The 119,228-nt window shown below is 44.7% G+C and overlaps 3 protein-coding genes across 3 annotated transcripts; all 3 read right to left on the bottom strand.

Moving 5' to 3' along the window:
• Positions 1 to 2,558: 2,558 nt before the first annotated feature.
• LOC310795169 (28S rRNA (cytosine-C(5))-methyltransferase-like) lies at positions 2,559 to 8,068 on the bottom strand (the record flags this gene model as incomplete). The annotated part of the gene is made up of 5 exons (XM_083657219.1): positions 2,559 to 2,899; positions 3,357 to 3,509; positions 3,717 to 3,927; positions 5,632 to 6,155; positions 7,665 to 8,068. 5 exons carry the CDS (start codon positions 8,066 to 8,068, stop codon positions 2,704 to 2,706), a joined length of 1,488 nt encoding a protein of 495 aa, XP_083513345.1. The 3' UTR covers positions 2,559 to 2,703.
• Positions 8,069 to 12,661: 4,593 nt separating this feature from the next.
• On the bottom strand, positions 12,662 to 14,573 carry LOC310794535 (stonustoxin subunit beta-like; the record flags this gene model as incomplete). The annotated part of the gene is made up of 2 exons (XM_083656505.1): positions 12,662 to 13,188; positions 14,465 to 14,573. 2 exons carry the CDS (start codon positions 14,571 to 14,573, stop codon positions 12,662 to 12,664), a joined length of 636 nt encoding a protein of 211 aa, XP_083512631.1.
• Positions 14,574 to 15,614: 1,041 nt separating this feature from the next.
• LOC310794537 (protein NLRC3-like) lies at positions 15,615 to 48,810 on the bottom strand (the record flags this gene model as incomplete). Its single annotated transcript, XM_083656507.1, has 9 exons — positions 15,615 to 15,732; positions 21,726 to 21,899; positions 35,731 to 35,904; positions 37,149 to 37,322; positions 37,418 to 37,509; positions 37,684 to 37,739; positions 37,860 to 39,175; positions 48,410 to 48,530; positions 48,786 to 48,810. 9 exons carry the CDS (start codon positions 48,808 to 48,810, stop codon positions 15,615 to 15,617), a joined length of 2,250 nt encoding a protein of 749 aa, XP_083512633.1.
• Between the last annotated feature and the right edge of the window lie 70,418 nt (positions 48,811 to 119,228).

Raw genomic sequence — 119,228 nt, forward strand, 5'->3', positions numbered from 1 at the left:
GCTTGGGAGTCAGAGTGACAGGCAAGTCTATGTACGGAGACTTGTAGGGTAGCAGTCTACACAGAAAGAGGAGAAACGGTGCTACCGACGGCCCTGCCTTGTCACGCCCCTCCTCAGTCTTACTGGTCCCCTCTGACCGGCTCCTCCTCCAACAAACATCTCCACCAGCTTTACCACCATGAGCTTCCTCAGCTCCATGCAAAGCCACCTTGACTAACACCATTTACCACCTGCACAAAGACTGCCCACCAGACAAACATAAAATATATATATACACACACTCACAGACGACCTGCTGACGAATGAGAAAAGCAGACGAGCACCCAATTATGTTAGGAACCGGCCTCGGGGAACCGGACCACAACACAAAAGTGCCCCCACTCTTCCCACTCCCAAGGATGATCAGCCAAACCACCATCACAAGTTCACAAGTAGCAGGTTTAGTTTCAGAGCACAGCATGGCCCCAACACAATTAACCAATCAAACTAATCCCCAACCTTAAATTTACCTACGAAAAGAAAATGATGGATTAAATAAGAGACACAGCTCTTACCTATAAGCTCCTACAAAATAAACATGAGAAAATGTTTAAAAAAAAACTAAAGGGCTTCTCCCCCTACTTTCTGCTACTTGGGTAAGTGTTATTTACAGTGTACAAAAGTGTAGATCTGGAAGGTAACTATTTACAGTTTAGACTGCACAGGTCTACCAAGATAAAGACACATCTTAATAAAGTTCTGCAGAACTACTAAAGTAGGTCTACACACAGTTCCTACCTGACAGAACACAGCAGTCAGCACAGCAGCCATCATCGTTACGAATGAGGAGAGCAAGGGGTGACAGGATGGCATCAGCTGGCTTAAATGCTCTCCACCAGCCAATCAGCCAGCAGCAATCTGACACCTGACCAGGCCAATTAGGATGAACACCACCTGCATCTCATTTCTCAATCACACACACACAGAGGAGGAAAGGAATGATGAACACATGAGAGAAATATACAAGGACTGAATGTGAACATTAGCTTCTGTAGCTAATTGAGTTTATAATGACTCAGAGCTTGGGACACCTTGTATATTAGCCTGTATTATCCCATACATGTAAAAAGCAGCTGTGATGGCAAAAATTAGGCTTACAACATATACAGTATATAAAATATGTGACTGTGTGTGTGTTTTGTACATGATTAGTTCATTAACTATGGGCTTAATTATAAATGAGTTATGACTGAACGTTACTATAAAGCACACATGGGCAACATACGGCCCCCTGTGTGGCCCGCGATGGAATTGCAATTTTTTTTTTTTTACAGTGCACCTGAACGCAACATGCAAGATACCCGCTGAATAAGTGTCCAAATGTTCATGTCATTCTGGCCAATATTCTTCTGTTATAGCATTTCAGTCTGGAATATGGAATATCTTTCAATAATCTTTATGACTAAAAGGCCAAAAGTAATCTCATGTGTAAGAAATGGCTGTTCTACATTGAGGTAGAAATTTAAATAATTAACTTGTTGGTTTTGGATTTATTTAGCTTCAAGAGTGCATGTTCGTGTGACCCTCAACACAGGCTTTGAGAATCCCGGGCCACTTACTGATACTTATGCTTAAATTAACCCACTCATATTCTGGTTTATTTCAAGAAAAACATTTTGGATAGTGGAAATTCTAATTGCCTGGTAACTTTAAAATCTAGCAGCCATATTGGCAGGTGGTGAAAAAAGTTAATTTCAAGCCCTGCAGGGAGAGTGTGGTGACATAGGAGTGAGTGAGAAAAGGATCAAATATTGGTGGTTAAGACTGAATAATGACATCACAACTGTTAATTTAAAATTAGTTATTCCTCTAAACCTGGCTTCAAATGCCCCAATTTTTTCGCGCTGGCGCCGTTCAGCCCTCAGCAAAATCTGGTAGCGAGGACTTTTTTTGTGGCCCTCTCTATCATCAAAGTTGCCCATCCATTACGGCATGACAATATTTGTTCGGCCCCCGGCAACAATCTGGATTTCTCATGTGGCCCCCCATGAAAAATAGTTGCCCACCCCTGACATAAACAATGGGTTGGAGAAGTGATGGCTCATCTAAAACTTGAAAAGTTGAAATACTCAATTCGAGGGTCTGTGCAAAAGTTTTTTAAAGTCTGGCAACCATTTTTAAATTATTTTGAGTCTCAATATGCTACAATAGAGTAAAATGATATTCTGTCTACTTTTTTATGTTTCTATAATAAGGTGGTGATGGGAACTGTGTGAGGTAGTGGTCATCAGTTATACGTATGTTGCTGTTTTGTTTTGTCTTTTATTTTATTTTTGTGTCTCAATGTGGGAAAGGGGGGTTTACGTTTTGTGAGTTTTTTGTCTGTTTGAAAAAATCTATAACAATATTTGAATAAATTCAGAATTTATATAGAAGAATATTTAGAAAATGAATAGTCAGATAGTCAAAGACAATAGTCTGGAAACAAATATTTTCCCATACTCTTCCTTTTTCCATACTTTTCCAGATCTGGAAAATAGTCAAATCAAATTCCATACTTTCGTAGGAACCCTGGGCACAGACAGAGGCAATGTTATAGAGTAAAAAAAAATCTTTATTTTCAGTTCCATTCCCCAGATGTTTCATTGGAAAGGTATAGGCCCTGTGCATGACATTCCCCTCCAGACAACACGGTGGCAGTCTCTCCATTTTAAATGTCCAGTTTCACTCTGCTTTGGCTGCCTTCTTTTTCTTCTTCCTCTTCCTCTTCTTCTTGGCTGGCATACCGACGGCGTGCACTTCAGGTTTGTCCTCCGTCGCCTCCATTTCCTCCTCGCTGGCTGCTGGCTCTCCTGGAGAGGCAGCAGGCTTCTCCTCACAGACAGACGGGCGGCAGGGTGTCTCCTCTGGACCGGGGTCACTGTTAAGAGAGCAGAGGGAGGGAAGCAAACATGTTGATGCTGTTGTGTGGAAACCTTGTGAATTCAGTTCAGGTGTTTTAGATGGTTCGGACTAACTTGACTGTTCTTGTGGTCCTCAACCTGGGAGTCTATCAGCGAAAATACATTCAAAACATTCCTTTATAGATTACACTCCTGCCTAGATTTCTTTGATGACAGAAAGGTGTCTGGAAGAAGAAATCACACACCAAAAACAAATTACTACTTCTAATTAATTTGCATTATCAGGGGAAGTGTCCAAAATGCAAAAGTCTATTGCATTTGTAAAGTAAGACTTTTAGGTGGAATTGGCTCGAATAGAATAGACAGTTTCCCCTAAAGGTTTTACTGTACAAATTCAGAGTACAGATTGCACAGGATAAAAAAAATCATGATTTCCACAATAATTTAAATTTTAAATCACTGGACAATATTTACATGATGTGCAGCGCTTGCTCCTGGTCTTCACAGTGTTTCTCCAGCAGAGCCACAAAGAAGCCATGTGTGAGGGTGGTGCTGGTGCTGGCACGCAGGCACTGGCTGAGCGGCTGCAGGCCACGCTCCGGCCACTGGGCCAGCAGAGGAACCAGCCTGAGGGGAGACAGAGACGTCCAGGGGAGGGTTCAATATTTACTGTTCATAATCCAGATCTTCAAACTGCACGTTAGTGCGGTCCCAAACACTGTCCACTTGCAAAAACGGAAACGCTGTAATTGCAATATAAAATGGTTTAAATTTAAAGTATAGACAGCTGCAGCAGGACACCTCTTTAGCCCGCAGCAGGTGGAGTAGACCTACCTGAAGCCGGGGTTTTGCTGCAGACAGGCGGTGACGACCTCCTCATTCTCCTGGCTGTGGACGGAGCAGGTGGAGTAGACCAGGCGCTGCAGGCGGGGGAAGCGCAGGCCGTGGTTCAGGCAGCGCAGCTGGAAGGAGGCCAGGGCGGCCAGACGAGCTTGCTGCTTCTCCCTGTCAGTGGAGGAGGCGTCGTCACGCAGACACACCATACGTGCAAAATACACACACACACACACGTCATAAGCAAATGATATGATAGGGGAAAATGCACACAATCACTGATGAGGAAACCTTGCGAGGCAGCTGGATTCACGTGAGATCATGAGATCACGATCACACGACACACAAACCATCTGGCAGCGTCAGGTTACTGATGAGGTGCAGGCTGACCGAAAGCAATACAAATCTGATCCAGGAGGACTGTTGTAAACGAAACCTGGCGTTACTGATCATGCGTTACTGATCGTGTGTATTACTGATCGTGTGTTATAGCATACTAGATTATTAGTTATTATTATTATTAGTATTAATTAATACACAGGACAAGATGTTACTATCCCTTGTGCCAAAATCCGAGGAAAAACACATTTAGAAGCCCAATCCAGAATAAAACAAGCTAACAGGCTAACAAACTAATAAACAAGACACAAATCACCAGTTACCTACCCTAGCCAACAGCAGTATGAAGCATGTCATTGGGGTTTTCAAGTGGGCACCTTCCTTCACCGACGTTTCGTTAAGTTAGGCCCACGACACCTCAAGAAGGCTTAACGGTGTAATCCAGCGTCCTGGAAACACCCCCCTCCATGCTACCACCGCACAACTGCATATTACCTCACTATCTAAACCTAGCTATCCAGGTCGGTTCGGTATGACATTCCTGACTACACCACCACTGTCAATGATTCAGCCCTGTTGATGCAGACCGTTAATCATGACCACCAACAAACAATCCCTAACTACACCACCACTGTCAATGATTCAGCCCTGTTGATGCGGACCGTTAATCATGACCAACAAACAATCCCTAACTACACCACCACCGTCAATGATTCAGCCCTGTTGATGCGGACCGTTAATCATGACCAACAACAAACAATCCCTAACTACACCACCACTGTCAATGATTCAGCCCTGTTGATGCGGACCGTTAATCATGACCAACAACAAACAATCAATCTGACCTTAGCGAGCTCCCCAGCTAGCATGTTTCCTCCTTATCCACAGCCATTCACTTGCTCGTTCTGCTGCCTGAGACATGTTGCTAACCGCAAGTTTCAGGCTCCGTCCCCGAATGCCCAACTCAGTTAGTAAGGCAATAACGGACTTTGCCACAAAACCACGGCAGCCCACCTCTACAGGCCGCACTCGAGCCCTCCAACCTCGCTGCTCTGCCTCTGCTGCCATTTCAGCATACCTAGCTTTCTTGCGCTCATAAGCCTCCTCAACTCAATCTTCCCACGGGACTGTGAGTTCGATAAAATAAACTCTCTTCTCTACCTCAGACCACAGTAACAAGTCCGGACGTAGCCGGGTGCTAACTATATATGCTGGGATGACTAGCTGTTCATTCAAGTCAACCCTCATTTCCCAGGCTCCACCTACACTTAGCTGCCCTAACTTGTGCCTGACCTTAATTGGTCTAATCTTTTCTCCCTCACGTACAAATTTGATCTGTCTATTCTCTTTGCTAGCAACTAGAGAATTTATTTCTGTGTGTTATAGCATACTAGAAATAGAGCACGCTTCCAGTATTTCCAGCGCACGCAGTTCACATGCACACGCTCGCCCACTCAGCTGACCGTGCTCATTTCTACTGTACCTCGTACTTTGCTTCGTGCTCGAGGTCTCGCCTGCTTCGCGCTTCATCGCTGCAGCAGCACCACCAACTATGAGATCAAACACTGAATCCTACCTGATCCGCTGCACGAGGGATCCAGCAGGACAAACTCCACGTCTTTATACTGCGGGCTGTCAGGGTCCACCTTCAGGAAGTCCTGGTTGGCCAGCTGCTGACACGTGACCCCCGCCCGCAGCAGGAGGGTGGACATGGTGGACAGACGCTTGGCGTCCAAATCAAAGGCAAACAGCTTCCCCTTGTTCTTCAAGATGGCCGCCAGGTGGCTGGTCTTGTTGCCCGGGGCGGCGCAGGCGTCGAGGACGTGGCTGCCGGGCGGCGGGTCGAGGAGGTGGGCAGGGAGGCAGCTGGCTTTGTCCTGCAGGATGATGTGACCCGCCTTGTACAAGAAGTGGTCATGGAAGTCCGTCTTAGGAGCAAAGACCAGCAGGTCCGAGAGGTGCAGATCCCTCACAAAGGCTTTCTTCTTCAGGCTCAGGTCCTCCAGCCTCCAGGCCTGTCCCAGGTAGGAGAACCCGTCCCTCTTCAGGTAGTCGACGGCATCGTCCACCGTGGTCTTCAGGGTGTTCACGCGCACATACCTGGCAGAGATATTTAGAGTTTAGTATTCGTCATCAAGTTTTTATTTTGTTTTTGATTTTTGTTTTCAATTCAGTTTAGTTAGTTAGTTTCCAGAGTGGGTTTGCTTTTTTCTTTTCTTTTTTATAATGGGGTGGTGGTGGGGCTATTTGCCAAGGGCAACAACACTGTGAAATTCACTCAGAGTTTTGTAGACATCCCAAAAATGGGATCAATAAACTTTTTTTTGCAGATGATAGAAGAGAGTCTCATCGTTCTTTGTGCGTGTTCGGTGTTTACATAGTCATATCACACAATATTCTGTGGGCCTCGAGAAATCACTGAAAACGCTCTGAAACTCTGGCACTGGGAGCGTCCGTTCTCCAAAAGTGGCTGGCACTCAATGAGTTAAGAACACAATATATTTTCAGTTTGTTTAGCTTCAGTTAAAGGGATAGTTCGGTTTGTTTGAAGTGGGGTCCTATCAGCTAGTTCGATACACTAACTTAATTAGGTACAGTGTTCTGGAGGCTGGGCGCATTGTGGAACGAGACCGCGCACTCAGCGCAGCACCCAAACCAGCTTTTTCTCTGTAAGTACGGGGGGTCAACAACTAAAACGTAATTTAGCCACCTAAAACAACGCCCACCTAAACAAATCGATATCCGTGTACATGCACGCTCTATTTTGACAATTTTCAGCGCTTTACTTTTCCGCAAAACAGCAGTTTCATTCGGCACTGCTTTTTCTCCCAACCGTACTACCGTATTCCTCCGCTAAAAGCCAGCACAGAGCACAGAGCCGCGGTTTACAAAACAGGAAGGCTTAGAAGAGACAAAACACTGACTTACTTTAGAGACAACAAGTCACCTGGCCTCTCTGGTCTGGGACGTTTTCCACAATTTATCCTGGGAATGGTGAAAAAGGTCTGCAGGGCACCCCGGCATTTAGGCAGGAGGCGCATCTCTCTTTCTGCCTGTTCACTCTCTGCAAAAGTTCCTCTTCTGTATTCTCTCTGGTTCATAATTGTATCCTCTTGTCACCAAGGTGAATGGCATATCATCCTCGCTATCAAAATCACTAATATTTTCGTTTGTGTATTCTATTTGTTGTGTCTTCACTAACAAACCGGGAGAAATAAAATACCCCCAAATAACTGCGGAGTAATCCAGGCTTTTAGCGGAGGAATGCGGTAGTTGTACGGTTGGGAGAAAAAGCAGTGCCGAATGAAACTGCTGTTTTGCGGAAAAGTAAAGCGCTGAAAATTGTCAAAATAGAGCGTGCATGTACACGGATATCGATTTGTTTAGGTGGGCGTTGTTTTAGGTGGCTAAATTACGTTTTAGTTGTTGACCCCCCCGTACTTACAGAGAAAAGGCTGGTTTGGCTGCTGCGCTGAGTGCGCGGTCTCGTTCCACAATGTGCCCAGCCTCCAGAACACTGTACCTAATTAAGTTAGTGTATCGAACTAGCTGATAGGACCCCACTTCAAACAAACCGAACTATCCCTTTAACTCTAATACCCTTGATACCTGGGCAGCTGCTCGGCCTCGGGTGGCTGGACGCCGGTGGCAGGGAGCAGGTCCTGGTTCCTGCTGACCTTGTGTTTGATCTTGATGCGGGCCAGCTCCGCCTGCAGTCTGGACCGGTGCTTCATCATCACTGCCTTCCAGGCGCCGCCGCACTTCAGCCCCCGGCCCAGCAGCAGGTCGTACACCAGCACTTTGGCCAGGCTCATCTTCAGCCGGCTCAGTTTGAGCAGCTTGGTGGACCTGATGATTTCCTGCAGGATGGACGAGTACTTCTGGGTCTCGCACACCAGGGCGAACAGCTGCTTGATGTTCTCAAAGCCGCTGTCGTACACCAGAGTCTTCAGGGCGCCCTGCTTCTGCTCAGCTTTCTCCAGGATCTCGGCAGCTCTCGTGTACAGCGCCATGGCTGAAAACAACTCCTCTGGAAAAGAGTAAAACAATCACTGACAATTCCAGCCCAGGTTGGACCAGTCTAAACCCAGTAGCTTTTGATCTAGATCAGAGGTTTTCAAAGTGAGTGGGAGGCAGGCCTCCCCAGGAGGGCTCCAAGCGGTTTCAGGTGAGACTCAGTGAATGGAAGTGGAAAAAATAGTACATTAGTTTTTAAAAGTTTGTCACATAGAATAGACTAAATGAGTGTGATTTGGTTAAAGAGATACCGTAGTTCAGATATACAGTAGTTTTGGGGAATTTGAGAGTTTTTCCCAGAGTCAGAACAAATAAATTCCATCAGACAGGTCTTTCTATGTATTTGGTGTCGTCTGATATATGTCAAACAGTAATATCAAGCTATCTTGTCACAATTGTTGAGTGTCTGGACTCAAATAATCATGATCCCATAGGCATAGGCAATTGAGCGAGAGGGGGGGGGGGTCCTTTTTCCAAGCTTTGTCTGGCGGGAGGCTCACAGTCTCAGACTTTGAAAACCCCTGACCTAGGTTAGAGCATTTCACTGTAAGTACAATAAAATATACTGTCAATGATCTCTAGACCATATATTTTTGTGTGAGACAACATGAAATGCTCCAAAAATAGAGCGTGGTGTTGTTATACGTCGTAGACAAAATGCTTTCAATATGTAATAATCTTTTCCAGGTATGAAATCCTCTGTTTGATCATTTGAATGTAAAACAAATAGTAAACATACCTCTGTTCTGGTCGCTGTTAGCAAAAGACACTGGTTGTAATATTAATGAGGCTTGACAACGACTTTATATATATTTATATATATAATTTAGTAGCTACTCGTGCAGTTCAGTATACAGCTCATGCAGTTCAGCACAGTATCACGTTCTGTTTGCTTCCGTGTTACGTACAGCGTCATCAACTACGGATACCCATGAGGTACAAAAGCCCATTACATCACACTGGTGATCATCTGCGACTTGGCGACGTTTGACCATTGATGACTGGACTCTGTAAAGTTTCAAAATGAGACCACAGCACAAAGGGAGTAGCGTTATAAATCTTTTAGTTAACTTGTAGTTTGCTAGAGGCACATGTCACTTATTCTATCGCCACCGGCTCTCTGATTCTTCCGATCTCCTTCTACCCACGAAGAAGACAGGCCACTGATATCCCAACAACAAACCGAGAGCGCCGTCTCGTGGAACAACATGAGAACATCACATGCATGTGCTGCTAATCCAGTGTGCTTTGCACCCTCATTCAGGTCTACACCCCCTCCTGCCTACCTGAACTCCCTCATTCAGGTCTACACCCCCTCCTGCCTACCTGAACTCCCTCATTCAGGTCTACACCCCCTCCTGCCTACCTGAACTCCCTCATTCAGGTCTACACACATTCCTGCCTACCTGAACTCCCTCATTCAGGTCTACACCCCCCCCCCCCCCCCCCACCAGTGTTGGGCAAGTTACTTTCAAAATGTATAATACTACATATTACTAGTTACTTTCATTTGAAAGTAATACGTTACTTTACAATATTACTTTCTGTGTAGAGTAACTCGTTACTTAGTATGCTACTTTTGCATTACTTTTACCAAAACAAAAGCAGCAGCAGAATGACATTGCTGCCCCGGAACCATCCCAAAAAATAATTTCAACTGCCTTGAAGTCAGTGTAAACAAACAAAACAAAACAAAATGTAAATGTTATTCTTTTCATTTGTTATTGTCATCTATAGTGGTTATTTGCATAAAAACAAATAAGTTTGATTAGGAAATGATAGTACCTTTTTTAAATATGTGCTTTGATTTAATAAAATGTAACTCAATATGTAACTTGAGTTACTTGAGAAAGTAACTGGTATAATATTACTGAAATCCTATAAGTAATAAGTTATATTACTGAGTTACTGCTAAAAGTAATATATTACATGTAATATGTTACTTTTGTAATGAGTTACCCCCAACACTGCCCCCCACACACATTGTAACATAGGAGTGTAAACTGTGTAATCTAGAGGGAAATCAGGAGACAGTGATGTCAGGGTGAGCTGAACCTGGAAGCATGGCACAGGGTCAAGGGTCAATTCACTTTCTATTCAGCCAGTTAAGCTGCTGGATTCAATCCACAAACTGAGAACAAAATCTTGAAAAAGGTTCATACATGCTGTCTTGAAAGAAATCAATGAGAATCAAGACTCTATGACTGAGCAATGGACAGAAGCTTGACTTCACTGGTTGAAATGAATTTGAGCCTAACCATGCACACAACTCATTTTAGATTTGATAAACAATTTGTTTCTACCTGGTGCTCTCTTGCATTTTGCAATTTGATCCTTCTTTAATCTGTTTTCAATTCATTCCTGTTAGCTTTGACTTGTTTTATTCCCTGTCAAACACTTAATAACTCTACCTGCAAAAGTGCTAAAGAAATAAAACATAATTATTAATGTATTTATATTATTGCCAAACACCACTGTCTTTCTCACTAAGCATGCGGTGTACGCCCATGTGTTACTTCTTGAGATGATATTTGACATGACAAGATATGACTGAGGGAAGGCAGAAAGCAGCTTGATTAGTTGATGCAGTCGTAGCACTTCATTGCTACTGTGCAACCTTTTTGCACTAACTTATCAACTGAACACTCAGCACTTTGTATTGTTTTGATCACTTTGAATCATGCAGGGAAGTTTTGCTGATCGTGGCTCTTTAACAGCAACACTCTTCATATTCCTCATCTGCTGACTTGCTTTGTGTTGAGTGTGAAGTCTTCAAACTAAATAATCAATTATAGATTTATCGGTTAAAATTAGACCTTTGCAGCTCGGACTCAGCAGGGAAATAAAACAGAATATGAGCACATCAAATATGAAATAAAAATAAAGTTTCCTCAGTTGTCAGCAGCAGAGGGAGCCAGAGAGCTGTTGAAGAAGATGAGAGACTGTGATGCTGACAGACAGACAGACATCACATAACTACACATTTACTCATTTACTGTGTAGTCATGTGTTGTTATTTTAGTTTCCCTAATTAAGGTTTCTCTTTTAATTTAATTTAATCCAGATCAGTGGTTCTCAATGTGAGGTCCGGGGGGACCACCAGGGGTCTTTGAGGAGGTTCCAGGTGGTCCCAAGCAAACTGATGAATTAAATTTCCAAGAAGTGAACACAAATAGATGTAGAAGAATGACTGTTTTGATGACAGTTTCTCTGTTATCTCTTCAATACAGACACACGTACATCAATGTGTCCAGAGAAACAACTGACTAGATCTTTATACAAAACCAAGATGCAGGAAACTTTGATTCCAACTGTGTATAGTTTACCACGCCCATTGTTATTGTCACATGACCCCACAGCTTCACTTCTCCCTCCCTAGAGAGCTCTCTCACACACACACACACACACACACACACACACACACACACACACACACACACACACACACACACACACACACACACACACACACACACACACACACACACACACACACACACACACACACACACACACACACACACACACCTCCATAGAGAGTCGCGCGCTGCAGTTTAATAAATCTGCCGAGTGTGGGAAAAAAACAGAGTGGATGGACCAAACCACTTTGGCGCACATTGCGGGGGTGGGGGGTGTCAACAGCCTATCAGAATGCGGGTTGTGTGGTGGCCACGTGGGTCACTTGTAAATCTGACCAATCAACAACCACACACGTGAATATCAAGCGCTAGACAGAAGAATGGACGCATTGCAAAACGTTGTAAATGTGTCTCTAATCTTGATATGAAACAGTTAGAGATGAGGTGTAGAGGCTCTGCTGTGCTGTGGCAACATGTTGGAAGTTAACTGAAATCATTTGACTCCTCAAATCATCAAACTCACAGTTTTTACCACAACAATCAGCAAATGAATCAGGATGATTTCAGCCACAGCTGCACACACACACAGACGAGCACGCGCAGACGCACGCGCGCGCGCACACACACACACACACACACACACACACACACACACACACACACACACACACACACACACACACACACACACACACACACACACACACACAGACACAAGTGTTGTATTAAATAATAGTGAAATAAGCAGAATGGGTCAGATTTGTTTAATGGCAGATGTTGATACTTATATGCACACTACACACTCATCTCTTCATGACCTCATATCAACAAGATATGATTTGATTTGAGGAACATTGTAATCACATGTTAAGTCAAAGTTATATAAAAAGTATAGAATCAAATGTTTGAAAGCAACACGATCAAACAATGTGAATTTAACCTTAAATTGTTGGAAACATGAGAGATGTTTAGTTTGGTGACATGAATAAAATACAAACATAACAAAGGTCCCAAAAGAAAGAGATTTTAACCTGTCAATCATCAACAACAGACTGTGTGTGTGTGTGTGTGTGTGTGTGTGTGTGTGTGTGTGTGTGTGTGTGTGTGTGTGTGTGTGTGTGTGAGTGTGTGTGTGTGTGTGTGTGTGTGTGTGTGTGTGAGATCCTGTACAGAGTGAAGCATCATGTCAGCAGCTGTGTTTGGTAACAGTGTGTTTCTCTCTCACTCTATCTAACACAGAGACACTGAGGCATCAGGCCACAGATAGAACCCAGGGTACAGAGGTTCAGTGAAGGTGGAGTTGAACGTGTGGAGATGAATCAGTTTGTCAGAGGAAACGTTGTAGAAGGACAGAGAGCCAGCAGGCCAGTCAAGATACACTGCGACTCTGTTAGAGTGAGAGGAGGAGGGGAGAGGTATGTGTGTTTCTCTGTTATTGTGCAGGGCTCTGTAATCAGCATCAGTGCAGTACAGACACCAGGACTTTTCATTCCCTCCAAGCCAGCTGTCATCACCCTGTCCTCTCCTGCTGATTCCTCTGTAAGTCACTCCTATAAGAACCACTCCTTTCCTCTCCACCTCCCAATAACAGCGACCAGTCAAACCATCTCTACACAGCAGCTGAGCCCTGCTGTCAAATCTCTCTGGATGATCAGGATATGGCTGCTCCTCTCTCACCCTCGTCACCTTTCTGTTGTCTTCAGACAGGAGGAGGCGTCTGCCTGCTGTGTTTGGGTCCAGTGTGAGTTCACAGGCATCTGATGAGAGAACAAGACTCAATACAGAAACTCTTTTGATTCTAATAGAGCTGTTTATTATCTGTTGATTTATGAACACTTTGACCTTTAATTTCTTCACACTTTCATGGTGACACATTCTATCAGCCATCATCTTCATTCACAGCAGGACTGAATGAAGAGATGTCACAAGCTGCTGTGAGGGACTTTCCATGTCAGCAGTTGACTGTTTAATACTTTATTTAGCTGAAACAAAGGAGGCTATTCTGATGTTTCTGTCAAAGCATAACACTGCTTTTAACACCATTGATATCATTTATATAGTCAAACATGTTCAAGTCCAAACTCTACTTCAATCTGCCTTTTCTCATGTTCATACCAGAGTAGGACACACACACACACACACACACACACACACACACACACACACACACACACACACACACACACACACACACACACACACACACACACACACCACACACACACCATACACACACACACACACACACACACACACACACACACACACACCACAGACACACCATACACACACACACACACACACACACACACACACGCACACACACACCACACAGACACACACACACACACACACACACACACACACACACACACACAGACACACACACACACACACACACACACACACACAGACACCTCACCCCCCCCCCCACACACACACACACACACCTCACCCCCCCACACACACAGACACCTCACCCCCCCACACACACACACACCTCACCCCCCCACACACACACACACACACCTCACCCCCCCCCCACACACACCTCACCCCCCCCCCACACACACACACCTCACCCCCCCACACACACAGACACCTCACCCCCCCCCACACACACACAGACACCTCACCCCCCCACACACACACACACCTCACCCCCCCACACACGCACACACCTCACCCCCCCCACACACACACACACCTCACCCCCCCACACACACAGACACCTCACCCCCCCACACACACACACACCTCACCCCCCCACACACGCACACACATCACCCCCCCCCCCCACACACACACACACACACACACCTCACCCCCCCCACACACACACACCTCACCCCCCACACACACAGACACCTCACCCCCCACACACACAGACACCTCACCCCCCCCCCCACACACACACACACCTCACCCCCCACACACACAGACACCTCACCCCCCCACACACACAGACACCTCACCCCCCCCACACACACACCTTACGCCAAGTTTCATGCTATTCGGCATAGCACCACCTACTGGCAAACACAGAAAGCACTTTATCTCGATAACAGTTAGTCCGATCAACTTCAAACTTGGGGAAAACGCTTAGGGCAGGTGTGGGCAACATGTTTTTCCTGAGGGCCATACTGGCTTACATCAAGTAAGTGAAGGGCCACATATTGGAGATCATACCTGCCAACACTCCTGATTTTCACGGGAGTCTTCCTATTTTTAACTCTCTCTCCTGTTGTGATTGGTAATTTCTTGTTAATCTCCTGATATAATAGTGATACAAATCCAATGGCTGTAGCAGATGAGATTTATTAACATTAATAATTCTGCCTTTTATTGAGTTTTTGGGGGTCGTTTTGTTTTTCTTTGAGTCCATTTGGCCCCAGGCCCGCTAGAAATTAAATGTTATAACAGAAGTGGAGTATTGGCCAGAATGACATGAACATTTGGACACTTATTCAGCAGGTATCTTGTATGTTGTGTTCAGGTGCACTGTAAAAAAAAAAGAAGAAAAAAAGAAAAAGAAAAGAAATGCAATTCCATCGTGGGCCACACCGCATGCGTGGGCCGTATTTTGTCCATGTGTGGCTTAGGGGGACCTGATAGGGTGCAGTGCTGAATTTCGTGCAATTGGCATAGCGCCACCTACTGGCAACACAAATTTTGTTTATCTCGAGAACCATTCGGCGGATCGACTTCACACTTGGGGAATGCGCTGAGGGGGAGCTCACGGATTTCAGTGCCGGATTTCATGCAATTCGGCATAGTGCCACCTACCGATACCTTACACACACACGCACGCACGCACGCACACACACACACACACACACACACACACACAGCATAATACCAGCAAACTAGATTTGAAGGCCGCACAGCGGCCTGATAATCAAGTACCGGTATGTTATATATCCTATAATAAAATTGCCTAGATGGATGGGCGGGCGTGTGGTGTCTGTCAGTCATGATTTGATTTAGTTTTGTGTCACGAAAGTGACATCGCCCGATGTCACTTTGGTGACGTTCAGTGCCAAAAAAATACCCTTAGACCTCAGGGTGTTAATATCCCTATAATATTCCTATAGGGGTTGACAGTGTGTCTGTGACCTGAGGGTGTTAATATCCCTATAATATTCCTATAGGGGTTGACAGTGCGTCTGTGGTGCTGTCTGGGCTAACTGTATCTGAACACGAGGTTCGAAAGGTTCTGTCCAGGACCAAGGTGGGGAAGGCCGCTGGACCGGACGGCATTCCTCCCCGAGTTGCCAGGTCCTGCTCTGAGCAGCTTGCCCCTGTGATGACAGATATTTTTAATATGTCACTGCAGCGTCGCATTGTTCCAAAAAGTTTCAAGGAGTCCATTGTAGTCCCAGTCCCAAAGAAATCTCCTGTCACATGTCACAATGATTACAGACCCATTGCACTAACATCAGTGTTTATGAAATGTCTGGAGCGTTTAGTGCTGGACTACATTAAATGTCAGATTCCTTCTACTCTTGATCCTTGGCAGTTTGCTTATAGGAAAAACAGATCAGTTGAGGATGCAGTCTCTATAGCTTTGAACTCTGTATATGAACATCTGGATAAAAGTAAAGCTTATGTCAGAATGCTTTTCATAGACTATAGCTCTGCTTTTAATACGATCATTCCCTCACTTCTGATCTGTAAACTGCTAAATCTTGGTCTGTGTGATGCTCTTTGTGAATGGATTTTTAGCTTTTTAATCATGAGGCCTCAAAGAGTCAGGATCAGAAATAATCTGTCTGATATACTTGTTCTGAGCACTGGCTTGCCGCAAGGATGCATTCTTAGCTCTTTCTTGTTTACTCTTTTTACCCATGACTGTATCGCTCACTACCTCAACAACCTGATAGTTAAATACGCGGATGACACCACTGTCATTGGGCTCATTAGCTCAAATGACGAGTCTAACTACAGATCTGAGGTAGAAAAACTAGTCAGGTGGAGCGAGGCCAACAACCTCATTCTTAATGCCTCCAAGACAAAGGAGCTCGTCGTCAACTTCCGCCGTACAAAGGCACCTCACCATCCTATAATAATCAATGGTACAGAGGTTGAGATGGTAAAAAGTATCACATTTCTTGGTGTCACTATTTCGGATGATCTTAGCTGGCACTCAAATACCAAAGCGATTGTTAAAAAGTCTCAGCAACATCTTTTCTTCTTAAGAAGACTTAAGGAGTTCGCCCACAACAGCCAGATCCTTGTTAACTTTTATCGCTGTATTATTGAGTGCACTTTATTCCTGCACTTTAAAAGTGAGCTGGATGACTCGGGCCTTTATCCACAGATGTACCTGTCTTATTTTATTGTTTTATTCTCTTATTTTACCTTACTTACCGGTACTTTTTAAACTTTTTTATTGTTTGTCTTTTTATATGCTCTTTTATGTTGTCATGATTTGTCATATATGTGTCTATGTTTTAAGCTCTTGCACCCCAATTCCAATGTAGTTTTGACTGCAAATGGTAAATAAACTGACTGACTCTGACTCTTAAACCCGAACCCGTTCGGAGGCCAAGTGGCGCGTGGGTCGGAGTCCGTTTCAGACTGAAAACATAACTTGTCTGAGATGACAGGTTGAGAGGCGGGTCATAGTAGCATGTCGATGATTTTATTTGACAATTATGGGGACTGGATTGGGCTTTGGCCAATCCTGGCGTGTTCCACCCCCAAATCGAGTGGGATTCAGTCGTGTCGTGGCGCTCTCCTCGGGAAGAGCCTGGTGACGCGAGGTTAGTGGCTGAGTGGAGCTCAGCGAGCCGCAGGCAGCCAGCTGCCGGAGCGGAGAGTGCAGCCCGTCGGCCTGGAATCTCCGAGGTGCGACCCCTGACAACCAGGCTCTCAGGCACGCGCCATTAACGCTATTGTGGTAAATACAATATTCCTGGAATGCGAGTTTTAACGACATAACGTTACATTTCTTTGCATTCTTAGGCATAACCGTTTTCTTTATTGTGTATATCAACATACAAATGGCCAAGTTAGTAGTTAGTTTATGGGATAGGAATTCTGCCAGATGACAGGCACTAGATGCCATTTTCTCCTCCATTTAGAAGAGAAAATTATGCTGAAATGAAGATTTGATTGACAGCTGCCATGTCGTGATATGATTGGATGAAATGGGGTAGAAATGTTATAGTACTATGTGACTTCAGCAAACTTTAGTTTACGGTTATGAATGAAATCTTGAAAAATGAACTTTTGATGTGAAAAAGTGTGAAAAATTAAAGAAATTAGATTTTTGTGATTTTTTTTGGTATACATAGGTGCACTGCATACCCAGGTATTTGAACAAAAATAAAATAAAAGTTATTTTTGGGATCAGCTCGACTTTAAAGCCCCATTCAGCAACTTTTCCAAGTTTTGCTATTGGGGAAACTGCGCCCTCTGGGTGCAATAGTCTGTATCAGTATCGCCATTCAAAGTCAACAAAACACAGCGCCAGAAAGCTCTATGTACATGTGACATTGGGTACTCACCACATGATGAAATAATAATCCAAACGTCATTTTCGTATCAAATCCGCACCGAGTTACTTCCTTGTTTTACTGAACACAGCGCTTCCGCTGTACAGCGCATGCGCGGTATGCCGCTCATGCTGTCTACGGGACGCAGGCACAAAATGCTTAGTGCCAGGAGAGGCCTTTGGAGGGCGCTGTGTGACCAATAGAGGCGTCATTCTCCCTTTTAGAATACACTGGACCATCTTCAATGACTAAAAAGCTGTTATATTAAGGTGAAAAAGTTACTGATGGGGGTTTTAAAGCTCCCCTCCTGTCAGTTACTCCTCCCTGTTTCACCTTTTATGTTCTATGAAAACGTACATGTGCACGCGCTGTAACAACACTCATCACCATTTGTGCCAAAGAGCTTACTTTAGCCACTTATTAAAGGAACACTCCGCCCATTTTCAACCAGCTTTGTATCATTAGAACATCAGTAGTATATCAGAAAACTGTAAACGGTTTTGAAGTCTGTCATTTAATTTGACAGTTATTGAGTGTTAAAGTGTGGACCAGTGACATCATTGGTCAAACTAACTTTGCCAGCCACTTTTGGAGAACGGAAGCTCCCAGTGCCAGAGTTTCAGAGCGTTTTCAGTGATTTATGACTATGTAAACACCGAACACGCACAAAGAACGAGGAGACTCTCTTCTATCATCTGCAAAAAAAAGTTTATTGATACCATTTTCCGTTCTTTAGTTATGAGCCGGAGAAGATAGGCTGTTTTGAGCAAAAAGACAGGTTTCAAATTATAAGCTGAGATATTCAGCCTTTTGTGAAATGAAGCATTTCAAACACATTCACTGACTCTAGCTAATATTTTCTGATGTAGTGACGTGGTGTAGTTCTGTGGAGCCTGCGTGCCCCACCCCCCTCTCCCCCCCTCAGCTGCAAACTCCTCCCCACACGCACCCAGTCTATTTTCGGAGCCTCCGTTTTTGCGCCGGGCGGCTCCCGGGCGGCTCCCAGCGCGACAAGGAAATGCCAAACGGGACTGCAGGGAAAGGTTTGGCCCTTCGGCGTCGGGTGCTGCCTTTCTGGCGGGTAATCGTGTGGAGAAACTATATGCAGACAGACAGACAGAGGCAGAGGAGCTCAGTTGTGGGTGCGGATTGACTGCTCTTCGCAGCCAACGTCAGCTGCAGACAGAGCAATCTATATGGCTCTGGCTGCAGCATGGATCGGTTTCTCTTTGATCACGGCTTTTTCCTGCAGTTTTCCGGACCTTTCTGTAATCTGGAGAGCACTGTCGCCACCTAATGAGTCCGTAAAATAGGTTATACACCTTCAATAGCTCCCATATTTGTACAGGAGATGCCTGATGCTTTGATCCACGTCCCACCGTCAAAAAACGCAATTGACGAACATACTCGTCCTTGGCACTCTACGTTACTAAACGAAATGACGAACATAATCGTCCATGGCACTCAATGAGTTAATAACTCATTAACTCAAATCAACTCTCAATAACTGTCAAACTAGATGAATGATGAATAGTTTGACAGTTATTGAGAGTTGATTTGAGTTAATGAGTTATTAATTTGAGTTAGTGTGGACCAGTGATGTCAATGGTCCACACTTTAACACTCAATAACTGTCAAATTAAATGACAGACTTCAAAACAGTTCACAGTTTTCTGATATACTACTGATGTTCTAATGATACAAAGCTGGTTGAAAATGGGCAGAGTGTTCCTTTAACATGCAGTGGAATCCGTATTATAACCCGCTCCTAGTCGGTTGGCCTGCATGTTAAACAACAATTAGCCGGCCTACGCACTCCCGCAAGTCCATATCATATTCATCTAGCTCGCCGGTGTTAGATCCGGATTAGCGCAAAAGCAGCTTCTGTTTAACTCTGGCAAGTCATGATCCTGATCATGTAGGCTAGCTGTTATGTGGGCGGGTGTTGGCACTTCACGGTAGTTTATTAATTAATGAATCGTTCGGGCAATCGCTTATATCAACGAATTAAACGAGCAAACTCACGGTTTCCTCAAGTGCTGCAAAAACGTCTTGAATTGTTTGGTCGAGGGATCCAAACGCGCTTCAGCTATGCAGGCAGGTAGATAGGTCCAGTGCATCAGGAGGGACGCTTACTGCTGCGCTGCTTGCTTGCTCCCATGTCAGAAAAAGCCTAACTTTTGTGGGGAGAAATACATTGAAAACTAGTCAGATATGACTTGAATGCCACTTGTAAAATAAATCACCCACAGTGATTGACGACGGTCCAACCACTATTTTGACTGGGCGGCTTTATGTAGCCTAACAAAGGCGGAAAGGCTCATTCTTGGCACATTGCCACCCCTCGTTGTCGGAATGGACTCCGTTAAAACATTGGTGGGGGTGGTGGAGGGGAGGGGCGGGTGCGGGGACCCGAAATACTACATTTCCCACAATGCACTGGGCTCGCGTGGCCTTCGTTTTCATGCCCACCCATCAGGCATTTGGCTGATATCAAACTCCAGTAGGTGGCGGTAATGCACATATATGTATATATGCAACCGCCATAAAACTCAAAGAAGAAGAAGAAGAAGAAGGCTTCGACAATAAAAGATACAAAGAAGAAGAAATAAATTGAAAATAAAATTGCCTCCAAATTGCACCAAATGTAAACGGTAGTATATATGTCGGGAGATGTCTTCATAAAAAAATTTTTATGCATTTTAAGGCATTTTCGTAGGAGTTACGCGCATCTGATGTTGTAACTATTTTCTGTAAAAATTGGTAAAAATGGGTACATTGCTCAGCGTTGATTTCGTTACTTCAACTCACCTACTACTAGATGTAAAATTTGACGAACTTTCCAATGCCGCCAGTCCCGTGTCTTTTGGTGCTTCCGTTCCAGAGATATGGTCTCTTGGCAAGGAGCTATGGAAAGCTAACCTAGCTACAGTATGCTATGCGGGTGAACAAGATGGCTGCCTTTTGCTTTTCGTCGAGAGCTCTGAAGGGGCGTGGAGGACCTCTAGAGGCGGGACCATGGCTCACAAGACTTGTAGTTCATAGGCGCTCGAGTTCCGCAAGCGGGGAGGGAAGCCGGGTGACGCGTAACGCGTCATCCGGCTTCCCTAAAAATGTGAGAGATGCCTGATAGGTCAGGCAGTGAAGCTCCAATTTCAAAATATTTAAACGGATTCTAAAACCTTAGGGGCGTGAGATTGATATATATTCATATTCCCCACGGTAAAGCCGTCCTTTAAGATATCCGCTGGAGAAAATAAAATCCATGCACAGATTTACCTCCTATAGGTCCACAAATTTCACATATATTATTAAGCTTCGCCAGCGCCACACAGCTTCCGGCTCGCTGGTTGCTCGCCAGCGCATCCCAGTGGGGCGGTGCTTATAGTAAACATCTTGTCTAAAAGTATTAATATTGAACATGTCACATGTCTAATTTGCACTATTCAACACTGCATTTTCTCAGTGTCTCAGAAACACACTCGGCAAGTTTGAAGTCGATCGGACAAACGGCTCTGGAGATGTGTGATAAACAGAGAACATACAGACAGACAGTCGTGCATTTATTAAGGAGATACACACTTACACTTCCTCTTCCTCACTCCTGGTTTCAACCTCTGGACTCCACCATGGTCCACACTGTGGGGCAAACAAAGTCAGACCAGAGTATTCTATTTGAGGACAGAAACAAAACCTTCCCTATGAAGGGTTTTCCATATAATAGGGACCGTTCGTTATTTATGGAAGGGGTCACTGGAGGAAATAGGGGAGGGTGATGCTTTTTAAATATATACCTGAGAGAGTCCAGTCTCCAGTGTGGATCCTCCAGTCCAGCAGAGATCAGCTCCACTCCTGGGCCTCCTGGATGATTGTAGCTCAGGTCCAGCTCTCTCAGATGGGAGGGGTTGGAGCTCAGAGCTGAGGCCAGAGAAGCACAGCCTTCCTCTGTAAGCAGACAGAATGACAAACTGCACACACACACACACACACACACACACACACACACACACACACACACACACACACACACACACACACACACACACACACACACACACACAAATGAATCCATGTCAGATTTGATTGGTAGCCTACTGTGAAATTAGTTGTGCTAAAACGGTTACTACCTCATACAGTTGGCTGGTCAGCTCTGTGGTTATGTGCTGCAGTTTGAGAGTTCCCTACTCACTGTCTGACAGAATATTAGAAGTCCTTTCTACTTTTTCAGGTTTCAAAAACTGAGGCAGCACAGAGAGGAAAGAATGAAATGCCCTCATGGAAAGTCATTCAGAGGGGCTATGAAGGGCTAAATGTTGGTATCACACCTGGTTTAAAAAAATACATGGACAGAGAAAATCACCCACAGGTGTTTGTCTGCTGACAGTAATCTGTATGTAAAGCAGGATGTAAATGATAGTAATCTGTATGTAAAGCAGGAGGTAAATGATAGTAATCTGTATGTAAAGCAGGATGTAAATGATAGTAATCTGTATGTAAAGCAGGATGTAAATGATAGTAATCTGTATGTAAAGCACGATGTAAATGGTCATCTGTTGATCAGGTTAAAGCACAACAACAATGCTGGCAGTTGTTGGGGAATGTTTGATTGGTGTGCTATGGGCTAAAGCCGGGATACTCAACTGGCTTTGCCCGGGGGCCACTTTTTGAACCACCAAGCAGAATGTTAACAAGCATTATACCATGGTCTGGGTGAATACTCGATTCTGATTGGCTGCAAGGTGTCCACTAATTTGTGATAATGTACAGTGATAATATACACCTAGCTACGGTAAATGGTCTGTTCACCGTTCATATCAATGCGCCAGGATTATGACCACGACAGAGCCGTTTGAGCTCTATACCACCGTTAATGCTTAATATGGCACTTTTATAAGTTTAGAAAAAGAAATAGTCGGTCAAAGTAACTATTTACATTACCCCTGAGTGCTCAGTTTATTAAAATAACGGCTATTCAGAAATCTGATTTTTGTTCTGGTCAGCTGACAGAAGCCGGGCTCTCAGCAACTGTCAAACCCTCTGTTTACAACTTGCAGCAAGCAGCAGCCAGGCGCTCTGGGAGAGCGCGCGCTGCCTCTTATCACTGATACAAATCAAGTCGAAGAGGAAAAAGACGAGATCAACAAAAAGAAAACAACGAAATGGGCAGTTAACAGCAACACACTGAGAGACGTCCTTGCACAAAACATACCTGGACTCCAACATAGAAAGCTGATGGTTTTCAGTCTCCTCCGAGCGCAGCGCGAGCCATTTACGTCTATAAGACCCGCAGACGTTAATGTAATTCCCTTGAATGCGAGAATTAACGAGCCAGTTACATGGCGTTGCATTCTTAGACATTGCCGTTTGCTTTTATTTCGTATGTTACATACAATTGGCTAAATTATTAGTTAGCTTGACTCCAATGATAGCCTAATCTTGAGCAGCCGAGGGGACTATTTTGTCTCGCCGGTTCTCAACTCATATTCAAGGTTATGAAAACTAGATTTTGATTGCAAAATGCATGGAAATATAAATGAATGGTCTTGTTTTGTTTCTTTGGCAAGTGACCATGGTATAAGCGGGTTAATGCACTTCGAAGTGTCCATTATCAGAAATTATTGGACTTCGCGGCTTCGCCTCGGACGGTTTACATCTCCACGTCGTCCAATAATTTCTGATAATGGACACCTCGTCGTGCATTAACCCTTACATAATCAGAGTGAGAATGCAAACCCAATATCCAGTGTATTGGAGGTACTGTACAGCAAAAGGTAGAAATTCAGTTTCTTCAATTCAGTTCAGTTCTCAAATTTGTTCAGAGTAAACCCTCTTCCCAAACAAATCAATAAAGGATCTCTCTCCAAAAGAAAATTAACCTACTTATCCTGTGTGCACAAAGCCGACCTGTTTGGTTACATTTACAGTATATCATATAAATTAAGTAGGCTATATAAGTGCCTGGGTGGCAAGCAGACTGCAATACTTGACAATTTAGCTGGAGCTCAGTCAAACTTTATTTAACAGAAGGGATGAGGAAGCGCTGCGTGGGTCCTTAGTAAAATCACTGAAACAGGTGCTCTTTGGTGAGGGTGGAGAGAAGCATGAGAAAAAGTTCAAGTTGGATCCTTGTAAAAGTAAAAAAATGGAGTAGAGTACAGGAAAAACTTGAAAAATCCAAGGCCACTCTGTTTCAGGTAGAAAAGTTAAAAAGCCTTTATTGTGGCATGGCTAAATCTTACACAATTAAAAAGACCAACGCGTTTCAGCTACAGAGAGCCTTCATCAGGGTAGAGGCCCAACACTGAAATGCATGGCATTTCATGGCAATAGAAGTCATCCCCAAATCTGCCAGAGGAGGGGATAGACTCAAACATCTCCTCCAAAGAGAAACTTTTTAGATTGTAACGCTAAAAGCAACCACCTTCCCTGGTTTGAATGATGATATTGATTTCTCTCCATTTCTCTGAGTCAGACATTTTTTTTGTTATTGAGATATTTTGCTCAGTTAAATTTATTTGGTTCCTCATCCTGTAGCTTCCTGGGAGGTCTCTATGGCCTCAAATGTGTAGGCTGCACAATTGTTGCTGGTACTTAGTTTAGTTCCTCCTGTCAGGTTGGAGTGTTATTCCTCCAATTCCCTGTAGTCTGTGGGCATTGCATGACATTGGTCCCACCTGCAGTTTATTTATTTTTTGCATTCTACCTATTTGTTCAATGTTTTTTTTCATTTTCTTCATTTATTGGGTACCCAATTGTTTTTAACTTTATTATGTTTCCTTCTTTATATAGAAAAACAAATAGAGTCCGCACATTGGATTTGAAAGGCTCCTGGTCAATTTATTAAATTGTCCTTCTTTATATAAACATAATGTATCTAGCATTATTTGTGAATGATTGCAAGCTCCCTGTGATGCACAGGTGTATCCAGGAGGGCTAATCACTAATTCAATCAGAGAGACACATTTCTAGAATGACAATGATTTATTAGATGTTAGATACATGAGCCTGTAGGCACATAGATATATTTTTGGCGATTAGACTCCATCATGACGTCAGCTTGATTATGACGTCATGATCAGCAGGGGTAGATGGATGCAGCCAGAGTAGGATGGAATATCCCCCCTGTGGAGTCTAGACCTGGTGGTGGTGAAATAACTTGTTCTTGCTGGAGAAGGCTTCTGAATCTGAAGACCTCAGAGAGGACTGGAGGAGAATGGGGTGGAGGAGGGACGCAGGAACGTACTGAAACGCAATGAGATGACAGAGAGAAACAGGGTTTTTTTTAGCTATGACAGTATAGACCATGATAGGCTGAATGGGAAGATGTGTCATGCTCTGATTAGCTTAATCTAAATGATACCGCCCACAAACCGTGACGCTAGGTAGAAGCGGGAAAGGGGTGATTGGTGACTGAGTTTTATGAATGAGTGGGCGTGACATTAACTCATTCTCTGCCAAAGACGTACCCGGACGTACTTTTAACAATGGCGTTCTGTGCCAAAGACATACTCGGACGTACTTTCATGTTTTGGCTGTTTACATTACATCAGACACTTCCCCAGCCTGTGACATTGTTTCAGGTCAAACTGATACAAGGAACCCGCTAGTTTAGTATTTATGGGTGGAGCCTGTGGTCGAAACAGAGTCCGACCCAGAGTTCTCAGATGGCGGCGATGGCGAGGAAGACGCCGGCGTTTTTGTTGTTGCTCCACGACGGAGCGCCATGGCGACGAAGGCTCCCCTTCACAGCGTTCTGATCCGTCTGACACAGATGAATTGGAGGAGGAGAAATGGGTGCCACTTGGAGAGAGCGATGACGATGGTAAAAAGTAGCCTATTTTTTGTATCGCGTTTGAGATGAAATGATCACACACACAACATTCGAGTATAATTGTCACGCATTGTTTATAACTTATGCCGCCGGCATGACTCGCTTCACGTTTCCTCTTGCCAGCTCTCCCTCTCAAGGGAGAGCTCTGTCACACTCAAGGGAGGGGGGATCACATGGATACGTCAAACGCGTCAAACCGCGTCACACACCCGTCCCCAGCAACCAAGGCGAAACATGTGTCACATAAACATTTCAAAGTTTACAGCACTAACGTAGCTATTGTGTGATCTGTGCTAACGTTAGTTATGAGAGGTAACGTGACAGCAGGTAACGTTACAGCACTCGTTATTCCTGTGTGTGTGTGTGTGTGTGTGTGTGTGTGTGAGAGAGAGAGAGAGAGTGTATGAGTGTGACCACATAAGGGTTCGTTCCATTTGTTTATGCTTTTATCAAGCTAAGCTAAAAATCCACATGGCAACTGTAAAATACATTCTCTTATTTTTTATTTATTTATTTGGGAAAACAAATACTGTATATGTCTGATGTGTCACTGAGGCAAAAAATAAAAGGCTCAAAAGAGAGTTCTGCTTGAAACGGTGTCCTTCACTAAAAACCTCTTTTTCTCATATTTCTGTCCCAAGGAGGGCATTTTTAGTGAAAACAAGCTAACTTCCACTGCTTGTAACTAAACAAGGAAACATGGGAGAGTATATATGTTGTGTAATTTTATTCCTAGCACAGAATATTCTGTGGGTCCTGGAAGATCAGGAAATATGCTCAAAATCCTGGCACTGGGAGCACACAGACCGAAATGACCCTGGCAGAGAATGAGTTAAAAGGTTTTCTCCTGACAGGGAAAGATGTGAATGAGGACCGGAGGGATGAATGAGAGCCAGTGACAACTAAAGGGTTTCTCCTAGAAACAGGAAAATGCAGGTTGATTAAGAAGTGGGTATGAGAGTTAGAGTTATATCCTAGGAGAGTGAATGAATGAAAGTGAGTGAATGACATTACGGTCTCTCTTAAAGAATTTTCGCTCTAGCTACATTTGCTTGAGTGATGTCACTATACTGTATATGCACATGCATTTCTGTGTTAGGCCTCTACCCTGATGAAGGCTCTCTGTAGCTGAAACGTGTTGGTCTTTTTAATTGTGTAAGATTTAGCCATGCCACAATAAAGGCTTTTTAACTGTTCTACCTGAAACAGAGTGGCCTTTGATTTTTCAAGTTTTTCCTGTACTCTACTCCATTTTTTGACTTTTACAAGGATCCAACTTGAACTTTTTCCTCAAACTTGATTTAACATTAGTTTTCATTGTGAATTAGAAAATGGTTAGGGGGCCACTCTGCACGGCCGCGGCCACGGCCAAAATGACAGACCCAGACCTTAATGGCCCCGGGAGATTTGTGCCCGGACCCGGATTGGACCTGTTTATTATTAGAAACCTGAGAACCGGACCCAGACAGAACCAACCACACCGGACCCGTACAGAACCAAGAAATACAGAGGCAGAGAAAGCACTCACTCCTCAGTCCTCACTGTGAAGATTAGTTAGATAGCACTACAATGGCAGTCTATAGCCACTTTCAGACATGAACTCTGGGTCAGGTCAGGATTGCTTGCCCTGAGCCTGAGCCTGAGAGGGGGCGGGCGTGGGGGGAATTTGGACATGACCACACAATGGGGAGTTGTGAAAACTGACCACACAGCTGTACTTCACTGTCTGAGCATAGCCTTAAAGCAGCTACGAGCAAGGTTTTCGATTGTTATTAAACAGTCTAATTTTAATATCGATGCCTCACATCTTACCTCTAATAGTAGATGAGACCAACGCAGAGTAGTCTCACTTGAACACCGAGTGAATCGGCCAGTGTTGTCTTGATGATTAGTCAGTCTGCGGATCAGGAAGTGAAATGAAACGGTTTGCGGCAGCCACTTCGGCCATAACCACAAAATAACAAAATTACTTCCAAACAAACTGTTAGAATATAATGAGAGATGTTTGCGAGAGTAGCAAGCCCCTGCATGGCGTTCTCTGTGTATATGGTCTGTTGCTAGGCAGAGCGAAACGGTTGAAGGCAGGCAGCTGCCGTAAAACGTTTCGTTTCACTTCCTGGTCTATCCGGCCCGCCGGAAGACAGACACAGACTCTATAATCATCAAGAGAGCAATCTCCGATTCACACGGCTTTGGTCTCAGCTACTATTATAGGTAAGATATGATGCATCAATATTACATTCAGACTGTTTAATAACAATCGAAAATCTTGCTCATAGCTGCTTTAAGTGAATCGCATTGACATTCAACAAACTATCATGACATGCAGAGTCTGAAAACAAGTTGCCAAAAATAGATAATGGGCGATAACTGCCTAACGTTCACGGCATATAATCTTTTGCGCATAACGTTAGTAATTAATTAAACAACCCTACAACTCACGCCCAGATGCATCGAGTCTCAAGCGCTAAAAATAAAACAGGTCTTTGCTATGTTCAGTCCTAAAATGCGTCAACCCTACTAGAATTATACAGAATACAGGAAGCTAGACGTTTTTACCTCAATGTAAATCAATGTTGTATTGCTTAGTAACAAGAAATCATAACGGTCGACTCACTACGGGTTAAAATTGAGTTTTCGAAGGGAGCAGATATTCTTCCAGTTTATCTCTGTTCTGTATCTTTCGGATAACACACAAAAAACATTACACGTGCATTTACTTCATTTAACACATTCACTGCCAGACGTTTTTTTTTTTACTGTAGTTAGCTTCTGCCAGAGGGGTTTTTTGAGGATTCTGGCTCATCTTTCAAGACCCGAGGATTCTTTTCTGCTAAGATTTTGTGAACACACAATATCTCAAAAGAACTAATAGAATGTGTGCTTTCTCTGTCTAAAAGAGTTAGTTTGTAGAGTTAGTAGTTATGTAAGCATTAGCAGTTGAATACAGCATGGTTTCAGCGTCAGAAAAAATATTCAGAGATAAACGGCTTTTTGTGAAATTCGATAGAACAGTCACTTTAACCATTCATTTTTGGCTCTCTCTCTCTCTCTCTCCCTCCCCCTCTCGCTCTCTCTCTCTCTCTCTCTCTCTCCCTCCCTCTCGCTCTCCCTCCCTCTCTCTCTCTCTCTCTCTCCCTCCCTCTCGCTCTCCCTCCCTCTCTCTCTCTCCCTCCCTCTCGGGAGGGAGACGCACTAGGTTTAATCCTAGTGAGAGGGGGAGAGGGAGAGAGAGAGAGAGAGAGAGAGAGGGAGGGAGGGAGGGAGGGAGAGAGAGAGAGCGAGAGAGAGAGAGAGAGGGAGAGAGCGAGAGGGAGAGTTGCTTCCAACTCCTCCCTCCGTGGGCGTTCTTCTTGGCTGCAGCGGCCGTCACAAGCTTGTCACCAGTCTCACTGCTTTGCTGCTGTCCTGTGCCTGTCTGCGCGGCCGCTGTTTGAGGAAGTCTGGATGGACTCGCTCGCTTCTTGGAGTTTTGGTTGAGAGAAGCTTTTGCGATTCTGGTCATATTTATGCTGCGTGTTTCAAAGTGTGTTCCACCTGTAATCTATTATGCAAATTTGCAATCCCGCATCGCCAGCAATCAGCGCGAAAACGAAAGCGTTTTCCCCCATCCATTTTCATGAGAATGGCTGGGGTGAGAATGGCGTGACAAGCTAAAAAAATGCTTGCCTTCCTCTAGTCAGGAGAGCACTGTTGCCACTTAGTGGGTCGGTGGAATGGGTTGTAAACGTTCGGTGGCTCCAATAATTATATAAGAGATGTAAAAGGGTTAGATGCACATCCCACGGTCAAAAAAAAAAATTCATTTTTTTGACGTATTAACAGCTTGATTGCCAGCGACGAGTGTACTCGTCAAACACAATCCAGCTGTTAACTGCCAGCGACGAGTGTACTCGTCAAAAAAAATCGATTTTTTTTTTTTGACGGTAGGTTGTGCATCTAAGCCTTTTACATCTCTTATATAGGTATTGGACGTGTACAACGTGTACAACCCATTCCACCGACCCACTAAGTGGCGACAAGGAAGGAGGAAGGCAAGCAAAAAGCAGTGTGACTGAAGCCATTCTCATGAAGGTGGATTGGCGAAGGCGCTTTAATTTTCGCGCTGATTGCTGGCGGTGCGGGATTGCAGATTTGCATAGTGGATTGCGGGTGGGACACACTTTGAAACACGCAGCATAATATGACCAGAATCGCAAAAGCTTCATCAAAGCCCTCAACCAAAACCCCAAGACGCGAGCGAGTCCAACCAGACTTCCTCAAAGAGCGGCTGCACAGACAGGCACACACCCGCACAGCAGCAGCAAAGCAATGGTGACAAGCGGGGACTGCCCCCTAGTCCGACACCAAATTGGAAACAAATCCCATTCTAAAAGGCTTTTAGAATGGGATTTTCAACCCATTCTTTTTTGTTTCTTTTTCGCTATAATTTAGAGTAATTTAATTTCTATTCAGAAATTTATTTGAGAGGTCGAGAGTATGAGAAAGTGCATTTGCAAAGGTAGGAAAGTGCTTGTGACATGGCGCTGCAACAAAAAAGAACGCCCACAGGAGGGAGGAGTTGAGCAGAGGGAAGTTTACTGCTGTTATGGAGGAAATTACTGTTCAAACTATTGTTTAGGTCTTACTGATGCCAAAAATGAATGGTTAAAGTGACAGTTCTATCGAATCTCACAAAAAGCCGTTTATCTCTGAATATTTATTCTGACGCTAAAACCATGCTGTATTCAACTGCTAATGCTTACATAACTACTAACTCTACAAACTAACTCTTTTAGACAGAGAAAGTACACATTCTATTAGTACTTTTGAGATATTGTATGTTCACAAACTCCAAGCAGAAAATAATCCTCGGCTGTTGTAAAATGAGCCACAATCCTCAAAAAAACGGCTTGGCAGAAGCTACCTACAGCAAGAAAAAAATGGCTGGCAGTCAATGTGTTAACACATTGACTGCCAGCCTTTTTTTTTTGCTGCAGGTAGCTTCTGCCAAGCCGTTTTTTGAGGATTATGGCTCATTTTACAAGAGCCGAGGATTCGTTTCAGCTTGGAGTTTGTGAACATACAATATCTCAAAAGTACTAATAGAATGTGTACTTTCTCTGTCTAAAAGAGTTAGTTTGTAGAGTTAGTAGTTATGTAAGCATTAGCAGTTGAATACAGCATGGTTTTAGCGTCAGAAAGAAATATTCAGAGATAAACGGCTTTTTGTGAAATTGGATGGAACAGTCACTTTAACCATTCATTTTTGGCTCTCTCTCTCTCTCTCTCCCTCCCCCTCTCGCTCTCTCTCTCTCTCTCCCTCCCTCTCGCTCTCCCTCCCTCTCTCTCTCTCTCTCTCTCTCTCTCTCTCCCTCCCTCTCGAGTTGCTTCAACTCCTCCCTCCGTGGGCGGACAAGCTTGTCACCAGTCAGTGCTTTGCTGCTCTCCTGTGCCTGCATGTCTGCACGGCCGCTGTTTGAGGAAGTCGGGATGGACTCGCTCGTTTGGAGTTTTGGTTGAGAGAAGCTTTTGCGATTCTGGTCATATTTATGCTGCGTGTTTCAAAGTGTGTTCCTCCACCTGTAATCTATCACCCGATCATAGTAGATCGGCTGAATCTATTATGTAAATTTGCAATCCCGCATCGCCAGCAATCAGCGCGAAAAGGAGAGCGTTTTCCCCCATCCATTTTTCATGAGAATGGCTGGGCTGAGAATGGCGTGACAAGTTAAAAAAATGCTTTCCTTCCTCTAGCCAGGAGTGCACTGTTGCCACTTAGTGGGTCGGTGGAATGGGTTGTAAACGTTCGGTGGCTCCAATAATTATATAAGAGATGTAAAAGGGTTAGATGCACAACCCACCGTCAAAAAAAAAAAATCGATGCCAAAAACGTGTAAACACGTTGTTGGCAGGGAACAGCTGGATTCTGAAAACGTGTTCATACGTTGTTGGCAGTGAATGTGTTAATACGTCATTGGCAGTCAACCGTTGGATTATTTTTGACGTATTAATACGTCAATGGCAGTGAACGTGTTAATTGGCATTATTGCGAAGGTTATACCCTGAAGTTTCCGTTTATACTGCCTGACTTGACGCTACTTGGAATCTTGCGGTTCTGCACGTGAATCTTCACAAACGCTGTGGAAATAAAAGGCATGAACGCAACCAGATCCAGATACCCTACCTAGCGATGTCCAATACTGGGAAGCAAGACGACCCTCGCATCCAAAAATGCTCATTAAATGTGTGTGCTGTGCGAAGCTATGCAGAAATTATATAAGATCAAAGCCATGAGCATTTCAATCCAGCAACATGTAGCCTGTTGGCTGACACACACGGAGCAGGTTCGAGCTTCATTTGGAAAAACTGAAACGGTATGATGTTTTTTTTGCTCGCTCATTCACATACAGTATAATAATAATCTGCCACGCTGGCTTTCTGTCTCTCTCCCTCTCCTCATGCACTCACTGAGCTGGCTACTTCACGTAGCTCTGGGGGGGGGGGGGGGGGGTCTGTCCCTGATACAAGGGCTCAAGGTTGTCTTACCTCCGGATAGTAGGAGGGTCGCGGGAGCGCGCATAGCTCACCAAAATGTGTTCATACATACATACACCGCCATCCGGATGCCCTCTAGATAACTCCCGAATTCCAAGGCATGTCTGAAAGCGGCTTATGGTATCGCCGTTCAGTCACCCAAAATACAAATTCTAACAGCGCCAGAAACACTCACATGTACATGTTGTGACTTGTGTACTCACCACGCGATGAAATATAAACAGTGTTGGGCGTGCTACTGTAATTACTTACTTTTTCAGTAACGAAGTAATATAAGGCGTTACAATTTCCAAAACAGTAATTATATTACAGTTACTAATCCAAGAAAGTTACTGCGTTAGATCATTGCCCGCCAGAATGCAGTGTTTTCTATGTAAAAAGAGAAGAAAAGAAAAAGTAATCCTTACGATCTCAGGTAGACCTGTCACGCAGACGCGCACACATACGTCAAAGCGTGGTTGTGCACAACACGGGACGCCGGCTACTTCAAAACGAACTGGCTGAAGGAGAAGATAAATACTCATTCAAAAGTTGGAGGTATTCATGCCATTATTTTGAGTTTGTCTTGGTCAAAGATGCAAAGAACATTACTGTCCGTTGTAAACTATGTGCAAGCAGCAAAACGTTTTCAACTGTGAAAAATACTACGTCTAACTTGATGAAGCATCTTAAAGGGCAGCACAGCACTGTGAAACTGGTTGAAAAAATCCCCGAAGCCTCTACTGCCAGTGGCAGTGATACTCCTCCAGAAAAACCACAAAAACTGGATTTCAGCCGAGGAAAACCAGCCGTAAGTGGAGAAGAACTTAAGAAGCTCATCGCTGGGTATATCTCTTTTTTTTTTACAATATATTTATTAGATTTTAAATTAACACGTTCACTGCCATTGACGAGATATCTCGTCTTAAAAAATCCAACGGTTGACCGCCAATGACGAGATATCTCGTCTTAAAAAAAAAAAAAAAAATTGTACAACGTGTACAACCCATTCCACCGACCCACTAAGTGGCGACAGTGCTCTCCAAACTAGAAAAAGCCGAGCCAAAACTGCAGGGGAACGCGCGAGGAAACCATTCTCTCATACTGTAAAATGGATTGGCGAAAACGCTTTCGCTTTCGCGCATTATCGCGCTGGGAGCTGGCGGTGGGGGATTGCAAATTTGCATAATAGATTATGCGTGCAACACACTTTGAAACACGGCAGAAAGCCCACAATCGCACGCAGCTTCATTGCAGCTGAGCATTGCAGCTGAGCAACAACCGAAACGACTCATGCAGACTCGCCCAAAGAGCAGCCGCCAGCAGCCAGGCAGCACAGACAGGCAGAGCCTCGCTTGTGACAAACGCTGCAAAGCCACCAGAGACACACCCATGGAGGGAGGAGTTTGAAGGAGAGGGGGAGTTTCCTGCTGCTATGGAGGAAATTACTGTTAAAAACTATTGTTTAGATGTCTGACGTCTTACGCCAAAAATAAATGGTTAAAGTGACTGTTCTATCGAATTTCACAAAAAGCCATTTATCTCAGAATAAATTTTCAGACGCTGAAACCATGCTGTATTCTACTGCTAATGCATACATAACTACTAACTCTACAAACTAACTCTTTTAGACAGAGAAAGCACACATTCTATTAGTTCTTTTGAGATCATTTGTGTTCACAAAATCTTAGCAGAAAAGAATCCTCGGCTCTTGAAAGATGAGCCAGAATCCTCAAAAAAAAACCTTGGCAGAACCTACCTACAGTATTGAAAAAACGGCTGGCAGTGAATGTGTTAAAAGAAAGTAACAACTCACAGACAAAAACAATAGTGAGGGGGGCATAGGGAGGGGGATTGGGGGGATGGGGACTAAACCAAAACAACATAAGACATCTCAGCTCACCAACTCATGCTGGGTATATCATGGAGGAGATGCTACCTATTTCCACTGTTGACTCACCCGCACTCATAGAGAAAATACCCACGAAGAACAATGTCAAGCTGGCACAGAGGAAGACGTTTGCTGGCTACCTCGAGAGAGAATATGCGGGGATGGAGGCTAAGCATGTGTGTATCTGTCTGTGGTGTGAAACTGTGGAATAAATTACCTGACGAGATCAAAGAAAGTAAAAAATCTTGTGCAATTCAAAAAAAAGTATAGAAACATTATTCTGGAGAAGTATAGACGTGATGGTACATAATCAGGACTTATGGGTCACTTGTATTTCCTGTAGTATGTTTGGTATTAGCTATGTATGTGTAATTATATGTGGTAGGTAGCCTATGTGTGTATGGGCATGTATGAATAATTAGGAGCATGTGCTATTTGTGTGTGTAAATCAATGCATGTATGTATCCATGTGTATGCATATGTACTGCATATGTTTACATATAACGTAAAGGAATAAGGGTAAGGGCATTTAATAAGCTAGCTAACTTCAGCCCTAAAACCCTTTCGGTCAGCCTTATGTATCTTTTGTTTTCTTCTGTTTTTTTTCCTATTCTGTGAATATTCTTTGCTTTCTGATCGAAATAAACTAACTAACTAACTAACTAACTAAGTTGAAGGCGATGCTGGGTGAGGTACTTTGTTTCCACTACAGCTGACATCTGGACAACTAACAACAGGAGCTATGGGTGTAACAGTTCACTGGATTAACAGATCCACTTTGGGTAAGTGTACACTTAAGTGTAAGGTGTTTGGGGTAAAAAAGAGAAGAGAGTAACGAGTAACGTAACTAATTATTACCTTTTGAAAAAGTAATAAGTAAAGTAACTTTTATTACCTTTTTAAGGAGTAATCAGTAATCAGTAACAAATTACTTTTCCAGAGTAACTTGCCCAACACTGAATATAAATCACTCACAAGTTACGGGAAACAGTCATTTTCAAAGTAAATTAGTAAGTATGTGCGAAGTATGTGTGTGCATGTTATACCCAGTGCATGTTACATGTGCGCACAAATGCGCCTCAGGCAAATGAGGAGGTAATCTGCGTTGCAGAGGGAACCCTCTTGCTAGTTCTTCTCGCTATGGATTTACATGCAGTTTGTGACAACAAAGCCTCACGTGCGGCACACGCTGTGTGTTTTCATACATTTCTCTCGTGATCAGTGCTGATCAACATGTTCAATCCTTTATAGAGGTCTTCACGGGGCTACTCGGATCCTAGGACCTGGGACCCGACCAGAGACCCGTACGGGTCCGGGTCCATATTTATTATGATCAATTAGGGTCCGGGTCGGGTCAGATTCTATCACTATCTATTCTATCATTATGTGTAATACCCAAGTAGACCTGTGAAGACCTCTATAAAGGATTGAACATGTTGAATCTGACCAAACATCTCCAAACAATTCCAAACAATGACAGCCAGCAACGGGGCACCAAACAAACATCTGTGTTTGTCGGAGAAGGTTTGATTGGTGTACCATGGGCTTAAGGGATACTGACCTGAGACTCTCCAGTCTACAGTGTGGACTCTCCAGTCCAGCAGAGAGCAGCTTCACACCTGGATCTTCCAAGTCGTTGCTACTCAGGTCCAGCTCTCGCAGACTAGAGGACTGGGAGCTGAGAACTGAGGCCAGAGCTTCACAGCATATCTTTGACAGCTTACAGCCACTCAACCTGGAGAAGAATTAGCCATGAACAAGAAATTTGAAAATATTTTTTTCTGTATATTGCATTTCATATTGAAGACATCAAGTTATGCATGCACCTACAGAGATTTATTGGAGGCTTTGACCAGCGGCAGCAGCCCCAGGAGAGCCTCCTCTGTGCGCGCTGTGTGTTTTCATACGTTTCTCTCGTGATCAGCGCTGATCAACATGTTCAATCCTTTAAAGAGGTCTTCACGGGGCTACTCGGATACTAGGACCTGGGACCCGACCCGAGACCCGTACGGGTCTGGGTCCATATTTATTATGATCAATTAGGGTCCGGGTCGGGTCCGATTCTATCACTATCTATTCTATCGTTATGTGTAATACCCGAGTAGACCTGTGAAGACCTCTATAAAGGATTGAACATGTTGAATCTGATCAAACATCTCCAAACAATTCCAACTGACAGCCAGCAACGGGGCACCAAACAAACATCTGTGCTTGTTTGTGTTTGTTGGAGAAGGTTTGATTGGTGTACCATGGGCTTAAGCGATACTGACCTGAGACTCTCCAGTCTACAGTGTGGACTCTCCAGTCCAGCAGAGAGCAGCTTCACACCTGGATCTTCCAAGTCGTTGCTACTCAGGTCCAGCTCTCGCAGACTAGAGGACCGGGAGCTGAGAACTGAGGCCAGAGCTTCACAGCTTATCTTTGACAGCTTACAGCCACTCAACCTGGAGAAGAATTAGCCATGAACAAGAAATTTGAAAATATTTTTTTCTGTATATTGCATTTCATATTGAAGACATCAAGTTATGCATGCACCTACAGAGATTTATTGGAGGCTTTGACCAGCGGCAGCAGCCCCAGGAGAGCCTCCTCTGTGCACGCTGTGTGTTTTCATACGTTTCTCTCGTGATCAGCGCTGATCAACATGTTCAATCCTTTATAGAGGTCTTCACGGGGCTACTCAGATCCTAGGACCTGGGACCCGACCCGAGACCCGTACGGGTCCGGGTCCATATTTATTATGATCAATTAGGGTCCGGGTTGGGTCCGATTCTATCACTATCTATTCTATCGTTATGTGTAATACCCGAGTAGACCTGTGAAGACCTCTATAAAGGATTGAACATGTTGAATCTGATCAAACATCTCCAAACAATTCCAAACGACAGCCAGCAACGGGGCACCAAACAAACATCTGTGCTTGTTTGTGTTTGTTGGAGAAGGTTTGATTGGTGTACCATGGGCTTAAGCGATACTGACCTGAGACTCTCCAGTCTACAGTGTGGACTCTCCAGTCCAGCAGAGAGCAGCTTCACACCTGGATCTTCCAAGTCGTTGCTACTCAGGTCCAGCTCTCGCAGACTAGAGGACTGGGAGCTGAGAACTGAGGCCAGAGCTTCACAGCTTATCTTTGACAGCTTACAGCCACTCAACCTGGAGAAGAATTAGCCATAACCAAGAAATTTGAAAATATTTTTTTCTGTATATTGCATTTCATATTGAAGACATCAAGTTATGCATGCACCTACAGAGATTTATTGGAGGCTTTGACCAGCGGCAGCAGCCCCAGGAGAACCTTGTCTGAAGCAGGGTATTTCTTCAGGTCAAACACATCGAGCTCTTTTTCTGATGACAGTAAGATGAAGACCAGAGCTGACAACCGAGCAGGCCAGAGTCCGGCTGTGGAGAGACTTCCTGAATTTAGGTGATGTTGGATCGCCTTCAATAGAGAACAGTCATTCAGCTCATTCAGACAGTGGAACAGATTGATGGTTTTCTCTGAAGAGGGATTCACCTCGATCTTCTCCCGGATGTACTGGACCGTTTTCTGATTGGTCTTCAAACTACTTCCTGTCTGTGTCAGCAGGCCTTTTAGGAGAGTCTGATTGGTCTCTAGTGAAAGACCCAGGAGGAAGCGGAGGAACAAGTCCAGGTGTCCATTTGGACTCTGTAAGGCCTTGTCCACAGCACTCTGGTAGAGGTGTGTTAGTTTAGATTTGTCTCTTGATAGTGTTGACCACCAGGATGTTGATTGATTTTCTGACAGGAGATTGACACCAGTGTTGATGAAGGACAGAAAGACATAAACTGCAGCCAGAAACTCCTGAATGCTCAGATGGACAAAGCAGAACACAGTGTCCTCGTTCAGCCCACGCTCCTCTTTAAAGATCTGTGTGAACACTCCTGAGTACACTGAGGCTGCTCTGATATCAATGTCACACTTTCTCAGGTCAGCTTCATAGAAGATTAGGTTGCCTCTCTCTAGCTCCTCAAAAGCCAGTTTTCCCAGAGAGAGAATCATCTTCCTTCTCTTTTTATTCCAGATTGGATCTGTTTCAGCACTCCCATGATACTTGACATCCGCCTGTTTGGACTGAACCAGCAGGAAGTGGATGTACATCTCAGTCAGGGTCTTGGGCATGTCTCTTCTCTCTCTGGTTTTCAACACAAGCTCCAGAACTGTAGCAGTGATCCAACAAAACACTGGTATGTGGCACATGATGTGGAGGGTTCGTGAAGTCTTGATGTGGGAGATGATTCTGCTGGCCTGCTCCTTATCTATGAATCTCTTCCTGAAGTACTCATCCTTCTGTGAGTCAGTGAAGCCTCTCACCTCTGTTACCATGTCAATGCACTCAGGAGGGATCTGCTTGGCTGCTGCAGGTCGTGTGGTCATCCAGAGGCGAGCAGCGGGAAGCAGTTTCCCCTTGATAAGGTTTGTCAGCAGCACGTCCACCGAGGTTGACTCTGTAACATCAGTCACAATCCTGTTGTTCTGGAAGTCCAGAGGAAGTCGACACTCATCCACACCGTCAAAGATGAACACAACTTGGAACTTGTCAAATCTGAAGATTCCTTTGGTCTCAGGAAAGAAGTGATGAAGAAGTTCCACCAAGCTGTACTTTTTCCCTTTCAGCAGATTCAGCTCTCGGAAAGTGAATGGAAATGTGAACTGTATATCCTGGTTGGCTTTGTCTTCAGCCCAGTCCAGAGTGAACTTCTGTGTTAAGACTGTTTTCCCAATGCCAGCCACTCCCTTTGTCATCAATGTTCTGGTTGGTTCATCTCTTCCAGGTAAGGGTTTAAAGATGTCTTCACTTTTGATTATTGTTTCCGGTCTCACTGGTTTCCTGGATGCTGCTTCAATCTGTCTCACCTCATGTTCATCATTGACATCTCCACTCCCTCCCTCTGTGAGGTAATGCTCTGTGTAGGTCTGATTCAGAAGTGTTGGGTTTCCTGCTTTAGCAATCCCCTCAAACAGACACTGGAACTTCTCCTTCAGACTGGATTTGTGATTACGTTGGCACACTCCAGCAAGAGTTTCTGAAAGTACAAATTACATCAATCAGTGGATGTTGCTGTAAATATGAGAAGTGTAAATATTAATCTGCAAATGCATACTTTTCCTAACCCCATAGCATCTATTCTGCTCATCACTGGTGGACAAACAGGTCCTGACTGTGTGTGCTACCCAATGTGAAATGCATCTGTGTTGGCATTTGTTCTTAAATAATACTGTGTTCAGCATTATACACCCACATGAATAAATCAATGATTTTAGCTGATGATTCATGAGGATTGTGAATATTATTTTGCAATCTGGAATTGAATCAATCTTTCTTGAGAAATGTCTATATTTAACTAATCATATATCTCCCATTTTCCCACCACTTCCTCCCTCCATCATGTTAAAGCTGTTAAAGCCTCTTACTGCTCTGCAGAGAGTCAGCCAGCTCCTCCTGCTTCATTCTCCTCAGGAAGAGCAGTGTGATGTTTAGAAAAGCCTCCTCCTCCTCCCTCGGACTCTCTAAGCATTCTGGGTACTCTTGGCTCAGAACCAGCTGGACTCTCTTCAGCTCCTTCTTCACAAAAGTGACAATGTTCTCCTCAAGCAGCTGCAACAGAATAACATTTGAATTAAACATTCTGAAAAATAATAATAATACTGTAATAACATCAGATCCACTGGTCTAAATAGTGCAGCTTGAAGACCTCATCAACCAACAATCTTTATTTTACCAGGCAAGAAGTTAGTTAAGAACAAATTCTTATCTACAATAATGACCAGGAAGTAGGCAAAAGACCTCCTGATGGAACAGGGTTTGGGGAGAAATAGTCTCAACGCCAGACCCATGAGTTGTTACGCTGATACACTACGTTACTGCATGCTGCAGATCTCTCTCTGGGTCTGGGACACTCCCTTCAGCCAGCTGGGGATGGAAGTGAACCGTTCACTTGGCCAGTGATTGGCCAGTGGTGGATTCAGTCTCCACCACTCAGTAACGACTTTGCAATCTGCGATCAGACGACACGGGAATAGTGTCCTCTAGAGAGAGCGTGGCGTCAGCGGAGGACCAAAATGTGAGACTCAGTAGCCAATGAACAGCCAGGAATGGGTCTCGCGCTACTTTTGCATGCTAAAATAAAGCTGATAATGTACAATTTGATTCAAGGGGGGAAAACCCTTTCAGAGTACAACACAAACTGTCTATTTTGCTGCAACTCGGCAGTGCTGCTTAATCCAGGACCTTAATTCCTGGAACTCTTGAGAGTAAAAAACTGGTCCATTGGAGTGAATGGCGATGTCGGGACTCTTCTATCTACATGGCTCTGCACGGGAGGCGCAGCCCATTTTTCAAACCGCTCTCTCATTGGTCCTATGACCTGTCACTCATTCAATTTCAACCCGCCTAGACTCGCCCTCAAACCCCAGCAGTGGCTGTGAAGTGGCACAGACTCATTTGTGTAGTATGCGGAGCACAGCAATTCAACGTAATATTTGAGTCTTGGGAGAGACTAGAGGAGAAACAACAACAACAACAACAGACCAGAGTAGTTGTTTTGTAATTCAGTAGCTGCAGTAAAATGTGTTGTACATTTACACACCATAAATATGGAGTCTACGTCTGTTTGAAGCTCCTGGACAGACTGACCACTGGAAACCTCTGACCTCTCCTGGTGGACTCTGGAGAACACATGAAGTATTAGGTCATATAATGTCACACACACACACACGCAAAAACACACACACACACGCAAAAACACACACACACACACACACACACACACACACACACACACACACACACACACACACACACACACACACACACACAGTGAAATCCACTGTAAATTAGGGATGCACGATATGGATTTTTTTCAGCCGATACGATAACCGATAAATATACGCTTCTCCTGGCCAATAACGGATACAATAACCGATAATTATTTCACATCTTTGTATTTTAAGAAATAAGTTCTTAACCTGTATTTTATGCACACCTGGGGTGACAAAAGACAGATGTGTTGAGCAAAGATGGATGATTCAAAAGACTATTCCATAGCTCTGACCTAACCAAATCTAACTGACATCACTACTGTGAACACAAAACAAAGAGCACTTCTGATATTATATATATGACTGTTTTAGTAAAGTATCATTGGAGGCCCCATTTGCATTGGGGCCAGTTCTATTGAAGTTAATGGGGAAGACATGGAAAGATGAAAGATGAAAGAAAAGACACTATGTGATGTTGACAGATTTTTTTAATGTAATGTGTGTGTTTGTTTTCCTTATTATTGGTCTCCAAACAGATGATGGCTCTGTCCAGTTCTGCATACAGCTACCCTACTTAACCTTGTCTGTAAGCACTTAGAAGGCAGTGGGAACCACGCCAGGCTGCTCTTTGTAGACTTTTCTTCAGCGTTCAATACGATCCAGCCTCACATTTTGGTTGAGAAACTTGTACGCCTTTTTTGTTTAGACGCGGGTCTTGTTGGATGGATTCTAGACTTTCTTACAAATAGATCACAACAAGTAAGAGTAAACGGAACTCTGTCCAGCTTCTTAACATCCTCGACCGGCTCACCACAGGGTTGTGTCTTGTCTGCCTTCTTGTATATTCTGTATACAAATGACTGTTTTAGTCGTCATGCCGACAGATTCATCATCAAGTACGCTGATGATTCCATCATTGTCAGCTTGCTTGATGAGGATGAGTATTAGGCGTGTTTATGCCCAAAAGTATTGTGGAGGTGTGGTAATGCCTGTGGCATGTGGTCTCCTACCTAAAGTAATCTAATGTTACACCACAGACCTGTATGGTCGAGAATTATGTAGCCTAATAAAACCATGACAAACAAATTCTCATTTTTAAAACAAGGTGTGTTTTTTCTGGAATGCAGGCTATAGTTGAAACTCAACGTGGCATTCCGAGGAGAGAAGAGTGTGTGCAGGCGCGAGGAGAGTGACATCCATGCCGTGAGTAAATGTATCCAAGCAAGGACTTCCTGCACTGCACGGAGATGTAGAGACTGTCTGCGCTCAGGCGTACGTCTGCATTTGCGGTAAGACCAGCTATTTCCTGGCGTTAAAATTGAGAGCACCCAAGGCGATTTCTTATTTCTTATAGGTGTTATTGTAAGTCGCTTTGGATAAAAGCGTCAAATGACGTAATGTAATGTAATGTAATGCGATTTTTTCTAACACATTGCGCTGTAACGCCTATTTTGGAACGGGCAACTCCCAAACCTCTCTTTGTGCTCGGCACATACCGACGGTATCTTCCCCACAGCGCTAAATGACACTTGCGCGAGACACATGATAGCGTAGAGGCCCACCGACACGCCCGGGCCACGCCTACACCTGTGTCATCACATCGCAAAACTGGACGGTGGAGGCAGACAATAGCTTAAAGGAGAACTAACCTCCAAAACACTTTTTTTCAGCTTTTAACCAATATATATGACTTTGGGGGTGATGTGTGAAGAATTCTGGTCAGAATTTCCACATTTGACACCAAACTGTTGCCATTTTACCATTTGTATCATTTTTCAGCAGCATATCTGGCATAAGCGCCCTCTTAGGGTCCAACACTGCTTTTTTTTTTTTTCTCAAATGAATGGGAGATTTGGTACAACCTGACGTCAGGTTGTCCCCAAAGACTATGGGATTTCAAGATAATTACTCCCCTACCCCCTCTGTACCCTTTCGGCTCCTCAGAACTCCAAGCCTATTCTTATTGAAGTTTGCTCTTAAAATACTGAACCAAACGTTGTCAAAGTTGGCACATGTCTTAATTATAGTTAGTTTCCCGCTGAATGTGTCACTACTTTATTAATATCTTACCTGAATAAGCTCGAATGATGATGTATATATTATCAGTCCGAGTTGGAAGCAGCTGTCTCCAGCCCAGCCAGGCGGGAGAGAGTCCTACTGTAAACCTCATGCACTAGCTCCAAGCTCCGCGGGCGCGCGCAGCAGAGCAGAGCTCTCTGTGCTCTGAGAGTAGAGAGAGCAGTCTGATATTTCCGCAAACAAATATGGTCGCAGTTTAGCGCACATGTAAAATATAACGCTATACTACGACGTGACAACGTGACAAAGCTTCTCTAAACACATCGGCTACTATCATTTCCCTGCATCCCTCCTACTGAGATTATATCGGTAATGATTTTGGACAGACTGAATGCGCGGAGGAGAAGGAGAGATCTGCAGCTCTGCCCTGAGTAGCCCTGACGGTACGTGCACATCTACAATGGCAAATTCGCTTTTCCGCTGTGTCGCAGCGTTTTGTGGGCGTGCAAACCAGCTTCCAGCTTGGAGCTGTAGCCTGTAGAAACGTTGTACACAGGAGGGTGCGGGGAGGAAATGTGTAAGAAGAGCTGTCATTGGGTAGCTTCAACGAAAGGTCCCGCCCTAGTCCCGCCCCGCGAGCGTGAAGCCGCTCGGAGACAAGCCGCCTCTAGTCTGCGACAGTGAAACGCTGTGGGCGGTTCCAGCGGCAGGGGGCGCGAGGTAAATGGACCAATCAGACACGGAAATAGAGCAAGACAGCCTATCAAGATGCAGCGTCAAAGCGGCTTTTTCAGCAGGCAAGCCGCCGTGCCATTGTAGATGTGCACGTACCGTGAGAGACACTCGCCTCGCTCCGACTACTGTGCCCGTCTGTGAAAAGCGTCCTGTCCAGTCGCACCTTCGCAAACAGATGCGGGATTCCCTCAATCCTGTACCCAATCTCAGACTGTATTCTCTAAATCGCACACCAGCTATTTCTGTCTGTTTGTTTGTTGCTCCGTGAGGTTACAAGCGCCCCATGCATGCAACAGGCTGTTTCGCCAGCCTGGGTCTGGCAGGAGGGAGGAGGCGCAGGCAGCCTGCACTGCGCTGAGAGGAAAAAACTTTTGCACAACTTTTAACAACAATCACGAAAAGCCCCCAAACTAAAATGAAAAAGGGACTATATGGCAACTTGGACGAGGGAATGACGTAGAGAAATCTCGCATTGTGTTACCCCAGAACGGGGGGTTTGTCGTATTGTGCGGTGTGCTGCTGTAACGAGCCCATGCCACTTTGCTCTCGTAACGTAGTTCAACACACTGCCATAGAGTTACATGCAGAAAAATAATTAAATTTCTAGTTCGCCACTGAATTACCAAATTGATATAACTTTCAACCATTTTGAGCAAAGCTCTTTCCATACAGGCCACCAGCGTTGGCTAATTGTTGATATTTATACAGATATGGCCCCTCTCAAATAAATTATTTTTGAGGCAATAGGCAAACTGTAATGGCGTCGATTTCCGAAAAAAAATCTGGACTTCAACACAGCCAAAGAGTCCAGTATAGACAAGAGCATATGTCATTTCTTGGTTTTTTCCATAGGTATTTTCAAATCACTGTTCTAATACATATCTAGGGGGTTAGTCCCCCTTTAAGACGCTGGGAAGATAGCAATAAGAGGCGCGCAAACGCAGCGTAAAGGCAGCGCAAACGATAGTGCTGTACAACGATAGGGCCCTAAGGGTCTGATCTATATGTATTTTTACCCTGTATATATACTTGATGGTTATGTAAACATATTTGTCTACTGTGTGTCTGTTGTTGTGCATCTGTGGCTTTTATGTAACTTTTATGTATCTTTTCTGGAGTCATGTGACTATCACATGACGGGTGTATTTAAACATGGCGTCTTTGTAACAATCTTTATGTCTGAGGAAGAGCAGTAGCTCGAAACGTCAATGTTGAATGGCTAAATAAAAAGGTAATTGGAGCTCCAGTGTTTCACTTTGTACTGTTTTTTGCTTCCTGCACCTGCTTTACGTTTTTTGGATGTGCGCGACTGCCTCCAATACTTTTTGGTTTAACGTAATGCCAGCTCAGATGTTTCCCCTCAATAGTGCAATAGTGTTGTTATCAGGGCTGTCAGCGTTAATGCGTTAATCGCGATGCGATTAAGGGCCGACGTAACGCGTTATTTATTTTTAATCGTGTTAATCGCCTGCTGCTATTTTGTCCCTTCGTCGCACCCGTACTTGTAGTCAAGCTGGTCGCAGCCGTTTCCTGTCTCCTGCCTGTGCAGGCATGGAGGATAAAGACAGCAATATGCTTCTAAATGGCTCGTTTTACTTTAAAAAACTCCCAAATGGCACAGTGGACAAGTCAACAGTAGTTTGCACCTTGTGTAAAACGGAATTAAAATATCACCGAAGTACATCGAGTTTGAACTATCACCTAAAAGCTAAGCATACCGGAGCAGCTAGCGGCCAGCTAGCAGCCAAATAGCTAGCGCGAGACTCATCACTCATTCCTTCTTCAGAGTCTCGGATGCGCGGGTCCTCTAACCACTGGGAGGTCGGCTCCAATGGCTTCACGCGATATACACGTTATCAATACACAGTTTCCAATACCGAGCCATTATTCACATGGAAGTGCCAAAGTTTTTAGCTCAGACACACCCTTCTTCGGCTGTGTCATTTTGGGTTTCGACTGTTCCACAGCGCCGCCGCCGGAAGTATCGGTTCTGGAGCGTGTACTGCACTGTTTACAATTGTGCATTTATTTTCTATTCAATATATATTTTGTAGACATTGTTACCTCCTGTCTACATTGCACTTCTATTTGATTGAAAATAAATCTAAAATTCAAGATCACAAAGTACATTTATTTGCATTCATTTGATTCCCAATCACGACACACTGGTAAGAATTATTAATATCTAATTAAAAATGCTTTGAAATGCAAAATAATGGCATTTTAAATATGCGATACAAAGATGCGATTAATCGCGATTAACTAGATTAATCGCGATTAAGAAAATTAATCGTTTGACAGACCTAGTTGTTATCATCTGAAACTGTGGAACAGCCACACTGCCGGCAGCCATGTTTGGCTCTAGTGCGCCTGGGACCAGGTGCAGCTGTGACGTCACGAGCTCATGCAAAATGGCCATATTGGATGATAATGTATCGGTCCGTTAAATATGGTGCATTCCTACTGTAAATGCTGCTATGATTATTGGATGTGATGTTTTGAGAGAAGAAACTAAATCAATAGAGTATCATGACTTCTTTCCTCTGTTCAGTAGAATCAAATAAACTCATCTGTTTTCAGTTCTTACCTTTGCTCAGTAGGCTGCTGTCCATCTTTGAAATTCATAGGACGATCCATAGACCAGTTACTCTTCATGGACACACAGCTGGGTACAGGTGAGTCTGCTCTCTCCTGCTGGATCCTGCTAAGGATTGATAAAACAGGGTGGTGGCAGTAAACATGTTAGAGAAGCAGGGTTTTGACCAGTAGGTGGCCAGTTTGAATCCCAGTACCAACTTTCAAAGTCAGAGTGAATGATTCTTTCTCCACCCTGTGCAACTACCACCACTCGACCTTGAGCAAAGATCTCAACCCCCAGACGGATCTGGTAGCTGCTCAGTGACCACCAGGGGGCTAGGTCAGGGTTTGACCAAGGGGCAAGCCCACCACCTTTCCCCTGAAGATGTGGAAGTCTTTGTTTAAGCTGTAATTCCTCGAATGGCCACTTGAGGCAGGACTCAGAAGTCCCGTCGTTCCTGTTAAAATGCCCCAACAGTAATTAAACATCTTTACAGCCTGGAATGAAACACGGTTTTGGTCTATATAGCTAATTTCACCTTTTCATAACAACTGTAGGGGGGTCAATTTTTGCACAACTCAGCCGTTTACATTTAATAAAGGTTTAAAGTTATGCATAATTATGGGCGTGGCCCGGTTGAGTGACAGGCGGCCATACTGCCACGGATAGAGCTTTATCGTTAGTTGTTTTCTGAGCTCTGGTCGTGTTTGTGGTGTTGCCGGCTTTTTGTCCATTTGATCCTGCAGCTGTAGCCTTGTCTCCTGCATACAAAACCAGTGTCTGACACATTTTAATCTCATCTGTTTTGGAGTCTGGTCCATCTGGTTATGCCAGCGAGCTAATCCAGCTCACGAAGCAGAGACGCAGACCGCATTGACCGGCTGCACTCCTGTGTTAGTTAGCGATAATAACAATACGACGTCCAGTCGGATATTTTCAAAATAAAACAATTCTGCACAAGTATAAAGCACACAGAAACTACAGTATAAAGACAAAGCTGTTGTGAAATGTCTATTTAATCCTCTTTTTTTATTTTCTTATGTCATCCTCATCATCATTTTATGTGAAGCACTTTGAACTGCATATGTGTATGAAATGTGCTATACAAATAAACTTGACTTGACTTGCTATGTCTGTTCAGTAGAATCAAATAATAAACTTGTCTGTTTTCAGTTCTTACCTTTGCTCAGTAGACTGCTGTCCATCTTTGAAATTCATAGGAAGACCCATAGAAAAGTCACTCTTCATGGACACACAGCTGGGTACAGGGGAGTCTGCTCTCTTCTGCTGGATCCTGCTAAGGATTGATAAAACAGGGTGGTGGCAGTGAACATGTTAGAGAAGCAGGGTTTTGACCAGTAGGTTGCCGGTTTGAATCCCAGTAACAACTTTGAAAGTCAGGGTGAATATGTAACTCTTTCTCCACCCTGTGAAACTACCAACAACTAGACCTTGAGCAAAGATCTCAACCCCCAGACTGTTCTGTTAGCTGCTCAGTCACCAACAGCAGAAGGCTGTTGTTATACTGAGCAGCTCTGGTATGAATATATGTAACTATGGATGTGAGGCAGAGCAATGCTGCAAAAGAAAATATGTTCAGCAAAGTTTCAAGTTTCAATACTTTATTGCCATTCAACATCGTTGATAGGAATTTGGTTTAGTGAGCTCAATCACAGAACACAGCAAAACAAAACATGAAGACATACAATTCCCCTCACACACTGTACGATGCACACATTCCGACAAAAAAAAAAGAGATAAAAGTGACAAAAATGCATAAAGTACAAAATACAATTTTACCAAAGTAAAACAACACTCCCACAGGGAGGTTACAGAACCACGACCAGCTGTGGTAAGTTAAGATAATATACGTTAAAATTAAGTGCTGTCACACAGAATATCTGTCTGTGTCAGACTTGAATAGAGCCTGCAGCACATTAAGAGTTGAGAGCACGGACAGCCTCGGGGTAGGTGCTGTTACAAAACCTAGCTGTTCTGCTTTTGATACTTCTCAACCTTTTAAAAGAAGGAAGAAAATTAAAAAGATAATTGGCAGGGTGAGAAGGGTCCCTGAGAATATTTTGTCCCTTTTTCTTGAGTCTGTTGGAGTAGATCTCAGTAAGGGACGGGAGCTCCTGTCCTATGATTTTGGAGGCCGTACGCACTGTTCTGTTCAGGCGTTTCCTATCCTGAGCCGAGCTGTTTCCGTACCAGACGGTTATTCCAAAAGTGAGGATGCTCTCAATACCTGCACGGTAAAATTGCATCATTCCCTCACGAGAAATGGAAAACTTTTTCAACTGTCTTAAAAAGAAGAGCCTCTGTTGTGCCTTCTTCAGCACTTTTGTCGTGTTGACCTCCCACTTTAAAGTGGAGGAGACGGTGAAAACCCTTCTGGAATCTGGATAGTTAATTGTAATAAAATAATAAACTAAATCAACAGAGTATCATGACTTCTTTCCTCTGTTAGAATCAAATAAACTTATCTGCTTTCCGTTCTTACCTTTGCTCAGTAGACTGCTGTCCATCTTTGAAATTCATAGGAAGACCCATAGAAAAGTCACTCTTCATGGACACACAGCTGGGTACAGGGGAGTCTGCTCTCTTCTGCTGGATCCTGCTAAGGATTGATGAAACAGGGTGGTGGCAGTGAACATGTTAGAGAAGCAGGGTTTTGACCAGTAGGTTGCCAGTTTGAATCCCAGTACCAACTTTCAAAGTCAGAGTGAATAATTCTTTCTCCACCCTGTGCAACTACCACCACTTGACCTTGAGCAAAGATCTCAACCCCCAGACGGATCTGGTAGCTGCTCAGTGACCACCAGGGGGCTAGCTCAGGGTTTGACCAAGGGGCAAGCCCACCACCTTTCCCCTGAAGATGCGGAAGTCTTTGTTTAAGCTGTAATTCCTCGAATGGCCACTTGAGGCAGGACTCAGAAGTCCTGTCGTTCCTGTTAAAATGCCCCAACAGTAATTAAACATCTTTACAGCCTGGACCGAAACACGGTTTTGGTCTATATAGCTAATTTCACCTTTTCATAACAACTGAAGGGGGGTCAATTTTTGCATAACTCAGCCGTTTACATTTAATAAAGGTTTAAAATTATGCATAATTAAGGGCGTGGCCCGGTTGAGTGACAGGCGGCCACTGCCACTGGATAGTGCTTTATGGTTAGTTGTTGTCTGAGCTCTGGTCGTGTTTGTGGTGTTGCAGTCTTTTTGTTCATTTGATCCTGCAGCTGTAGCCTTGTCTCCTGCATACAAAACCAGTGTCTGACACATTTTAATCTCATCTGTTTTGTAGTCTGGTCCGTCTGGTTATGCCAGCGAGCTAATCCAGCTCACGAAGCAGAGACGCAGACCGCACTGACCGGCTGCACTCCTGTGTTAGTTAGCGATAATAACAATACGACGTCCAGTCGGATATTTTCAAAATAAAACGATTCTGCACAAGTATAAAGCACACAGCCATTGAAAACGTTTTCTTTTGCTATTTCCCTCCCTTTCTGGGGGAGAGATTGACAGCACGCTGTGGCACACACACTCAGTCATAGCGTGATCAGTGTGAATCTATTTTTGACAACTCAGAAGTCAGCGCCAGACAGCGGCCGGCACACCCCCCCCCCCCCCCCCCCACCCCACCCCAATTTCAAAAACTCTGCGAATTTCGCCAAAAGGTGACAAGTTTGCACCCCTGCTTACCTTTGCTCAGTAGACTGCTGTCCATCTTTGAAATTCATAGGAAGACCCATAGAAAAGTCACTCTTCATGGACACACAGCTGGGTACAGGGGAGTCTGCTCTCTTCTGCTGGATCCTGCTAAGGATTGATAAAACAGGGTGGTGGCAGTGAACATGTTAGAGAAGCAGGGTTTTGACCAGTAGGTTGCCGGTTTGAATCCCAGTAACAACTTTGAAAGTCAGGGTGAATATGTAACTCTTTCTCCACCCTGTGAAACTACCAACAACTAGACCTTGAGCAAAGATCTCAACCCCCAGACTGTTCTGTTAGCTGCTCAGTCACCAACAGCAGAAGGCTGTTGTTATACTGAGCAGCTCTGGTATGAATATATGTAACTATGGATGTGAGGCAGAGCAATGCTGCAAAAGAAAATATGTTCAGCAAAACCCTTCTGGAATCTGGATAGTTAATTGTAATAAAATAATAAACTAAATCAACAGAGTATCATGACTTCTTTCCTCTGTTAGAATCAAATAAACTTATCTGCTTTCCGTTCTTACCTTTGCTCAGTAGACTGCTGTCCATCTTTGAAATTCATAGGAAGACCCATAGAAAAGTCACTCTTCATGGACACACAGCTGGGTACAGGGGAGTCTGCTCTCTTCTGCTGGATCCTGCTAAGGATTGATCAAACAGGGTGGTGGCAGTAAACATGTTAGAGAAGCAGGGTTTTGACCAGTAGGTTGCCAGTTTGAATCCCAGTACCAACTTTCAAAGTCAGAGTGAATAATTCTTTCTCCACCCTGTGCAACTACCACCACTTGACCTTGAGCAAAGATCTCAACCCCCAGACGGATCTGGTAGCTGCTCAGTGACCACCAGGGGGCTAGCTCAGGGTTTGACCAAGGGGCAAGCCCACCACCTTTCCCCTGAAGATGCGGAAGTCTTTGTTTAAGCTGTAATTCCTCGAATGGCCACTTGAGGCAGGACTCAGAAGTCCTGTCGTTCCTGTTAAAATGCCCCAACAGTAATTAAACATCTTTACAGCCTGGACCGAAACACGGTTTTGGTCTATATAGCTAATTTCACCTTTTCATAACAACTGAAGGGGGGTCAATTTTTGCATAACTCAGCCGTTTACATTTAATAAAGGTTTAAAATTATGCATAATTAAGGGCGTGGCCCGGTTGAGTGACAGGCGGCCACTGCCACTGGATAGTGCTTTATGGTTAGTTGTTGTCTGAGCTCTGGTCGTGTTTGTGGTGTTGCAGTCTTTTTGTTCATTTGATCCTGCAGCTGTAGCCTTGTCTCCTGCATACAAAACCAGTGTCTGACACATTTTAATCTCATCTGTTTTGTAGTCTGGTCCGTCTGGTTATGCCAGCGAGCTAATCCAGCTCACGAAGCAGAGACGCAGACCGCACTGACCGGCTGCACTCCTGTGTTAGTTAGCGATAATAACAATACGACGTCCAGTCGGATATTTTCAAAATAAAACGATTCTGCACAAGTATAAAGCACACAGCCATTGAAAACGTTTTCTTTTGCTATTTCCCTCCCTTTCTGGGGGAGAGATTGACAGCACGCTGTGGCACACACACTCAGTCATAGCGTGATCAGTGTGAATCTATTTTTGACAACTCAGAAGTCAGCGCCAGACAGCGGCCGGCACATCCCCCCCCCCCCCCACCCCAATTTCAAAAACTCTGCGAATTTCGCCAAAAGGTGACAAGTTTGCACCCCTGCTTACCTTTGCTCAGTAGACTGCTGTCCATCTTTGAAATTCATAGGAAGACCCATAGAAAAGTCACTCTTCATGGACACACAGCTGGGTACAGGGGAGTCTGCTCTTTTCTGCTGGATCCTGCTAAGGATTGATCAAACAGGGTGGTGGCAGTGAACATGTTAGAGAAGCAGGGTTTTCTCCACCCTGTGAAACTACCAACAATTAGACCTTGAGCAAAGATCTCAACCCCCAGACTGTTCTGGTAGCTGCTCAGTGACCAACAGCAGAAGGCTGTTGTTGTACTGAGCAGCTCTGGTATGAATATATGTAACTATGGATGTGAGGCAGAGCAATGCTGCAAAAGAAAATATGTTAAAGTCCCTGGAAACCAAAATCCACAAAAACCTTCTAACTATTAAATTTAGGGTCTTATGTGAGTAATTGTGTGCCTCTGAAAAGAGAGAGAATTACTTTCAACCCTAACCCCAAAAATTGACACTTTTCTACAAGGTCTGGATTTCCATTTCCTCATTGAAGAGAGCGGAGCGCGCGGTGCTAAAATGCATGATCTTATCACGTCATAAGATTGAATCAAATCACACACACGCATGCACGCACGCGCACACACACACACTGACACACACACAGTAGCGCTGTGCACTCGCAGCGCAGCGGGGAGTGTGTTCGCCGAGCAACGCGCGAACACACCCACACACACACACACACACACACACACTCCATCTCTCTTTCCTTCTCTCTCTCTCTCCTTCTCTCTCTCTCGCTCTCCGTTAACGGAGAGAGAGGTCTCCTCCGAGCAGTCTCCTCCGAGAGAGAGAGGAAAAGACCTGCTGCAGACGGGACACGCCTACACAGTCTGCGGGAGAAAATACACTCTAAAATGTAATTGATTCTCATGACTTTTGCCATGACTGTCAAACCTAAATTTATATACTTTGCGACGTTCATCATCGTTCAAATTTGGCTGGTGGCTTATTAACATACTGTAGGTTCCTGTGATGTGATGAACTCAAAATGCTAAATAATAAAAAGATATTTCTGGTTTCCAGGGACTTTAAGCAAAACCCTTCTGGAATCTGGATAGTTAATTGTAATAAAAGAAGAAACTAAATCAACAGAGTATCATGACTTCTTTCCTCTGTTCAGTAGAATCAAATAAACTCATCTGCTTTATGTTCTTACCTTTGCTCAGTAGACTGCTGTCCATGTTTGAAGTGAAGAGGAGGATCCATAGACCAGTCACTCTTCATGGACACACAGCTGGGTACAGGGGAGTCTGCTCTCTTCTGCTGGACTGGCCTTCAACACAACAGAGACAGACAGAGCTTTGACTCTGGATAATGAAGGGTTAATGATGTCACTGCTGAGCTGTAATGATGTCACTGCTGAGCTGTAATGATGTGACTGCTGAGCTGTAATGATGTCACTGCTGAGCTGTAATTATGTCACTGCTGAGCTGTAATGATGTCACTGTTGAGCTGTAATGATGTCACTGCTGAGCTGTAATGATGTCACTGCTGAGCTGTAATGATGTCACTGCTAAGCTGTAATGATGTCACCGCTGCTGTAATGATGTCACTGCAGAGCTGTAATGATGTCAATGCTAAGCTGTAATGATGTCACTGTTGAGATGTAATGTCAGTGCTGAGCTGTAATTATGTCACTGGTGAGATGTAATGATGTCACTGCTGAGCTGTAATGATGTCACTGTTGAGCTGTAATGATGTCACTGCTGAGCTGTAATGATGTCACTGCTGAGTTGTAATGATGTCACTGCTAAGCTGTAATGATGTCATTGCTAAGCTGTAATGATGTCACTGCTGAGCTGTAATGATGTCACTGCTAAGCTGTAATGATGTCACTGTTGAGATGTAATGATGTCACTGCTGTGCTGTAATGATGTCACTGCTGAGCTGTAATGATGTCACTGCTGAGCTGTGAGATAGAGAACAGTTATCTCATCTTACCTCCTAGCTTTGGTCCGGCTGTCATGTTCCTCAGACAGAGAGAGCCCCTCCTCTCTCTCCTCACACTGACTCATAGTGGAGCCAACAACACCTTCACACAAACACACCAACATGCTGTTAGCTGCACTCAGTCATTACTACAAGCTGTTATTACAGGATACATTTACAAAAACATACACAGCTAACTTCAACTAGCTAATTTCATTGGTAAAATAGCTGTTGAATTCAACATATTGGTATAATCAGAGCGAAATATAAACACATATTGCATAATTGCACCGCAAATTAGGTAAACAAACACTTTGATGATGTCAACTCGGACAAACTGGAGATCTGAAATGATACCCGAATTTCTGACATGTAATTCCGACCTCGACAAGCGTTCAAATCATTTTTTACAGGTCAGAGCTAATTTTTCCAGTGTTCCAAGTTGTCTTGAATGCGGTATTAGACTCGGGGGATTGGCAGCCATCTTGGATTTGAGGTCAAACCTGACTTCCCTCCACATCTGAAAATAAACCTTATGGTAGGATATTCACTCACTATGTGAGAAATCTCATGCTTTTCTCAAAAAGTGCACAACTGTTATGAGCACATTTGAACATTAGACCCATGGGATCAGCGGCCATCTTGGATTTGAGGTCAAATCTCACTTCCCTTCCCTCCACATCTGAAAATAAGCATTATGGTATTCAATAACTATGTGAGAAATGTCATGCTTCTCTAAAAAACAAAACAGTGCAAAATTATTGTGGTTATCCACTGTACTATTTTTATTAACCTTCAACTACCAACCAACTCTTTTTTGTGGCAATTTCATCTCCATATTTGCAACAGTCAAATGTTTAGCCGAACATCGATTACATCTCAGCCTGTCCCGGAGGAGGGTCCCCAGTTGGGCTCTATGTTTGGCCTCTAAGCTGCATCGGCCCTCACAAGGTTCCTCCTCTCCTTTAAGGTGAGGCAATCCAGGGGCTATACATTCACAGGTGGAAAGGTTTTCTTGTGGCCGTGGGGTTGTGGGGTTGTGGGGTTGTGGGGGTTGTGGGGTAGTGGGGGTTGTGGGGTTGTGGGGTTGTGGGGTTGTGGGGTTGTGGGGTTGTGGGGGTTGTGGGGTTGTGGGGTTGTGGGGGTTGTGGGGTTGTGGGGGTTGGGGGGTTGTGGGGTTGTGGGGGTTGTGGGGTTGTGGGGGTTGTGAGGTTGTGGGGTTGGGGGGTTGTGGGGTTGTGGGGTTGTGGGGGTTGTGGGGTTGGGGGGTTGTGGGGTTGTGGGGTTGTGGGGTTGTGGGGGTTGTGAGGTTGTGGGGGTTGTGGGGGTTGTGGGGGTTGTGGGGTTGTGGGGTTGGGGGGTTGTGGGGTTGTGGGGGTTGTGAGGTTGTGGGGGTTGTGGGGTTGTGGGGTTGTGGGGGTTGTGGGGTTGTGGGGTTGGGGGGTTGTGGGGTTGTGGGGTTGTGGGGGTTGAGGGGTTGGGGGGGTATTTCTCTGCCTGGGCTCCACTTCTCATATCTTTGTGTTGAGGGGGAGTGGGGACTGGGGTAGTCGGTGCCGGGGTAGCTCAGAGTGGTTTAGGTTAGGCTGCAGATTAGCCGTGATCGTATAGTGTTCAGGCTAAGATTAGACTAGATTAGAGTAGGTCAGGACAGGGCAGACTAGGCGGTAGATTAGTTAGATTTCTTCTGTGCTAGTTAGTTCTGGTTAAGGTTAGACTAGTCAGAATGTCTACAGCTGACTGATTGAGTAGCAGCTGTGCCAAAGGGCGATAATCCAGTACTATCGTTTGTCGTCTATTCAGTGGCATCATAACGCCAGGTAATTATAATATATGATAATACGATAATTGGAGTACCAAATTTTAATTTTGCTTAATATATGACCCATATTGTGATATACATTATGTTTCTAAACTGACCCCTGTGACTATTCGTGATACTGATTTCAACCATATCGCCCAGCCCCAGACAGTATACCCTGTCCATAATATACCCTGTCTATTCTGCTCTCTCACAGCTGTATTTATCTAGAGCCCTTTTCCCACATGCGTACCGGAAAATTACCTGTAAGTCAATATCGGACATTTACCTGAATTTCCCTTCACACCTTAGCGTGCGCATATGGGAATCTAGTCGTCAAATAGCCGGTATGTTGGGGGGCGGGGGAGGGGGGAGCTTATTTGGGGGGTCGGCAAAACTTCACTCAGCCCTCCTCGCAGCAGCCTGACACAGGACAGACACAGCGAGAATGGCAGAGGCTTGCAAGGCAAGCTGCCCAACGCTTGTAGCCTATGTATGTCGAGAAAGCAAATGCACAAGCGAAATGTGGAAGTAGTTTGCTTTGATGTGCGCGAATGATTAGATGATGCACTTTGAAGAAGTTGGGATCCGTGTCTGAGAGAAATAGTTGCTGGTTCGATGTTTATCCGTTCACCTGCGTCGTGTTGAAGCACTTTTTACAGACTGGCTTCGTTTGATGTGTCCGGGGTTGCCTTCGGAAATCAGCAAGCTGACATAGGCTACTGCTCTTATTAGGCTATCACAAGATCATTTCGCCAGTTTGCTTTAATGTGCGCGAATGATTAGATTATGCCCGCTGGAACATTAAGCAACGTGTGTAGGCTACACTTCGCCCATGATTGAAGGACCGCTGTCGCGGAAAATGACTGGACCCGTTTCCACTTGCGTCCCCTTAAGAGCATACCGCTCTTCTGACTTGCTCGAAACTGGTGAAATGTCGGGGACGACGGGGTCGCGCTTATACCGGCACAGCGCCTTTCCCACTTGCAGGCATTAGACCACGTTCCGGTCATTTTGCGGTACAAAGCGCATGTGGGAAAAGGGCTTAGGTGTTTGCAAGTGTAGGAATTTAGCCAGGGGCCACACACACACACACACACACACACACACACACACACACAGATGCACGCGCACGCACGCACGCACGCACACGCACACGCACACACACACACACACACAGGGCAAAAATGCCCCCAAGAAATCTCAGATTAATTCCCCTAAAAAACATGATCATGAGGCAAAAATTGCCCCCAATATTTTTATAATTGTATTTTCATTCAATAGATTTAAATCCCATCTGTATCACACTCAGCACCTGCAAGCTGGATGCCAGAAGACAACGATGAAGAACACACACACAAACAGCGCTGTTGTTCACACTACACTTTAGCAACTTTATGCACTAATTACTATTTTTAAAGTGCCCCCAAAATGTTGTTAAAGCCCCCAATTTTTAGACCGTGAGGGCAAAAGTTGCCCCCAATATATTTCTTTAGAGAGAGAGAAGACAGACGCTGCTTATTCTCCTCTGTCAGTTCTGGGTGTGTTCATGTGATATGAGGGTGTGGCCTCATAACTCATAACTTCGTGTCTAGTCTAGTCTGACATCATAATGGTCTACCTGAAAGAGTACTACTGTCTGTCCACTAGATGGAGACATTAACCACATCATCTACAGTGAAGTAAACTACAGAGCAGCACACAATAATGCATGGAGGAGTAATTTAGATGTTATATCATTATATTATATACTATATGTAGATGATTTGATAATCGCATGTCATGTTTGTCTACTGTGGGCCACCGTAGTGTTTACATGCTAAGCCTATCAGCGTGCCTCTAGCCCGGTGTGTGTCTGAGTACCGGTAGCGTGTAGCCAGTTCGATATCACATGCCAATGTATCTGCACGCAACTCTCGCTATTAAAACTAGTAATCAGTTCACAGTGTGATCCTTGACTCACACACCACACATGAAGAAGAGTTTACATGGTGTCAGAATAGGTACGAACTCATCGCCTGTGTGAGTATTTTTTTCGCCTGACAACCTGTTTATTTTTGCCGGGGAGAGACGAGACGATAGTCAGACAACATGGCGGACGGCTTTTGCAGACTGGACCCCGTTGTTTTTGATGAAAACGTTGCAGAAAGCTGGCAAAACTTCGAGACGGAATATGATATTTTTGTTGCAGCAGCACATTACTTACTTTTAAAAATAGACTAAAGACTTTTATGTTTACCGTCGCTTTTAACTGCTGACAGCTACTATGCAAACCCAATGAGTCCTCTATAAGTTTTAGCTCTTTCTGCAACTGCAGCCTGTTGCTTATTGCACTTTTTATACTCTTTTTTTTTTAAGTTTTGTTGTGATGCTTTTAAATGTCCATTTTACTCTCTTCTTTTCTTTTCTTTTCCTGTCAACCATTTTATGTGAAGCACTTTGAATTGCCTCTGTGTATGAAATGTGCTATACAAATAAACTTGACTTGACTTGACTTGACATTATGACAAGCCTGCGAAGACAAAGGCTTATATACTCCTTAACCTCACTGGACCAGAAGCAGTTGAGCGGGAGTGTTCATTTGTTTATGCAGCGGAGGTGCGTGCACCCGGGGACGGCGGAGCAGTGCTTGCCCGTGCGGAGTCCAGGGAGGACCCGGAGTGTTTGAAGAGGAAGTTTAGACAGATCTGCAATCCCCAAAGCAACAGGACAATGGAAAGACACAAATTCCACTCGAGAAACCAGAAGCAAGGTGAGAGTATCGAGTCATTTTTCAGTGATCTGAAGATGAAAGCAAAAAGGTGCCACTTTGGAGATTTGACTGACGAGCTAATCTGTGACCGGATTGTGTGTGGCATTATTAGTGACTCTTTAAGAAAATCTCTGCTGAGAGATAGTGAACTAACACTTGCCAAAGCAATCTCACTCTGTCGAATCCATGAGATGACAGAAGAAAATAGCAAGACGCTAGCCACACAAGCCACCAGTGTCGATGCAGTGAGGCCATTTCAAGGCAGAAAGCACCAGTCAAAACCACAGCCATTCTCCCAGGCCATCACAAGATGCAACAACTGTGGAGTTAGTCATGCTGCTAAGCGGGAAAAGTGTCCAGCTTTCGGACAACAGTGTCATCATTGCAACAAGCTAAACCACTACAAGAGCTGCTGCAAGTCTAAACCACGCAGCCACAGCAGTACAAACAGAAAGCCTTACAGACAGTCTGTGCATGAAGTGACAGTGGAGCAGCCCACATATGAAGATGAAACGTTTTATGTGGACGGTGTCGAGGTCGATAACTGTGTTGACTGTGTCAATTCATATGCAAATGAGAAGGACGAAGGATTCGTCACAATACATATAAATGGCAGGTCAACAGAAATGAAAGTGGACACAGGAGCAAAATGCAACGTTATGTCTAGGGATGCACCGATATGAAAATTTTGGCCGATGCCGATAACCGATATTAACATTGCTGTTATGGCCGATAACCGATATTTACCGATGTCGATATGATCTGTATAAAAACACATTTCTATGATAATAAAAAAAATTACATACTGAAAAACACATGTAAACACTGAATTTGAAAAAGTAATGCATTTCTTTATTTCAAAAACATTTGTAAAAGCCCATAAATCATAGATTTACTGCATTATTTCATCTCAATGTGAAGAATTTGGCTGATACGATAACCGATATTAACATTGCAACATCGGACCGATACCGATATGTTAAAAAATGACTAACATCGGCCGATACCGATATGATTGCCGATATATCGTGCATCCCTAGTTATGTCACAAGAGACGTTCAAACATGTGGCTGACGGCGAGCAGCTTGTAAAGCAGAGGAAAGCTACAAACCTCGTTGCTTTATGGTGGAACCAGAATTGAAACACACCACACATGAAGAAGAGTTTACACTATATAATTCAATGACGAGTGAGAATAGACCCTTTTCACGTGGGCCATTTTGTGTGAAAAAGGCAGAATAAACACAGGTGCAAGCAAAACACTAATGAGGGTTTCCAAATTCCAAATCAAAAGTTTGAAACCCTCATTAGTGTTTTGCTTGCACCTGTGTTTACCCTGCCTTTTCGACACAAAATGGGCCCCGTGAGAAGGGTCTATGAGAGTGCATCTAGAATCTGTCTGACGTCACAGTCTGCAATATCAAAATGGTGTCTGACTGAAGAGCGACATGTGACAAGAAGTTCTTCCATTTTACTATAGCAAGAGATGATATATATAGCCTCAACGCATTGAGGCTAACTGACAGCAAACTCACAGGAGTCCATCAACAGTCACTTCAGACTGAGCTTGAACCACAATCAACTAGTTTCCTTTGAAAATTTTGTATACCTATATTTTGGGGGAATTTGAGCGCGCGCGCATTGTTCTAATTGTGTTCACTGTAATGCTATGATCAGATGTGAGTTTCCACACTGGAAAAAAGTTTTTTTTTCTTTTTTTCTCAAGAGTAGGATTTATTAAAAACCAACATTTTGTTGTCTATCTTTTAGAGAGAGAGAGAGAGAGAGAGAGAGAGAGAGAGAGAGAGAGAGAGAGAGAGAGAGAGAGAGAGAGAGAGAGAGAGAGAGAGAAGACAGACTGCTTATTCTCCTCTGTCAGTTCTAGGTGTGTTCATTTGATAGTCTAAATAAGCAAATAGGCTAACAGTTTTAACAGTGTTAACAGTCTCATTAAAGAGTCAAGTTAGAGTAAAAGTGTCAGTAAAGTACTGTTACAATAGCCTACCTTCAGCTGGAGAAGAGAGAGAGAGAGAGAGAGAGAGAGAGAGAGAGAGAGAGAGAGAGAGAGAGAGAGAGAGAGAGAGACGGTTGTGACAGGAAAAGGATATGGGACACAACCACAAGCTTAGGCTCCGCCCTCTGCACATCTTGTACATCAGACACTATAGCCTTAACCTTGCTTGCAAGATGAATAACCTCGCGAGATCAAAAGAGATTCTCTCGACGTTTAGTGAAATGTGGAGCTAAACCGTCCATCTGGCAGCGTCAGGTTAACATAGCCTAGGCCAGTGGTTCTCAAATGGGGGTCCGGGGACCCCCAGGGGTCCGTGGCACTTTGCCAGGGGGTCCACGAAAGGTTTTCAGGGAAAAAGAAAAAAAAAATATATTTTTTTGCAAAAGCTTCATAGTTCAACAAAAATATTTTATGCTTTAAATTTAAAATGGTTCATGGATTAAATTCTAATCTAACAAACCTATCAATTTAAAAGTCAAGCACGTTACTATGGAAACAATTAAGCTTAGCCCAAAATCACAAATCAGAATGGGGGGGTCCCCAGTATATTTTCTATCTTGTAAGGGGTCCTTCGCTGAAAAACATTTGAGAACCTCTGGCCTAGGCTACTGTACAGATATCTTCAACTCCTTTTATCCTATTTTTAAACTTTTGTCACCTAGCCTATGTACATATTTGTTTGCAAGACCGAAATGTTTACATATCTCTCTATTATAACAGGCTAACATTATAGTTTATATTATTGTTATTATTGTTACTATTATAGTTTTGTCTTCAAAACCGTTTACAGTTTTCTGATATACTACTGATGTTCTAATGATACAAAGCTGGTTGAAAATGGGCAGAGTGTTCCTTTAATATCTCAAAAACTATAGTGGGCATAGTGGGTAGGCTATATTAATGCATGGTCAGTGCATGGTCAGTGTCACCGGATCACTTAGTGTGTGGTCGGTCAGGTGGTCAGTGTGGTCTGTCACGTGGTCCGTCAGTGTTCCTTCTTGTCTTAATGCATGGTCAGTGTACAGACGCACTGACCATGGTCCGGACCACTTGATGTGTCATATAGAGATTATAGAGATTGGAAACATCTTGATAGATAACATTATTACATTCCCTCAAATAAGTCGTCAAACGACTGTTATTTCTTTGTGACAAGCAACTTTTTTTCACAGAGTTTGATGAGGAAATGCGGCGAGCACGAGCGCCGCCCGCAGGCAGACCCTCGGCCAAGTAGACTACATTACCCAGCTGCATCAGTCACGTTCCTTGGACCTTGCACCCATAATCATTTGACAGCCAGGCTTCAAAAATAAGGTGGATAAAAAGTACAAATGTAAAAAAAAAGACATTCATGAGTGAAACAACAACAACAACACTGGCAGGTGTTGGACGGCAGGCGGACAGGAGAGGCATCGCCGCCCTCGGGGATACCAATCAACCAGCCAGACAACCAACCAACCAACCACACAGCAAGCCAGTCAGCCAATCAGTAGGTCAGTCAGGCGGGCAGAGAGTCAGACAAAACCCAAAACAAAGATGGCCACCACCACAGGAAGCCACGTTTTGGAACGGTTTGGTGTTTTTTGATTGAGTTAGCGGGACAAGAAGGAAGGAGCAAGAGACACAGAGGGACAAGTGTTACCAAAGGTTACCATGGTTCACCAAACGTTACCAAGGGTTACCATTCATTACCAATATGTTTACCAACAATTACCATGGCTTACCATTGATAGCCAAGGATTACCATGGTTACAGAGTGACAACATTAAGAGCAGAGTTAAAAGGAAGGTTAGGTTTTGGATATACAGCCGCTAGTTCAAATGAACAGCAACGTTTAAGTTTAATGGTGAGAAATGAGTTGTGTTATTGCAAATGTCTCTTACGGTTTACTAGGCACTCATTAGGTTTGTTGTGTGTAAACTCATATTCCAATTGTTCTAACAGATGAAGTAATCCACTGTCTTCAATTGGTATTGTAAAAAGAAGCTATCTGGATATTTATGATTAAACAGCGTGTAGAAGTTGAGTTATATGAAGAAGCCATCGTGCAGAAGATGAGCTTCTACCAACTCAGATCTCTTTACATGGTAATGGTAAGTAATGGAGTCACTGCGTTTGGCTAGAGCTGCTGGTCAGTCCTCGGCTCTATTGCTGCTAGATCTGTCAGACACAGTTAGCCACCTAATCCTCCTCTCCACACTCACTGAGCTTGGTATCTCAGGATCTGCCCTCTGCTGGTTGAGGTCCTACCTCTTCTCATATCACTGTTATGCTGAAGACACCCAGCTCTCCCTATCATTCCTGCCTGCATGAGGCCACTCACATTACAGGCAAATCCAATTTGGTGATAAAGTCATTAATCGTCATTATCTTGATTGGTTTCCCAAATCTGATTTGGGAGTGTGACCGCACTGCCACAAATCAGCCTATCTGCATGGGTTGTTATGGTAACGACGTGGGCGTCAGTAAATACGTATGTTGGTGATGTGGTTTTCCTGCGCAGAAGCATTTGATGACGAGTTGCAAGTGACGTTCAAATCAGATTTAGTGGATCTGCGCATCCGCACTGAAGACACATCAGTCAAAAGCACATTTGAAGCAGATTTGAAACTACCTCCATATGTGGTTTGGGACAAGTGACACAAATCAGACTTGGAGCGTCCAGACTCATAAAACCAATCTGGATAAAGTCATTAATAGGTCACTAAAGTTCACAAATCAGATTTGGCCTCCTAGTCTGAACATGGCCTAGCTCTCTATCTTTAAGAAGAGACTCCAGACCCTGCAGCTCTTTAACCAACACCTTCACACTTGATGAGCATGAAGGATGAAAGGATGAAAAAGGGATGATAGATACATGAATGTTAATAGCATGAATGGTGATGAATGAGGGACATGAATGATGAATAAATCCTCTGCACTCTGTGCTGCCTGGTGACACCTGGGTCCATTCAGACTCAAGCTTGGCCTCATGGCACTTCCTCATGTTGTTGTCTTCTGACTAGATCATTGCTTGTGTTGTATAAAGCTCAGATGTACGTCTCTTTGGATAAAAGTGTCTGCTAAGTGAATTTTTAACCTTGTAACACTGTAACACTGTAAATTGTAACATTGTAACACTGTAAATTGTAACATTGTAACATAGGAGTGTAAACAGAGCTCTTAGTATTGAGTCACTAAAGCTCCTGGTTTAAAAAAAGAGGCAGAGCTTCATCTTAATCTAGAGGGAAATCAGGAGACAGTGATGTCAGGGTGAGCTGAACCTGGAAGCATGGCACAGGGTCAAGGGTCAATTCACTTTCTATTCAGCCAGTTAAGCTGCTGGATTCAATCCACAAACTGAGAACAAAATCTTGAAAAAGGTTCATACATGCTGTCTTGAAAGAAATCAATTAGAATCAAGACTCTATGACTGACCAATGGACAGAAGCTTGACTTCACTGGTTGAAATGAATTTGAGCCAAACCATGCACACAACTCATTTGATATTTGATAAACAATTTGTTTCTACCTGTTGCTCTCTTGCATTTTGCAATTTTATCCTTCTTTAATCTGTTTTCAATTCATTCCTGTTAGCTTTCACTTGTTTTATTCCCTGTCAAACACTTCATAACTCTACCTGCAAAAGTGCTAAAGAAATAAAACATAATTATTAATGTATTTATATTATTGCCAAACACCACTGTCTTTCTCACTAAGCATGTGGTGTACGCCCATGTGTTACTTCTTCAGATGATATATTTGACATGACATGATATGACTGAGGGAAGGCAGAAAGCAGCTTGATTAGTTGATGCAGTCGTAGCACTTCATTGCTACTGTGCAGCCTTTTTGCACTAACTTATCAACTGAACACTCAGCACTTTGTATTGTTTTTATCACTTTGAATCATGCAGGGAAGTTTTGCTGATCGTGGCTCTTTAACAGCAACACTCTTCATATTCCTCGTCTGCTGACTTGCTTTGTGTTGAGTGTGAAGTCTTCAAACTAAATACCAATTATAGATTTATCGGTTAAAATTAGACCTTTGCAGCTCGGACTCAGCAGGGAAATAAAACAGAATGTGAGCACATAAAAATATGAAATAAAAATAAAGTGTCCTCAGTTGTCAGCAGCAGAGGGAGCCAGAGAGCTGTTGAAGAAGATGAGAGACTGTGATGCTGACAGACAGACATCACATAACATTTACTCATTTACTGTGTAGTCATGTTTTGTTATTTTAGTTTCCCTAATTAAGGTTTCTCTTTTAATTTAATTTAATCCAGATCAGTGGTTCTCAATGTGAGGTCCGGGGGGACCACCAGGGGTCTTTGAGGAGGGTGGTCCCAAGCAAACTGATAAATTAAATTTCCAAGAAGTGAACACAAATAGATGTAGAAGAATGACTGTTTTGATGACAGTTTCTCTGTTATCTCTACAATACAGACACACGTACATCAATGTGTCCAGAGAAACAACTGACTAGATAATGATACAAAACCAACATGCAGGAAACTTTGATTCCAACTGTGTATAGTTTACCACGCCCATTGTTATTGTCACATGACCCCACAGCTTCACTTCTCCCTCCCTAGAGAGCTCTCACACACACACACACACACACACACACACACACACACACACACACACACACACACACACACAGAGTCGCGCGCTGCAGTTTAAACTGCCGAGTGTGGGGAAAAAACAGAGTGGATGGACCAAACCATAGACATATATAAGGCTAGATGGCTTACCCGCGCTGCCGGCCAATGGAGAGCGACTGATGGATGGATTTAGTCAAAACAAAATGGTATGAGGCCAGCAATACATGCCTTAGGCTATTACACTTAATTCTAACACTTAAGTCTTAATTTCACACACCTGCTTAAACAGTGAGGGGACACATCCTAATGATTAGCCTAGTCCCAGGTCATCACTATACTTTTTTGCTTTGGACGAACCGGGTCGTCCAGCAGAACTCCCATGGCAATGAAGAAGAAGAAAGAATTGCTGCCGTTTTACACCCGATAGAGTGACACTTCACACACAATCTTGTGTCTGCTTTTTATTTTATTTTATTTATTTATTTATTTAAGTTGGCTATTATTTGGATTGTCGTTCAATGTGGATTTGGATTGTTCATGTGCTTTGTTAAGGGTGACAAGTTTCAACGTGTTCTTATTCCCTATGTTGATGATTTGTCTAGTTCCCTCGGCGTGACTATGCAGATCCTTCCTTCTCCCTGCCCACTGGCTGGCCTGCAAGGTAATGCGAGCCTGGTCGACATCGTTTCCTAGTTGAAAAGGCTGTCAAATTTCCTGGATAAGGTTAGGGAAGTAAAACAACTTGGTTGGGTTTAGGCAAGCAAAACAACTTGGTTAAGGTTAGGCAACTAAAGGGTTATGGTTGCCTAAACCCAACCAAGTTGTTTTACTTGCCTAACCTTAGCCAGGTTGTTTGGCTTAAACACTGTTAAAACGGGGTTAAAATCTAGACACGTCTGGGCTCAAACCAGCTCTCTACGAAGACAAAGTTGGAAGTCAGTAATGCTTCAGGTCCACCAATCCCACCCCTTCCCCCTACCGTGCTGCTGGCTTACTTGAATGTTGCACTGTGCTGTGGTGTGGTGCGGCTTTCAGCCATTGTGGGAGTTCTGCTGGACGACCCGGTTCGTCCAAAGCAAAAAAGTATAGTGATGACCTGGGACTAGGCTAATCATTAGGATGTGTCCCCTCACTGTTTAAGCAGGTGTGTGAAATTAAGACTTAAGTGTTAGAATTAAGTGTAATAGCCTAAGGCATGTATTGCTGGCCTCATACCATTTTGTTTTGACTAAATCCATCCATCAGTCCATCTTTTTTAAGTTACAGTATGTGTGTGGAGAAATAAACTTTTTGTACAACTTTGTAACTCTGCGTCATCTGTACAGTTAACGTTTTCATAAATAGCATGGGTATAAATAGCCTGTAGACTGTCAACTAGTTTTCACTTTACTTGGATAGTCCAAATGAAAATCTACAGATGTTTAGTGGTTATGCAAGAATCAAGTTCCATATATATGTAGGTGAATTTCTAGACTGTCAACTAGTTTTCACTTTACTTGGATAGTCCAAATGAAAATCTACAGATGTTTAGTGGTTATGCAAGTGATGGTCAACGTAACGTTTACATGATGTAGTTGAAATTCTGTGGTAAGAGCAACGGGTTTATGAATGCACTACATGGACAAGGCAATACTCGTACTCCACTCATGGTTTGTTCAGTGAGTGATTCAAGTTCAACTAATGTACAGACATCTACAGACTTTTACCGCTGACTTGGACCCAAAGGGGGACACAGACATGAGGTGAGTGGAGATAAAAAGGTTTATTTGCAAAACGATGGTGGTCAAGGGGATGTAAATAATAAGATGGATGGGAGCTGGAAGCCATGCGGTGTTTGTGATCCAGGCCGAGCAGTCAGATGGGCTGACAGACAGCAGATGTCCAGGCAGGTGAGGAAGGGGTGGCGATGCCCAGAGGAGAAGAATCTACAACACAGAAGAAACAGGATTGTTACATATACTCTATAGATCATCTGTTAAACATCTACAGACGAAGCTGAATTGATGAATTTCAACGAATACGCTGTTGAAACGTTACTAATACTCTGTAGACTATGTTCATGAAGTGTCACAAAATACTCTATAGATCATCTGTTAAACATCTACAGATGAAGCTGAATTGATGAATTGTTGACTGTCAACTAATAAGCTGTTGAAACGTTACTAATAGGCCTACTCTGTAGACTATGTTCATGAATTGTCACATATAGCCTACTCTATGAAGTGTGACATAATACTCTATATATCATCTGTTACACATCTACAGATGAAGCTGAATTGATGAATTGTTGAATGTCAACTAATACGCTGTTGAAATGTTACTAATACTCTGTAGACTATGTTCCTGAATTGTCAGATATACTCTATAGATCATCTGTTAAACATCTACAGATGAAGTTGAATTTATCAATTGTTGAATGTCAACTAATAAGCTGTTGAAACGTTACTAATACTCTGTAGACTATCTGTAGACGGACTATCCAAGTAAAGTGTTACCGAATTGAATTGAGAGACTAGCGTCAAATGAGTAAAAGCTTCAAAGTAAAAGCATGATAAAGTTAGTAGAGAGAGAGATCGAGAGCGAGAGACAGAGCGCGCGCGCGAGAGAGAGAGAGAGAGAGACTAGCGTCAAATGAGCAGGATTGTTTTCCTTCAGCAGGAATTGTACTTCCGGTTTAGTGATTTTGCCTTCAAAGTAAAAGCATGATAAAGTTTTTTTTTTTTTTACCATAAAAATTTAAGTAGAAATTGAACTATGTCCAACATAATGAACATAAGAACACTAAGATGAACCTCTAGTTTAATGTTTGAATGAAAATAGACCTACAAAGGAGACGGTGTGTTATTTGTTGAAATGCTTTCTACACTAATAACAACATTTTGGCAAGTGTAAAAAAAATTAAATGACAATTATATGGTCGATTCATACTATAGGACGAATCAGCGTGACGTCACTTGCCACCCAGAAATGCGGAACCCCACGGCAGTTAATAGTATGAGTTGTGCCAAACAAACGTTAAAGGAACACTCCGCCCATTTTCAACCAGCTTTGTATCATTAGAACATCAGTAGTATATCAGAAAACTGTAAACGGTTTTGAAGTCTGTCATTTAATTTGACAGTTATTGAGTGTTAAAGGGTGGACCAGTGACATCACTGGTCCACACTAACTCAAATTAATTACTCATTAACTCAAATCAACTCTCAATAACTGTCAAACTATTCATCATTCATCTAGTTTGACAGTTATTGAGAGTTGATTTGAGTTAATGAGTTATTAATTTGAGTTAGTGTGGACCAGTGATGTCACTGGTCCACACTTTAACACTCAATAACTGTCAAATGTAATGACAGACTTCAAAACCGTTTACAGTTTTCTGATATACTACTGATGTTCTAATGATACAAAGCTGGTTGAAAATGGGCGAGTGTTCCTTTAATATCTCAAAAACTATAGTGGGCATAGTGGGTAGGCTATATTAATGCATGGTCAGTGCATGGTCAGTGTCACCGGATCACTTAGTGTGTGGTCGGTCAGGTGGTCAGTGTGGTCTGTCACGTGGTCCGTCAGTGTTCCTTCTTGTCTTAATGCATGGTCAGTGTACAGACGCACTGACCATGGTCCGGACCACTTGATGTGTCATATAGAGATTATAGAGATTGGAAACATCTTGATAGATAACATTATTACATTCCCTCAAATAAGTCGTCAAACGACTGTTATTACTTTGTGACAAGCAACTTTTTTTCACAGAGTTTGATGAGGAAATGCGCAGAGCACGAGCGCCGCCCGCAGGCAGACCCTCGGCCAAGTAGGCTACATTACCCAGCGGCATCAGTCACGTTCTACACCGGACCTTGCACCCATAATCATTTCAGCCGGGCTTCAAAAATAAGGTGGATAAAAAGTAAAAATGTAAAAAAAAAGACATTCATGAGTGAAACAACAACAACAACACTGGCAGGTGTTGGACGGCAGGCGGACAGGAGAGGCATCGCCGCCCTCTGTGATACCAATCAACCAGCCAGACAACCAACCAACCAACCACACAGCGAGCCAGTCAGCCAATCAGTAGGTCAGTCAGGCGGGCAGAGAGAGTCAGACAAAACCCAAAACAAAGATGGCCACCACCACAGGAAGCCGCGTTTTGGAACGGTTTGGTGTTTTTTGATTGAGTTAGTGTCGCCTGTTGCAACAATAAAATCTCCTGGACTTCAAATAATCACAACAACCAATAGAGTTACGGTACAAAAATATACAATGTTTTATTCAACAGATAAAATACAAAAATAAATCTATCGTAGTCAATTATCAGATCACATAGGCACTTGCAATTTCAAATATCTATGTTAGCTTTCCTGGTCGATTTAGGCCCTCCGAGGACGTGTGTCATGAACAGATCTCACACAGCACAGCACACAGATTCCCAGCAACAGGAATTAACATTTCACACTCCACTGCAAAGTCAGACATTTCATCTGGATACCACTGCACACCAATATATTACGGCAGACACACTGCATAAGAATATTATTTCACCCTGTTATATTATGGCAGGCAACTGCAAAAGACCACTTCAAACAGCACAGCAAACTGGACACAGCATTAACAGAGGGGCGATCTTAGGACGGGCAATCCCATAGATATTGAGTTACAGTGTCACGTGACCGACAATGAACACGAGCTACATTAGCAGCGTTGAGCAGAAGGAGAAAATAAACGAACAACGAAAAGAGAAAAGGTTTAAAATGTCCGTCCCAACTCACGACGTTCACTCTGTTCCTTCGGTGAGTTGGGATAATATGAACGGTAAGAGTACTTATCAGAGCATAGTAGGCAGGCTGGATATCGCCCCGACAATGGACCCCAGCTCAGTAGGCTGGAGCAACGGCGGGCAGATGGAACAGGCCCGGGCGCGATGGCGGCGGGGGTCGAGGCGGAGAACGTCCACACGGCCACAGGTAACAGGCGGGCGGAGGGCGGCCAACAAGCAGGCAGCAGGCAGACAGAGGACGGCAAGCAGGTAGGGATCCGGCAATCTGGCGGGGACCGTCGGCCACACCAGCGTAGATCGGAGTCACTTAAAAACACAGAGCAGGCACACTCAGCAACGGGTTGTGCCTATGACACGCCACACACTCACTGAGGAATAGGTCAGACCGTCCCTTTGTTGCGGGATTAGCGAGCGTTGTGTATGGGTGTCGGTCGTCTTGTAGAGCAGCACAGCAGTCTCAGCGCAGCAGTAGATCGGCGTCGATCTGGTCCGGCCGGCTCCTCACGTTCACTAAGAGACACAGAGCAGGAGCACTCAATAACACAGTTGCGTCCAAGACACGCCACACACTCCCTGAGAATAGGTCAGACCGTCCCTTTGTGGCGGGCTTAGCGAGCGTTGTGTGTGGGTTTCGTCCCGATGCGGCCAGCTCCTCCAGTCTGCTCTCCCCGTCGTCCCTTTCTTCCTGGGTTCTGTCTTCCCCGTGGATGGTCGGCGTCCTCCTTATAAGGGCAGGCTGATCACTCGCTTCCCGGGGCAGAGGGCGGATCACCTGAGAATCACGTCAGTGAGAGAATACAGTGCCCCCCTGGACAATAATATACACCACACACCAAACAAATGTTTCTGGCTGCAGGAGCCCAATCTCAGAGTCATAAACCACAGTTCCACTCGCGACATTTTCCCCCAGGTTTGTGGGTGGTCGTCCCGGACACCAATCTACCGATAGCGACTCGGTGGTATCCCAATGTTATCACGCTGGGATCGGCGGGGTTGAGACTCTGGTGACGGATGGTTGGCCCCTTCCCTCTGATCACCCCCCATGTCCCACTCCAGCACCCCCGCATCGGGCATTCTACCTGGGCAAACCAACTCGGTGCGCATTTCAGAGGAGAGCTCAGGAAGGTGCAAACCAACAGGACTATTGGGCGGAACTACAGGAGAAGGGGGACTAATGGGCTCAAGGGCAATGTCAATAGGCACCTCGACAGTGGCTGGGCCACGGGCAGCAAAGTCAAAAGGGGCAGGGGTGTTAAAAGCAGGGAGGCCAAATGGAGCTGTAGGCAGGCTGGGAGGCAGTTTGAGACCAGCCGTAGACGTCTGCTGCGGAAACTTAATGTGGATTCCCGGTATAGGAAAAGACGGGGCGGGTGCGACTGGCTCGGGGGGCTCTATCTGTTCCTCCGGAACCGTAGGTTCAGCCATCAAATCACAGGGACGGATGTTATTACGATGTAGTGTACGAGTGGGCCCCTCTTTACCCTCTGGGCGAATAACATAGACCGGCTGCTCCGGCCTTGGTTGGGACACCACCACAAAGGGAGAGGGCACCCACCTCGGAGCCAGTTTACCTTGGGCCCGTCTCCGAAAATTCCTCAGTAAGACTCGCTCTCCAGGCAGGAGGGGCAAGTCCTTAGCTGACCGGTTGTACCTCTGCTGGTCCCACGTCTGACGACGCTCTACATTAGCCTGGACTCGAGTGTAAGCATCCAACAGCATACGGTGGTGCTGGTAGGCCCATCCCTCCAAGGCCTCCCTCGGCTGTGGCGGGCTGACATCATGCAGCAGGTCCACTGGCAAACGAGCATGTCGTCCGAAAACCACGAAATGGGGGGTCATGCCTGTACTAGAATGGACAGAGTTATTATACGCCTGCAGCAAGGCAGGAAGCTTGACGTGCCATTGGCTCTGACTGCTCACCTCCAGGGAACCCAGCAACCCCAGAAGGGTCTGATTAAAGCGTTCACAAGACCCATTACCTTGAGGGTGGTAGGGGGTAGTCCGGGTCTTCTTACAGCCATACGTCTCACATAGTTGTCGCATGAGGGAGGACTCAAACGCGGCACCCTGATCTGTCAGGATGCGTTCAGGACACCCAAACGGCTGAATTAGGGCTGTCGTCAGGGCCTTCACGGTAGTCACGGCGGTCTGGTCACGGGTCGGCACTGCCAAAGCATAGCGAGAAAACAGATCAGTTATCACTAGAATGTAGGGGAATGAATCAGCGGGCCGGCCCAGGGAGAGATAATCTAATCCCACTACTTCAAACGGGTAGCTACACTTAATGGAGTGTAGTGGGGCTCGAAACTTGGGCCCAGCTTTACTCACCACGCAGGTAGAGCATGCAGATGTCCATATTTTTATGTCTTTTGTCATACCTAGCCAGAAAAATCTTCGTCGCAGAACAGACAAAACCTTCTCTGCCCCAGCATGGCCCAGGGCTTGGTGATAGGCTCTCCAGACTTCCTGTGAATGAGACTGTGGGAGGACAAGTTGCTCGCCCAGTATCCCCGTATCTGGCTCCTTCAGCTGTCTGACCAAAACCCCGCCCACCAGCCGCAGATGATCCCATTCGTTTAACAGCTGCCGCAGCTGACGAGAGACGGAGGACTTGACGTCGAGAGTTGGCCGCTCACCTGTCTGGACCCAAGAGCTTAGCAGACTGAGATCTGGGTCTTGGCGCTGCCATGCTCTGCCCTCATTGTCCAACTGGCCAAGTGAGTCCCCCTCTGGAGCCCCGGGGTCGTTGCACTGCTCTCCGGTAGTCTGCTGGACTTTAGCAGCCACTACTTCTGGGTTCCTGGACAATAAATCAGCATTGCGGTTACTGGTACCAGGGCGATATTTAATGTCAAAAGTATAATTGGCAAGCTGGGCTGCCCAGCGTTGCTCAACAGCCCCCAATTTAGTAGTGTCCAAATGAACGAGGGGATTATTATCAGTGTACACCGTGAAAGTAGCCCCCCAGAGATAGTCCTTAAACTTCTCAGTCACTGCCCATTTGAGCCCCAGAAATTCTAATTTAAACGAGCTATAGTTTTGATCGTTTCGCTCGGTCGGGATAAGACTGCGGCTACCATAAGCGATGACACGCTCCTGGCCATGCTGCTCTTGAGACAGCACAGCACCCAGACCCTCCAGACTGGCATCCACATACAGTCTGAATGGCTGGGTGAAGTCGGCATAGGCCAGGATCGGGGCGTTAAGGAGTGAGTGCTTCAATTGCTCAAATGCAGTGTCACATTCGGGGAGCCAGGTGACTGGGGCCGTACTGTTACCGCTGGTACCATGCGTAAGATGATTTAATGGAATAGCAATTTTTGAAAAGCCTTTTATAAACCTCCGATAATAACCGGCAAAACCCAAAAAAGACTTAACTTCCCTTACGGTGCGGGGGATGGGCCAATTCTGGACGGCAGAGGTTTTACTGGGGTCAGTAGCAATGCCCTCCCCACTAACGACATGTCCAAGATATATCACTTGCCGCTTAAAGAACTGGCACTTCTTCGGCTGTAGTTTGAGACCATGACTGTGAAGGCGCTGAAAGACTTGTTCCAAGTGGTGAAGGTGAGTCTCGAAGTCTGAGGAATAGATAATCACATCATCCAGGTAGATCAATAAATGATCGTGTACCTTATCGCCCAGGCAGCGCTGCATCAGTCTTTGGAAAGTCGCTGGAGCATTGCATAATCCAAAGGGCATCCTTGTGAACTCATACAGGCCCACCGGTGTGGTAAACGCCGTCTTCTCCCGGTCAGCGGGGGCCACCTCGACCTGCCAGTAGCCGCAGGCCAAATCCAAGGTAGAATACCACTCCGCCCGTTGCAGCCCTGTCAAGGACTCTTCTATCCTGGGTAAAGGAAAAGAGTCTTTATGAGTTACAGCATTCAATCTGCGATAATCGACACAAAATCTCCATGTTCCATCTTTTTTCTTGACCAGAACCACTGGAGCCGCCCAAGGGCTCGAACTCTCCTGCACCACTCCATTTGCCAACATACCTTGTAGTAGGCTACGCAGTTCTGAGTATAAAGTGGGAGGCACCGGCCGGTACCTCTCTCTGCTGGGTGGTGCAGCTCCAGTGTGGATCCGATGCTGCACGAGCCCTGTACAGCCAAAATCCTCTTCATCAGCCGCGAAAACATTTCGCCACCTTGACAACATAGCAGAGAAACCATTGGATTGTTCCATTGTAAGTCCCTCACACTTGGGCTCCCAAGGCGGCAGATCAGCGTGCGCCTCCGTCTGCACTGACCGCACATTCACCTCCACCACATCGGGAGCGGTGTGGTCCAGAGTCAATTCTGTTTTTCTGTCAACATCCCCGGGGTCGATCGGGGTCACCATGGCAAGCGCCCGCCTGGAGGGGAGGTACACAGGGAAGGGGTTGGGGTTACAGATACGTAAGGGGACCTTACCCCCTTGGACTAGGCTCAGTGTCCGCGCCACCCGCCAATCACACCCCTCCCGATGGGAATCCGTGGAAAGGTTCTCCACAAGTACAGGGCCCGCCGTAGAAGCCACGGATGGAGAGACGTGGGCCCAGATGATCATCTCTGTAGCAGCAGGTACAGTGATGGAGACTCTACGGGGCAGTTTTGCGGTGCCGGGGGCTGGGTCCGGGGACCCCTCTGCCTGGGCCCCCCTGCAGACGGCGAACGCCTTGGCCCACGCCTTCTGGACCGCCTTAGGCCACGTAGAGGTGAATGCTGTTACACCTGGATGATCACTGTGGGAGACACACTGCCAAACTTCGGAGATCACATTCATTCCAAGCAGACCATGTCTGGTGCTCATACAATCGTCTTTTACAATCAATACTCCCTTCTTAATTACCTCAAGGCCTCCCGTCGCAAAATCCAAAACTGCATAGCCTATGTAGGGAATTTGGAGGCCGTTTGCTGCCTTGAGGGTGAGCCAGGGCACCTCAGCGGGGTCCCCCATCTGGTTCTCGCCAAAACAGCGCTGGAAAAGGGAATAACTCAACAAGGTTACTTGGGAGCCAGTGTCTAAAACGAATGGAATCTTGACTCCACTCACCATCATCTCCACTTCCGGACACTGGCCAACAAAAGAGGGCTTATCTGGGACACCTGGACTCTCCCTACTACCGGTCACTCGCCCTGCAGCGACCGGCGAGCTGGAAAACCCGCGGCGTTGGGTCGCCGTCGAGGGCAGTAGCGTTGTATGTGCCCCGCTTCACCACAGTCCCGACAGACGGGGCGGCCCTGCTCGTCCCACTGGAAGGGCTGCGCACCCCTAGTGGCTGATTGTCTAGGCTGGAACAATAGACTTGCCTGCGGAGTGGGGGCTGGGGCTGGCAGCATGGCTGGCAGTTGGGCACAGATCTCTTGCACAATTGTTTTTCCTAGTAGTGTCACTTGGTCCTTCACCTCCTGTTTTAGCTCGGCCCTTAGCGTCTCTTTAAGCTGTTGCCAGTCAGGGGGTGCCATCGCCTCCTGGGGGACCTGGCTAGCTGGTGGCGCCATATAGGAGCGGCAGGCCCATGCTTCCTTACGGTTTACCTCCTTCTCCAGGGCCTTAGCCTCCGTGCACAGACTGTCAAAGGCGGCATCTGAGGACCGGCGTAGGTATCGTTCCAGTTCTAGTTTAAGTATCCCATCCCGTAGGCCTTTGGTGAACTGTGCCTTTAAGACCTCATCCTTCGGTCCTGCGTTGCCTGGGTCGTTCCTCTGCCACCTGGAAAATAACTCAGACAGACGGAGAATGAACGTGTCTACCCCCTCCCCCATCTCTTGTTTGCAGTCAAAGAATTCAGACCTCAAACCCGCTGGGGTTTTTCGGTCTCCATAAAGTCTCGTCAGTTCTTCCAGAATAGTCACTTGTGATTGCCTTCTAGTAGGGGACAGCAACATCATTTGTCTATGAGCTCGCCCCTCTACTGCATCCAGCACGAAATCCACTGACTGTTGGGAGCTGAGGCCTTGTGCCCTCAGATATGAATCTACTTTGGCCCGCCATGTGCTAAATTCAACTCCTACCCCTTCTCCTGTGAATTTTGGTACCCATGATGCACTCATGAACCAAGGCATCATCACTGCATTCATCGTTTGTCCGCCACTATTATTTGTTTCACTAGTTTCTGCTTCACCGAGTTGGCTAGGCCCACTCTGGGATTGCCCGTCTGTCGACATTGTTGTGATTTTTTGAAAGTCCAGTCCTGCCGACTAACGCCAAAAAGTGTCGCCTGTTGCAACAATAAAATCTCCTGGACTTCAAATAATCACAACAACCAATAGAGTTACGGTACAAAAATATACAATGTTTTATTCAACAGATAAAATACAAAAATAAATCTATCGTAGTCAATTATCAGATCACATAGGCACTTGCAATTTCAAATATCTATGTTAGCTTTCCTGGTCGATTTAGGCCCTCCGAGGACGTGTGTCATGAACAGATCTCACACAGCACAGCACACAGATTCCCAGCAACAGGAATTAACATTTCACACTCCACTGCAAAGTCAGACATTTCATCTGGATACCACTGCACACCAATATATTACGGCAGACACACTGCATAAGAATATTATTTCACCCTGTTATATTATGGCAGGCAACTGCAAAAGACCACTTCAAACAGCACAGCAAACTGGACACAGCATTAACAGAGGGGCGATCTTAGGACGGGCAATCCCATAGATATTGAGTTACAGTGTCACGTGACCGACAATGAACACGAGCTACATTAGCAGCGTTGAGCAGAAGGAGAAAATAAACGAACAACGAAAAGAGAAAAGGTTTAAAATGTCCGTCCCAACTCACGACGTTCACTCTGTTCCTTCGGTGAGTTGGGATAATATGAACGGTAAGAGTACTTATCAGAGCATAGTAGGCAGGCTGGATATCGCCCCGACAATGGACCCCAGCTCAGTAGGCTGGAGCAACGGCGGGCAGATGGAACAGGCCCGGGCGCGATGGCGGCGGGGGTCGAGGCGGAGAACGTCCACACGGCCACAGGTAACAGGCGGGCGGAGGGCGGCCAACAAGCAGGCAGCAGGCAGACAGAGGACGGCAAGCAGGTAGGGATCCGGCAATCTGGCGGGGACCGTCGGCCACACCAGCGTAGATCGGAGTCACTTAAAAACACAGAGCAGGCACACTCAGCAACGGGTTGTGCCTATGACACGCCACACACTCACTGAGGAATAGGTCAGACCGTCCCTTTGTTGCGGGATTAGCGAGCGTTGTGTATGGGTGTCGGTCGTCTTGTAGAGCAGCACAGCAGTCTCAGCGCAGCAGTAGATCGGCGTCGATCTGGTCCGGCCGGCTCCTCACGTTCACTAAGAGACACAGAGCAGGAGCACTCAATAACACAGTTGCGTCCAAGACACGCCACACACTCCCTGAGAATAGGTCAGACCGTCCCTTTGTGGCGGGCTTAGCGAGCGTTGTGTGTGGGTTTCGTCCCGATGCGGCCAGCTCCTCCAGTCTGCTCTCCCCGTCGTCCCTTTCTTCCTGGGTTCTGTCTTCCCCGTGGATGGTCGGCGTCCTCCTTATAAGGGCAGGCTGATCACTCGCTTCCCGGGGCAGAGGGCGGATCACCTGAGAATCACATCAGTGAGAGAATACAGTGCCCCCCTGGACAATAATATACACCACACACCAAACAAATGTTTCTGGCTGCAGGAGCCCAATCTCAGAGTCATAAACCACAGTTCCACTCGCGACATTTGCGGGACAGGAAGGAAGGAGCAAGAGACACAGAGGGACAAGTGTTACCAAAGGTTACCATGGTTCACCAAACGTTACCAAGGGTTACCATTCATTACCAATATGTTTACCAACAATTACCATGGCTTACCATTGATAGCCAAGGATTACCATGGTTACAGAGTGACAACATTAAGAGCAGAGTTAAAAGGAAGGTTAGGTTTTGGATATACAGCCGCTAGTTCAAATGAACAGCAACGTTTAAGTTTAATGGTGAGAAATGAGTTGTGTTATCTACTTGCAAATGTCTCTTACGGTTTACTAGGCACTCATTAGGTTTGTTGTGTGTAAACTCATATTCCAATTGTTCTAACAGATGAAGTAATCCACTGTCTTCAATTGGTATTGTAAAAAGAAGCTATCTGGATATTTATGATTAAACAGCGTGTAGAAGTTGAGTTATATGAAGAAGCCATCGTGCAGAAGATGAGCTTCTACCAACTCAGATCTCTTTACATGGTAATGGTAAGTAATGGAGTCACTGCGTTTGGCTAGAGCTGCTGGTCAGTCCTCGGCTCTATTGCTGCTAGATCTGTCAGACACAGTTAGCCACCTAATCCTCCTCTCCACACTCACTGAGCTTGGTATCTCAGGATCTGCCCTCTGCTGGTTGAGGTCCTACCTCTTCTCATATCACTGTTATGCTGAAGACACCCAGCTCTCCCTATCATTCCTGCCTGCATGAGGCCACTCACATTACAGGCAAATCCAATTTGGTGATAAAGTCATTAATCATCATTATCTTGATTGGTTTCCCAAATCTGATTTGGGAGTGTGACCGCACTGCCACAAATCAGCCTATCTGCATGGGTTGTTATGGTAACGACGTGGGCGTCAGTAAAATACGTATGTTGGTGATGTGGTTTTCCTGCGCAGAAGCATTTGATGACGAGTTGCGAGTGACGTTCAAATCAGATTTGGTGGATCTGCGTGTCCGCACTGAAGACACATCAGTCAAAAGCACATTTGAAGCAGACTGGAAACTACCTCCATATGTGGTTTGGGACAAGTGACACAAATCAGACTTGGAGCGTCCAGACTCATAAAACCAATCTGGATAAAGTCATTAATAGGTCACTAAAGTTCACAAATCAGATTTGGCCTCCTAGTCTGAACATGGCCTAGCTCTCTATCTTTAAGAAGAGACTCCAGACCCTGCAGCTCTTTAACCAACACCTTCACACTTGATGAGCATGAAGGATGAAAGGATGAAAAAGGGATGATAGATACATGAATGTTAATAGCATGAATGGTGATGAATGAGGGACATGAATGATGAATAAATCCTCTGCACTCTGTGCTGCCTGGTGACACCTGGGTCCATTCAGACTCAAGCTTGGCCTCATGGCACTTCCTCATGTTGTTGTCTTCTGACTAGATCATTGCTTGTGTTGTATAAAGCTCAGATGTACGTCTCTTTGGATAAAAGTGTCTGCTAAGTGAATTTTTAACCTTGTAACATTGTAAATTGTAACATTGTAACACTGTAAATTGTAAGATTGTAACATAGGAGTGTAAACAGAGCTCTTATTATTGAGTCACTAAAGCTCCTGGTTTAAAAAAAGAGGCAGAGCTTCATCTTAATCTAGAGGGAAATCAGGAGACAGTGAGCTGAACCTGGAAGCATGGCACAGGGTCAAGGGTCAATTCACTTTCTATTCAGCCAGTTAAGCTGCTGGATTCAATCCACAAACTGAGAACAAAATCTTGAAAAAGGTTCATACGTGCTGTTGTGAAAGAAATCAATGAGAATCAAGACTCTATGACTGACCAATGGACAGAAGCTTGACTTCACTGGTTGAAATGAATTTGAGCCAAACCATGCACACAACTCATTTGATATTTGATAAACAATTTGTTTCTACCTGTTGCTCTCTTGCATTTTGCAATTTGATCCTTCTTTAATCTGTTTTCAATTCATTCCTGTTAGCTTTTACTTGTTTTATTCCCTGTCAAACACTTCATAACTCTACCTGCAAAAGTGCTAAAGAAATAAAACATAATCATTAATGTATTTATATTATTGCCAAACACCATCTTTCTCACTAAGCATGCGGTGTACGCCCATGTGTTACTTCTTCAGATGATATATTTGACATGACATGATATGACTGAGGGAAGGCAGAAAGCAGCTTGATTAGTTGATGCAGTCGTAGCACTTCATTGCTACTGTGCAGCCTTTTTGCACTAACTTATCAACTGAACACTCAGCACTTTGTATTGTTTTGATAACTGAATCATGCAGGGAGGTTTTGCTGATCCTGGCTCTTTAACAGCAACACTCTTCATATTCCTCGTCTGCTGACTTGCTTTGTGTTGAGTGTGAAGTCTTCAAACTAAATCAATTATAGATGTATTGGTTAAAATTAGACCTTTGCAGCTCGGACTCAGCAGGGAAATAAAACAGAATATGAGCACATCAAATATGAAATAAAAATAAAGTTTCCTCAGTTGTCAGCAGCAGAGGGAGCCAGAGAGCTGTTGAAGAAGATGAGAGACTGTGATGCTGACAGACAGACATCACATAACTACACATTTACTCATTTACTGATAGTCATGTTTTGTTATTTTAGTTTCCATAATTAAGGTTTCTCTTTTAATTTAATTTAATCCAGAGCAGTGGTTCTCAATGTGAGGTCCGGGGGACCACCAGGGGTCTTTGAGGAGGTTCCAGGTGGTCCCAAGCAAACTGATGAATTAAATTTCCAAGAAGTGAAAACAAATAGATGTAGAAGAATGACTGTTTTGATGACAGTTTCTCTGTTATCTCTACAATACAGACACACGTACATCAATGTGTCCAGAGAAACAACTGACTAGATCATTATACAAAACCAACATGCAGGAAACTTTGATTACAACTGTGTATAGTTTACCACGCCCATTGTTATTGTCACATGACCCCACAGCTTCACTTCTCCCTCCCTAGAGAGCTCTCACACATACACACACACACGCACACACACACACACACACACACACACACACACACACACACACACACACACACACACACACACGCACACACACACAGAGTCGCGCGCTGCAGTTTAAACTGCCGAGTGTGGGAAAAAAACAGAGTGGATGGACCAAACCACTTTGGCGCACATTGCGGGGGTGGGGGGTGTCAACAGCCTATCAGAATGCGGTTTGTGTGGTGGCCACGTGGGTCACTTGTAAATCTGACCAATCAACAACCACACACGTGAATATCAAGCGCTAGACAGAAGAAAGGACGCATTGCAAAACCTTGTAAATGTGTCTAATCCTTGATATGAAACAGTTAGAGATGAGGTGTAGAGGCTCAGCTGTGCTGTGGCAACATGTTGGAAGTTAACTGAAATCATTTGACTCCTCAAATCATCAAACTCACAGTTTTTACCACAACAATCAGCAAATGAATCAGGATGATTTCAGCCACACTTGTTGCACACACACAGACGAGCGCGCGCAGACACACGCACGCACGCGCACACACACACACACACACACGCACAACACACACCACACACACACACCACACACACACACGCACCACACACCACACACACACACCACACACCACACACACACCACACACACCACACACACACACCACACACACACCACACACACACGCACCACACGCACAGACACCTCACCTCACCCCCCCCCCCCCACACACACACACACACACACCACACACACACACACACACACACACACACACACACACACACGCACCACACACACACACCACACACACACCACACACACACGCACCACACACCACACACACACACACACGTACCACACACACACACGCACCACACACACACACACCACACACACACGCACCACACACACCACACGCACAGACACCTCACCTCACCTCACCCCCCCCCCCCACACACACACACACATCACCCCCCCCACACACACACACACACCTCACCCCACACACACACACACACACACACACACACACACACACACACACAGACACCTCACCCCCCCCCCCCACACACACACACACACACACACAGACACCTCACCCCACCACACACATCACCCCCCCCCCCCCACACACACACACCACACACACCACACACACACACCACACACACACCACACACACACGCACCACACGCACAGACACCTCACCTCACCCCCCCCCCCCCCACACACACACACACACACACCACACACACACACACACACACACACACACACGCACCACACACACACACCACACACACACCACACACACACGCACCACACACCACACACACACACACACACACGCACCACACACACACACGCACCACACACACACACCACACACACACGCACCACACACACCACACGCACAGACACCTCACCTCACCTCACCCCCCCCCACACACACACATACACAGACACCTCACCTCACCCCACACACACACACACACACACACATCACCCCCCCCCCCACACACAGACACCTCACCTCACCCCACACACACACACACATCACCTCCCACACACACACACACACACATCACCCCCCCCACACACAGACACCTCACCTCACCCCACACACATCACCTCCCACACACACACACACATCACCCCCCCCACACACAGACACCTCACCTCACCCCACACACATCACCTCCCACACACACACACACACACACACACATCACCCCCCCACACACACACACATCACCTCCCACACACACACACACACATCACCCGCCCCCACACACAGACACCTCACCTCACCCCACACACACACATCACCCCCCCCACACACACACCACACACACACGCACCACACACACCACACGCACAGACACCTCACCTCACCTCACCCCCCCCCCCACACACACACACACCACACACACACACACACACACACACACGCACCACACACACACACCACACACACACGCACCACACACACACACACACACGCACCACACACACACACACGCACCACAAACACACACCACACACCACACACACACACCACACACACACACGCACCACACACACCACACGCACAGACACCTCACCTCACCCCCCCCCACACACACACATCACCCCCCCCACACACACACACACACACATACACCTCACCCCACACACACACACACACACACACACAGACACCTCACCCCCCCCCCCCCACACACACACAGACACCTCACCCCACCACACACACACACACAGACACCTCACCCCCCCCCACATACACAGACACCTCACCTCATCGCACACACACAGACCCCTCACCCCCCCCCCCCCCCCCACACACACACAGACACCTCACCCCCCCACACACACACATTACCCCCCCCTCACACACACACACACCTCACCCCCCCCCCACACACCCACAGACACACAAACACCTCACCCCCCCACACACACCTCACCCCCCCCCCACACACACACATACACAGACACCTCACCTCACCCCACACACACACACACACACACATCACCCCCCCCACACACAGACACCTCACCTCACCCCACACACACACACATCACCTCCCACACACACACACACACATCACCCCCCCCACACACAGACACCTCACCTCACCCCACACACATCACCTCCCACACACACACACACACATCACCCCCCCCCACACACAGACACCTCACCTCACCCCACACACACACACATCACCTCCCACACACACACACACATCACCCCCCCACACACACACACACATCACCTCCCACACACACACACACACACACATCACCCCCCCCCCCCCACACACAGACACCTCACCTCACCCCACACACACACATCACCCCCCCCCCACACACACACACACAGACAGCTCACCCCCCCACACACACACACCCCTCACCCCCCCCCCCACACACCCCCCCCCCCACACCTCACCCCGCACACACACACATCACCCCCCCCCCACACACACACAGACAGCTCACCCCCCCACACACAGACACCTCACCCCCCCACACACAGACAGCTCACCCCCCCACACACACACCTCACCCCCCCCCCCACACACACACACACACAGACACCTCACCCCCCCACACACACCTCACCCCCCACACACACACCTTACGTCAAGTTTCATGCTATACGGCATAGCACCACCTACTGGCAAACACAGGAAGCACTTTATCTCGATAACCATTAGTCCGATCAACTTCAAACTTGGGGAAAGCGCTTAGACCAGGGGTGGGCAACATGTTTTTCCTGAGGGCCATACTGGCTTACATCAAGTAAGTGAAGGGCCACACATTGGAGATCATACCTGCCAATACCTGATTTTCACGGGAGTCTCCCTATTTTTAACCCTCTCTCCTGTTGTGATTGGTAATTTCTTGTTAATCTCCGGATATAATAGTGATACAAATCCAATGGCTGTAGCAGATGAGATTTATTAACATCATTCTGCCTTTTATTGAGTTTTTGGGGGTCATTTTGTTTTTCTTTGAGTCCGGCCCTGGGGCCGCATTTTGCCCCAGGCCCGCTAGAAATGAACTGTTATAACAGAAGTAGAGTATTGGCCAGAATGACATGAACATTTGGACACTTATTCAGCAGGTATCTTGTATGTTGTGTTCAGGTGCACTGTAAAAAGAAAAAGAAAAAAATGCAATTCCATCGTGGGCCACACCGCATGCGTGGGCCGTATTTTGTCCATGTGTGGCTTAGGGGGACCTGATAGGGTGCAGTGCTGAATTTTGTGCAATTGGCATAGCGCCACCTACTGGCAACACAAATTTTGTTTATCTCGAGAACCATTCGGCGGATCAACTTCACACTCGGGGAATGCGCTGAGGGGGACCTCACGGATTTCAGTGCCGGATTTCATGCAATTCGGCATAGTGCCACCTACCGATACCTTACACACACACACACACACACACACACACACACACACACACAGCATAATACCAGCAAACTAGATTATCAGGCCACATAGCGGCCTGATAATCAAGTATGTTATATATCCTATAATAAAATTGCCTAGATGGATGGGCGGGCGTGTGGTGTCTGTCAGTCACGATTTGATTTAGTTTTGTGTCACCAAAGTGACATCGCCCGATGTCACTTTGGTGACGTTCAGTGCCAAAAAAATACCCTTAGACCTCAGGGTGTTAATATCCCTATACTATTCCTATAGGGGTTGACAGTGTGTCTGTGACCTGATGGTGTTAATAACCCTATAATATTCCTATAGGGGTTGACAGTGTGTCTGTGACCTGAGGGTGTTAATATCCCTATAATATTGCTATAGGGGTTGACAGTGTGTCTGTGACCTGAGGGTGTTAATATCCCTATAATATTCCTATAGGGGTTGACAGTGTGTCTGTGACCTGAGGGTGTTAATAACCCTATAATATTCCTATAGGGGTTGACAGTGTGTCTGTGACCTGAGGGTGTTAATATCTATAATATTCCTATATGGGTTGACAGTGTGTCTGTGACCTGAGGGTGTTAATATCCCTATAATATTCCTATAGGGGTTGACAGTGTGTCTGTGACCTGAGGGTGTTAATATCCATATAATATTCCTATAGGGGTTGACAGTGTGTCTGTGACCTGAGGGTGTTAATATCCCTATAATATTCCTATAGGGGTTGACAGTGTGTCTGTGACCTGAGGGTGTTAATATCCCTATAATATTCCTATAGGGGTTGACAGTGTGTCTGTGACCTGAGGGTGTTAATATCCATATAATATTCCTATAGGGGTTGACAGTGTGTCTGTGACCTGAGGGTGTTAATATCCCTATACTATTCCTATTCACCTTATGTAGCCACGCCCATTTGACCCGGTTCTGTGGCCGTCCTACGACTTCCGGCTAAAAATAATAATAAAATAAAATAAAAAATGGCTGCGCTGCTCCAATATCATCTAACTCTGAATTAACTAATAATTTAGCCAATTGTATGTAACATACCAAATAAAAGCAAACGGCAATGTCTAAGAATGCAACGCCATGTAACTGGCTCGTTAAGTCTCGCATTCCAGGGAATTACGTTAACGTCTGCGGGTCTTTATTAACGTTAATGGCTTGCGCTGCCTCGGAGGAGAGAAAACTATCCGAAGCTTTCTTTGTTGGGGTCCAGGTATGTTTTACAAGAAAGTGCTCGTCATTGTCGACGATAACGTTATCTGACCTGGCTAACAGTGGATACTCCGCTTGCTTGCTGTGTACCGAGCTCAAAGTAGTAGCCTACGTTCTTTGTTTTACACCCTGCGCTGTCCACTACAAAAACGACTCTCTTCTTCATGACGTTCTTTCATATTTGGCGCCGTGACCGCCGGAAGTGTTAGACGGACCCGGAAGAATTTGGCCCACTGTAAGGTCTGAACATAAGGTGAATAGGGGTTGACAGTGTGTCTGTGACCTGAGGGTGTTAATATCCCTATAATATTCCTATAGGGGTTGACAGTGTGTCTGTGGTGCTTAAACCCAAACCCGTTCGGAGCCCAAGTGGCGCGTGGGTCAGAGTCCGTTTCAGACTGAAAACATAACTTGTCTGAGATGACAGGTTGAGAGGCGGGTCATAGTAGCATGTTGATGATTTTATTTGACAATTATGGGGACTGGATTGGGCTTTGGCCAATCCTGGCGTGTTCCACCCCCAAATCGAGTGGGATTCAGCGTGTTGTGGCGCTCTCCTCGGGAAGAGCCTGCTGACGCGAGGTTAGTGGCTGAGTGGAGCTCAGTGAGCCGCAGGCAGCCAGCTGCCGGAGAGGAGAGAGCAGCCCGTCGGCCTGGAATCTCCGAGGTGCGACCCCTGACAACCAGGCTCTCAGGCACGCACCATTAACGCTACTGCGGTAAATACAATATCCCTGGAATGCGAGTTTTAACGAGCCAGTTACATTTCTTTGCATTCTTAGGCATAACCATTTTCTTTATTGTGTATATCAACATACAAATGGCCAAGTTAGTAGTTAGTTTATGGGATAGGAATTCTGCCAGATGACAGGCACTAGGTGCCATTTTCTCCTTCATTTAGAAGAGAAATTTATCCTGAAATGAAGATTTGATTGACAGCTGCCATGTCGTGATATGATTGGATGAAATGGGGTAGAAATGTTATAGTACCATGTGACTTCAGCAAACTTTAGTTTACTGTTATGAGTGAAATCTGGAAAAATGAACTTTTGATGTGAAAAAGTGTGAAAAACTAAATAAATTAGATTTTTGTGATTTTCTTTGGCATACATAGGTGCACTGCATACCCAGGCATTTGAACTAAAAGAAAAGAAAAGTAATTTTTGGGTTCAGCTCGACTTTAAAGCCCCATTCAGCAACTTTTCCAAGTTTTGCTATTGGGGAAACTGCGCCCTCTGGGTGCAATAGTCTGTATCAGTATCGCCATTCAAAGTCAACAAAACACAGCGCCAGAAAGCTCTATGTACATGTGACATTGTGTACTCACCACATGAGGAAATAATAATCCATAGTTAAGTGAAATGTCATTTTCGTATCAAATCCGCACCGAGTTACTTCCTTGTTTTACTGAACACAGCGCTTCCGCTGTACAGAGCATGTGCAGTATGCCGCTCATGCTGTCTACGGGACGCAGGCACAAAATGCTTAGTGCCAGGAGAGGCCTTTGGAGGGCGCTGTGTGACCAATAGAGGCGTCATTGTCCCTTTTAGAATACACTGGACCATCTTCAATGACTAAAAAGCTGTTATATTAACTCATTCACCGCCAATGACGTCTTTGACGTGTTATCAGAAATAGCCCTCCCCGCCAATGACGTGTTTGACGTGTTTTTGTTTTTATTACTGCAGGGCGTAGTTTAAACACTTCCCCAGCCTGTCACATGGTATCAGGTCCCTATCATCTAAGACAACACGTGAACAAACACATACCGCAGCTGTTGTTTTGAAATTGAGCAGGAGGAAAAGCAGAAAACTGGTAACGCTTCCTTGTGCAGACAGGAGAAACGCCATTGAAACGCGCCTCGGCGCGCTGCACGAGCTGGAGTCGCCTTCCTCTGTGCCAGCCGGGAGAAAGTAATCAAGAGATGTGTTTGATCATCGGAGGAATGAGGAAATGATCGATCAGTTTGCGAGGGCGGTGAGGACGTGTTGAATAGCCGAGGGGAAAACGGGAACGATCAGATAGCAGGGGATATGACAGGGAGACATGGACGAGGAAGGGTGCAAAATAAACACACAACAGCAAGGCACAAGGCAGAAGCGGGAGTCAGAGCAGCCCGCTGTCCTTTCTCAAGAGCTATTCAGTTGGTTCATGTAATCGCTGGGCTGCGTGCCCTCCAGTGTTGCTCCTGGCCAATCCCAGCGCCACAGGGCGTGGTTATTGCTTATCATATGTGGGGTTAGAAATCTAAAAGGGGGATCGTGTGTGTGTGTGTGTGTGTGTGTGTGTGTGTGTGTGTGTGTGTGTGTCTGTCTGTCTGTCTGTCTGTCTGTCTGTCTGTCGGTGTGTCTGTCTGTCTGTCTGTCTGTCTGTCTGTCTGTCTGCACACTCACTCACACCGAGTAAACTGTATTGTTGAATGTAAAAAAAAAGCACTTCATGTGTATATATATATATATATATATTTTTTTTTTGTCATTTGTGTCCTAACGAATAATATTTACATGTCTGATGTCAATACAGTTCAAAATAAAAGAATTGAGAGCGAGTTCTGCATGAGATTGTGTGCATAAATACATAAATGCCATTTTCTGCAATTTATTTTCTCAGAGAGACATTTTGGGGGAAAACAGGGTGTATATAAATGGCTATAAGTAGAGTACAGAACATGCTAAAAGCTCACTTTTATTTCCCTGGTGAACCCAGAGACGTACATCTTCATTTTGAGGTATTGCAAATCACTCTGGTGCTAATAGATAATTTACTGTGGGTCTTGAAAGATGACCAACAATTATGAAAATCTTTGGCCTGTGCTAAATATTGGCAGTCCTAAACTGGCGGTGAATGAGTTAAGGTGAAAAAGTTACTGATGGGGGTTTTAAAGCTCCCCTCCTGTCAGTTTCTCCTCCCTGTTTCACGTTGATGTTCTATGAAAACGTACATGTGCACACGCTGTAACAACACACATAAGAACCAAAGCCTAACAGTTTGTTCCACTGCAACATAATGACTGGAGGCGCTGTTGTAAAAGAAGCAGAACAGTCCTCGATAGGTCCTCTGACAGATCAGGTCGTTAAGTTTATTATGTCCGAGGAGTCTATTTAATGAGCAACTTTCAAGTGATAAAGGACAAAAGCTGGTTATGACAACTATGATGTCACTCAGTGGTGATGGCTAAGTAGGTGGGCCTGAGTAATGTCATCAGTAATGTCACTCAGTGGTGATGGCTGAGTAGGTGGGCCTGAGTAATATCATCAGTGATGTCACTCAGTGGTGATGGCTAAGTAGGTGGGCCTGAGTAATATCATCAGTGATGTCACTCAGTGGTGATGGCTAAGTAGGTGGGCCTGAGTAATATCATCAGTGATGTCACTCAGTGGTGATGGCTAAGTAGGTGGGCCTGAGTAATATCATCAGTGATGTCACTCGAAATCTTCACAACAGCATGGGCTTCAGGAAAGCCCTTTGAGCCTGTATATGACACATTTAGTTCAGCTTCTCCTTATATTTACGCATCTACTTCTTCCTTTCTTCTTTCACAAGCAAAAGACCAGGCAAGGCCTGACAACAGCAGGGCCATTTGCAACTATTTTTTATCAGATATTGGCAAACACTGCTTTGTTTCATGTATCTGGTTTATATGCACAGTCCTATGGTCAGTTAGGGAAGCTGGCTCTATTGAAATCTTCAAAACTACACTCAAAACCCATTTATTTTCCCAATCATATGGTTGTGTTTAATGGTGTCATTCTCTGGAAACATTTATTAGCGGTTGAGTATATATAATCCTGAATTGCTGAGCGGGCTGTCTCAAGCCAGCAATATCAGTATAAACTTAGACTTAGACCTAATTTAATAATATGGCATCAGTCGACCCAGTAGCTTAGATAGAAAATCTAATAGCTGGTGAATAAACTTAGTCCTGAACTGCTGAGCGGGCTATCACAAGCCAGCAGTATCAGTCTAAACTTAGACCTAGACTACCTAGACCTGAATTAGCAGTATAGTATTAGTCATCCTAGTAGTATGCTTTCAGCACTTTTATTTATTTTGTATACTAATCTGTGCCAGAGCATTCATGCACTTAGATTTGTCCTTAAGTATGCTGACGATTCTGTGATCGTGAGCCTGCTGCATGGTGCAGAACAAGATCATGGCCCAGTCCTGGATGACTTTGTTGAATGGTGCAACCAGTCCTTCCTTGAAATAAATGTGGCTAAGACCAAGGAAATGTTCATTGATTTTCGGAGAATTGTTCCTAATCATGCTCCTGCTCCCTGTGTGATCATGGGTGAGCCAGTAGCAGCAGTGCAGCAATATAAATATTTGGGCACTGTCTTTGATGACAAACTCAATTTCGATGCAAACACAGATGCCATCTGCAAAAAGGCAAATCAACGACTGTTCTTTTTAACACATTCACTGCCAGACGTTTTTTTTTACTGTAGTTAGCTTCTGCCAGAGGGTTTTTTTGAGGATTCTGGCTCATCTTTCAAGACCCGAGGATTCTTTTCTGCTAAGATTTTGTGAACACACAATATCTCAAAATAACTAATAGAATGTGTGCTTTCTCTGTCTAAAAGAGTTAGTTTGTAGAGTTAGTAGTTATGTAAGCATTAGCAGTTGAATACAGCATGGTTTTAGCGTCAGAAAAAATATTCAGAGATAAACGGCTTTTTGTGAAATTCGATAGAACAGTCACTTTAACCATTAATTTTTGGCTCTCTCTCTCTCTCTCTCCCTCCCCCTCTCGCTCTCTCTCTCCCTCCCTCTCGCTCTCCCTCCCTCTCTCTCTCTCTCTCTCTCTCTCTCTCTCTCTCTCTCCCTCCCTCTCGCTCTCCCTCCCTCTCTCTCTCTCTCCCTCCCTCTCGGGAGGGAGACGCACTAGGTTTAATCCTAGTGAGAGGGGGAGAGGGAGAGAGAGAGAGAGAGAGAGAGAGGGAGGGAGGGAGAGAGAGAGAGCGAGAGAGAGAGAGAGAGAGAGGGAGAGAGCGAGAGGGAGAGTTGCTTCAACTCCTCCCTCCGTGGGCGTTCTTCTTGGCTGCAGCGGCCGTCACAAACTTGTCACCAGTCTCAGTGCTTTGCTGCTGTCCTGTGCCTGTCTGCACAGCCGCTGTTTGAGGAAGTCGGGATGGACTCGCTCGCTTCTTGGAGTTTTGGTTGAGAGAAGCTTTTGCGATTCTGGTCATATTTATGCTGCGTGTTTCAAAGTGTGTTCCACCTGTAATCTATTATGTAAATTTGCAATCCCGCATCGCCAGCAATCAGCGCGAAAACGAAAGCGTTTTCCCCCATCCATTTTCATGAGAATGGCTGGGGTGAGAATGGCGTGACAAGTTAAAAAAATGCTAGCCTTCCTCTAGTCAGGAGAGCACTGTTGCCACTTAGTGGGTCGGTGGAATGGGTTGTAAACGTTCGGTGGCTCCAATAATTATATAAGAGATGTAAAAGGGTTAGATGCACAACCCACCGTCAAAAAAAAAAAATCGATGCCAACGACGTGTTAACACGTCGCTGGCAGTCAACAGCTGGATTCTGAAAACGTGTTTACACGTCGTTGGCAATGAACGTGTTAAGGAAGTTGAGAAGTTTTAATGTGGACAGGACACTGATGAAAATGTTTTACTCTGTCTTTATTGAATCTGTCATTTCCTTTAGCATGATCTGCTGGTTTGGTAATCTCAGTCTTAAAAACAAGAACAGACTGGGAAAAATTGTCAAACTTTGCTGTAAGATTTCCGGAGCCACCCTCAATGACATTCAGTGCCTATATGAAAGGAGGGTCACATCAAAGGCACAATTTGTGGTTTCGGACCCTCAGCACCCCTTACATGCTGAGTTCCAGATGCTTCCATCTGGTCGGCGGTTTAGTCACCCAAAGACTAAGACCAACAGATTCAGGCTGTCCTTCGTTCCCTCTGCCATTAGGTTTTTAAATAACCGATAGTCGTAGATGTCATCGTGTCTCTTGCAGGTAGAGAGACTTTTCTTTCCATGATTTATGATGACAGTGCAGGTGATTTAGATCTATTCTGTGCTGTGTTACTGTATGTATGACGTATGTATGATGTATTAATTTGTTGCCTATGTGTCGTGTCTACTGTCTGCAAAGCGAATTGCCCCTCGGGGACATTAAAGTTTTTTGAACCTTGAACCTTGAACCTGGACAGAATATCTAATATCCGCTGAATAAACTTAGTCCTGAACTGCTGAGCGGGCTGTCTCAAGCCAGCAGTATCAGTATAAATCTAGACTTGATTTTGTAGTATAGTATCAGTTGTCCCAGCAGTATAGGCAGGAAATTATTAGCTGCCAAACTTAGTTCCACCTCTGCGCAGATTCTTTCGTACTGGCTCTCCCCTCTTCTTTCTCTCCTCCTCAGGTGTCCTTCACTGGCCTGACTTGCACCCCCGCCCGCCCGTCGACCGCCACCTCAGCCCTCGATTCGATCGCCATCGTCCTGGCCACCTGTCGTCACTCTGGCCCATCTACCCACTACTCCTTCGCTCCCCCCTTCCCCGGCCTCATCATCACCACCGACCCCTATCCTCCCCTCCTCTCATCTTGGTTGATGCCACCAATGCGGACTCATGGATCCCTCAGATCACCCTCGTGGAACTCCTGATCATTTTCCCCCTTTTCACCTTGCTAATTACCTAGTATTCCCTGAACTTACTAACACTTAAAGACTCAATTTTCTATTTCTTTTTGGAATCTACCTTTTTACACTTTCAACTTTCTTTCCTGATCTTAGGATCATTTAAAGACTACATTTTCATATTGCTTTTGTTGGACACCTATTTACATTTTCAATTTTCTGTTCTTTTGTAAATTTTATTTCTATAATGTGAAACTCTGTAAATGGTTAGCCCGGCATCTTCTTGGCCTGTCCCGGAGGGGGGTCCCCAGAGGGGGTCCATAGTTGGGCCCTTACAGTACATCGGCCCTCACAAGGTTCCTCCTCACCCAACAAGTCACTGAGGCAATCCATGTGGTGCGCACTGGGGGGGGGGGCATCGGTGCTCTGCATCACTAGTAGAGGGATGCCGGTAGGTTAGAATATCTTAGGTTAGGCGATAGATTAGCTACAGCCTAACTGTAGGCTGTAGACCTGTTATAGTGTTCAGGCTAAAATCAGACTAGAGCAGAATAGGACAGGGCAGACTAGGCTGTAGATTAGCTAGATTCCCTGAGTTCTAGTTAGTTCTGGTTAATGGCTAGAGTAGTCAGATTGTCTGATTTGCTCCCCCCTTTTCCTGCTCTCTCCTCTCTCACACTCTAAAGCATACCACTCATTCTACTCTAAAGCATGGCATCCCCTCCTTTCCCTGTTCACTCCTCATACTCTCTCTCATACTCCCCCTGCTCTCCCTCCCCACCTCCTCCCTTTCCTGAACTATCCTCCCCCACTATTCTAAAGCATGGCACCCATTCTATTCTATACCATGGCACCCATTATCTTTCCCCCGTCCCCTGCTCCTTCCACACCTCTCCTTCCCTGCTCTCTCCTCCCCCACATTTCCCATTCGCTCCCCACCTTCTCCCTTTCCCTGCTCTCTCCGCCCCCACATCCCCCGCTCTCCCTCCCTCCTCCCCTCTTCTGCTCTCTCCTCTTTCTCCCTTCCCCACCTCCTCCCCTTCCCTGCTCTCTCCTCCCCTTCCCTGCTCTCTCCTCCCCTTCGCTGCTCTCTCCTCCCCTTCCCTGCTCTCTCCTCCCCCACATTTCCCATTCATGTGGGAAATTGACCTCATCACTTTCCTGCTCTCTCCTCTCACATTCCCCCTGCTCACCCTCCCCTGCACACTCCCCACCTCCTCCCTCTCCTGATCTCTCCTCCCCCACTATTCTAAAGCATAGCACCCATTCTACCCTAAAGCATGGCACCCTTTCTATTCTATATTTCTATATTTTCTATATTTCTCTATCATATGATTGTTCAATGTGTTTTCCTTACTACTGTAATTGCTACTGTTGTGTCAGCTAGAATTAGCTAGACATATTTTCTGTGAAGTCCTCTGAGACATGCTTGTGAATTAGGGCTATACAAATAAACTTGACTTGACTATGGTCTTATGGAGTCACAGTAACGTACGTGCTATACTAGTTGACTGTTGTCTTTGCAATGTGTTCAAGTGCACATTTTTGGCCGTGACACAGGAGACGTGAGGTGATGCAACAGTCGGCATTCTTTGTCTTTTGAAGTTTTGGTGGTGTGTTGCAGCCTTAAGATATCCGCTGGAGAAAATAAAATCCATGCACAGATTTACCTCCTATAGGTCCACAAATTTCACATATATTATTAAGCTCCGCCAGCGCCACACAGCTTCCGGCTCGCCGGTTGCCAGCGCATCCCAGAGGGGCAGTGCTTATAGTAAAAATCTTTTCTAAAAGTATTAATATTGAACATGTCACGTGTCTAATTTGCACTATTCAACACTGCATTTTCTCAGTGTCTCAGAAACACACTCGCCAAGTTTGAAGTCGATCGGACAAATGGCTCTCGAGATGTGTGATAAACAGAGAACATACAGACAGACGGTCGTGCATTTATTAAGGAGATAAACACTTACACTTCCTCAGACCTGGTTTCAACCTCTGGACTCCACCATGGTCCACACTGTGGGGCAAACAAAGTCAGACCAGAGTATTCTATTTGAGGACAGAAACAAAACCTTCCCTATGAAGGGTTTTCCATATAATAGGGACCGTTCATTTATGGAAGGGGTCACTGGAGGAAATAGGGGAGGGTGATGCTTTTTAAATATATACCTGAGAGAGTCCAGTCTCCAGTGTGGATCCTCCAGTCCAGCAGAGATCAGCTCCACTCCTGGGCCTCCTGGATGATTGTAGCTCAGGTCCAGCTCTCTCAGATGGGAGGGGTTGGAGCTCAGAGCTGAGGCCAGAGAAGCACAGCCTTCCTCTGTAAGCAGACAGCCTGACAAACTGCACACACACACACACACACACACACACACACACACACACACACACACACACACACACACACACACAAATTAATCCATGTCAGATTTGATTAGTAGCCTACTGTGAAATTAGTTGTGATAATGGCGTCAAATTCTAGCAAAACGGTTACTGCCTCATACAGTTGGCTGGTCAGCTCTGTGGTTATGTGCTGCAGTTTGAGAGTTCCCTACTCACTGTCTGACAGAATATTAGAAGTCCTTTCTACTTTTTCAGGTTTCAACAACTGAGGCACAGAGAGGTCAGCTGACAGAAGCCGGGCTCTCAGCTGTCAACTGTCCTTGTAAAAGTCAAAACATTTAGTAGAGTACAGGAAAAACTTGAAAAATCCAAGGCCACTCTGTTTCAGGTAGAACAGTTAAAAAGCCTTTATTGTGGCATGGCTAAATCTTACACAATTAAAAAGACCAACGCGTTTCAGCTACAGAGAGCCTTCATCAGGGTAGAGGCCCAACACAGAAATGCATGGCATTTCATGGCAATAGAAGTCATCCTCAAATCTGCCAGAGGAGGGGATAGACTCAAACATCTCCTCCAAAGAGAAACCTTTTGGATTGTAACCCTAAAAGCAAATGATGATATTGATTTCTCTCCATTTCTCTGAGTCAGACATTGTTTTTTGTTATTGAGATATTTTGCTCAGTTAAATTTATTTGGTTCCTCATCCTGTAGCTTCCTGGGAGGTCTCTATGGCCTCAAATGTGTAGGCTGCACAATTGTTGCTGGTACTGTATTTAGTTCCTCCTGTCAGGTTGAAGTGTTATTCCTCCAATTCCCTTGCCCTGAGCCTGACCCAGGGGATATGTGAAGTGTAACCTTTCAGACATGAGGCATGTTGCTTTCATACATGTGGAGCATGTAAAGTAGGGTGTAAAGTAGAGAGGGGGTGGGGGTGGGGGGAATTTGGACATGACCACACAATGGGGAGTTGTGAAAACTGACCACACAGCTGTACTTCACTGTCTGAGCATAGCCTTAAAGCAGCTACGAGCAAGGTTTTCGATTGTTATTAAACAGTCTAATTTTAATATCGATGCCTCACATCTTACCTCTAATAGTAGACGAGACCAACGCAGAGTAGTCTCGCTTGAACACCGAGTGAATCGGCCAGTGTTGTCTTGATGATTAGTCTGTCTGCGGCCGGGGCAGATCAGGAAGTGAAATGAAACGGTTTGCGGCAGCCACTTCGGCCATAACCACAAAATAACAAAATAACTTCCAAACAAACTGTTAGAATATAACGAGAGATGTTCGCGAGAGTAGCAAGCCCCTGGATGTAGCGAGCATGGCGTCCTCCTTGTTTATGGTATGTTGCTAGGCAGAGCGAAACGGTTGAAGGCAGGCAGCTGCCGTAAAACGTTTCATTTCACTTCCTGGTCTATCCGGCCCGCCGGAAGACAGACACAGCCTCTATAATCATCAAGAGAGCAATCTCCGATTCACACGGCTTTGGTCTCAGCTACTATTATAGGTAAGATGTGATGCATCAATATTACATTCAGACTGTTTAATAACAATGGAAAATCTTGCTCGTAGCTGCTTTAAGTGAATCGCATTGACATTCAACAAACTATCATGACATGCAGAGTCTGAAAACAAGTTGCTAAAAATAGATAATGGGCGATAACTGCTAACGTTCACGGCATATAATCGTTTGCGCATAACGTTAGTAATTAATTAAACAACCCTACAACTCACGCCCAGATGCATCGATTTCCTCGAGTCTCAAGCGCTAAAAATAAAACAGGTCTTTGCTATGTTCAGTCCTAAAATGCGTCAACCCTACTAGAATTATACAGAATACAGGAAGCTAGACGTTTTTACCTTCAAAATAAAATCAATGTTGTATTGCTTAGTAACAAGAAATCAGAACGGTCGACTCAGTCACTACGGGTTAAAATTGACTTTTCGAAGGGAGCAGATATTCTTCAAGTTTATCTCTGTTCTGTATCTTTCGGATAACACACACAAAAAAGCATTACATGTGCATTTACTTCATTTAATTGCCATTATTGCGAAGGTTATACCCTGAAGTTTCCATTTATACTGCCACTTGACGCTACTTGGAATTTGCGGTTCTGCACGTGAATCTTCACAAACGCTGTGTAAACGTTAAATCAAAGGCATGAACGCAACCAGATCCAGATACCCTACCTAGCAATGTCCAATACTGGGAAGCAGGACGACCCTCGCGTCCAAAAATGCTCATTAAATGTGTGTGCTGTGCGAAGCTATGCAGAAATGAAATAAGATCAAAGCCATGAACATTTCAATCCAGCAACATGTAGCCTGTTGGCTGACACACACGGAGCAGGATCGAGCTTCATTTGGAAAACGGCATGTTTTTTTTTGCTCGCTCATTCACATACAGTATAATAATAATCTGCCACGCTGGCTTTCTGTCTCTCTCCCTCTCCTCATGCACTCACTGAGCTGGCTACTTCACGGAGCTCTGGGGGGGCTCCGTGAAGGGTGGTGCCGCTGGCGGTGCTCTCCTCTCCTCTCCTCTCCTCTCCTCTCCTCCTCTCCCCCTCTCCCCTCCTCTCCTCCTCTCCCCCTCTCCTCTACTCTCCTCTTCTCCTCTCCCCCTCTCCCCTCCTCTTCTTCTCTCCTCCCCCTTTCCCCTCCTTTCTTCTCCTCTCCCCCTCCCCCCTCCTCTTCTTCTCTCCTCCTCTCCTCTCCCCTCCTCTCCCCGTCTCCCCTCCTCTTCTCTCCCCTCCTCTGCTCTTCTCTCCCCCTCCCCTCTTCTCTCCCCCTCCCCTCTTCTTCTCTCCTCCTCTCCTCTCTCCCCTCTCCCCTCCTCCCCTCCTCTTCTCTCCCCCTCTCCTCTCCTCTCCCCTCCTCTCCCCCTCCCCTCCTCTCCTCTCCCCCTCTCCCCTCCTCTTCTTCTTCTCTCCTCCTCCCCTCTCCTCTCCTCTCTCTCCTCTCTTATGCATGGACCTACAGAGATTTATTGGAGGCTTTGACCAGTGGCAGCAGCCCCAGGAGAGCCTCCTCTGCGCGCGCTGTGTTTTCATACGTTTCTCTCGTGATCAGCTCTGATCAACATGTTCAATCCTTTATAGAGGTCTTTATAGAGCTACTCGGATCCTAGGACCTAGGACCCGACCCGAGACCCGTACGGGTCCGGGTCCATATTTATTATGATCAATTAGGGTCCGGGTCGGGTCCGATTCTATCGCTATCTATTCTATCATTATGTGTAATACCCGAGTAGACCTGTGAAGACCTCTATAAAGGATTGAACATGTTGAATCTGACCAAACATCTCCAAACAATTCCAAACGACAGCCAGCAATGGGACACCAAACAAACATCTGTGTTTGTCTGTGTTTGTTGGAGAAGGTTTGATTGGTGTAGCATGGGCTTAAGGGATACTGACCTGAGACTCTCCAGTCTACAGTGTGGACTCTCCAGTCCAGCAGAGAGCAGCTTCACACCTGGATCTTCCAAGTCGTTGTTACTCAGGTCCAGCTCTCGCAGACTAGAGGACTGGGAGCTGAGAACTGAGGCCAGAGCTTCACAGCTTCTCTTTGACAGCTTACAGCCACTCAACCTGGGGAAGAATTAGCCATGAACAAGAAATTTGAAAATCGTTTTTTCTGTATATTGCATTTCATATTGAAGACATCAAGTTATGCATGCACCTACAGAGATTTATTGGAGGCTTTGACCAGCGGCAGCAGCCCCAGGAGAGCCTCCTCTGAAGCAGAGTATTTCTTCAGGTCAAACACATCGAGCTCTTTTTCTGATGACAGTAAGATGAAGACCAGAGCTGACCACTGAGCAGGGGAGAGTCTGGCTGTGGAGAGACTTCCTGAACTCAGGTGCTGTTGGATCTCCTTCACTAGAGAACGGTCATTCAGCTCATTCAGACAGTGGAACAGATTGATGCTTTTCTCTGAAGAGGGATTCACCTTGATCTTCTTCTGGATGTACTGGACCGTTTTCTGATTGGTCTCCAAACTACTTCCTGTCTGTGTCAGCAGGCCTCTTAGGAGAGTCTGATTGGTCTCTAGTGAAATACCCAGGAGGAAGCGGAGGAACAAGTCCAGGTGTCCATTTGGACTCTGTAAGGCCTTGTCCACAGCACTCTGGTAGAGGCGTGTTAGTTTAGATTTGTCTCTTGATAGTGTTGACCACCAGGATGTTGATTGACTTTCTGACAGTAGATTGACACCAGTGTTGATGAAGGACAGAAAGACATAAACTGCAGCCAGAAACTCCTGAATGCTCAGATGGACAAAGCAGAACACAGTGTCCTCGTTCAGCCCACGCTCCTCTTTAAAGATCTGTGTGAACACTCCTGAGTACACTGAGGCTGCTCTGATATCAATGTCACACTTTCTCAGGTCGGCTTCATAGAAGATTAGGTTGCCTCTCTCTAGCTCCTCAAAAGCCAGTTTTCCCAGAGAGAGAATCATCTTCCTGCTCTCTGTATTCCAGATTGGATCTGTTTCAGCACTCCCATGATACTTGACATCCGCCTGTTTGGACTGAACCAGCAGGAAGTGGATGTACATCTCAGTCAGGGTCTTGGGCATGTCTCTTCTCTCTCTGGTTTTCAACACAAGCTCCAGAACTGTACCAGTGATCCAACAAAACACTGGTATGTGGCACATGATGTAGAGGGTTCGTGAAGTCTTGATGTGGGAAATGATTCTGCTGGCCTGCTCCTTATCTATGAATCTCTTACTGAAGTACTCATCCTTCTGTGAGTCAGTGAAGCCTCTCACCTCTGTTACCATGTCAATGCACTCAGGAGGGATCTGCTTGGCTGCTGCCGGTCGTGTGGTCATCCAGAGGTGAGCAGCGGGAAGCAGTTTCCCCTTGATAAGGTTTGTCAGCAGCACGTCCACCGAGGTTGACTCTGTAACATCAGTCACAATCCTGTTGTTCTGGAAGTCCAGAGGAAGTCGACACTCATCCACACCGTCAAAGATGAACACAACTTGGAACTTGTCAAATCTGAAGATTCCTTTGGTCTCAGGAAAGAAGTGATGAAGAAGTTCCACCAAACTGTACTTTTTCCCTTTCAGCAGATTCAGCTCTCGGAAAGTGAATGGAAATGTGAACTGTATATCCTGGTTGGCTTTGTCTTCAGCCCAGTCCAGAGTGAACTTCTGTGTTAAGACTGTTTTCCCAATGCCAGCCACTCCCTTTGTCATCAATGTTCTGGTTGGTTCATCTCTTCCAGGTAAGGGTTTAAAGATGTCTTCACTTTTGATTATTGTTTCCGGTCTCACTGGTTTCCTGGATGCTGCTTCAATCTGTCTCACCTCATGTTCATCATTGACATCTCCACTCCCTCCCTCTGTGAGGTAATGCTCTGTGTAGGTCTGATTCAGAAGTGTTGGGTTTCCTGCTTTAGCAATCCCCTCAAACAGACACTGGAACTTCTCCTTCAGACTGGATTTGTGATTACGTTGGCACACTCCAGCAAGAGTTTCTGAAAGGACAAATTACATCAATCAGTGGATGTTGCTGTAAATATGAGAAGTGTAAATATTAATATGTGAATGCATACTTTTCCTAACCACATGGCATCTATTCTGCTCATCACTGGTGGACAAACATGTCCTGACTGTGTGTGCTACCCAATGTGAAATGCATCTGTGGTGGCATTTGTTCTTAAATAATACTGTGTTCAGCATTATACACCCACATGAATAAATCAATGATTTTAGCTGATGATTCATGAGGATTGTGAATATTATTTTGCAATCTGTAATTGAATCAATCTTTCTTGAGAAATGTCTATATTTAACTAATCATATATCTCCCATTTTCCCACCACTTCCTCCCTCCATCATGTTAAAGCTGTTAAAGCCTCTTACTGCTCTGCAGAGAGTCAGCCAGCTCCTCCTGCTTCATTCTCCTCAGGAAGAGCAGTGTGATGTTTAGAAAAGCCTCCTCCTCCTCCCTTGGACTCTCTAAGCATTCTGGGTAATCTGGACTGAGAACCAGCTGGACTCTCTTCAGCTCCTTCTTCACAAAAGTGACAATGTTCTCCTCAAGCAGCTGCAACAGAATAACATTTGAATTAAACATTCTGAAAAATAATAATACTGTAATAACATCAGATCCACTGGTCTAAAGAGTGCAGCTTGAAGACCTCATCAACCAACAATCTTTATTTTAGCAGGCAAGAAGTTAGTTAAGAACAAATTCTTATCTACAATAATGACCAGGAAGCAGGCAAAAGACAGGATGGAACAGGGTTTGGGGAGAAATAGTCTCAACGTCAGACCCATGAGAGTTGTTACGCTGATACACTATGTTACTGCATGCTGCAGATCTCTCTCTGGGTCTGGGACACTCCCCTCAGCCAGCTGGGGACAGAAGTGAACCGTTCACTTGGCCAGTGATTGGCCAGTGGTGGATTCAGTCTCCACCACTGAGTAACGACTTTGCAATCTGCGATCAGATGACACGGGAGTAGTGTCCTCTAGAGATAGAGTGGCGTCAGCGGAGGAACAAAATGTGAGACTCAGTAGCCAATGAACAGCCAGGAATGGGTCTCGCTCTACTTTTGCATGCTAAAATAAAGCTGATAATGTACAATTTGATTCAAGGGGGGGAAAAGCCTTTCAGAGTACAACACAAACTGTCTATTTTGCTGCAACTCGGCAGTGCTGCTTAATCCAGGACCTTAATTCCTGGAACCCTTGAGAGTAAAAAACTGGTCCATTGGAGTGAATGGAGATGTCGGGACTCTTCTATCTACATGGCTCTGCACGGGAGGCGCAGCCCATTTTTCGAACTGCTCTCTCATTGGTCCTATGACCTGTCACTCATTCAATTTCAACCCGCCTAGACCCGCCCTCAAACCCCAGCAGTGGCTGTGAAGTGGCACAGACTCATTTGTGTAGTATGCGGAGCGCAGCGATTCAACGTAATATTTGAGTCTTGGGAGAGACTAGAGGAGAAACAACAACAACAACAACAACAACAGACTGTTATAAGACCTGTAGCCTGTACTACGAAGCTAGTTTAATGCCTTATCCGAGTAAGTTTGAGTTTAAACCTGGTTTAGCCGTACTACAAAGCAAGTTAACTTTCAATCACCATGGCAACTGACGCTGCAAAGCTAACCTGGTCGCGACCAGGTTAGCTTCAGAGGATAAGATCAAAATCCATGACAGACCCATATAATCGGCTCTCTGGAGTCACTCACCGTTCATATAAGATCGCCATATGAAAAATAGATTGCAGTCAACTGAGAATATAACAAGAAAAACATTTGTGGCTCTGTAGGCTACATAATTAAATTAAGCCTACTTACCACTTTATGTCTTAACAGCTCAACTATGCGTGGAGAAATATGATCACTATTAATCACCGCAGCGCATATCATAGGCTAAACGGAGCCTCAAATGGAGTGAGGGTGATATTCTCCTACATGCCAGAAAAGCCTATACATATAATATAGATATTAGTTTAAATATGGGATAGCCCCAATACTAAATATGCAGGCTTCTTGCATGTTTCAGCTGGAACTGTGTCCTGTAGGCTGTATGCCAATATATGAGCAAAAATAGGCTAGTTTTTATCAATGAAAAGTATGCCCGCATCGTCTCAATTCAGTCCAGCAGTTTTCTCTTTTATATTAGGATATCATTATTATAGCCTATATATGAATTATTCGATCAGTGCAACCACACACACATAATGAGTGATAGAGATCATTATTCATTGAGCATGCTTTCTAAATCTATGGTCTAAATAGGCTTACAGATTGTGGAAATTTATAGACTGAGATTACACATTTAATGTACATTTACACTCGCACAAAGCTGTAGGAGACAGAAATCGCTGATCAAAGTAAATCAAATGACTGATGTGAATACAAGCGGCAGCTTTAGACAGTCCTTCCCCCAACTATATCCAACGCGGATTTTCATTCTGCCATAGGTTACATTAAATATCCGCTAAAATCTCTGATCCCACTGTGGCTGCGCTTTTTCATTCAATGAGGAAATGGGTGTGGAAATGGGTGTGTGCGTGGATCAACTCAGCTGTTCATAATGTGATTGGCTAGCGCACCTCTTTCGCGTGGACGCGCGCCTGTGCACGAGCGAAAAACGTGCGCGTGCACAGGCAGATCCCAGGTCCACTTACACAGTAGAAAACCAGCGTCGTAGTATCAGTTAACTAGATAGCTTTGATCCTGTTCAGTCAAACCAGATCAAAGGGACTTATCGCGGATCTGTTAAACTAGCTTCGTAGTACAGGCTCCAGAGGCCTGTACTACAAAGCAAGATTAGTGGTTTAGCGAGGTAACTTCAGGTTTAAACCTGGTTTAGCCGTACTACAAAGCAAGTTAACTTCTTACCGACATATATTTCCATAGCAACTTATGCTTCACACTTAACCTGGTCCGCAGCAGGTTAAGTTGCAAGGATAAGATTAGACCTTAGATACACCGCCCACGAACCAATCGAATCAGCAGTTTGGAAAAATGGCCAACCCCTTTCTGGACTAGTTTCCCATCAAGGAAGGAGCACGAATTGTAATGTTGAATTAATCAAGGACTAAAGCCTTGCACTTGTTGCAGGCTACATTTTAATTAAGCCCTACTTACCACTTTGGAATATGTTTTTATATATTCATTTTTGTGCTCTCAAGTAGCCTAGATACGTTGTTTGACCCCGCCGATCGATTGCAGCTGAATAGTGAGTGGAGAAATATCACTAAACCGGCATAAAAAGGTTACATAAACGTCTCCAAAGCGCACGGTGCCGTGTGCGCAACAGAGCTGAGACTGACGTTGGGTTGGAATTGAAATGGTCATAGCCTACATGCTAGAATAGCCTACTACATCTAAGCAATTTAATATGGGATCACCTGCACACAGGCGATCCCATATTAAGATGATTAATATCTAGGCTACTCCTGCATTTTTCAGCTGCAACTGTGTTGCTTTTGGCCTGTATGATGTGATTGAACTTCATATTTCCAGCATCATTATATGAAATATGGAGATATGCGACTCTGCTGACAATAGCCTATAGCCTATATGTGACCACGAAATAGGCTATTTTTTATAAATGAAATCTATGCCCGCACGTACCGTGTCAATTCAGTTCAGCATTTTTTTATTTTATTATCATTCTTTTTTTTATTGATTAGCCTATAGGAATTATTCAGTCAGTGCGACTAAACACATCATGAGATCATTATTATTCATTGAGCCTAAATGGTCTATACATACGGATTTTGCACTGAGATAGATTACACATTGCTTCCACAAAAGACTGTAGATAGAGAGCTGTAGATAGCCTACGAAACCGCTCTTCAAAGAAATTACTGGTGTGGATAAAAGTGGTCCCTTTAGACAGTCATTCGGGAACAGACTAATAATATCCAACGCAGATTTTTATTTGCGGATTCATTCAATGAGGAAATAGGCGTGTCTGGCGCTTTGGTGGCGAAATCAAGCAAGCTGAATAACTTATGCATTTAGACAATCTGCAATTTTTTGCCAGCCCTCCTTTCGCCGCTTATTATGTGCAACAGTGTTGCCCTTTGTTTTTATTAGATGTTTAAAAACCTCATATTTCGTGAATATGAGCGTTTGCTCCTCAAGCGAGAAATATGCGGCTCTGCTGCTGCTGCTGCTGCCAGTCAGACGCAGCCGATGACGTGTTTGGCGTCTCCATGTTGTGATTGGTCAGACGTCGGAGAGAACGCCCTTTTTATGTGCACGAGCTCAAGGCTCGATTAGAAAAACCTGGTTCCACTAAACTAGTGGCAAACGAGGTTCGTAGTACAAGTTAACTACAATCGAGCTGATCTGGTTTAGACAAACCAGATCAAGGGACAGATCCTGGATCTTCTTATCCAACATTCGTAGTACAGGCCGCAGAGTAGTTGTTTTGTAATTCAGTAGCTGCAGTAAAATGTGTTGTACTTTACACACCATAAATATGGAGTCTAGGTCTGTTTGAAGCTCCTGGACAGACTGACCACTGGGAACCTCTGACCTCTCCTGGTGGACTCTGGAGAACACATGAAGTATTAGGTCATATAATGTCACACACACACACACACACACACACACACACAGTGAAATCCACTGTAAATTAGGGATGCACGATAGGCTATGGATTTTTTTCAGCCGTTACGATAACCGATAAATATCTGCTTCTCCTGGCCAATAACGGATACAATAACCGATAATTATTTCACATCTTTGTATTTAAAGAAATAAGTTCTTAACCTGTATTTTATGGACACCTGGGGTGACAAAAGACAGATGTGTTGAGCAAAGATGGATGATTTAAAAGACTATTCCATAGCTCTGACCTAACCAAATCTAACTGACATCACTACTGTGAACACAAAACAAAGAGCACTTCTGATATAATATATATGATTGTTTTAGTAAAGTATCACTCAATTAAACAATACAAAAAATTAAGGCTTTTATTGAACTGAACTGCTTAGTCTGCAGATAAAACACAATGACAAAAGGCAGCCTAGTAATTTAGACTTTTATTGTCATGTTACTGATCTGTTTGAATTTTGCATTGGGGCCAGTTCTATTGAAGTGAATGGGGAAGACATGGAAAGATGAAAGATGAAAGAAAAGACACTATGTGACGTTGACAGATTTTTTTAATGTAATGTGTGTGTTTGTTTTCCTTATTATTGGTCTCCAAACAGATGATGGCTCTGTCCAGTTCTGCATATAGCTCAACTCAAAAGTCCCTATTTGGTTTATAGTGGGACTCCTGGTTAGCTTAATAATGTTAGTGGATTGGATTTTGGAGTTCATACTCCCAGAGCTGGAGTAAACCATATAGAATCATCTTTACCCGAAATGAAACGTCCAGGGATTGTGTGCTTTGAATACGGGGATGTTTTGCAAAATAATGGCATTTTAAACATGCGATACAAAGATGCGATTAATCGCGATTAACTATAGTTAATCGCAAGATTAATCGCGATTAAGAAAATTAATCGTTTGACAGCCGTAGTTGTTATCATCTGAAACTGTGGAACAGCCACACTGCTGGCAGCCATGTTTGGCTCTAGTGCGCCTGGCACCAGGTGCAGCTGTGACGTCACGAGCTCATGCAAAATGGCCATATTGGATGATAATGTATCGGTCCGTTAAATATGGTGCATTCCTACTGTAAATGCTGCTATGATTATTGGATGTGATGTTTTGAGAGAAGAAACTAAATCAACAGAGTATCATGACTTCTTTCCTCTGTTCAGTAGAATCAAATAAACTCATCTGTTTTCAGTTCTTACCTTTGCTCAGTAGGCTGCTGTCCATCTTTGAAACTAGGAGGATGATTCATAGAAAAGTCACTCTTCATGGACACACAGCTGGGTACAGGGGAGTCTGCTCTCTTCTGCTGGATCCTGCTAAGGATTGATCAAACAGGGTGGTGGCAGTGAACATGTTAGAGAAGCAGGGTTTTGACCAGTAGGTTGCTGGTTTGAATCCCAGTAACAACTTTGAAAGTCAGAGTGAATATGTAACTCTTTCTCCACCCTGTGAAACTACCAACAATTAGACCTTGAGCAAAGATCTCAACCCCCAGACTGTTTTGGTAGCTGCTCAGTCACCAACAGCAGAAGGCTGTTGTTGTACTGAGTAGCTCTGGTATGAATATATGTAACTATGGATGTGAAGCAGAGCAATGCTGCAAAAGAAAATATGTTAAGCAAAACCCTTCTGGAATCTGGATAGTTAATTGTAATAAAAGAAGAAACTAAATCAACAGAGTATCATGACTTCTTTCCTCTGTTCAGTAGAATCAAATACACTCATCTGTTTTCAGTTCTTACCTTTGCTCAGTAGACTGCTGTCCATCTTTGAACACAGGAGGATGATCCATAGAAAAGTCACTCTTCATGGACACACAGCTGGGTACAGGGGAGTCTGCTCTCTTCTGCTGGATCCTGCTAAGGATTGATCAAACAGGGTGGTGGGAGTAAACATGTTAGATAAGCAGGGTTTTGACCAGTAGGTTGCTAGTTTGAATCCCAGTACCAACTTTCAAAGTCAGAGTGAATGATTCTTTCTCCACCCTGTGCAACTACCACCACTCGACCTGGAGCAAAGATCTCAACCCCCAGACGGATCTGGTAGCTGCTCAGTGACCACCAGGGGGCTAGCTCAGGGTTTGACCAAGGGGCAAGCCCACCACCTTTCCCCTGAAGATGCGGAAGTCTTTGTTTAAGCTGTAATTCCTCGAATGGCCACTTGAGGCAGGACTCAGAAGTCCTGTCGTTCCTGTTAAAATGCCCCAACAGTAATTACCGTAAATTCCGGACTATAAGCCGCGGCTTTTTTCCCGTTTTTTGGCCTTTTTTGGCCCCTGCGGCTTATATAACGGTGCGGCTTATCTATGGATTTTTCCAGCAAACGGCCACTCGGGAACCTCCAAAATCTATGGATGTTGGTATGAGGCAGAACGAGAGCAAGACAGACATTATGAGAGCGAGACCCTGATTGGATGATGTTGCAGAAAATGTGCCTCGCGACCTGATTGGAGCACTGTGCCACTACTCTCTCTCAGCCACTACGGTAAAACACCCTCCCTCCTCCCTCGCTCCGGGGGGAAAAAGGCAGCGATTGAGCCTGAAAGACAGTCTGAATGAAATTGAATGTAACATTCCCAATTCTATGTATTACATTCTAAAAAACTAACAGCAACATTTTGGAAGGCTAAGCCACACAACTAGCTCGTTGTAATCTAACATCATGCTTCAAAAGATGGAGAACTGGCTGTGTTACGACGATGGCGGCGATTGAGCCTGAAAGCCATGTCTGAGACAGTAGCGAGACAGGAACAACAACAACAGCAGCAGCAGCAAAGGATCATGCACAAACCCGAGACGAAAGGGACTGTCCGTCAGGGCGCGGACGACTGTGTCAGCAACTCCCTCCCGACTACCAGGAGAAAATTACAAACTTCGGCGAATTCACACAAAGAAAGATCAAGGAATATTCCATCGGACCGGAGCAGATCATAAATATGGATGAAGTGCCTTTGACGTTCGACCTGCCTCTCACTAGGACTGTTAACAAGAAAGGTGAATCGTCCATCACGTTGAGAACCACAGGTCACGAGAGAACGAATTTCACTTGTGTTCTTGGCTGCACAGCATCTGGAGTAAAGCTCCCGCCGATGGTGATTTTTAAGCATCTCACAATGTGTGATTTTGTCTGGGGATTAGTGACCTGACTTTTGTTTTGTTGAAATGTTAATAAATGGGAGCTTCCCCAAACAGCCATCTCTTTCCCGACAATCCCCTCTGTGCACGAAGCCTTACATATGGTAATTAAACATCAAAACACCCGCGGCTTATAGACCGGTGCGGCTTATATATGTAAAAAACAGTCAACTCTGCAGGTGCGGCTTATACACCGGTGCGCCTTATAGTCCGGAATTTACGGTAAACATCTTTACAGCCTGGACTGAGACACGGTTTTGGTCTATATAGCTAATTTCACCTTTTCATAACAACTGTAGGGGGGTCAATTTTTGCCGTTTACATTTAATAAAGGTTTAAAGTTATGCATAATTAAGGGCGTGGCCCGGTTGAGTGACAGGCGGCCATACTGCCACTTAACACTTAACCATAAAGCACAGAGTGCTTTATGGTTAGTTGTTGTCTGAGCTCTGGTCGTGTTTGTGGTGTTGCAGTCTTTTTGTCCATTTGATCCTGCAGCTGTAGCCTTGTCTCCTGCATACAAAACCATTGTCTGACACATTTTAATTCCATCTGTTTTGTAGTCTGGTCCGTCTGGTTATGCCAGCGAGCTAATCCAGCTCACGAAGCAGAGACGCAGACCGCACTGACCGGCTGCACTACTGTGTTAGTTAGCGATAATAACAATACGACGTCCAGTCGGATATTTTCAAAATAAAACAATTCTGCACAAGTATAAAGCACACAGAAACTACAGTATAAAGACAAAGCTGTTGTGAAATGTCTATTTTATCCTCTTTTCTTATTTTCTTATGTCATCCTCATCATCATTTTATGTGAAGCACTTTGAACTGCATCTGTGTATGAAATGTGCTATACAAATAAACTTGACTTGACTTGACTATGTCTGTTCAGTAGAATCAAATAATAAACTTGTCTGTTTTCAGTTCTTACCTTTGCTCAGTAGGCTGCTGTCCATCTTTGATATCAGGAGGATGATCCATAGACCAGTCACTCTTCATGGACACACAGCTGGGTACAGGGGAGTCTGCTCTCTTCTGCTGGATCCTGCTAAGGATTGATAAAACAGGGTGGTGGCAGTGAACATGTTAGAGAAGCAGGGTTTTGACCAGTAGGTTGCTGGTTTGAATCCCAGTAACAACTTTGAAAGTCAGGGCGAATATGTAACTCTTTCTCCACCCTGTGAAACTACCAACAACTAGACCTTGAGCAAAGATCTCAACCCCCAGACTGTTCTGGTAGCTGCTCAGTCACCAACAGCAGAAGGCTGTTGTTATACTGAGCAGCTCTGGTATGAATATGTAACTATGGATGTGAGGCAGAGCAATGCTGCAAAAGAAAATATGTTCAGCAAAACCCTTCTGGAATCTGGATAGTTAATTGTAATAAAAGAATAAACTAAATCAACAGAGTATGATGACTTCTTTCCTCTGTTAGAATCAAATAAACTTATCTGTTTTCAGTTCTTACCTTTGCTCAGTAGACTGCTGTCCATCTTTGAACACAGGAGGATGATCCATAGAAAAGTCACTCTTCATGGACACACAGCTGGGTACAGGGGAGTCTGCTCTCTTCTGCTGGCTCCTGCTAAGGATTGATCAAACAGGGTGGTGGCAGTAAACATGTTAGAGAAGCAGGGTTTTGACCAGTAGGTTGCCAGTTTGAATCCCAGTACCAACTTTCAAAGTCAGAGTGAATGATTCTTTCTCCACCCTGTGCAACTACCACCACTCGACCTTGAGCAAAGATCTCAACCCCCAGACGGATCTGGTAGCTGCTCAGTGACCACCAGGGGGCAAGCTCAGGGTTTGACCAAGGGGCAAGCCCACCACCTTTCCCCTGAAGATGCGGAAGTCTTTGTTTAAGCTGTAATTCCTCGAATGGCCACTTGAGGCAGGACTCAGAAGTCCTGTCGTTCCTGTTAAAATGCCCCAACAGTAATTAAACATCTTTACAGCCTGGACCGAAACACGGTTTTGGTCTATAGCTAATTTCACCTTTTCATAACAACTGTAGGGGGGTCAATTTTTGCATAACTCAGCCATTTACATTTAATAAAGGTTTAAAGTTATGCATAATTAAGGGCGTGGCCCGGTTGAGTGACAGGCGGCCATACTGCCACTGGATAGTGCTTTATGGTTAGCTCTGGTCGTGTTTGTGGTGTTGCAGTCTTTTTGTCCATTTGATCCTGCAGCTGTAGCCTTGTCTCCTGCATACAAAACCAGTGTCTGACACATTTTAATCTCATCTGTTTTGGAGTCTGGTCCGTCTGGTTATGCCAGCGAGCTAATCCAGCTCACGAAGCAGAGACGCAGACCGCACTGACCGGCTGCACTCCTGTGTTAGTTAGCGATAATAACAATACGACGTCCAGTCGGATATTTTCAAAATAAAACAATTCTGCACAAGTATAAAGCACACAGAAACTACAGTATAAAGACAAAGCTGTTGTGAAATCTCTATTTTATGCTCTTTTTTTATTTTCTTATGTCATCCTCATCATTTTATGTGAAGCACTTTGAACTGCATCTGTGTATGAAATGTGCTATACAAATAAACTTGACTTGACTTGACTATGTCTGTTCAGTAGAATCAAATAATAAACTTGTCTGTTTTCAGTTCTTACCTTTGCTCAGTAGGCTGCTGTCCATCTTTGATATCAGGAGGATGATCCATAGACCAGTCACTCTTCATGGACACACAGCTGGGTACAGGGGAGTCTGCTCTCTTCTGCTGGATCCTGCTAAGGATTGATAAAACAGGGTGGTGGCAGTGAACATGTTAGAGAAGCAGGGTTTTGACCAGTAGGTTGCTGGTTTGAATCCCAGTAACAACTTTGAAAGTCAGGGCGAATATGTAACTCTTTCTCCACCCTGTGAAACTACCAACAACTAGACCTTGAGCAAAGATCTCAACCCCCAGACTGTTCTGGTAGCTGCTCAGTCACCAACAGCAGAAGGCTGTTGTTATACTGAGCAGCTCTGGTATGAATATGTAACTATGGATGTGAGGCAGAGCAATGCTGCAAAAGAAAATATGTTCAGCAAAACCCTTCTGGAATCTGGATAGTTAATTGTAATAAAAGAATAAACTAAATCAACAGAGTATGATGACTTCTTTCCTCTGTTAGAATCAAATAAACTTATCTGTTTTCAGTTCTTACCTTTGCTCAGTAGACTGCTGTCCATCTTTGAACACAGGAGGATGATCCATAGAAAAGTCACTCTTCATGGACACACAGCTGGGTACAGGGGAGTCTGCTCTCTTCTGCTGGCTCCTGCTAAGGATTGATCAAACAGGGTGGTGGCAGTAAACATGTTAGAGAAGCAGGGTTTTGACCAGTAGGTTGCCAGTTTGAATCCCAGTACCAACTTTCAAAGTCAGAGTGAATGATTCTTTCTCCACCCTGTGCAACTACCACCACTCGACCTTGAGCAAAGATCTCAACCCCCAGACGGATCTGGTAGCTGCTCAGTGACCACCAGGGGGCAAGCTCAGGGTTTGACCAAGGGGCAAGCCCACCACCTTTCCCCTGAAGATGCGGAAGTCTTTGTTTAAGCTGTAATTCCTCGAATGGCCACTTGAGGCAGGACTCAGAAGTCCTGTCGTTCCTGTTAAAATGCCCCAACAGTAATTAAACATCTTTACAGCCTGGACCGAAACACGGTTTTGGTCTATAGCTAATTTCACCTTTTCATAACAACTGTAGGGGGGTCAATTTTTGCATAACTCAGCCATTTACATTTAATAAAGGTTTAAAGTTATGCATAATTAAGGGCGTGGCCCGGTTGAGTGACAGGCGGCCATACTGCCACTGGATAGTGCTTTATGGTTAGCTCTGGTCGTGTTTGTGGTGTTGCAGTCTTTTTGTCCATTTGATCCTGCAGCTGTAGCCTTGTCTCCTGCATACAAAACCAGTGTCTGACACATTTTAATCTCATCTGTTTTGGAGTCTGGTCCGTCTGGTTATGCCAGCGAGCTAATCCAGCTCACGAAGCAGGGACGCAGACCGCACTGACCGGCTGCACTCCTGTGTTAGTTAGCGATAATAACAATACGACGTCCAGTCGGATATTTTCAAAATAAAACAATTCTGCACAAGTATAAAGCACACAGAAACTACAGTATAAAGACAAAGCTGTTGTGAAATCTCTATTTTATGCTCTTTTTTTATTTTCTTATGTCATCCTCATCATTTTATGTGAAGCACTTTGAACTGCATCTGTGTATGAAATGTGCTATACAAATAAACTTGACTTGACTTGACTATGTCTGTTCAGTAGAATCAAATAATAAACTTGTCTGTTTTCAGTTCTTACCTTTGCTCAGTAGGCTGCTGTCCATCTTTGATATCAGGAGGATGATCCATAGACCAGTCACTCTTCATGGACACACAGCTGGGTACAGGGGAGTCTGCTCTCTTCTGCTGGATCCTGCTAAGGATTGATAAAACAGGGTGGTGGCAGTGAACATGTTAGAGAAGCAGGGTTTTGACCAGTAGGTTGCTGGTTTGAATCCCAGTAACAACTTTGAAAGTCAGGGCGAATATGTAACTCTTTCTCCACCCTGTGAAACTACCAACAACTAGACCTTGAGCAAAGATCTCAACCCCCAGACTGTTCTGGTAGCTGCTCAGTCACCAACAGCAGAAGGCTGTTGTTATACTGAGCAGCTCTGGTATGAATATATGTAACTATGGATGTGAGGCAGAGCAATGCTGCAAAAGAAAATATGTTAAGCAAAACCCTTCTGGAATCTGGATAGTTAATTGTAATAAAAGAAGAAACTAAATCAACAGAGTATCATGACTTCTTTCCTCTGTTCAGTAGAATCAAATAAACTCATCTGTTTTCAGTTCTTACCTTTGCTCAGTAGACTGCTGTCCATCTTTGACCACAGGAGGATGATCCATAGAAAAGTCACTCTTCATGGACACACAGCTGGGTACAGGGGAGTCTGCTCTCTCCTGCTGGACTGGCCTTCAACACAACAGAGACAGACAGAGCTTTGACTCTGGATAATGAAGGGTTAATGATGTCACTGCTGAGCTGTAATGATGTCACTGCTGTCACTGCTGAGCTGTAATGATGTCACTGCTGAGCTGTAATGATGTCACTGTTGAGATGTAATGATGTCACAGCTGTAATGATGTCACTGCTAAGCTGTAATGATGTCACTGCTGAGCTGTAATGATGTCACTGCTGAGTTGTAATGATGTCACTGCTAAGCTGTAATGATGTCACTGCTGTGCTGTAATGATGTCACTGCTGAGCTGTAATGATGTCACTGCTGTGCTGTAATGATGTCACTGCTAAGCTGTAATGATGTCAGTGCTGAGCTGTAATGATGTCACTGCTGAGCTGTAATGATGTCACTGCTGAGCTGTAATGATGTCACTGCTGAGTTGTAATGATGTCACTGCTAAGCTGTAATGATGTCACTGCTAAGCTGTAATGATGTCACTGCTAAGCTGTAATGATGTCAATGCTGAGCTGTAATGATGTCACTGCTGAGCTGTAATGATGTCACTGCTGAGCTGTGAGATAGAGAACAGTTATCTCATCTTACCTCTTAGCTTTGGTCCGGCTGTCATGTTCCTCAGACAGAGAGAGCCCCTCCTCTCTCTCCTCAGATAGTCTCCGATATCTTCTCATAGTGGAGCCAACAACACCTTCACACAAACACACCAACATGCTGTTAGCTGCACTCAGTCATTACTACAAGCTTTTATTACAGGATACATTTACAAAAACATACACAGCTAACTTCAGCTAGCTAATTTCATTGGGAATTCAACATATTGCTATAATCAGAGCGAAATATAAACAATATAAACACATATTGCATAATTGCACCTCAAATTAGGTCAAAAAACACTTTGATGATGTCAACTCGGACAAACTGGAGATCTGAAATGATACCCGAATTTCTGACATGTAATTCCGACCTCGACAAGCGTTCAAATCATTTTTTACAGGTCAGAGCTAATTTTTCCAGTGTTCCAATTTGTCTTGAATGCGGTATTAGACTCGGGGGATTGGCAGCCATCTTGGATTTGAGGTCAAATCTGACTTCCCTCCACATCTGAAAATAAACCTTATGGTAGGATATTCACTCACTATGTGAGAAATGTCATGCTTTTCTCAAAAAGTGCACAACTGGTATGAGCACATTTGAACATTAGACCCATGGGATCAGCGGCCATCTTGGATTTGAGGTCAAATCTTACTTCCCTTCCCTCCACATCTGAAAATAAGCATTATGGTATTCAATAACTATGTGAGAAATGTCATGCTTCTCTAAAAAAAAACAGTGCAAATTAGGGGTGGGGGAAAAAATCGATTCACCTAAGTATCGCGATTTTTAATGTCACGATTTTTTGGATCGATCTTTTATTCCAGAATCGATAATCGCAAATTTAAAAAAAAAAAAAAAAAAAAAAAAAAAAAATTTTTTTTTTTTTTTTTTTTGGGTGCTTGCAGTCAGGCCACTCACTGAACAGCAGGCCAGGCGCCGCCTACTGGTTTACTAGTGGTTTTATTACTTTATTAGTTAGTCTGAAGTAATAATTACACTTCAGGGTTAAAGTGGGTGCATCTCATTGTAAAATTGGACCCAAATCTGGCTTCAAACGGCCCAAATTTCACGCGCGTTGGCCCATATCGGCCTGGCCTGCTTGGTATCTAATGCCCGGCCTGAATTATGATCCCAGTCCGCCCCTGTTTTTAACTATATCGCCCAGCCCTACTCATGATATATAATATACAGTCTCTAGTGTATGATTCAACTTTTCCCATGTTCTAATCTAGTGTAAAAAAGCAAACAAACTGAAAAAATAAAAGAAAAAAATAAACAAAAATCGCAATAAATCGTAATATCGAATCGCAATAATCGTAGAATCGCAATAATCGTGAATCGCAATATATATCGAATCGGCACCAAAGTATCGTGATAGTATCGAATCGGGAGATAAGTGAATCGGCACAGCCCTAGTGCAAATCTATTGTGATTACCGTAAATTCCGGACTATAAGCCGCACCGGTGTATAAGCCGCACCTGCAAAGTTGACTATTTTTTTCTTATATAAGCCGCACCGGACTATAAGCCGCGGGTGTTTTAATGTTTTTTTTTTTTTTTTTGTGTTTTAATGTTTAATTACCATATGTAAGGGTTCATGCACAGAGGGGATTGTCGGGAAAGAGATGGCTGTTTGAGGAAGCTCCCATTTATTAACATTTCAACAAAACAACATAACACAACACCACCTGTGTTGGATTTATAGTTAGAAAGAGTGCTAAAAAAGAGATTTTTTTTTTTTTTTTTGAAAAAATCCATAGATAAGCCGCACCGTTATATAAGCCGCAGGGGCCAAAAAAGGCCAAAAAACGGGAAAAAAGGTGCGGCTTATAGTCCGGAATTTACGGTATCCACTGTACTATTTTTATTTACCTTCAACTACCAACCAACTCTTTTTTGTGGCAATTTCATCTCCATATTTGCAACAGTCAAATGTTTAGCCGACCATCGATTGCATCTCAGCCTGTCCCGGAGGAGGGTCCCCAGTTGGGCTCTATGTTTGGCCTCTAAGCTGCATCGGCCCTCACAAGGTTCCTCCTCTCCTTTAAGGTGAGGCAATCCAGGGGCTATAAGTTCACAGGTGGAAAGTTTAGGCTGCAGATTAGCCGTGATCGTATAGTGTTCAGGCTAAGATTAGACTAGATTAGAGTAGGTCAGGACAGGGCAGACTAGGCAGTAGATTAGTTAGATTTCTTCTGTGCTAGTTAGTTCTGGTTAAGGTTAGACTAGTCAGAATGTCTACAGTTGACTGATTGAGTAGCAGCTGTGCCAAAGGGCAATAATCCAGTACTATCGTTTGTCGTCTATTCAGTGGCATCATAACGCCAGGTAATTATTATATATGATAATATGATAATTGGGAGTACCAAATTTTAATTTTGCTTAATATATGACCCATATTGTGATATACATTATGTTTCTAAACTGACCGCTGTGACTATTCGTGATACTGATTTCAACCATATCGCCCAGCCCCAGACAGTATACCCTGTCTATTCTGCTCTCTCACAGCTATTTATTTATCTATGTGTTTGCCAGTGTAGGAATTTAGCCAGGGGCCACACACACACACACACACACACAGGGCAAAAATGCCCCCAAGAAATCTCACATTAATTCCCCTAAAAAACATGATCATGAGGCAAAAATTGCCCCCAATATTTTGATAATTGTATTTTCATTAAATACATTTAAATCCCATCTGTATCAGACACTCAGCACCTGCAAGCTGGATGCCAGAAGACAACGATGAAGAACACACACAAACAGCGCTGTTGTTCACACTACACTTTAGCAACTTTATGCACTAATTACTATTTTTAAAGTGCCCCCAAAATGTTGTTAAAGCCCCCAATTTTTAGACTGTGAGGGCAAAAGTTGCCCCCGATATATTTCTTTAGAGAGTGAGAAGACAGACGCTGCTTATTCTCCTCTGTCAGTTCTGGGTGTGTTCATGTGATATGAGGGTGTGGCCTCATAACTTCGTGTCTAGTCTAGTCTAACATCATAATGGTCTACCTGAAAGAGTACTACTGTCTGTCCACTAGATGGAGACATTAACCACATCATCTACAGTGAAGTAAACTGCAGAGCAGCACACAATAATGCATGGAGGAGTAATTTAGATGTTATATCATTATATTATATAGTATATGTAGATGATTTGATAATCGCATGTCATGTTTGTCTACTGTGGGCCACCGTAGTGTTTACATGCTAAGCCTATCAGCGTGCCTCTAGCCCGGTGTGTGTCTGAGTACCGGTAGCGTGTAGCCAGTTGGATATCACATGCCAATGTATCTGCACGCAACTCTCGCTATTAAAACTAGTAATCAGTTCACAGTGTGATCCTTGACTCACACACCACACATGAAGAAGAGTTTACATGGTGTCAGAATAGGTACGAACTCATCGCCTGTGTGAGTATTTTGTGAGCAGTGCTTGCCCGTGCGGAGTCCAGGGAGGACCCGGAGTGTTTGAAGAGGAAGTTTCGAGAGATCTGCAATCCCCAAAGCAACAGGACAATGGAAAGACACAAATTCCACTCGAGAAACCAGAAGCAAGGAGAGAGTATCGAGTCATTTTTCAGTGATCTGAAGATGAAAGCAAAAAGGTGCCACTTTGGAGATTTGACTGACGAGCTAATCTGTGACCGGATTGTGTGTGGCATTATTAGTGACTCTTTAAGAAAATCTCTGCTGAGAGATAGTGAACTAACACTTGCCAAAGCAATCTCACTCTGTCGAATCCATGAGATGACAGAAGACACACAAGCCACCAGTGTCGATGCAGTGAGGCCATTTCAAGGCAGAAAGCACCAGTCAAAACCACAGCCATTCTCCCAGGCCATCACAAGATGCAACAACTGTGGAGGTAGTCATGCTGCTAAGCGGGAAAAGTGTCCAGCTTTCGGACAACAGTGTCATCATTGCAACAAGCTAAACCACTACAAGAGCTGCTGCAAGTCTAAACCACGCAGCCACAGCAGTACAAACAGAAAGCCTTACAGACAGTCTGTGCATGAAGTGACAGTGGAGCAGCCCACATATGAAGATGAAACGTTTTATGTGGACGGTGTCGAGGTCGATAACTGTGTTGACTGTGTCAATTCATATGCAAATGAGAAGGACGAAGGATTCGTCACAATACATATAAATGGCAGGTCAACAGAAATGAAAGTCGACACATCAGGAGCAAAATGCAACGTTATGTCACAAGAGACGTTCAAACATGTGGCTGACGGCGAGCAGCTTGTAAAGCAGAGGAAAGCTACAAACCTCGTTGCTTTATGGTGGAACCAGAATTGAAACACACCACACATGAAGAAGAGTTTACACTATATAATTCAATGACGAGTGAGAATAGACCCTTTTCACGTGGGCCATTTTGTGTCAAAAAGGCAGAATAAACACAGGTGCAAGCAAAACACTAATGAGGGTTTCCAAATTCCAATCATGGAAGTTTGAAACCGTCATTAGTGTTTTGCTTGCACCTGTGTTTACCCTGCCTTTTCGACACAAAATGGGCCCCGTGAGAAGGGTCTATGAGAGTGCATCTAAAATCTGTCTGACGTCACAGTCTGCAATATCAAAATGGTTTCTGACTGAAGAGCGACATGTGACAAGAAGTTCCTCCATTTTACAATAGCAAGAGATGATATAGCCTTTTTTCTCAAGAGTAGGATTTATTAAAAACCAACATTTTGTTGTCTATCTTTTAGAGAGAGAGAGAGAGAGAGAGAGAGAGAATTTTTGAATTTTCAAAACCCTTTATTTACACCTTCACTATTTACAGTACATCATGGTAACACAACGAGACAAGTCAGCCTAGTATACGTCCAAAACAGAGCTCCTCCTCAACAATGAAGCACAAAACATCTTTATAGCACCACACAAATACAAATCCATCCAGATCATTCATCATCCTATAATAATTATAGTCAATTTTTAATCTGTATGTTATCATTCTAATCAGTATGGCAACAGCATCAACATCTAAAGAGTCATTTATTTTATTTTTCCTGCTAATATAAACAGCCAACTTAGCTTGACCCAGCAGAAAATTGAACAATTGACACTTCTCACGAAGATTTCTTGAATATTTGTAACCCAGGATGAAACTCTGCATGGAGAAACCCTCTTCAAACTCCCTGAATAACCTCTCCAAAAACAAGAACAGAGGAATTAACCTCACACAGTCTAGAAAACAGTGGAAAATAGTCTCTCTCTGAGGACAGAAAGGACAAGACTCAGTCACACTAGGATTTAAGACGCACACAAAAGCATTTACAGGCAACACACCATGTAAAACTCTCCACTGTAAATCACCCACTTTTTTTGCCAACGGTAGTTTATAGAGCGATCTCCATTGAGGCCTCACCTCTGCACCCATTCCAAGATGAGACCTCCATGGTGTATCAACACGATCTGCCAACTTGGCCTTGTTTACAATCTTAACCAACAGCTGATACATCATTTTTCCACTTACAACATCCAACTTCACACCCGCAGCATAGTTCAAAAAAATACCAGAACATTCTTTAAAATCAGGAGTCAATGTGATCCTTGGAAAAGGATCAGAGTCCATAGGAGAAACAGAGCCCTGGCAATATGAGACCAGGAGATTCTGTTCAGTCTGTGTGAGCTGTTCTCTCCATGCTCTAAGCTGGTTGGTGAGGAGCCTTTCTGAAAACACTCCCACCTTTGAAGCCAGCGCAGAAACAGTCTCCAGCCTGGGTCCACATAATCCAACCAACTGGCCCACTGTGACGACACCGGAAGAGATGAATCTCTCCATCACTGAAGTTCCAAAGCCACTTATCATTTTAAAGCGTAGTCCATAGACGATGGGTTCATTCAGTAGCCAGTATAGTGAACTTTTACTTGGCAGCATATGCTTGTTGAACAAGTTCCACACCCTGAAAAGTCCTTGATAAAAAGCAGAAAGCCCACTCAGTTTCCGATTTTGGAGGTCCATCAAAAACAAGCTTTCGGTTAATCCTTGACCGCCAGCCCGACCCAAGAATGCCCGTGCTACAGGCCTCCACA

The sequence above is a fragment of the Poromitra crassiceps genome (assembly GCF_964638095.1).
Source record: "Poromitra crassiceps genome assembly, chromosome: 20".
NCBI classification, from domain to species: domain Eukaryota; kingdom Metazoa; phylum Chordata; class Actinopteri; order Beryciformes; family Melamphaidae; genus Poromitra; species Poromitra crassiceps.